Source organism: Brassica napus, chromosome C2 (genome assembly GCF_020379485.1).
Source record: "Brassica napus cultivar Da-Ae chromosome C2, Da-Ae, whole genome shotgun sequence".
NCBI lineage: Eukaryota > Viridiplantae > Streptophyta > Magnoliopsida > Brassicales > Brassicaceae > Brassica > Brassica napus.
The window spans coordinates 55231243-55338423 of record NC_063445.1 but is presented as its reverse complement, the minus strand read 5'-3'; the positions used below and the strand labels follow the sequence as shown (position 1 = coordinate 55338423).

Here is a 107181-nt window from a genome sequence, read left to right as displayed (position 1 = left end):
GATCGCCGGAGATATCGTCGGATTTCAGGGGGAAATCGCCGGAGAAAAAAGAGAGGAGTCGCGCAGAGGAAGAAGAAAGAAATGAGAAAGAAGAAGGGGCTCGTGGTTATAAAACCTAGGGTCCGACGGATATTATCCATCGGAATTCCGTCGGAATTATAATTTCAATTTTCGCGAAATATTTTTCCGGTAAAATGAAAATATTCCGAGGACATTCCGACGGATAGTAAAATATCCGTCGGAATTTCCTCGGAATATTCCGAGGAAATGCCGAGGAACTAGTGTTTGGGGTTTCAAAACATCAATTTTTTTGCCGTATTTCATTTCTTATACAATTGTAATGTATACCATTGAGGATTCTTTGTATAGATTAGCATAAACCATGAAATAACAAATTTCAAAACTAATTGAAAGTATTCCCTATACCGTTCATTAAAACGTATAAGTGTTTCTCTTATGTTGTGGGATTTCGTTCATACAATCGGAAAAGTGTTAATTAAGGGGTAAGGAACAAATTTTAGACTTCATAATTAACGTAAGACACTTAATAAGGGTTATATAGGTGTTATTCAAACCGCAAAACGTTGTTTTCGGTTTAAAACCCCTATTTCCTCGGAATTTCCTCGGACTATTCCGAGGGAATTCCGAGGAAACCCTATTCTTCCTCGTAATTCCGTCGGAATATTCCGAGGAAATTCCGAGGAACTAGTGTTTGGGGTTTCAATCTTGTAGGTTTTTTTATAAACGGATCGATCGATTTGTTTTTGTACAAAAACGCATCGATCGATCACCAGATGGACGAAAGTCGTAAGAATGTGATCGATCGATTAGATTATACCATCGATCGATCGAACAAAATCTCAAACGTTCCTCGGAATATCCTCGGAAAATCTTGTACGTTTTTTTATAAACGGATCGATCGATGCGTTTGTGTAAAAAAACGCATCAATCGATCACTAGATGGACGAAAGCCGTAAGAATGTGATCGATCGATTAGATTATACCATCGATCGATGGAACAAAATCTGAAGCGTTCCTCGGAATATCCTCGGAAAATCTTGTACGTTTTGTTATAAACGGATCGATCGATGCGTTTGTGTAAAAAAACGCATCGATCGATCACTAGATGGACGAAAGCCGTAAGAATGTGATCGATCGATTAGATTATACCATCGATCGATCGAACAAAATCTGAAGCGTTCCTCGGAATATCCTCGGAAAATCTTGTACGTTTTGTTATAAACGGATTGATCGATGTGTTTGTGTAAAAAAACGCATCGATCGATGCGTGTGCGAACAGAATTATAAGGCAAAACCCGAACTTTTTGGATCTAAACCTCAGAACTCTCATCCCCTCCGATTTCCCCTATAATTCGACCCCCCCCCCTTTTCTCTCTCTATAATCATCCGATTTGAACAATTTTGGGCTCTATTCCCCTTGATTTTTCGAGCTCTACCTGATTCCTACACTCGTTTTCACCCTAAGACAGGTATACTCCGCGAATCTCCACATTCTCAAATCGTGTTCTTGAGCAATTTTTTGGGTTTTGTGAATTTCTTATTTCCGTGTTGATTCCTTGATCAAATATGTATGAAGCAGATGTTTAAACATGGAATAGAACACAATTGTCTGTGATCAACGAGTTTGGAACAAGATTTGAGATGATTTAGGGATTGAGAATTTTTTTCAATTTGGTTTTTTTTATCACAACTCGCTTGTTTTTTATCAAAACATATACTGCATACTCACTTGTTTCAAAGATTCTATTTTGTAGAGAATGAACCGCCCGAAAACATCAGCAAAGAAGAACACACAAGAAGAGGGTTCGTCTCAGCGAGAGAAGCAAATGCCAAAGAAGTGGGATAAGTCTGATACCACCCACTACAACAACATGAAGAAGGTAGTCGTTCCGGCTACACAACTAGCATGTCCTGAGACGATGACAATATTGGGAATCAAATCAGACATTGAAGGGCTGTTCCAGAACATGGGTCTAGGCCAACTATGCAACCTCAACGAACCCACTTATCCGGAGTTGGTACGCCAGTTCATAGCATCCGCATACGTCAGCCATCCCGATGATAGCCATCAGGAAGGTTTTCTGGCATTCGTAGTGCAGAAAAAATACTTTGAGGTATCTTTCACAGACCTTTGCGGATTATTTGGATTGAGTGCAGGGGAGAGGACATCTGGTCTTTATTGGACTTCAGAGCTGTTGAACTTCTGGGAAACGATTGGCACAGGGGTTTATAGTTCTTCTCAGGCAAAGGAGTCACTTATCCGGAGCCCAGTACTGAGATATGCCACACGCCTCATTGGCTCATTGCTATACGGGACAACCACAGCCGCATCAGTCACGCAATGGGAGTTGTGCCTCCTGTACCAAGGTGTGAGGCATTTGCTACCGGCATTTGGAAACTCTACATTCCCACCTGCTACTGCCTTCAACATGGGAGCGGTGCTGGCCGCAAACTTAGCAGGATACAAGGGGAAAGTAACCAAATCCAAGAGCAGTGCATGTGGATTTGGTGCAGTGATTACTCGGATCCTTACACATGTGGGTGTAGACTGCGAGAACCATCAGGTAGCACTGGACAGATCGAACAACATTGCTTGGAACTACCTGGATGTCAAAAATCTAGTAAGTAAGGAGTTCATAGCTGGTCCCCACTCGAGGATCCATCGGGATGGTCCTTACGTCTACGTATTCCAGGACCGAGCGAAGAAAACACTCTACTGCCACCTGCCTCAGATCGGCCAGACTGCTCTTCTTTCAGAGGCTGCAGTTGAGTTCCTACCCCCTGCTACCACACTAGTAGACAAGCCATCCTTCTTCACGCCAAAATATCAGACCAAAGGCAAGGCCGTGGATGATGAAGAAGGAGAAGATGAGGCTGCACAAGCCATTCCAGATGATTCACAACCCCATCAGCTACTCCCATCAGACTCCAACCAGTACAAGTTGCAAGAGCTTCCACCGAACGCCACTTCACGCCAGCAACAACATTGGAGAGATCAGAGCATAAAGACAAACAACGACATGCTACACAAGATCTGGGCTGCGATTTCACGTATCAGGCCGTGTCGTTGCCAAAAGGATGATGTAGTTCATCGGGACAACTCTCCATCCAGCTCTGGTTCGGGTTCGAGTGGTACACACAGGGTAAGAAAGAGGTCTAAGAGAGCCAAAGATGCAGGAACATCTGGAGCAGGAGACGAGGTGTAGGAGCTATGTTTTTTTCGGTTAATTTTGAACTTAGTTTTGAACTTAGTTTTTTTTTTTTTTCTTAATTACGAGTTCTTATATCTTTTACATGGTTTCTTCGTTTTATTTGGTTGTGTTTTGAGTAGTTTTTAATTCGTATTCAGCTTTGCCTTGCTAGATAAACCAAATAACTAATATCCGAGGAAAGAGGTTATATCAAGTGTTCCTCAGACTTTCTTCGGTATTTCTTCAAAAAAAAAAAAAATCAATGGTATTCTGTTTCCGAGTCATCATCACTAGATGAATCTGAATCTGGATCTTGGTGAAACTCTCCAATCACTGGTTCATCCTCTACGTGAACGATGGCTTCCTCTCCGAAGTCGGTTAAATCGACTACAAGGCCAACTCCAGCTAAATCTTCTGCTGCACTTAAGTTGCCGGATGTGCTTGGTTTTAGTGGGTCTTCCAGCTCAGAACTTCCCTGAACTCGGCCTCTCGGGTTGAGTATTGTAACAGTAACCCATGGATCATCTCTGTTCCTTACCCGGGGGTACTTGATATAACAAACCTGTAACATTTAGAAAAATTATAAATTAATACACATGATGATGAATCATTCTGAATAATTAACATTTAATTACCTGATCGGCCTGAGAAGCAAGAATGAAAGGATCATAATATTACAGCTTTCGCCTCGAATTTACTGATGTAACACCAAATGCATCTTTTCTCACTCCTCGATCTGGAGTGTTGTCGTGCCAATCACAATAGAAAACAGTACAGCGCAATCCAACCATGCCCAAATACTTAATTTCCAAAATCTCATGTATGTGTCCGTAGTATACATCATCTCCTGATGCAGAACAAACACCAGCATCATAAGTCGTACTCGAACGTCTCCTCTTCTGAGTTGTGAATGCATATCCTCGAGTACAAAATCTCGGATATGACTTCACAACAAAGTTTGGTCCAACGACCATCTCGCGTATCCAATCGTCAAATGTTTCACCTCTGGCCAACCAGCAGACACCTATTAATAGCACATATATATGTTATATCAATAAATGTGAATTAGTATAAATATGTGATAAATGTTATTTTAATTTGTTTAAGGCACTCACATAAATAAACATCCATCTAGCAAATTCTCTCTGCTTCATTTCTTCTAGTTCGTCCTCTGTGGCGTATCTATATTCGAACTGCTTTTCTGCCATGAAAATCCTGTACATATGATGATAATAATGTAATTAATTGACAATAATGTAATTAATTAAGATTTAAATTTCAACTTGTTAAAATAAAAATTTGTAAGCTAATTTATTTACCTCTCATATTGAAGAACATCTTCGCAGTTGGTGAGCAAATATGTTTGCAAATGACTGCGCTCCTGCTCAGTAAGTCGACGGTCCTTTGGTTTTCCGCTAAGTCGCCCAACGTCTGTGAAAATGTCTGGAACCGTAACAGGATATGTTGCCCGTTCGCCTCTATCATCATGTCGAGCAGGTCTTCTGTTTTTGGTCTGAACTTCTGCTGGAAAGTAGTACTCGGCAAAGTTTGAAGTTTCTTCATTGATCATCTGTGCGACTATAGAACCTTCCACCCTACTTAAATTTTTCACTATCTTCTTCAAATGGAACATATACCGCTCATACAGATACATCCATCTATACTGCACAAGACCACCAAGTTCCAATTCTCTTGCCAGGTGAATAACAAGATGCTCCATAACATCAAAAAATGAAGGAGGAAATATCTTCTCAAGGTTGCACTGAATCACGGCTATGTTAGTCTTCAAATTTTCAATACCTTCAAGAGTCACTAATCTCGTGCATAAATCGCGGAAGAAACCACTTATCCCTGCAATTGCTTCATGAACATTTCGTGGTAATAGTTCCTTGAAGGCAAACGGAAGGAGGCGCTGCATCATTACATGGCAATCGTGGCTTTTCAAGCCAGTAAACTTTCCTTCCTTTCTGTCGATACAGTTACGCAAATTTGATGCGTAACCGTCTGGAAATTCCACATCGTTTGAAATCCAATCAAAGAACGCATCTTTGCCCTCTGCATCAAGTCGGTATATGGGAAAAGGAGCCCTACCATTCTCATCAACATGAAGTTCTGAACGAGCGCATATATCGACTAAATCCAGTCTTGACTTCAAATTATCTTTTGTTTTACCTTGAACATTAAGGATCGTGTTCATGAGATTGTCAAAAAAATTCTTCTCAATATGCATGACATCTAAATTATGCCTTAGCAGATGATCCTCCCAGTATGGCAGATCCCAGAAAATACTTTTTTGTGCCAGTTATGTAGTTCTCCAACAACATCTACCGGAAAACGCTCATGTCCACCGACGTCTGGCGTCCTTTCTGCACCAAAATCTCTTAGTTGTATCTTCAAATCTTTCCCACAAATTTCCGGAGGTGGACTGTCAAACACCCTCTTGTTCTTCGTAAACAAATTCCTACTCCTACGATATGGATGATCAGGTGGTAGGAATCTCCTGTGACAGTCAAACCAACACGTTTTCCTTCCGTGTTTTAGTTGGAAAGCATCAGTGTTATCTTGACAATATGGACATGATAGCCTTCCATGCGTTGTCCATCCAGACAACATACCATATGCTGGAAAATCACTTATTGTCCACATTAGTACTGCCCGCATTTGAAAGTTTTCTTTACACGAAACATCGTATGTTTCAGCACCTTGAGCCCATAGTTGTTGCAACTCATATATTAGTGGCTGAAGAAACACATCAAGTGATCTCTTAGGATGCTCTGGTCCGGGAACGAGAATCGAGAGAAACAAAAACTCTCGTCGCAAGCACAAGTTTGGGGGTAGGTTGTATGGTGTAAGAATGACGGGCCATAGAGAATATTGTCTTCCACTCTTGCCAAACGGACTGAAACCATCAGTACATAATCCAAGGTAGACATTTCTTCTCTCATACGCAAAGTCGGGATACTTTGATTGGAAATGCTTCCACGCTTTTGCATCTGAAGGATGTCTGATCTCACCATCTGTTGAGTGCTCCGCATGCCATCTCATTGGTTGCGCTGTGCGTTCAGACATATACAACCTCTGCAACCTTTCCGTCAAAGGCAAATACCACATCCTTTTATATGGCACTGGAACTCTTCCACTCGTATCTTTATAACGAGGCTTCCCACAAAATTTGCATGTAACCCGCTGTTCATCCGCCCTCCAATAAATCATGCAGTTGTCGCTGCATACATCTATTACCTGATACGATAAACCAAGACCAGCTACGAGTTTCTGAACCTCGTAGTATGAACCAGGAGCTACATTATCCTCGGGTAGAATACCTTTTACAAAATCAGCAATCGCATCCACACAGTCTTCAGCCAAATTATAATCTGTTTTAATGCCCATCAATCTTGTAGCAGATGATAAAGCTGAATGACCATCTCTGCAACCTTCGTACAATGGTTGCTTTCCAGCATCCAACATATCATAAAATCTCCTAGCTTGTGCATTGGGTAAATCTTCCCCTCTAAAATGATCATTTACCATCTGCTCAGTACCTACACCATAATCTACATCCGTTCTAATTGGTTCTTCTAATCTAACCGCTGGCTGAGGTTCGCTAGTACTACCATGTTCATAATCAGTTTCCCCATGATGATACCAAATTTTGTAACTTCGTGTAAACCCACTCAAATATAGATGAGTCCAAACATCCCACTCTTTAATAACCTTTCTATTTTTACAATTAGAGCAAGGACATCTTAACTTACCTGTTTTTGCTTCCGGTTGTCGGTGAACTAACCCCATGAATTCGGTTATACCTCGTTGGTATTCTTCCGTAAGCAATCTCGTGTTCGGATCCAAATGAGGTCGATCGATCCAAGAACGAAAATAATTTGAAGAAGACATATTTTTTATGAATCAAATTCGTGTGTAAATAGAGTAAGAGGGAGGATGAAGATATGGAGTGAATGAAGAGGAAGAGGAGTGATTGTATTTATAGGTTAAATCCTGCCGACAGACCGAGGAAATTCCGACGCCAACGGTTAGTTCGTCGGAATTTCCTCGGAATTTTGTAAAATCCCCAAACGGCTATAATATTTCCTCGGAATTCATCGGTTTTTTCCGAGGAAAATGTATTTCCTCGGAATATTCCGACGGATTGATATTTCCTCGGAATTCCGTCGGTATATTCCGAGGAAATTTCGAGGAAACCAAATTTTGTGTTTCCTCGGAATTTCCTCGGAAATTCCTCGGGATATTCCGAGGATTTCATTTTCCGTCAGAATGTCCGTCAGAATATCGCTGTTTTCTTGTAGTGATATATTCAAATGTTTTTAGTTAATGGTTTATTTTCTTCCTAAAAAGCTAATTGAAAATACTTTTGGATTCTATTTTCTGATCTAAATAACTTTTGATTTCTTAATAATTTGTTTCTTTTTATTGTTTTATTGTGAAATATTTTAGCTTTATAAAGGAACCGCAGATCAAAAGGAAATAAAAGTTGGGTTATACCCAAAAGTTAAATCAAACACTAGAGAAGTAAAAGTATTTCTGGTGCTGGAGAAAAGAAAGGTCTTTAGATCTGCTTTCCAAAAGCATATGAAGAAAAGTAAGAGAAAACAAAAGCATGAAAGAAGAGAAGATGCAATGTTGTGACCCGAATATTCTTAAGTTTTTTTGTTTGTTTGGTATTGTTGGTGATGAACCATTTTCTTACGTTTCTATCTTTATTTCATATCAACAGTCGAGAGATTCGGCAAACTTTCGTAGAAAATATTAAAACAATACCAGGCAGCTGAACAATACATTATTCGTTTATTTAGCTATTCATTGAAAAACTTTATTCAGACAATATGACCCGTACATTTGTTTTGGTTAACTATTAAACCTAATTCACCAGTATATTAGTCTTGAAATAGTCGTTGATAACTTCATGTTGACAGTCTCTGGCTACCTTAGAATGTCTTTTCTACTTAAAGGACTAAGTTTATCCATAGTATATAATTGGTACCATAATCTTCTATAAAACTGTTGACATATATAGAAGCTAAGAAAGAAACAATACATAGCCTAAGATCTCTCTGGCTTTGCTTTTATATTATCTTTTGTTATTGTTGTCATTAAAAGGAAAAAAGTTGAGGACGTTGCATTGACAAAGCAATTTTAGTTTTACTTAGCCATTAAGAAGCCTTATACAACTTTAGTAAAGAAGATAGAGAGGCTTGGCTTATATAAAGAAGATGTCTACCACAACTTACACTTCCCCTCCTCTCTTTGCCACCAAATATCTTCCACTTGTGTAATCACATAGAAGAAGAAAAATGGATGGTCACACAGCTAAAGACATTGGTATGAAGAAAAGTGCTTCCGAGTTGGCTCTACAAGAGTTACTCACTAAGTTGTTGTCTAGACAAGAATCTATTCTTGACACAAGCCCTCTAGACCCTTCTTTTGATTTCATGAACTGGGTTAGTCCTTGGTTTCTTTCATCAGTTGTCTCTCTTGTTCAAGAGCCATATATTGTACTAAAAGTCTTGGTAAAAATATTTTGGTTGCAGGATTACACATGTGAGTTAAGAGATAGTCTTTTGAAGTCTGAGAGCTTGACTCCAGCTGGACTTTTTCTTGATGCACAGTCCTCAATCTGTGGTATGTTCTAGCTTCTTTTTTACTTGACTCCATATGTTCTTTGTTGTTGAAAGTTGATATTAATGTTCATTTTGTTTGACTCTCTTATCTTTAAAGAGAATCTGTCAGCTGATAGTCCAGTGTCAGCCAATAAACCTGAGGCAAAAAGAGCGGCTCACGGAACCGTGAGTGTATATACTGATGATCAGTCTGATGAGGAAGATGCAGAGACAGAAGCTGGCCAGTCTGAAATGACTAATGATCCCAATGATGTAAAACGTATTAGAAGGTATGTGAAAAGTTAGATGAGAAACACAAAGAGAGAGACATATATAGAAGGTGATCGCTGTTTTTTTCTTTCTGTGAACTCAGGATGTATTCAAACAGGATATCAGCAAGGCGTTCAAGGCAAAGGAAGCAAGAACAGTTGGCAGATCTTGAATCTCAGGTAAAATTAACAAATAGCTGGCTTGGTGCTTTTTGATGGTAACCTTGTGCTTTCTTGAAGGTTGATTCATTGAAAGGAGTGAACTCAACACTCTACAAGCAGCTCATAGACGCAACACAACAGTTTCGTACTGCTGGAACAAATAACAGAGTTCTCAAATCAGATGTTGAAACTCTGAGAGTCAAGGTGAAACTAGCAGAAGATTTGATAGCTAGAGGTTCCCTCACTAGCAGCTTGAATCAGATTCTGCAAACTCATCTAAGTCCACCACAATATTCCATCAACAGTCTGCACTACACAGGAAATAACACCTCACCGGCCATTACAGTCCACAGTGACCAATCTCTGTTCCCTGGAATCACCATCTCTGGACAGAACTCGAGCCCTGGACTTGGTAATGTATCCAGCGAAGCTGTTAGCTGCGTCTCAGATATCTGGCCATAAGTGTCTCTTTATTCACAATATGTAATGATCACTCTGCAAGTTTCATGTATGTGTTTCATTATAGAACTAGAAACATATAAATGAAATCTACGTTTGGTTAAGAAACTCAAGATTCGTTCACAAGACTAACAGCTCCACGAACCTTCTTTTGCTCCATGTTACATTTAAGGGTGGGCATTTAGGTTTAAATCTGGTTTCGGTTTGGATTTGGTTTGGTTGTTTGAGTCTTAGAAATTTTTAACCCAAGTCGACTAAAATTAATTTGGTTTTATTTGTGTTCAGTTTGATTCGGATCGGTTTATTTCAGTTTTGTTTGTGTTTATTCAGTTCAACCGAGTTGGTTTTTAATTTTATTCTTATTCGATAATGATAATGAAAATATAATTTATAAACATAAAACCAATCATATTTCATAGTAAATTATTAATTTCTTCATATCTAAACGTAAAGCTAAACACATAATAAAAGTGTAAAAAATGTAATCTAATAATTTTATATTTTATTTTTGAACTTATATTAATATCAAATGTAGTTTTCGGTTTTGATGATTGTGTTTGAGATTCATATTCTTTTATTTTTAATTGTGTTTCTTCTATTATTTTAGAAGTTAAATGTAAAAAATTGCATTTAATTGTTTAGGTTCGATTGTTAAATATTTTAAATTTTAATATTTTTAGTATATTTAGTTAATCTAATTAAAAAAACACTTTGATATTTTTTGGTAAACCAAAGAGTTAGAACATATACTTTGGTTTGGTTTTTAAATCGGGTTTTCATTTCCAAACAATAAAAAGTAAAAAACAATACATAGACGTCAACTAGGAAATTTTGAAAACAATAAAAAATCAGATTTGCGTGTAACATTTATACTTTATTGCTCTGAAAATGGTAAATTGAAGTCTAGAGTATAGATGTGTAAGACAATACATTACTTTTCTATACGGACTTGCTCGAACCAGATCATTGAGCATACATACATACAAACAAAAAACACAGATCGTTACGCTTTACTTTCCAGTAATGTCTATTAAGTATTAGCTATATGAGGCGACTCCAAGAATCACTATATATGATGTAACATTACATGAGCAGGCAAAACTTACATAGATAATAGACCTTAGTTGATTAGAGGAGTACCCATCTCCAACTCTAGACCCATACCATTTGCAATAGAGAAGTCCTTTGGCAAGGGGATATTCAACTCTGAGCAAACCAGCCTGATAATACTAGCCGTTACACCTCCTAGAGACATCTTGTTGAGTGTTATAGCAATAGAAAATCTGTTTTCGATGTCGCAGAAGCCTGTTGATCCTCCCATCCCAGAATGTCCAAAACCAACTAGAGACCCATCTTGAGAAGTGACACGCTTAAAACCAAGTCCAAACTTCCCATCAGGTAGTACTAAGCCACTGTAATCTCCAGCACCCATAAAAGCATCATGAATCCTCGGATTGCTAAATAAATTCCGAATATCATCATCTTGATGATCATTGCTAGTATCACTAACAAGACTGGCTAAACTTTCTGTACTCATAAACTGCTCCTCATCATAGAGCCTTTTTTCTTTATGACCTTTTGGTTTAAGCTTTTGTGTAGACGCCATCATCTCCTTACCCTTTCTCTTTTTCTTTGTGTCGTTTACCGATGAGAATTTCGGAACATGGGCGTGGCTACCAAGTGGCGGCTGGGATAATGAGGAATGTGGCGGTGGCACTAGACCGCCGTCTGCTAAGGATGCGTAGTACCGAGCAAGTGCACGAGCCGAGCAGTGTCCATTAGCTGCAGGGATTATAGCTCTGCGCACATTCAATGTGTTGAATAAGACTGGTAAGCTGGTTGCCATTTGTAAGATCTTCTCAGGCTGAAATGTAGAAGGAAGCTCAGGCTGAGTAGCAATGGATGTGAGCTTGCTTAGTTCGTCTATGTCTAGCGTCAATGTGGCAAGCCGAGATTCAACACCTGTAGATAAAAAGTTAAGACGTTAGATAATTCTTAACAAATCTGGTAGCCTATTTTACAAACGTTTGTTTATATAGGGCTGGGATTTTGAATCGAACCGAACCTGCCAGGCCGAAATTTTCTGTTAGTTCGGTTAGTTCGGTTCAATTCCGTAAGTTCTTTTAAAAAGTTTGGTTTTCGGTTTGGTTCAGCAAACAGTCACTTCGGTTTTCTTTAAAAAAATTATAACCAGGTCAAAAACCCAAACCGAACTAACCAAATTTTAAACCGAATTATATCCGAAATTTTAATAAAATATAACTGAAATCAAAACCTTTGATAGGATTTTCAAAAAACAGAACTAACCAAATACCAAACCGAACTTTATTTCGAGTTAATTCGATAAGATTTATGTTGTACTGAACTAACCGAAACCAAACTACCCGAACCAAATTACCCAAACCCACAAGCGTAGTTATTTACCTGGGGGGATACCAATGTACAGTTCTCCATCAATCTTTAGAGGTTTTACAATAGATTCTTCAAGAATCTCCTGGAATTTCTTTCCAGAAGCATACTGTTCAAGATTGATGAAAACAAGATTGGCATCAACTTGGAGATTGCATGAGTTTAACACTTGAATACACAAATTAACAATAAAAGATATGATTAGTTTACCTCGAGGATTCCACCACATAGCCATCCAAACGTGAGATAGTGATAAAACTGCTGACTGCCAGGCTCTGTTTCAGGTGATGAATTAGCAATCCGTTTCAAACATTCATCCCAGTCGCATATAAGCAGAGGGTTTTCTCCTACAGGGTCAAAGGCACTGTGCAGCCCTGATGTATGGTTTAGCACATGATGGACCTGATACACAAAACCGAGGGAGTCAAATGAAAAGCAATATCACACGATAGATTGCAAATTGATCACATGACAGTGTAGCTCTTTATACCTTTATGACATCTTTTCCATTTGATGCGAAGCCTGGCCATATATCTCCTACAGTCTGGTCTAGCTGGAGTTTTCTATATCATTAAAAACTAAACATTAATAAAACATGACTAAGCATGAGTTCTGTAATCATGGAATGAATGATGAGACTAGGCCTGCAGATTTTGTCCGAACACGGTTCGGTTACCGTTTGAATCCGGTTCGGTTTTTGATTTTCAAAAGAAGAATAATAATTGAATAACCAAACCAAACTAACCGAAATAACCGAATTTAACTGAAAATATCCTATTTTTTAGAAAATTATACTGAATTCCAACAGAAATAAAATTAAAAACCGAAATTATCCAACCGTACCAATATTCAGTTCAGTTAGGTAGGATTGTGGCCGGTTTAAGAATAAACCGAAACCGAAATAACCGAATAAACCGAAACGGCAGGCCTAGAAGAGACGAATATGTAAGAACTAGAATTGAACGGAATCTCCATGTTGCTACTCACCTTTTGTCGACAAGCCAATGTATCATTCCGGCAGTGATACCCTTTGTCACAGAGAACACAGGAAACAAACTATCGGGTTGAACCGGACGAGGGTCATATCTTCCAAGCACTCCAGCAGCAGTGTCAATAATCACTTTCCCATCTTTATACGCACACACCTACATAAACATGGCCATGCTAAAACACATGTAAAAAAACATAACCAAAGCTACCTGCAAAGCCAAACGGTAAAAGAGTGTTTCCCCACCTGAATCCCAAGTATTTTCTGAATACTCCCAAGTTCAACAAGCAGCTTCCTCAGTTTGAACTCTACATCAGAATGGACTGGTGAGTCATGTATCCAAGAGGCATCTACAGTTGGTCCTCGACTAATACTCCTGCAAAATCACATTGTGGTCATACGAAGGAGATGATGAAATGAGCTGCAAAACTCAAAAGAGGGCTTACCCCAACAGAACAGATTCAGCAAATGGTCTCATGATGTCCAGGTAAACAATCCGAACATTCATAGTGGATGAAAGTCCTAAAATAGTCAATAAAATAAATAAGTAAATTGATGTAATGAGGTAAAATAGTATGATTCACACATTACCTCTGAGTAGATTAATGACCCTTGCAAAAATAACAATATCACCAGGGAATGCATCTACCTGTGCATCAAATATTTTCATTAAGATTATAAAGATGGTCACTAAGAAGGTATATATATAATACTTGAAAGAAAGTTTATGCTTTTACCGGATTGAAGCGTTTAACTTCTTTAGGGGTGAGCTGCATCTTTTCCTGTATAACTTTGATATTTTTCATTCTTTGATCGTTCAAGGTTTTTAGCGTTTTCTGTAAAGAGAGATTTATCTGTAAGAGCGGATCCGCTAAGGAAAGGCTCTGAAAGAAATAAGTAAAAATTTACTAACCAGAGCTTCGTTAGATGGAGTTGAAGATCGGAAGAAGAGACCTGCCACACTCATTGCCTGATCTGGCAGATCGAGCCGCAGCTTTAGTCCCATTTCTGCAAAGGCAGACAAGAGCGCCACTTGGTCTCCCTGTTACATTAACCAGTTAAAATTCAAGCTATGACCTACAATTCTACAAACATGTAATGTTCACACGGCCAGAGCGCACTATTTTGTAGTTCGTTCAAAATGTTCAAAATTCTGTTGACGAACAAATTTAGGGCTGGGATTTTGAACCGAACCGAAATCTTTGGTTAGTTCAGTTAGAAGTTCGGTTCAATTCGGTAGGTTTTGTCAAAAAAATCGGTTTTTGGTTCGGCAATCACAATTAGTTAAAAACCAAACCATACCAAAAACCACAACCAAACTTCAAACCGAACTATCTGAAATTTTAACAAAATTAAACCAAATTATAACCAAATCAAAAACTTAGGTAGCATTTTTAAAAACGGAACTAACTGAATACCGAACCAAACTATATTTCGAGTAAATTCGGTAAGATTTATGTTGAACCGAACTAACCAAAAACCAAAATACCCAAACCGAATTACCCAAACTACTATAGTGTGCCACAGGCCCACAAATGATTACTAATGGGTTCAGTAAGACAGTGTAAAAAGGATAGATGTGTGGCATAAACTTTCACAAACCTCTGCCGATGCTAGAAACATCTTGGCTAGTGCTTGTTTCAAGGGGTGTGAGAGTTTCTTTGTAAGCCCAAAATCAAGTAAAATAGGGCGATGTGGTGGCTCCTTACTAACAAGAAAATTTCCTGCAAAACAGAGCAGATGTATAAGTCTATTACATATATGTCTAAGCAAGCCTGATGGTTACAAGGGCCATACCAGGATGAGGGTCGCCGTTGAAAAAACCATCAACATATATCTGGTGAGCATATGCACGAGTGATCTCTTCAACGATCTTTTGTTTATCTATACCAAAAGCATCTAGAGACTCCACATCATTCAAGCGGATTCCATCCATATACTCAAGAATGAGTACACTCTCAGACGACTGTCATTAAGAGGAAACAAAGGAGGTGTAAGAACATAAGTAGCAGGAAAAGAAACTGTAAAGAACTGCTTCTAGAGTCATCTAAGAACCTGGATTATATCTGGAATTAAGACGTCAACCCGGTTGTCACTTCTACCTTCACCATTAGTCTTCTTGCACCCAAGATTCTTGGATACGGTTTTAGTATTCTCTACATGTTGAGAAAGGCAATCACAAGCTTTAAGTATGCAAAGTACTGTTTTCTCATAGGATGAAAATGAATCATACCAGCTTCAGTATTGAAGTCTAGTTCCCTTGGAGCTTCCTTGCACCATTCATCTATCATGGGGTTAAAATCATACTGTGGTTCCGCCCACGCGATCCAATCAACAATGGCCTTTGCATTCTTCAAATCCTGTAAAAGAAAAAAAGAGTTGAGAGAAGCTCACAACGGCTTTCAAAAAGAAACTAAAGATCACACCTCTAAAATAATTGCTCTAATGCCATTATGCTGAACTTTAACAACCACATCCTGGCCATTAGCTAGAGTAGCACGGTGAACCTGTGCTATCTACAAAACAGAGAATCTCACTATCAAACCAAAAAAAGCATGTGACTATTATCCAAACGGTGGCTTGTATGGCTTTTTACCGAAGCAGTTGCTAGAGGTTCGTTGACAAAATCGGTGAACAGAACTTCCATGGAATCCCCAAGTTCCCTTTCAATGGTTCGACGAACCTGAGATACAATGCACACATAGAGCAAACTTTAAAATAAGACCACATTAAACAAAAGCATTTAGGTAGATAAAGAACCTCCTGCAAAGGGCGAGGAGGGAGGGAGTCCTGCAACTGAGTGAGAAGAGATATATAAGCCTGAGGAAGAACATCAGCACGAGTGGATAGATACTGCCCTAGCTTCACCCATAGCCCTTCCAACTCCACAATCAAATTCAACACGCGCTTGGCGTTACGTTCATGAGCTTTCTCCCATAAAGCAGGAACCTTTGCCTTCTTAATCCACTTCTCTCTCTGCTGCACACTCTTCACTCACCACACAATACACACAAAAAAATGTAACCTTTCAATAACACTAAAAACAAAAATGTTCTAAAAATCGGTCTAGGCCAGGCCAGCCTAAGCGGCGAATCGGTTATAGCCTAATCAATTTTCTTAAAATTCGATTTATACAATTCAAGTCGGTTTATCTAAATCGTTTAAAATTGCTCCAAATCAATCTAGATTAGTTTAAAACTGTTCACTCACCACACAACACACACACAAAAAATGTAACCTTTCAACAACACTAAAAACACAAATGTTCTAAAAATGGGTCTACAATTTTCTTAAAATTCGATTTATGCGATTCATATCGGTTCAAACTGTTCTAAACCGTTTAAAAATGCTCTAAATCAAATCTAAATTAGTTTAAATCTGTTTAGTTTAAGCAATAACGTTAGTGCAAATCATTAAATTTATCTAATTTATCTTTTTTGTATATTTAATTTTTATAATTTATCAAAATAATTTTATAATTACACAGAAAAAAAAAACTAAAATATCTTAAATATATAACAATATACAAATATTTTATCCCCGAATAATTTGCCTACTAGCTAGACTTTATATAAAATGTTTGTTTCTTGGAACATTATTACACAAAAACAGATCAAAAAGCTTTACCTTGTAATCAAGATAAATGAGTATAGCTACAGAGAAGACTTTGATCCTCCTTCTGTACAAGCTTCCCAACCCCATTGATACAAACCTACTCCACACTCTCTGCACACTCCCCAAGAGCCTAACCAAAGACGACAAGACACGATCCAACGCCACTGACCACCACCACCACCAACGATTGTTCTACAAGAATCAAATCACAAAAAAAATAACAACTTTATCAATTCTGATAATAAAAATTTCTAACAAAACAGAGAACCCAGATCGTGAAAATGTTTGCCTGGAAAGAACCAGAATTGCTTCCACGAAATCGTGAATTCCGCATTTATATATATATAATAAAGAAGGTTGAATTGTCTAATTGGAGCAACGGAGCTGCTTTGTGGGGTAGGTGAGAGAACCGATTCGTCTATAGAGAGAGATGAAGACAAAAGATCTACAAAAACGCGTCATGCGATTCTTCTTCTTCTTCTTCTTTTGAAAGACGAAACAAAACCCGCGAAGCGATGAATCTAAACCGTAGATTCCTGTGGGACCCCACGTGTATCTTTTTTAGATCTGGTTCTTTTAATTATTATAAATGGGCCTATAAGCCCATGTTTTATTTGGGCATAAATGGGCCACGTAATTCACGCTTGGTTATTAGGCTACGTTCACTTATTCCATACCTATCACGGAAGTGTGTTTACTAACCAACATCACATAAATGACATGCCCCCATGAATTTGAAATTCTAGCACATGCCTACTATATCATTTATTCATTTCGCTATTTTGCATGTTGTATATATGGTTAGAGGTTATAAAGTATATAGTCACTGAAATTTTATGTATTGTTTTCTTTCTTTTGCAATTCTTAGCATTGAAAGTACTTGTATATTTAATCCTAGGAAAATAATGTTAGTCAGGTCGATAAAAGTAACTACAGTTATGAAAAAGTTTGACAACTCAATATTTGAAACTGTATACCGGCTAACATGTCAACCACCGTTCCATGCAAGGTGCAACACGCACCGCTTAAAAGTTATGTTCAGTTAAGAATTCTCATATGATATCTTAGTCAAATTAGTTACAATTCGCAGATACAAAGTCTTATGTATATTTTTTGGTAATCGTTTGTTAAAATCACTTCCGTATAACAAACGATATGAAAAAATCGTTTCAAAAAGTAATTTTAGCTTTATAGATTAGATATTTTAAAAAAAAAATGGTAAACTATTCTCCGGAAAGAGAATGTGTAAGCCCCGGTGACCACGCGTGTGAAAATCTGGTGTAGTGCGGATTCGAACTCAGCAGCCTTGGGAATCTACGGAACGTCTTCACCACCGGTCGATTAGATATTTACATGTCCCGACCAACATATTTGCATTATGCAAGGAGATAAGGGCGGTGCCTTGTTGGCGGCCGCCACTCCTTTTACGTTCCATTTTTGGTTTTCCACTTTTAACAAGCTATATCTTTTTATTTGGGTGCAAGTAACAAGCTATATACGTGTCTACATTCATGTATGTAAATGTGCAAGTTCTTAGAAAAACATCTTCTAAAATATACAAGTTGTTTGATGCATATACCTTAACGTTCCTGGTTATGTATTTAGAAATAAGTAAAGAATTTTTTTTTGGTAAATTAAAACTTTTTGGTAAAACTAAAACTTTGTTAAATTAAAACTGGTTATGTATTTAGAAATAAGTAAAGAAACTTTTTTTGGTAAATTAAAACTTTTTGGTAAAACTAAAACTTTGTTAAATTAAAACTTTTTGGTAAAAGTAAAACTTTGTTAAAAGAATCTATTTCTACTGTATTGTTCAGGAATCGAACCCACTAAAACTAAAACACCAGTTGAGTGCCTTTTCTCAAAAAAAAAAAAAAAAACTAAAACACCAGTTGATTTATGCTATATTCTTTGAGCAATAAGGAGAGGTCAAATAAAAGAGTATTTGAAGTCAAGTCCTTCTTTAGTTTTCTATTATAAACACTGTCTGAAATTTGTGTTTTCCATTTTTGTTAGTTAAAAAGAACATTTTTATCATGGATAAATTACGAACGTTAAAATATTATAACATAGACAATATATACTTTTATCTAAAAAAGAATAGCAGACAATTCACCTTATACGCACATTAAAATGTACAGATTTATTGACATGGATATCTTATAAAAATATTTTACGGTTTGCATAAATCTACCAAATACAACAATAGTTCTCAATATCTGTCATGTTTCTTTATGTATTCTCCTTTTCGGTGTTCTTGATTTTCGGTGTTCTTGATTCTTATTTAGCATGGAGGCCAATCACCACTATCAATGCAAGTAATGTTTGACTTCAGTATTTTTGTATAGAAGTTATTCAAAGTAGTGGGACCAATGCGCGCACCAGCTTATATTCCCTCTCCTCTTCCATACTGTTCCTTTCGCCAACATAACATTAATTATATCGAATTATGTGTATTAATTTGTATGCAGAATAAATTTATTAACAAAATTTCACGTGATATAGATCAAATACTAGTATTTATGTTGAAGTTTGTAGCTTCCCTATATCTTATGACTGCTCCAAATTAACTAAGGATATAACAATTACAAGTTAGGCTGAGGGAATCGATTGTTGCTGTAAAGATTTCGAGAAGTGTATACAAGATTTTATATGAGTGGATGGTGGAGAGGCCGAGAGAAAGGCCGAGCCTTTTGACATTATAACATTATTGTCTTTATGTTGAGCACTAGAGCCACTTGCTTTGGGAATCTTTAGCTGATTGTCGAATTATTATTACCATATATGTAAATGTATATAATATTGGACCCGAGACCTTGTATAGTTATGTCTCCCTCTCTTATATATACCTCCTCTCATTCAACACCATAAACTCATCATAAACACACACACACTCATATATCGAAGCCTGATGATGGACATGCGTGCCCATCGGAGTAGAGTTGCATGAAGTGGAGTAGAGTATAATGCAGCCAAGGATGACTTGCCGAAACGTCGTTCATCATGCGTATAGGTATTGGTGATGAACATATTTCTGGCAAGTTGTCCTTCGGCTACATTTTGCTCTCTTCTACTTATGCAAACTCTCCATGGTATATTCTACATTTTCATTCTTTCAAATGGACGATATCTCTCTTAATTAAGAAGGCGTTGGTGTTGATCAGATTATCCGAAGTCCAGCCTCGGTATAATAGTATATTTATTACATATTTTTATTAATGGGTGAAGCTTGACGTTTCTTTCTTTCTTCTTAGAAAACCTTCTTGGAGACACATACAAAAGAGGATAGACTTCTTGCAAAATCTGTAATGAATCCATTCCATCAAATAATGGACTTGAGCTTCATGTTTCTTTTTTCTGAAATGCAACGGTTTTTGTGGAACTTAGATCCGTGAACAAAAGGTTTTGGCTATTCTCGTCTGCATAATTGCTTCACAAATTTAAGAGTTTAATATATCTAAACTATTCACACTAGAAAAAAAATACTATTTCATTGGCTTGCAGGTTTGATGAGCCAAAGAAAACCTTTAGGCATACAATAGGAACAAATTATAATCTCCAAATTATATTCTATGCGTAGGTTCAGAATGATAACAGCATACAGTGAAAATTTATGAGAATTAATGAAAGTTTATGAGAATTATTTGAGAGATTTTGGTGAAGAACTAAGAGAGATATGTGAGGGAATCCAAGAGAGAGATAATAATATTTGAAGAACATTTTTCCTTAGATTTATTTAGTGTATACAATAGTTACATAAATAGATCTAGCAAGGAGAATAAGACAATGAGAATGGATAAACAAATGGGGATGAATAAACTAATGAAGACCAGATCTAAGGAAATCACTTTCGGATAGTGACAACTCTCTTTCCTCCTTAGCATATCATGTGACTTTGGCTTGTTTCCACACTCCAACAGCTCTATCCAGTTGTCTCCACTTGTTTAAATTCGTCCAAGACTTCAGGCAAGATATTTAAATCAGTCTCACACCTTTCCTTGCTTCAGTTTACACTTTTCCTTGCTTCATTTTTCATGTCCATGATTTCCTGTCCATAATTTCATGTCCATGATCTCCTGTCCATGATCAATCAGGTTCTTCGTGTCTTTACTCTTGCTCTTTATTCTCTTCATGTCTAACATACAGATAGTACCAAAAAGATAATCATCCCCATAATTCGCAGGTTCTTTTTCTTTAGTTGGCGTACGTAATAGTCAAGAAAAAATTATAAGAAGATGCAAAAAAACACAAAAGCAGCCGAAATTTGTGGAATATGTTGAAATGTGCGTTGTCAGGTTTGGGAATCTAAGGTACTGTGGGCCGACAAAAGTAGAGATGTAATAAAGATTTTGGTCAGGCAATCATAAATCTAAATCTTTGTACGCATTTTAACGATGACACTCATCACCACTTTCTCGTCTAAATGTTTCAGCTTTTTAGTTACGTGCGTTATCATCGTGTTCCTATCGTATCCTCTTTTCTCTTCTTTTGTTGGTTGTTTATATAATCTGCTGAGCATATAAAGAACCGGATAGGACAATAACAGGACGCCACAGTTTACTAAGAAATGCAAAGCACACTCAGTCATTCAGACTAATCATTTAATTTGTTAGCAGGTTAAGGATTTTTTACTTAGATTGATAATTTTAGAGTAGCTAGTTTTGTTGTGAACTTACATTTGGTTCGTTTTTTTATCTTCCTACCTCATATTGTAAATTTATCAAATATTTATAACATAATATCTACTATATTTCATCCTTTACGGTTTACCTTATGACTAGTTGTTTTTTATTCCTGGTTGCAAGATTCCATCTTCATTCTTTTCAGGTTTAGTAAATATATAGTATTACAAAGATGATAACTCTTGATAAGAAAATATACCAAAACTTGTAGCAAGATAAAAAAAATATATTCCCTCTTTTGCAAAAAAATATCACTTTGACACTTTTACATATAGAGAAAAGTAAAATTTGTTATAAATATTATGAAAGTGTCATTTCGTTTTTTTTTTTTTTGCCGTCTTTTTATTTTTCTCTAGTGGTCTATTTTTATCCTTAGTTCTGTATTTTTATTCCGTCTATAACTTCAATAGAAATAGAATATCCTTTACCAAAATGAAACTTACCATGACAACTGATAAGTGCCGAGGAGAGAAAGAATGCATCTCTCAGGCACGTTACAACTAGAACTAGTGTTCAATATTATTCGTCTCTACGCACTAATATTTAATTTCACGCACATGGACTCAGACGGTCATACGACTCATACCACACTCTTCATTAATTTCAGTCGACATCATATTTCTCTTCTTTTGGCGTGTGAATTGAGTTTCCATATAAGATACGCCGAATTATGAACTTATATTTATGAATCATATACATATTTACGCGTCGATTGATATGAATCACCACATCCTTCTTTTCTACTCCCTATTTATCTAAACATTCTCTCAAGCAAACATCAACATGATTAACATTGATGGGTTTTCCAAAATTATTTTTGAACTCAATGATGTTCCAGAAATCGATGCATTCAGAAAGAGGTATATCAATTCGTTTAGTGAATTTGGTAAGTTGGTATGTTTAGTTTGGTAAATTAATTCTTAGTTATTTCTCTCTATAGGATTGCAAACAACGAGTTCTAAAGACCTTTTTCACGGCATTTTGGTTTTATCAGTTTTTTATTTGTTTCCTTATAATTTTTTTCTTTGTATTTTATTTTTCTATTACTTATGTTTCTTTTAATTTATAATTATAATTTTATTATGAAAGTAGTAATTCCATTTTCTATGTTTTGTGTTGTCTTAAATTCATAATAAATTAATATAAGTTATTGCATACTATTATATAACTTTTCCATACAATATATTTAATTTACACATAACTAATTATACAAACTTTTTTCAAGAAAAAACAATTAAGCTTACATTATATATACATGCATAATTTCGTTTGATATATATCATTAAATCTAATATTTGTGCCTATAACTTTAAAAATTTTAATATCTATAAATTAAAAAATAAAATCGCTTTGGTTCACTCGCTCCGCGCAGGGCGCGGGTTATCACCTAGTGAACTTATATTTATGAATCATATACATATTTACGCGTCGATTGATATGCATTTACGTATGATTCTATCTATTTTCTTATTGTTGGGGCAAATAACATTTGAAATTAAAGTTGATCGAGACCAGGTCTGTCCAAGGAGAGAAGCAACTCAATTAACTAATAAACAATAAAAACGGAGACATACTGAACTGTTGAATTTGTCGGATCCATCATGGTCTCCACTGAGAGCCCCATTAACCTATGCACGGTTATTAATCCATCCACGGTTTCGTAGATAGGTTTTTTTTTTTTTGTCTGATCAAAAAAAAATTAATTAAAAAGACATCAATCGCGGATCCTCACGGAGACCCGTGAACAGTCCAAAAACTACCCAAGATTCGGTCCTTACAGAAGAAGAGGAAGAGACGGTTCTTAAAAAGTGAGTGAGATCCACTAATTTTTTAATTATTCTTTAGCTAAAACTCATGGCTAATAACCGGGGTTAATAGTGTTCTAAGTAAATAAAATATTTAATATTCATGAAAAAGTAGTCAATATTAAAAGATAAATTTTCTAGTATAGCTATTTTTAATTTTTTTTCACAAAAATAGCATTCAATGAGAAAAAATGACAAAAAGAAGTTTTATTAAATGGTAAAAGTATATTTTTATCATAGGGTTAACTAATATATATTTAGGGTTTAAAGTTAAGGGATATGGTTTTGGAGATAGGGTTTCAAATTTTAAAAATAAAAAATAAAAATGAAAATTTTCAAAATAAAAAAAAATGCTATTTTAGTCATTTTCGTTTTTAAGTGATATTTTGTGATAAAATTTTTTTAAAAAAAACTATCTTAAAGAATTGTCCATATTAAAAACTAAAGATTTGATTAGGGAAGTGGGAAATTGAGGAAAGCTATGAAAACGAGAAGATTGGGGCCTTTACCCAAAATGGATAAGGCCATGACAAGATTCGATCTAATATGTAAAGTAAAAATAATTTAATACAGAAAAGCTGTGATTGATTGATTCCCACCCCCTTTGCGTTCTTTTGTTTTGCAAGTTGACTAGTTGACAGTATCATACAACATAATAATAATAGGTAGGTCATATGCATATAAGAATTTTAAATGTATAAATACAGAGCCAAAACAAAAATGTTTAGAAATATAATTATTTAAATATGTAGTAGTCACCATATCTATGAATATATATTAACTTGATCATCATATCTGATAGATATGAATATATACTAACTCTTAATTTAGTTTTAACTTCTCGGAATATATTTATTTATTTTTTGAACCACAGGAGTATACTACTCTTAAGATCTGCTGATCGACATTAATCTCACATTTCTGTAGAATTTATCTAGTTTTAATGGAGTTAGTGCCTTGCAAAGGGTTTTAGGTGCTTAAGGCAAGTTTTAAAAATAAACTTATTTACCGTTTATAATGAAAACAATTTCTAATATGATAAATCACTTTCACCAAATACACAAGTCTAACACTGTAAAAAAATAAGTTTATTACGTAAACATACTATATTATGTCATATAGTAAAAAATACATGAATTCGGAATGTGAGTTAGTCAATTTTCGTGGAAATGTTTTAAAAAAAAAGTATAAAACCATTAGACGTACTAGAAATCATTTTAAATTTTGAGGCTCTAAAGAAAATCATTTTAGGCGAGTTTCTTTTTTAATACATCGTAGGCACGACTTTGTTAATGGAGTCCAATTTTTAGACATGTTTGATGTTTCCAATACTAAATGTGGTAGAGCTTATTCCAAAAAGTCTGAAGTAAATAAACAAAAGTATTAGAGGCCGTGCTAAGTAATTCATGGCTTAGCCCAAACAAACACTAATTCGTATGGGATATATACGGCCTACAGCCCATCATAAGCTCTAACCTAATTTTCTGAAACGTCCTCAGTTCACGATTTTGAGACATATATGCATTCTGCATCCATTTCGATTATTTCGTATACTATTTTTCCTCTAGACTTTTACGTTGATTACATATAGACATGTGCATTTAAAGCTGTGTTTCAGGTAAGATCAGAAGTCATGGCGTATGAATCGTGTCAAGTTCAAAAAAACAATTTATATCAGATTTGTAAAAGCATATATTTTGTTCCAAAAGTTACTCATACTCATTCCAAAGAAAAAAGCAATAACAAATTTTTTGTTTTGTTACCACTTTAATCAGTTTTTCATCACTAAAATCCCACCCCCCCCCCTCCCCAAGTTGAAACGACCTTAATTTGGCACATGAGGTGTAACCTAGAATATATTTTTTTGTCAACTAGATGGAGAGAGTGAATAATCAAGGAAATGGGACGAGTGATGGTGGATGACAATACATGTAGATTGATGCTGGAAGCGTTCAACGATGATCTCTATGGAAGTTGAGCAAGCCCATATCTTCTCTTTAAATACACTAGATCCTTTCTCCGCACAATATATTTAAATTTGTTACATTTATCATTTTTATTTGTATGTAAATTTTATATATTAAATTACATATAATTAGTTGTTAAATTTATTTTTTATATATTTTTAGTTTGAAATAAGTATTTCTATTATTTGTAACACAATTAACTAATAAAATATGAAGAATCAAGTTCGAGATTTTAGAGTTATGTAAAAAAAAAAATTATGTATAGAACATAAATTATCTTATTTTAAGAGATCGGAATCTCATCTCGTATAAATTCACGAAAAGAAAAAGTACTTCAATCTTACTTTAAATATAAAACCCCCTTTTAAAAAAATGTACTTAATAATATTTTTTTACGTGTAATAGTTGAAAAATGACAATTAAATATCGATCTAGAATATTATTTTAATATATCTAATGGTAAAATATTAATTGTAATAAACAAATTTTGAATGTTGTAATATTACATGAATTAGAAGTCTTTAAAAGCTACAATCTATTTTATTAACATAATATATTTCTTATTCATTTATTATTTTGACGTTACAAAATATTGCTTTATTTTTATTTGTATATTAACTTTTTAATAATTTACTTTCTTTTTAAGTAATTTTAAAATTATCAAAAATATAATATATTTAAAATTATTTATTTATATATATCCAAATATGATGTCTTATTTTTATCTCTGTTTGTGTTGAACATATTTAATTTGTAGTTTGTATATTTAATAACACTTTGTTGCGTGCCGTTCTATGGGTTTAATAAATGTGTTGTCATTTTATTTTTTATTACTAATAACATGGTTTTTTAGTGATCAGTGATAATGTATTTTTAACGTTATGTATTATGTTTTATCATTTATTTTCTAACTCTTCATGCTGACATTTTTTAGAATCATTTTAATTAGATAATATGTTTAAAGATGTAAATAAAATTGTGTGTGTTGTAAATCTAGGCTTTTTAGTGTAACTGAACACTATCAATTATGAAAATTATATTATGATTTTTTTTTACTAAATATTTCTTTCCGTGTATATTTTTTTGTTTTATTTTGTATTTTTACAATTTTATTGCCTAATTCTTTTATTGCAGAGAATTGATATTTTCAATTTTTGTTTCATATACTTTAAAAGTCTTTGGTTGATTTTTGTTTGTTTTCTTTCTCCAATTACAATGTACAATTCAACCGTTTTTTTTTATCAAACTACTAATATCATCAGATAGAAAAGCTTAAACTACAAGAATGAAGTGAATATTTGTGCTAGAGAAAACTGATTTAGCCACTAATATAGTGAGATATTATAATATTAGAAGGTATGAAAATTTTTCTCTGTTGTCCTACGCTGAACATAATTAAGTTGTTGTCAATTGATTCTATATTTTTGATAACTGGAAATACATCTATATGTCTTTCTTACATTATCCCTAATTGGTTTACGGTTCGACCATTTCTAATATACTAAGAGTAACATAATATTAAATGTTGATTATCTCCTTCCAGTTAGAAATGCACTGAAATGAAAGAAATTCAAGGTGAGACCACTTTACAGTTTTGTCCTCATATCTATATAGAGTTTGTTTATAGATTACTCTATATGTTTCAAAATGTAATCAGTTTTAATTAAAATATGTAATATTTAAAAGTTATTACTTTAGAAAACTATCATTTAATATATAAATTTAATCAATTACACAGTAATTTACATAATTTAATTGGCCACACAATATCCAATAAATATAAACTTACATTGAAATATAAAAACAATTTATATAGTGAAACAAAAAATACTTTTAAACCATTATATTATAAAACACATAGAATATTCAAATTATATCGAAACATTAGAATAGTAAGAATTAGAAAAGCTGAAATCTCAACGTCGATCATTTACGTCGGCCATGGCTTAAACCATCTTCAATGTATTCCTCTATGTTTTATCTCTAAAATAGAGGAATTTCATAATGGAGATCGATTTGTCTCCGATGTATTTTCCTATTTTCTCTCCTGAAAAAAGAATATTCTTGATATATTCTTTTCTAATTTTACAAATAATATTTTTTTATTTGTGAAAGTTGAAAACCAGCCCAATTTATTTTAGTATTTTATAAAATTATGATATTATTTACACTAAATATTTCTTTTCAAACTATTATGTAAATAAAAAATATAATTATATTTATATAAATAATATATTTCACTAAAAAAATATTTTCGGTTATAATTGTTTAAATAAAAAGTTAAATGTAAAAACAAATAGAGGAGGTGACATGGCAAAAATATAGTTTCTCATTGGCCGATTATTTTCGCCTAGGTGGACACTCTATCTAATATAGCATAGCCAAAATACATTTTAAAAAATGCTTGAATGTTCCAAATAATGAACTTATTAAAATATCTACATTAATAAAATATTAAATTGTAATAAATTATGAGTTATTCAAGTTCATGAGTTCAATGTCAAATATTAAAATTTAGATTTTGTGTAAGTAGAGTGAACCATTAGCATGGTAAAATAACTGAAACTAATTTTCATATGTAGCTATACATTTTATCCAAAAATATATATGTAGTTTTGTACTTGCAATAGTAGTCAGAAGAAACTTACAAAAACGGAAGTTGTTGTTGAGAGCTTAAGCAGAATTCTATATTCTTTGATTATTGTGTTTTTATCCTTGATCCAACTCTCAAGTGAATGTTACTGGTTAAAGTAATTTCTGACAACTTAAACATGTCAAGAATCATACACACTGGTCATTTCTTATTGGGTAATTTCATGAGAAAATGCCAAAAAGGTCAATATGCCTATCACATTAGCATCATAGTATATTTCCTTATTCCGTTTTCTAACTATCTAGAATGGAAAACAATACTTTTTTGCTGAATAGTAGCTAAAAAAAACCTTATATAGGCTGAATAAGCTGAAGGTTATTTGCCATGTACTTATGCCAAGTTATCAAGAAAAATATGTGAAACTTTGGTAGATAAACCACAAACTATTAAAAGAAGGTCGTATATAATTCTGCAGAATATGTTTATTTGCTATGTTTAGAAGAGCGAATCTTGTATGTAATTACTATTACTGAATTGTCATTTCCTAAAGACAACATTTGAATACTTCCCAAAACTCTAAGACTGATAATTTCTTTGTTAGCCAAGTGAAACCCATTCTAGTTGCAGATTTCTAGCATAAGAGAAATTCAAGTACATTTATAGGAGGAAACACATAAAAGAAAAAAAAAATTACATGAATGATGAATCCAGACAAACCAAACAACAGTACTTGTCGTTGAACAAACAATACTTTTCTTCTAAACTCCAAGTCTCGTACAATTGCATACAGAAAAAAAATCATAAGAAAAACGCTATACAAAGTTTCAAAATTTTCTAGTACTCTTTTCTTTCTGTAAACATCAAAGATGTCTCCACCTCGAGCTTGTACAACATGTTTTTTGGTTGCATGGAAGTAACAGCAATCCTCTTCGTCCACCAGCTCAAAATTCAGATTATACTTTGACACTGAATTTGTTGTTTTGATTCTTATGCGATGGCATCAGATAGTATGGTGCCTTTTAAATGACCAAGATGGTCACTAAACTGAGCAGTACCTTCTGATTTTAGAGCAGAGGCTTCCCAGTTAACACATCGGGTAAACTGTAGATCTCTGGGGATTCAGGGTGACTTTCACCGCAAGAAACAAAGTCGTGAACTTCGTTTCCATTGAACTGCACACTATTTCCTTCTCCAATTGCCTTTCCTTCATCAAAACCCTCTGTCCAACCGCCTCTTCTAACAACCCAAAAGAAGAATAAATATTAGTCAAGAGCACATAACCACAAGTGTCATCTGGATCCAGGTTCATCAAACATTTTACTGCTTGCTGAGCAAGCTCAACTTTTCCTGCAAGCACAAAGAAAAGAACTCCATATAATAGTGTCTTCTTCCACCATTATGGTCGTTATTACTCTCTTCTTGAAACTCTTTACTTTTTGGACCCCAACACAATGGTTTTGTGATACCTGAGCTTGATTCTTTAAATTCTCAGCTTTTCTCTCTGCTTCTCCAAGCTTTGACTGTGCTTGATTACCAACTAATGCTAGCTTAATCAAATCAAATATGGCCGTTAAATACGCAACAATATCTATTTTGTTGGCAGTGACTATGACTTGATCCACACCAAAAGCCATAAGAACCCGTGTATGCTCCTTGTCTGCCCTTTCAAATTATCTAAGCCAGCTTCAAAAGCACCAATAGTTGCATCTATGACCACAATCACAGCAAGTTCGGAACCATGAGTTAGGTAAAATATTGAACTCCTAAAAGTACACCACCACAGTTCTGTTGAAAGAGTGTTCAATTTATTTTTAAAATATGACCGAATAAGTGAAAATCAAAGCAACAAAATGTTTGATGAGGGCTTACGGGGCAATGAGAAAATGGACTACAACTCGAGTTGTTGCGGTGACGTTGTTGAGAGCAGAGCCTTGGACAGACTGTATGTGGCCTACAACATCTACAAATAAATAAACTGGTTTGAAATGGTAACAACAACAACCAAAGCTCTCTTGTGCAAAAAAATAAGCTTCTTAATTCCCAAGAACCTATGCATCCACGCTAGCCTTAGCACCAGTTGCAATATTCCATGGATAAAACTACAATTCAGACCCAAAAGAAACAAAGGAAGAAAAAAATAGATGAACTCCAAGCATTTAGATGGGACTTACTTCTCTCTCAGGCTTGGGAACACAACATTTGACTAAGCATCATTTGTTATGGTCCTCAGCTTCCCTATACATATGTTCCAGTCAGAGAATATATTAGTTCCAGAATGGGGAATCAAATCAATTTCCTTTCAACTAATAGACACACACACTTTTTAGCATCTTCTGGTTCTCTGTCTTGATCTGGATTCTACATTGATGAATGCCATGGATCCCCTTCTAATTAGGTTAGTTCAAGATGAGGCAAAAATATTTTAAAATAAAAAATTTCCCAATTGAAAAAGATAAAACCGGCATAAGTGAAGGTTACGAAAAAATATAGTGCCATGTCGAGCCATGAGCTCTTGCTTTCTGCTATGTCTAGTAGCTTCTGTTTAGGGATCATCCTACACAGAAGAAATATAAGAGACATATTAATAAAACATCAAATTGCAAACATCGTATTTTCAAATAAAACCCAGCCATTGTTACCATGTTTCCATGTCAGGATCTATGCGGCAGAAGGATCCACTGTTGATTGCTCCGGTAATCCATGACGCTAGCGCTGGGGGGATCTGGCCGATATTGACAGTGTATACTTCTAGATCTAGAAAATGGAAAGGCTTGGTTCAGATTTAGACTGCAACTATTGATTTCAATATTCACTATACCTTTGGCGGGTGGATTTGTAGCCGGAGCTTTTACCAGCTCCTTCACTACCTTTTGAACATGGCTTCCTAAGTTCACATGAACTGGAATCAAAATCACCAGAACTCCACTTGTACGACGTCGTAGTAGCTTAACTAAACAACCAACACAAACATCCCTCTGTCTTTAGAAAGGACTCTTAGAAACTGGTACGTGAAAAAATACATCAAAAATATCTTCAAATATTATGGAAACGACTATACCATTATAAACATACACAAAAGGAGCCAGAAGGAATATGGAGCCGCTGTGAAAAGAAATTGAATTTGTCAGGAAATAGAGAGAAAGCAGTTGAAACAAAAAGATGAAACAGATAAATCCAAGGAAACATATGATTGGCTCTTCATAATCCTTTGAACTTATGTATTCGACATGGATGGCTGAGGACGTTTAAATTCTCTTTCAAGCTTCAGTAAAGAATAAAAACTCTAACATGGTGTGAGATTGTTGAAATACAATGCAAGAGGAGACTTACCGGAGGATTGAACTGATTTCATGGCCACCGATCCAAGTTGTTGAATATGATTCCATGAAAGCTTTGACGACGGGTTTATATAGGAGCAAGAGAGGAAGGTGGAAGGATTTAACTTTTTATTTAAACAATTATAACCGAAAATATTTTTGAATTGGGTTTATGGGCCAACTACTTCAATTTACGGATCAAGAAAAAAAGCAGTCTAGCACCGGTGTGATGTGGACAAATAAACTCATCCCATTGGCTGATTTTAATGGCTGACGTGGATGGTCTCCCTGATGTTCATATAACCCTTTTAGTATAGGTTAGATTTGTTTTAATTTAGTAGAATTCGTGTTTCTAGTCTGGTCTAGTTTAACAATTAACTCATATATAAGTCGTAATTATTCGGTGTTATTAAGTTTTATCATGTTAATGACGTGGTGACAATGTTTCTACTGACATTAAAACGGCCCAACTCCAAAATGAGATGAAAAAGAAACAAAACACAGTTAGAGCATGATCAATAGAATATGTTTTTTAGCGGAATATAATAAACCGTCTTTTCACTTTTAACTAAAAATATCAGGCTCTTAGGACTAAGGTGTTCTTTGTATAAATAGAAACGGCACTATCAAAAGTCAGCGGTGGTTCCATAATAATCGAAATAGTTTTATAACGTTGATTTAATGTATTTTAAATTTAAAAAAATGTTAGGAGATTGTGGCCTCCACCACCATCACCATTGAATCTCAATTTATAGTAACCCTAGTTTCTTTCCAAGTAGATTCGTTTCCTTGATATATACGTTATCTTTCTCTTCCTTCAAAATATATATTTGTTTGGTCTTCCCTTTGATCTATATTTTCTTGAGGTTATGGCAACGACGTCAACCACGACAAAAGCAAAACTGGACAAAACAAGATCTCTCGGTTGTAAACCAGAGCAACCTTCATCGGTGTCATCAGAAGATGGGTCTGATCAGAAACCGGAGAAGCCATTGCCAAACTATCTGAAACCAACAATCAGTTCAAGACCAGTCAAGTTCTTAAAGAAGAACAACAATAGTCTTGAGGACAACAACCAGAAGCTTCTACGTAGAAGATCTTTGGTCGACCTCCATCTTCTTTGACTTCTCCTTCTACTTCTTCTCCACGTATCCAAAAAAACCCTACACGTCTCTCCTTCTCCAAGAGAGAAACCTGCCCAGCTCTACGCTCTTCTTCTTTCCATGGAAGCAGATGTTTTCCAAGAGGAGGTACTATTGTGAAATCACCGCATGTGGCTCCAAAGAAGAGCGGGTTGAGCAGTAGTAGTACTTCTTTGAAGAGCAAAAAGGAAGGTCATGAAGATGTTACAGCAAAGAAAGCACCTGAGAAAGAGATTGCTTTAGATACTTCTTCTTTGTCGTCTACTCAGGAAGATGAAGAGAAGACTCTCAAGGTTGAGAGTGATGTACAAGTTGGTGATGATATAGAACAAGACGAAGACGAAGAGGAAAATATAGAGGTGCATGTAGCGGTTGTGCATGATTATGAATCCGGTGAAGAGAATAACTTTGATGGACCAACATTGGCTACTTCCCCCGTTGGGGAAGAGATTGTTGTTGCCAAAGCAGAAGAAGAAAGATTAATGAATGAAGATGACTCAGAAGAGAAAGAACAACAGAACAACGGTGAACTCTATGAAGAGGTTAAAAAGAAGATTGATGAAGATGATACTTCAGAGAAGGTTGATATCAATACAAGTTTGAAAGAAGTTGAGAGTGTCCAAGAGACCACGGAAGAACAAGAAGAAGTGAAAGAAGAAAACGAAGTGAACAAAGAGGACAAGGAAAAGGTTGAAGAAGAGGAGAATGAGAAAGTTAAATTAAAGAAGAAAAATCAGGAGAAGGAAACAAGAGCGAAGTAGTGATAGGTAAGAAAGAATCTTCATGAGACTATAACGATGTAATAGCAAGTAAGATTCAAGAGAACTCTAGGAAGAACTAAGTTTTGGCTCTTGCTGGAGCTTTTCAAACAGTCATTGACTATGAAACTGCTGCATCTAAGTGATCTCTATAACACAACAACAAGAAATTTAACCAACAGTGTTATCTTTAGCTTCGAGTTCGATGTTAATTTTTCTTTCTATCTAACTATCATATGCCATTGTAATAGTTTTTAACTCGTGAATTGTATTCTTTTCGAGTGAACAAAGATACACGCACTTAATTAGTCATATGTTTGAATGGATTGGTGTATATATGCAATGACTTGAAGAATAACTAGCTACTTTTAACTCCAAGAAATTCTATTATGAAGCAAAACTTAATGGTTTAATGGACATCTGGATGTGAAGCTGATAGTTTGGAGCACTAATTTTTTGGATGCAAGTGTTATTTTAAAGCGTCTATGAATATACAGGCTTAAAGGAAGAACGATGATTAATAATTTCATGTATTTAGTTTACATCCACTAGAAAAGCTTTGGTTGTGGGTCAATTAAACTACACGTGGGAGAAGGGTCATCATAGAGTGTTAATGTGGGATCATGATTTAGTCGAGGGGTGGGAACTTTATCCGATATCCGAAGCCGTACCCGAACCCGATCCGAAAAACCCGAACCAAAATCCGAACCGAAGTAGCAAAATATCCGAACATGTATTGAATTAGGAGAGATTGAATATCCGAACGGGTAATATCCGAACCCGAATGGATATCCGAAGACAACCGAATATGTATAATTAACCATATATTTATAGTTTACATCTCTCATTTTATATAAAATATTAGGGTCGGTCCGCGCTACGCGCTGAATATGCTTTATATGTGATGTATATATCTATGGAATTGTATGTTATTTTTCTGTGTGTTCTATAAGCTTTTGCAAGAGAAATGTATTATACCGTTTTTGGTTTTTAAGAACTTTGGTGTGTAAAGGGATTATGTATGTTAATTAAAATTAATTATGTATGATTTTGATGTTTCTTGTCTATATTAAGTAGGTTGTGGCGTATAACCTATTATATTGGGTGTATACGATGTTGGTGGTGCTTTCTAGTTATTTTGTGATAATTTTGAATACATAATTGGTTGGTAATTGTTTTTTTTTTTGCTATATTTGGAAATTGTTTATATTATAAATTCACACTTAAATGTAGAGTTATAAAATTCCATTTCAAATATTTCAATTCGTTTAATGTTGTTGTCCAGTTGTAAAGAAGATACCCTCCATGCATAACTAATTCATGACTTTTATAGCTTAGTTATATGTGTTTACTATTACTATTATGTAAACAATTTGGTTTTATTAATTATTTTCAATTAGTTTCTTAATTTTTACAGTTTTAATTTAATTTTTTGCTGTTTTATTAAATGAATAATATTATTATTAATGTTTTTTGTTCAATTTTGCTGATTTTTATATTTTAAATAAGGTTATATTTTATAGAACCAAAAATACCTAAAAACAATAAAGATGATGAAGATATATATATTATAATACTTTCTTTAATTTACATTTAAGCTTTTAGTAATATTTTAAAATTTAGCTGGTTTCTTTAGAAATATGATGTCACGATAATATTCAAATTCTTTTAATTAAAAGATTAACTATTCTGAATTATGAAGCCTCAGTTCAAAAAAAAAACTATTCTGGATTATGTAAATAAATTATTTGTAAATTCCAAGTCAAATTTTATTGTATGTTAACATATTTTGATGATCGTAGGAGCATTCGGTTCTGTCTTGACAACTGTGCAGCGTTTTCTGTATGAGTAACATATCGTCAATGAGGATAAAGATAAGTGTTGGTACAGAGTTTTAAAAATGGTTGATAATATGTTTTTTAAAGTTAGATTAGCTGTACAAACCTGAGATGGAGTCATCAGCAACGTTCGTAGCGTTAGGTGACTCAGTGCTTACGACCAGACGACTAAGGTTGCTTGTACTCGGCTCCCCGGTGTCAGTTCGAGCTCTTTCTTTTGATGTTTTCTTCACCATAAAGAGGTTTTTTTTGTGATTGTAGGTTGAGATTTCAGAGAATTGTCGAAAGATATAGGGAATTAGCAGAGGCTATAAAATGAATTAACTCGACGGGTACATACTAATTCTTAGGAAATGATCAATATATTGGATTTAGATGGAGCTGGTACTAACTATCATTCAAAACGTTTGCTTATTGTTTGGATTCTAGATTAAGGGTAAGTCGGTTATACGAAGATGATGGTGAAACACTTGTTTCCTACAGACAAATAGTTGGGACCAATAGTCGCCCGTCTTAATATATAGTGAGTTACATATACATCAATTTTGGAAACTGAGACATATTTTATAAAGAGAGTCTGAACCAAACATAGATTACCCAAAAGAAGAGGGAAACATAAATGAACTTGTTCAAAAACAAAGGAAAAAAAACCTAAACATTATTCAAAGAAGAAATACTCATGTCAAATCTATCATTATTTTTAGGGAAAATCGCATTTTTAACCTTCAAAATGACACTTTCTAGCACTTTAAATCTCCAACCTTTTTCACTAGCACTTCAATACCTCAACCCTCAAAACTTATCATATTAAACCTTGAAGTCGTTTCCCGCGCTTAAGCCTCCAGGCGATTTGACGGTAATGTTCACGCCGTCATCCTCACTAAAAACGTGTGTCGTTTTTTTAATTAAAAAACACCAGATACGTTTTTTTATCTTTTTTATCTGTTCTAAATCGAATTGGGGATCTAGGGTTTACTCAAAATCAAAATCAAAAGGAGAAAGCTCGATAATTGGCGACGAGCAAGAGATTCGAACAGAGTAAATCGTCTCAATTGAATATTTGTTAAGCATCTTAGTATAGCAAGTTGTTTCTGGGCTTTGTTTTTCACTTCGTAAATCATGTATATGTGTAGATCGCGATAATTGTCTGAGTTAGAATTGGTTTCACTTCGTGAATCATGTATATCAAGTTGTGTAGAAGCTCTTTTACATGTTTATATCAGATAATGGTGTTGTATATGTGTAGATGGCACACATTTCAAGTTCATCAAACGTTGTGTACAAAAACGAAAAAGGTGTGGTTTGCAATTGTAACTGCTTAGCAAACGTTGTTCAAGCTTGGACTGATGACAATCCCGGGAGGAGGGAGGAGGTTCTATAGCTGCGAAAAACGCAAGACTGGAGATGAATATGATTGTTGTAACTTTTTTCAGTGGTATGATGTTGAGAAGCCTCATGGATGGCAGCGTGATGCATTGATTGGTGCTAGAAATGTTAATCGCCAACAAAGAGAGGAGATTAAGAGTCTGAGGAACAAGATAAGAGCACTTAGGGAAAACATGGGACCAAATTCAACAGATTTGAAGGAAAAAACTGAAGCATGTGACGCATGTGAAGGGCTCAAAAGGGAGGTGCTGATACTAAACGAGAGGAGCAGAGTGTATCGCAATGTTCTCATAACGTCATCAGTTGGATTCACTGTTGTTCTTGGTGTTTTCATTGGTGTGTTGAAGTGGTAGAAGGTTATTCAAAGTTGTTTGATGATTTTATGACTATGTTATGACTATGTAAGCTAGTTGATGTTATGACTATTTATGCTTGTTTGAAGGTGTTAAGACTAAGATGATTATTATGTTTCAATGTTATATTTTTGTCATATAAAGTAAAAAAACATCAAGATCATAAACCCAAACCAAACAAACTACATTAAGTCATGTCATGAGAACAGCAAAAGACAAATTTTAAGTCATGAGAACAACAAAAGACAAATTCCAAGTCATGTGAACAACAAAAGTCATTGACACAAAAAAAGACAGATTCCGAGAAGGCACATAAACAACATCAAGATCATACATAGATTTAATCACTCTTGTGGAGGAGGTTGTGGGTTTAGGTCGGACCTATCATAAACTCGATCTCCAAGCACCTCAAAAGGTCGATTTGTGAATGGACTCCATAATGTCCCAACACCATGAGGAATATTAGTTGTCTTCCTTACCTTCAAAGGAGGTCCTCTTGGAGCTTTCTTGGCATGAGGCTTTGGATCAGAGGATGAAACTGATGGCTGTGGAGCAGTAGAGTGAGTTGGTATCTGAGAGGATGATTCAGCAGCTTGAACAGGTTGAGAAGAGCTTGTTCTTTTTCTTCTTGTTGAAGGAGGCTTAGGCGGACCCTGAATCAAAAATAATATGTTAACATAGATGCATTGTGTATAAATTAAAGAGTATACGAGTCACTTACCACTGTATGTATACGAGGTCGTCCACGTTTGTTCTTTGGACCCTCATAAACCACTTGTTCATTTTTGCAACCACTTTTAATGTGACCCATCTGAAGGCAACAGCTACATTTGGGCACACGTCCGTGTCTTGTCGATTTTCCAGCGTTTTCAAGGTCTTCAAATGGCTCTTTTCTCCTCTCTCTCTTGTTCTTGGTCTACCTCTTGACTTCCTTAACTCTGGTATTCCTATTGATGGTTTTCCTAGCCTCTTCCACAAGTTTTCACCATTGACGGGCTTGATGTTCTCGTTGTATGTTTTCTTCATCTTATGGGTGTAGTAATACTCGGATGTATACTTCACAGGGTCTTCTTGATTATCATCAAACACACAGACAGCATGTTTGCAAGGTATACCAGTAAGATCCCATCGCCTGCAAGCACACTGATGTGTTGCCAAATTCACTGTGTAACCATTATCACACTCATTAACCTCATACAAACTTGAGCTGCTTCGTAGTGTTAAACAATATTTCTTGGCAATCCTTGCTTTCTCCAATAAAGCAAGTGTGATTGGTGTAACAATAGTATCCCACTTATCTGCCATAAACCACCACCTTGAATTCCTCTTCATAGCTTGTCTCCGAATGTCCTCCAACATAGTTATCACGGGTTTCGCCCTTGCCATCTTTATGGTTCTGTTGAAGCTCTCAGATAAGTTATTATGCACGTCAGGACAGTGTGAATCAACTCTGAAATATGCTCTACACCACCTCTTAGGGTCCGTCTTGAGTAACTCTTGGTGTGCTACAACATTATATGCCTCTAATAGATTCAACTTCTCTTCATACTCTCCTTCAGTGTAGCTGTAAGCAACTCCCCAAAACAAAGATTTAAACTCTGATCTCGCAAACCCAAGCTTCTTCCAATTCGCATAAATATGTCTAGCACACATGCGGTGTTCTGCATCAGGGAGTTCCAACTGTATGGCATGAACAAGACCTTTTTTTTTATCCGAAATGATGGTCAGATCCTTGCCATTCCCCAAGTCGAGATCCATCTTTAGCTTCTTCACAAACCAGCCCCAAGTGTCTTTGTTTTCCCCTCTTACAACTGCCCAAGCAATGGGAAACATTCTGTTATCAGCGTCTCTACCAACTGCTGCAAGCAAATCTCCATTTAAATCCCACTTTAAGAAGCATCCATCAAGACCTATTACAGGTCTACAACAACTCTTCCATGATTCACGTAATTCCTTGAAGCAAATATAAAAGCAGTCAAACATCTGAACACCGTTAGCCTCTCTTGTGCATAATTCAGTGCTTATACCACCATTTGATCTATGTAACTCTGCTTCATAATCCCATAACTTGCCAAATTGCGTTGTCTGTGCTTCAAGGATTGTACCCAAGGCTATGTGTCTTCCTCTATAACACTTACCTATAGGCACCACGATATCATATCTTTCCTTTATAGCATCTTTAATCGCTGATGTCGGGAGGTTGACATTCCTTCGCAACTCTTCTCTAAACAAACCAGCAATCACGCCTTGCTTCAACATGGAGATTCGACTTGATTTACCATGATTGTGTTTCATGTGACACACTTTCACCATCCACCTATTAATAGGCTTCTCTACTGAGCAATATACCCGAAATTTACATTTCTCATTGGAACAAACAACCGCAATCCTCCAAGATTCTGACTTCGCCATCTTCACATCATACTGTGTATTCATAGAATACTTTAACAGTTGATCCTTGAACTCTAACCCACTGTTGAACTTCTGAAATAGCCATATGTAAGGTGGCTTCTCATAATCTCCATGGTATTTGTCCTTCTCTTTGACTTTCCCTTTCCCTCTTCTCTCTCTATTCCATCCTTCCCATTCATCCTCTGAATCTACGGGCGTATCAGGATATTCAACATCTACAGGAGCCCTTTCATCTTCACTGTCATCATCCTTTTCTTCCTCATTTATGCCTTCTCCGTATGCTTCTTTATCTGGTATTGCTTTCATACCTTCATCAAATATAGACTTAAACCTGCTGTCGCTACCACCATCTGCTGCATCAACAACAAGCTCATCACCCACATCATCATTTTCATTCTGATTCTCACCAGTGGCAGCTTCGTTTCCAGTCATAATCTCAGCCGGAATATCTTGAATAGTCGGATTTTCATCCTTTGATTCTTCAGGCTCATCGTCTTCCTTTGGTCTGTCAACATCTTCATCTTCATCACTACACGAACGCTCGTCTTGTTTGGTGTTTGGTATGTGTTCCACAAACACTTCAACAACATCTACTCCTAGCTTCCCCGCAGAACGAAGTATACGCATCTCCTCATCCAAGTAATCATATGCATATCTCAGGTCTTTCATCTCCTCTTTCTCGAACTTGAACCAAAGCAGTCCAATTGGTGCTCGTATCAGTGAATCTTCCTTGCAAAACAGACTGAACCTCTCCCATGTGATCTCGTCAATCTTCCACTCCACATTTTTGGTGCCCGTTTCACCAACATACACATATCCTTCACCATCCTTCTTCATTGAACCTCCAAAATGAATCTTTAACTTCATTTCTGTTGCTTCCCTGTAATCAATTGCTTAAACTTTAGACAATTTCGAGAGACAAAACGAATGTAAAACTCGAAAATTTTGAAAGAATAGATCAAATCGATGACTTGCGGACCCTTACCCCATATTTGCTTTGATTCACGAAATTTCCTATCACTTAATCGAGCTTTCTCCTTCTGATTTTGATTTTGAGTAAACCCTAGATCCCCAATTCGATTTAGAGCAGATAAAAAAGATAAAAAAAACGTATCTGGTGTTTTTTTAATTAAAAAAACGACACACGTTTTTAGTGAGGATGACGGCGTGAACATTACCGTCAAATCGCCTGGAGGCTTAAGCGCGGGAAACGACTTCAATGTTTAATATGATAAGTTTTGAGGGTTGAGGTATTGAAGTGCTAGTGAAAAAGGTTGGAGGTTTAAAGTGCTAGAAAGTGTCACTTTGAAGGTTAAAAATGCGATTTTCCCATTATTTTTATCTATGACTTGAGTGCTTTCTTGACCATCTTAGAACATCCTTGCTGGAGACTTAGTTGTGTTGACACCACTTGGACCTGCTCCTGTATTTGGTGCTGCCTTAGCAGGTACTGAGTTGGCACCAGACATATCATCTTCATAGACTCTCATGTTATGCAGTTTCGTCATTACCCCGTCAAAACACACAAATAGACTCTACAACAGTATCATCAGCAATGACCATTTCCACACCGTAGCTATAAGACAGTGAACGTTTATAAAAAGTTAAGACCTACACGTGGTACCAAAATGAATGTAAACAACATACTACGGAATTATACATACCGAAGGACACCAACAGCATTAGTATTGTTGCAGTGAAAACATGTAAAGGCTGAGACAGTGCATTGAAGCTTCCTGGTACAGTTGGAGCAAGAAACGTAGCACAACCCTTTGTCTATCTTGATGCCGGTGATCATGCCGATACAGATAAAATAAATATCCTACATTATTGGAATATCAAAATCACATACAGAGTGCTGAAAATGGAAATTATAGTATGTTAAAGCTAGTTGTACTACCTGAGCTCTTCTTCATTCTTGTCACCGAATTCATTGAGCTCAGCTATAGTCAGAGGCTCGACCTTGGCATAGCCCCTCAGCAGTGGAGCTGCTGATGCATGCTCAGTGTCGCTATAGAACAGCCTACATAAATGGACAGTAACCCGACAGGTTTAGTGTTTAATAAGTTATATAACATAGTCAATGTGAAGCGTACATTTAATAATCAACAAAGTTCTTACTTGTAAAAATATCTTTCCCCAACATTAGTCTCCTTGTTGAAATAGATGTGTGTCCATGATGTGGCATTGAGAAACAAACGACCTGAAAAGTGAAGATGTGGTGAGGGTGTTAAGTAGCATATATACGATAGCAGACCGTTAAAATATAAAGAATAAGTAAATAACTCCCACAATTTTTGGATGAATGCTGGTTGCAACAACCGCTCGTGGATCACCACGTACGGCCTCAAGCTTGGTGTGAAACTTAATAGATTGTGAGTCGAATAAACTCAACGTCACGGAAACATCACTGATACTGGAAAACATGTATCAAAGTGCTTAATATATACTATTACAAAAAAAAGAGTAAGAAATCAGATATGCAAAGTTGAAGGGTTTAATCTGAAATAGTAAAATACTTATCCATTTTAATGGTTGCCATCATCCGGTTCTTGTCTTGGGGTGGGTCACTCACAGTAATTTTAACCGCAGTTAGCTCACAAACAATATGTGTGTGATAATGAATATTAAATATTTTATCTTGCTATATAGATGAACAGATTATAGGAAGAATACTTGGGAGTTGAGTGTGAGTTGGCAGGACCAAGCATCTCGTGTGATTACGTAACCTGGAACATTCTTCAGGTGTGGGTGAAGCCGGTTCGGTTATTTCATCCAAAGAGTTAGCATCACTGAATCTAATCAACAGGGAGGAGTAGGAAATCCGGAAGTTATGATTACCCGCTTTGAGATAAGGCATGTAAGTTGCTAGCCTATTAACATTCACAGTGGCCAGCACGAGGGTCGCCTGAAACACATTAAGAAAGGAAGCATAATCAACAAACAATTTATATATTAATATGAACATGAGTTAAGAACACTTTCAACATGAGTTTAGTTTAAGAACAATATGAACATGATTTAAAAACAGACTGGTCTTAATTAAAATGAAAGTTTAAGAACACTATTAACATGAGTTTACGAACAGAAACACCTAAAAAATATCTAAATTCAAAACCTTGATAATGTTGAGATTACACGCCAGAGTAACCTAACCTAACGATGAACATGAATTCAAGAACAATATGAACATGAGTTTTTAAAGAAATAACTTTGAATCCAGTAAGAGCATATACACGCCCATCAGCTCCCGACGTGGTTGAAGAACATCGCCTGACTTCAAATCGAAAAAAGGATCGATGTTCAGAAGAGTTGATCATCCATCGATTCAGATGGGGATGAATCAATTAGGAGAAAAAGTTTTCGTTACTCTGAAGAGAAGACAGAACGCCAGATCGAAGATTCACAGAGCGAGTCTTAACGTGGATTGAAGACATCGAAACTCTATAGTTGTATCAGAGATCGAAGAAGAAGACTCTTGGTTTTTTTTAGTCAAAAAGAATCTTCATTTAATTGTCGAAGAAGAACAGAGAACCCTAAAAATCTTGCTGCAAGTCTAGCTGTCTTTGGGTTGAATCACGGTAGTTAAAATAAGGCCCACTAAATCATAAGAAACGCATAACGGAAACGCACCAGCCCACACCTTACATGAAACGGTGAGTTTTTACCAACAGGACAGGTGTCGCGTTTTCAGACTCCGAGTTTATGACATGGAATCCCATGTGGCATGACTAAGAGGAGAGAAAACTCTCTTTTATATATATAGATTTATATTGATACTACATATACTATAAGTTCATATGATATACATAGAATTACGGAGAAAATGATTTGCTACTCACTTAAAATGCATATCAAACTTTTTATTTCAAGAATTAACAAAAAGTTGCATCCAAAATTTAAAAACAATAACCAAATTAATGTCTTTTTAGTTTCAAAATGTTATGTCCAAATCTATTAACCATTCAATCTATTAAAAATAAGAAATTAGTTAAGTGAAAGTTATATTTTTAAATACAAGAAATTTGAGAAGTGAAAAATTTAATTTTTTTTTCAAAATCTAAATATCCGAACCCGATCCGAAATAACCGAACCCGAACTAAAAATACCCAAACCCGACCCGAAGTACATAAATACCCGAACGGATTCTGTACCTCTATACCTCTATACCCGACCCGAACGGGTACCCGAACGCCCACCCCTAATTTAGTCGTTCATTAGTATTGTAATTTTTGGACATAAAGTGTTTTTGTTTGTTCTTACTAATTAATACTTCCTCCGTTTTTTAATATAAGTCGTTTTAGAATTATGCACATAGATTAAGAAATCATTAATTTTTTATATTTTCTAAACAAAAACATCATTAATTATTTACATAACCACAAATCAACCAATAATAAAATAAAAGATATATTATCATTGGTCATATAACATTAAGTGTTAATAAATTTTACCTAGAAAACCGAAAACCGAAAACGTCATATAATTTGGAACATAAAAAGTTCTCTAAAACGATTTATATTAGAAAACGGAGGGAGTATTCGGTTTTAGTTTTGATTTTTTATAGTTTATTATTTTTCAATATAAACATTTGTATTCTATTAGTAATTATATTTTTGATCAACAACAAGCATTTTTTGAATTTCAATCCGGATAATAATATTTCAAATACTAACAAGTAACACGAATCATACGATACATGTGATGGTCAAGCAACTGTTATCAATCTCTATAAAAAAAATACCAAGTTCAAAGTGGCTTTAGAAAATATGATTATAAACCTTTCATTAAAGAATAAATAAGTAGCCTAATAGTAATAATTACCATATGCTACTCAACCTGCTTTTCAATATCTTACACAGATCAATGTATGACTTCGAATGATACAAGTTTGTGGTGGCTTTCCAATGAGGAAGTTTGTCCCACGCACATGAGAGTTCCCGTTAACTTTAACACAACAAACACAAATGGCACGACACAAATTTAGTACTACCTTTGTTCCTGAAAGTAAGATTTTCTAAAGTTTTCACGCTTATTAAGAATTCAATAAATGTTTATAATTTAATTTCTCTTTTAATTTATACACTTTCCAATAACTTTTCACCAATCAAATTTAATCAATTCAAATATTTTCATTTAATGTTTCTTAAAATATAAAAAAATAGCTTAAACATATAAAAAATCTATTTTTGTGGAACAAATAAAAATCTTAAAACATCTTACTTTCAGAGAAACGGAGGGAGTAAAATTTAGTACTATGTGTTCGTAGGAGTCCGTATAGCCTCTTCTTTCTTTGTTCCAACAGTTGTCGGAAAATGAGATATAATAAGCAATCGCTGTTGTAACAATGAAGAACAAAAAGAAGAGGGTGCACGTCTTGTATCAGCAACAAACATTTACTTTCCTAGCCCTCAGCAATTACATAATTAGAAAGTTGTTGTCTTTTTATTTATTTAAGACTGAAGATAATGTTTTTGTCGGATCTATAATTCTACATCGTATAGAAAAGTCTTAATTGCAGGTAAAAGTTTTTGAATTTATATCATCCTAAAATTTATTAAAAACTAATCCATCTCTTTCATTATAAGTGTCGTTCTAGATTTCGGCACACGGATTAAGAAAACAATTAATTTTGTACATTTCCTATAAAAAACATTATTACCTATACATCTAACCATATTTCAACCAATAGAAAAATAAATTTTGCATAAAATTAATAAATTTTGCATTGAAAATAAAAAACGACACTTATTTTGTAACAAAAAAAATTCTCTAAAACGAAACTTAATATGAAACGGAGGGAGTAATTGTTATAGATTGCTTTTATGTGTTTCTAAGCCCCTTTAAACTCCAAAAAATTTAGAAACAAAGAGAACCAGACTTCCCCAGTAAAAATACTTCAAACAGTTTTTATGTAAGAAATTTGATCTCAAACAACCAAGAAACTATCCAAATAAAATGGGTAAAAATTTGAACTCAAACAACTAAAATCAACGGGCAAAAACGAAGCTAAGATTTCCCTGAATTAGAAACGTACCAAAAACATCCAAAACATACGAAGAGAATTAGACAATGATATGAATATCTACAGAGAGTTTTCTAGGCCGATGTTGAAATAGGCATTAACCACTAAATGTTAAAAGGAAATGGACAACTCGAGATTCCCACTCTAGTTTAGAAGATTACCTGAATACCACAACAAAGAGCGAAACAAACTTTGGAAGCAGAGGAGACCCAATGAGAATCACTAGGACAAGATAAAATGGTCGCATGACAACACAACTGAGCATCGAACCAATCCAGAATCAGGAAACACTGAAGAAAAACAAGAACTGAAAGGAATGAGAAGACACTCCCAAAATCATTTATTACCGTACTAAATAGCTACATTGTACTGTCACAACAGTCCCCAGTACATCTAATCTAGCACTCGATGCAAAATATTGACTAGTCCTTTTTATAATAAAATAAAAATAAATATGGGAGAATCGATAATGTGGAGATGAAAAAAGGACAAGAAAACAGCTAAGCGGAAAGAAAGGAGCACGCACTAATTAATTTCCTCCAGTCGACATAATTTATAATTAATTTCCCGAATTAATAATAAAAAGATAAGATTAATTCGCTCCACCAAATAAAAATTATATTAAAAAACTATGAACAAAGAAAAAATCTTTGAATTATTGATCACTCATCATCTTCTTCTTCTTCTTCCTGCAGATCTGACAGAGCAAAACAACTCATAGACTTCAATGCTCTGTTCTTGAACGATGGTCTCCTTGCAAGAACATCTCCTCCTCGCTCTTCATCACTCAGATCTCCATCGTCTCCTTCCTCATCATCGTTGTCTTCATGAACAGGCAAAAGAGGCATAGACTTAGGGTTCTGCCATGAGTAGAACGACTTTCTCGCCAGCTTGTTGTAGATCTGTAACCTTCTTTTCTTATTCAATGGATTCTCTTGCTTCGGTACTTCTTTCACACTCCCGATCTCCCCTAAGTTACCAAACGATTTTGATTTACCTTTGTAGTGACTCGATAAACCTCTTCTTGATTTAAAATCAAGAACTCTAATTAGTTTCTTTTTTTGTTTCAAGAAGATAACATTTAAAAAATGAAAATGAACTTACTTGCTTGGGAGAGAATCTTCTAGAGATCTCATTGAAGCCAACCCTAGCTCCTCATCGTTGTCTTCTTCGCTTTCTTCATCTTCCTCGCTGTCTCCCGGAGTTCCGATCGATGATGAACTCTCCGACGAGTAATCCACCGTCCGTCCTGACCAGATTCCGCTTCCGACACGACTTAAACCGGCTCCTTCTTCGTTTGTCATATCACCGGAAGAGGAGAAGGAGGAAGCCTTCTCCGTCGTTGGCAGATCGCTTCCGTGTTCAGACAACTCGATTGAGAAAGTTGGTCCTCCTCCTGCCATCACCGTATCTTCAGATCACCAGATCAGGGATTTCTTACCGGTTTGGTCGGATATCACGGTTTGAAGATCTTGGCTTCTGAGGTTCTGTCTCATAAACTTCTTGGTCCGATCCTCAAATCAAATCATAGTCGTAGAATAGTATGAATAGCAATGGCAGAAGAGAGAGAAAGGATAAGGTTTTTATTTACTTAAAATTTTAGTCGAAGGAAGTAGGTAAAGACGATAACTCTATAAATATATAGTCTTATAAGATTGTCGAAAAAAAAAAGTCTTGTAAGATTATATTATATATACAAGTAGATTAATGCCTCTTGGTCCAAGTCATTTTGTCGTTTTGGAAAAAAATGGTTCGACTGAGAGAAATCGAAGTCCTCCTCCTCATTTTGTCATCTGGGCGTTTTTACCCCAAATTAAAATTTCTGAATCGAAAAGCTGAAATTTAATCGAACTGTTATAAAAAAATATCCAAAGTGATTTAAGAGCTTAGTACTTTAAAATGCGAGTACAATCCAATCCGAACCAAAACCTGTAATAAAATTTGAAAATATCCAAAATTAGTTAGACATATTAATATCTAGGGTATTCGCACTAGATGACTACAAATATAACCTAAACTAGCTTTTGATCCGCGCGCCCGCGCGGATTTGTTCATCGTAATTATATTTTCTTTTTAGTTTTTGACAATGCCATAACTTAATTGTTTATGTTCTTGTTACATATTCATATGTTATTAAGTTTTTGACATTGATGTGTCTTGTTCAATATGTTTAGCTTCCATCATAAACTACAAAATTGTGTTTTTCTTTTATTTGTTTTTATTTGTTTTATTTGGTAAAGTAAACATTAAAGTGTAAAATATTAGAGTTTAGGTATACTTGTGGATTTTATTTAATTATATTATAAATATTTTAACGTAAAGTTGAATATAAAATTCAGATTTGATATTAAGATTTTTAAAATAAATACATTATTTAGATAGAAACATAAATACATAAATAAAATAATGAAAGCAACTTACCAAAAAAGCATTCAAAATAAGTACTCGAACTTAATTTGACAGAAACATAAATAAAATTCATTTTATATTTGAATGTTATTTAGTAAACTAATAAATTATTAATTTTATTGTTAATGATCGTGATTTGGGTTCATCCCGTTAAGATACACGTAATTTTAAAAAAAATTATTATTAAGTAAAATAATAAATTATTAATTTTATTATTAAGTGACGTCAATTTATTTTAGTTGGTTTAGAAAAAGTTAAAACAAACATTACTTTTTATTATAGATCAAATATAGTTGGATAGGTTATATTTTTGTTTGAGAAAACACGACTTTAATATTTTTAATAACTAAGTTAATGTTCTATTTCTATAATTAAATAATTTATAGTCGAATTAGAATATTTAAAAATCAACTCATAGATGATAAGTTGTATGTCTTTGATCTGAATGTGAATGTAGTAGGTGATGTAGTAAATAGAGTATATGATCATTTTGGTGAGATATTCACGGTATACAACAAAATCTAAACGTAATTATAGAATAGGAATATAGTAAATGATAGTAATATTTAGTTAATCACGGTATTATTTTTGAACACGTAATGGTACGTTTGTGAACCTTCAATGGTTCCTTTGAAATAATTTAATCAGTGTTGAAAAAATCAATTTAATTTTACAAATATTCTAAAGATTTTGCGATGAATTTATCCTACTAAATCGTGATTAGCAAGCATATCTTTTTTTTTATTAATGCGATAGCTTTAACTTAGGAGCTTATTATGCTAAGTTAGTAATCACTCAATGATTTTAGGAATAGTTAGCTGATCTCTTTACATAAATCGTTACAAAATCTATAATAATTGATTTTTGTCTGAAAACTAAAAATTAAAATATATTTTGAATCCTGTTTTTTAAAAATTAATATATACTAAACCGAATGGGTTGTGTTTTCAAAAAACCCGAATGGTTTCAAAATTGATTCTAATTCATGTAATATATGTAAACCGGTTTAGTGGTTCACAACAATTATATTACTAAAGTAATGGAATAGTCTTGGTTCGAAATGTTAATCAATTAGATTTTGGCACTTGATTTAACAAAAGTGGTTTACTTTCATTGTAAAAAAAAACAATATTGGTTTACTAAATTATTTAAACCGATTGGATTTGTAGTCAAACGAAAATTGAATGTCATTTTATGGTTATAGAGATATTGAAGAGAAATTACTGGTCAACCAAATGCTAATGGGCTTGCAGCTTGCCTTCATGACTGGTAAATTGAATTTTAAACTCAGTGGCATTCTATTGTAATTTTTTAGGAAAAATCAGAGTCAATTATTATTTGTACTTACTTTTAATAGATTAGATTAGTTATATGGAAATGAACTGTACAATTTTACCTAGATGCCCCTACAACTACACTACTATCCTACTCATCTGACAAAATATATGACCTATCTATTACATATCTATTTCTATTTATCTCTTACTCTCTCTCTAACGTTTTTTGCTAATCTGAAACAATTTTTACTCTTTCTCCAATCGTGACGTTTTTCAAAATATATATCTTAATATTTTCTACTATTTTTTTTTTCTCTGCTCTTCCCAAAAATCTTGATCTTTCAAAAGGTTTTTAATCCTTTTGAAGTAAATTGTATCTATTATTCTGGGTTTATGTATACACTACAGACTGTGTTACAAAAAAAAAAAAAAATACACTACAGACTTTTGATTTCTCCATCCCCATAACTCACAAAGTATCTGTATTTATTTTTTCAGATTGAGCCTCCACCTCTCACCGTTGTGTTCCTTCTAACCACCTACACAAGCTTTTTCCCCGGAAGCCACCATCCCGTCGCATGTTTCCCTCCTCCGAACACCTCTCCTCCGGTGGATCTTTTATGCTGATCCCGAAGTTTTTTCAGCCATCGTGAAAGAAAAAAATAGCCTGCAGAAATGGATCTGCTTGGTATTCTCTCCTTGTATGCTGACCATATCATTTATTTCCTAAAATCCATGTCGCATCTCCTCAGCCTCCATCTTTCGAGCTGGAGAAAAAGCTCACTTTTTTCCTCTGTTTGGTGTGTTTCTGCAACGCGGTGAAAACTCATGTCGAAGTTTTTGCTAAATTTCTGAGCTGTTGTTTGTTAAATTCAAGACAATAAAATCTTGAATAATGACGATCTTTGTATGTTTGGTCTCCTCAAAATTTGAGACTCAAGATTGGGTCTGAGCCACGTAGCTTCAGGACTTGGTGAGTCTATGCAAACACTTAAACCTCGACTTGATCCGACCTGTTTGGGAGAAGCAAAGTTGTTGGTTGAAGTAGAACTTGACAAACCTTTTCCAAAGCAAATTGCCTTGGATGACAAACAAGGTAATATTTACTTGGTGGATGTTGAGTATACATGGATTCCAAGTGTGTGTGGCAGGTGTGGACACTTAGGACACAAAGAAAAAAGATGTCTACTTCCAGCTGTTGATTCGAACGTGGAAACAAGGTCCACACATGAGGATTTATCTGCTGAAGAACCTCAGCATGAAATGAGAAAGATACTAGCTCAGTATACTGTTGCATCAGATCAATTGGTATCAGAAACTGAAAATTTGGAGTCACAAGTGAATGTTGAACCGAAGCATCTCTCTACTCCAGTAAACAACCCCACTCACTCTAAGGTACATATATATAGCCAATGGCTCCAACTCTCATTTCACTTCCTCACCATTAGCAGACACACAATATGCTCCAACTAAAACCACTATTATGGAAGAAATTCCATCTCGTGTTATTGTCTTTGAGACCAACTTGGTTTCAATGGACAATTCATTGGTCCCTCCACACTCTCAGGCACATGACAGCCCTCCTACCAATCAAATTGCTCATATTGTGCAAGATGATGGAGAAGGCTCTATGAGTGAAGCTACGGCAAACCTCAACATGTCTCGAGGTGGTAGGCTAATAAAACCACTCAAAAAATTTCAAGATATGGAATGGAAAACGGTAAGAGGAAGGGGTAAAAGAGGTCGCCGAGGCCGCGGAAACCACCTGCCATCTTCCTAATAGTTTCATCCTTCTCTTGTTTCATTAAGCTTATGAATCATAAGTCTTTTCTTTTGTAAGGTAATGCTTGGTTCAATATGAGGCATGTCTCATCGTACTTTCTAAAATTTTATGCTTGTTCAACCAAACATTGTATGCTTTTCGTAGTTTAATTTGAAAGACTTTTTACAAAAAAAAAAAATTGAGAGATCTTAGGTTCTTGTATCTCTGTTACAATTACAATTTAGTGATATTCAGTTATAAGAAAAAAAAATTACTTTATATATTTTAATAATTTAATTTGATCCACAATAAATCCACCTACAGTACATATCGTAGGGGCTCTATAGGGTGTTGAGGGTCTTATTGCCAGACCAAGTCCAACATTTTACTATATATGCAAATATTTTCAAAATCTGCATACATAGGTAATTACCGACTCCATTTTGTATATTCGGCTAAATGACCCTAATATTTATATATATATATTAAAGTAATTTAGATGTTTTAAACTATTTTATAGATTTTTGTAGTTTGTTGTATTTTTTATTTTAAATATTTTTAGTTAGTTTAGATAGTTTAATTTGTGAATAAATTATGTATTTTGATTATGCTTTTGTCGATTTTTTGGTTAAAAAAATATTTTTAGGCGATTTCAGACGTTGTTTATTAACTGATCCGTACCGAACTCAGAAAGAATCGAACCGAACTCGACTCAATAATTACTAAAATCCAAATGTGATTTATAAACATAACACCAAAAATCCAAATCAAATGAATCGAATCCAACACCTCTAAACGTCCAAACCTAGATTGATTTATAAAATTATAAAAGAGAAAGGTTACATGGAAAATTAATAAGTTTTTTTTTGTCAAATCTAGGAAAACTGTTTTTTTTAATATACATGATATATCGTTTTTACATGTTTCATTTGATCATTACTGAAACAAAAAGAAGTTACAAGTTGATCATTTTGCCAGTATTCATTTTGAAAAGGGTAAAACCGTTAAAGTTGATATTTTATTCTTTATAATAAGAAGTGTTCTCTAATATATTATGTGTTATTTGAGATGTGCAGAATATAATTGTTGATCATGTAAGAAAGTTTGAGCTATTTCCTGTCATCTTGTCATCTGGTATAGCCATACAGTGTATGAGTTTTATATACGCAGAAACCCAGCCATTATTTAATGTTCTTAGAGCATAATTAACTCGGGGTTCTTACGATGTGGTTCTTAGCGGAAGTTAAGAAACTGTTTCTTAACTTACGCTAAGAACCCCACTCTAAAAACTCCGGGTTAATCATGGTTTTAAACCAATCTAAAAGAGTGGTTGAGTTGGTCACAGCTCAACTAGATAAAAAGAAAGGAATAATTCCTTGTAGTTTTGAACATGCATTGCATACATATAAAATATCATAATATCATACATCAATTCAATTGAAATTATTATCCAACAATATAAACTAATCTTTTGGAGCTTTAACGTTTTCTTTTCTTTCTTTTCGAAATAAAATATTCTCGCTTACAACAATATATTTAGAATCTTTTTACTATTGACAAAATCATATACATAAAAGACTGACCCTACACAAAATTTAGATCTATTTCTGGTAAGATGCCAATATGATGCATCACCAGTTCCATGCCATCCTTGGATATTCATATCGTTTTTGAGAAAAAACGTGGTTAGTACTAGTTAAAAGTCATAGGTAAAGATCAAAGCAGGGGGACCAATGAAATGAGGTTGAGGTATAGAGAAGAGCATCTTAATATTATCTCTTTCTTACTTAATTTTTAATCTTAAGCTATTCTCTTCTTGTTGGCAGAGAATCACCCTCAGATGTCCACACGTCTATCTCTCTTATTATTCATTTAACTTTGATTATTTTTTTGTATATCTTAAAAACTTTTTATTTTAGGAATCAGATGTTTATTTTTCATTATTAAAGAGGAAAAGAGAAGGTGTATTGGTTTGGTTGACTAAACTTTATAGAAAGGTTAACCAGCATGCTTCCACCCACAATCTCATGTTCTAAACAATACAAAACAAATCATTCAGGCACACCTTTCTTGGCATTTTCTACATATATACAAATTTTCATCTATTAATTATACGAAACAACTTATTTTAATGAATGATCGTAAGATATGCAAATCAATTGATTGAAATTTCAAATCTATGTGATAACCAGATTAAACTATAGACCAAAATAAAAACAATAGTCTTTTTTTCATTTATAGCACACAAACCAATTAATGTTCTTAAGCTCAATAACCCAATTAATAACAAACCAACAGCAGAAGTTAGAATAAAAATAAAGAAAATAATAATGGCCTTTGTGTACCAAGCCATATAATGAAGAAGGGTTCCGAAGCTAATATAGTTGTGGCCTAGTGGATGTTGGATTATGTCATTATGTGGTGTGCAGTGTGCTTATCAAAAGTGAGATCATTTGACCCATACTTTTAGTCTACTATGTAGAAATTTTTTATACAGTATAAACTAGTTAGGTCGGGATGAATGAGAGAGTACAGAAGGGTCAGAAGTGCTAATGCTAGGAAACGGGGGTTTTGTTTCACCTTTATTCGAAAACTAATTATAAACGCAGTGTTTTCAACATTGATTTCGTATAAATTTATGAATTAAGTATTTTCTAATACTAAATGCATTTCACAATGCTACAATTTTTTAAACAAATTAACCAAGTTAATTGTAATACTGCTGTTTAGAAAGGTTAATTGACAAAGACAACAAAAACTAACAATGGTTTCATTGGAAACGAAAACAAATTAATTTTTCGATAAAACACTCGCACACAGGATACAAGCAAATTATAATCACTAATATAACAAAGTTCAGAACTCATAATTCATAAAGGGTATTTCTTTTAGTACCAGAACTTTCTCTCAAGCAAGTAATAATAAATGTGCATCACATAACACAAGATGTCACTGTCGAACAATCCTAATAACAACACCATGTTGAGGCTCCACAAGCAGTTTGTGGTTTGGAGAGTGCTGATATGTCGGAGACAGAGTAAAACTGAACTTTGACACAATAAGTGACACAAGCACCTTGGCTTCCATCATAGCAAGGTTTTTGCCTAAACATATTCTTGGTCCGAAGCCAAATGGCATGTATGACTTAGGATATTTGCAAGCCTTAGAGATCCCCTCACTGAACCTCTCTGGCTTGAACTCGTTTGCATCTTCTCCCCAAATCTCAGGGTCTCGGTGTAAGGCTGGAATAAGATTCCAAATGCACACTCCTTTTGGCACCACTAGGTTCCCGAGTCTGATGTCTGTGAATGCTTCTCTTCCCACGATTGGTGTTGGTGGGTATAGCCTCATTGTTTCTTGGATTACCATAGTCACCTTGATTTTATATTAATGTACATAATAAACAAGAATTAATATTGCATAGGTTCCAGAACATATTCTCAAATTCTTTTGTATATAAGATTGTGTAATATCCAAACATATTCTCAAATTAATATCTCCTAATTGCTTTATTTTCTTAAAATTGATATGAAAAAAAAGAGTTACCGTTTTGAGGTTTGGAATTGTTTCTGCGTCAGGAATGCCATTCTTGCAAGAACTCAAGATTTCATCTCGAATTCGAATCTGCCAATTAGGATTGAGAGCGAGTAGCATAATGCACCAAGACACGGATACAGCGGTTGACTCATGGCCAGCAACTAAGATGCTCTTGCAATTATCGACCACAAAACGTTTATAGGCTGACTTGTCCCACAAGTTACCATCGCAGCTACGCATTGCCCCATCTAGTATCAACTGCAATAGGTCCTTCTTGTGAGCTTCCACACATTCACTTTCCCTCTCCTTCACCGTTTCCCATATCGAAGATTCCAAAGCCTTCTCAAGCTCATTAGTATTCACATCACTATGCTTCTTACTCCCAAACACCATTTCACTAGCCACCAGACTCAAAATCATATTACATACTTTTGCATGGATTGAAGAAGAAGTAAAAGTATTAAGGGTGAGACTCACGTGAAGCCATTTAATCTGAAGAGGAAGCTGCATCGAGTGATGGCGGTCGAAAGATCGTTAATCATAGAGATGATCTTTTTTCCTTTGAAGAAAGAGTTCCCAAAGCAAACCCTAGAGATGACATCAGCTGAGACATCCTTAAAGTCTTCGTCTACCCTTATCTCACACCCCATTTGTCCTCCTCTTTCCACCATCTCTTCCCATTTGCTCAACATTTGCATCGCAGAATCCACCATTGAACCAATCATTCCCTTCACCAATCACAACACAAAATTTATGTTTGAAGAATTCAACATTTATAACCCAAAAAGACAATACTGGAAATACCGGGTTTTTTCTTTAAAAAAAAGCCAAATGAAAAAAAGTAGGACCTTAATTTTGTCGTGGGTAAACTCATGGGCCATGATACGACGCTGATGTGCCCAATGAGAACCATTAGAGGTGATAACGCCATTGCCAAGAATAGGCTCAAGGCGTTTGGTGACGTGAGTGATTCTGCCAACGTTAAGCGTGTTGATTTGGGTAAGCTCCTTCACCATTTCCGGGTGATTTATGTAAAGGTGCTGCTTTAATCCCGTCGAGTATGTGTAGACTCTCCCTTCGTTATTATATGTTTTATAAATTAACTCAAAAGTACAGGTAAATAGTTTATAGTTGATGCGTAAATAAACCAAACCAAACCAAAATCAAACTATCAAAGTTAGTTTAAATTTTCGAAACCCAAATCACAATTTGTTTTCGTATCAAATTAAAGGCAGAGTAAATTGAATATATGGACCGTTGTTCTGAAATGATTTATTCATTGGCATAAATAATAAGCATTCTTTTTACTTCAGTTAGACCCTATTCTATAAGAGCTTACTGTTAATAATATTTTATGGGGTGAATTTTTCGAACTTTAAGTTTTAAAATATTTTTATAGTTTTAAAATACTTACTTTATATTTATTATCATTTATAATTCAATTTTTGAGATACTTATTAGCTTTCCAGGAAAGTGTTCTTATGTTTTGTAAATGCGATGATATAGTTCATACTCTAATTCATAAAATTGATAACTGATTCATTACAAAAATGAAATTTCATGTGTACATGTTTTTTAAAACTAATTTTAATTGTTGATAGGGATTATATCTGGTTATGTAGAGATTTTGATTTTTGTACAATAGAGACAACAATTTGTGTTAAACGGCATGTGTGTATTTGTGTTAAACGATGTAAAGAGATTCGAACACACAAAAAAACATGTCATATAGTATATACTTATAAGTGTATATATATTATCCTACTACTCACTCATACCGATGTCACCATTTTGATTCAGTAAGTGCAACTTATTGACCAAAGATAAAGATCGAAAGCAGACCGTATTGTTTTCGCCAGTGTTCAAAATAGGGAAAGAGAGAAGAAGAATAGTCATGAGAAATGATGTTATCTCCGGAATAATGTATAGTCTCTGACTGGACTCTCTTCATCTCTGACACATTGCCGTTAAAGATCGAAGGTGGAGGACCCTTCACGCCTTGCTTCCTTAGATATCTCCGCATCCTCCACTGTTCCACCACGGCTCCGCCGTATGCATGATACCCCACACCGATGATTCCAACAACAACTATCCACCATATTGCATTCACTGCCTCAACAAAGAAACTCTCCATTTTATGTTTTTATCTATTGAAGTTTTTTTTTTACTGGACTCCTCTCGTTTAGCTTATATATATAGTCAACCAGATTCTTTTGAACACATACATCCAAATAGGTAATTTACTAAGTTACTATTAAATTATTATTTGTTTCTGTTTAAATTGTTATTTTGACCCGCGCAGATAATTTTTTTTTCTTGTCCACTTTTTATTTGTTTCTCATTTCAAATGTAATGTATTTTAGATATAACTAGAGCTTGACCTGCGCGTCCGTACGGATGTATGTTTGTAACTTTTGCTTATTATGTAATTGTGTTTGTTATAGATAAATATTGCTAGATTAGTGTTGGATTATTATTGTAATCAACTATTGTTTTAATTTTTACGTAATACTTTTTTTTACTGTTGTTTCATATTGAATGTATTTTTAACACGGATGAATGAATAATAATACATTCAGCTATTAATTAATTTTTTTTTTGTTTCATTGTTAATTTTATATTGTACTCATATCCTAATATTGAAATTGAACACCTATAATAGTAAAGATGAAGCAGGTTAGATTCGAAATAATCTGATGAATATGAATGTTAAAACATTACAATATTAAAATAGACCAGTCTTCACGTAGGCAGTATTTGGTTTGATGTTCACTTTAAATAGAGGCTTACCATATTCTTTTGGTAAAGCTTTTATTAGTAGATTTGGACTTGACAGCTTGCTTTCGAATACCTTTCAAGATATTGAATTCTTCAGGTTGATAAGGATCTGTTTCTGGTACAACTGAAACAACAAAGTCATCTTGCTCAGTTTCAGAATCTGAATTGTCGAGAGAAGTACAGTCAAACTCTAGTGTTGTTTTATTCTTACAATGATAACACTATTAGTAACCTCTCAGGATGTTCGAAAACTAAAGATCTCGCAAACCGTAAGAAACACAACCTCCATATATAATCCATATTGTATGCATTCAGTTCTACTTCAACATCTTCACTGGCTTGATCCTCGGTCAGATCATTTAATGCGTTGCTAGTATTTGCTTCATTGGAAGTTGCTACGAATTCTGTATGGTCGTTATATCATTGAATAATAGGTGGATTCTTTCTTGGTCTCTTTGAGTTTTTGTTTTGAGTCAAATATACTCAAAAACTGTTAAAATCACGAGCTGTTAATATGGAAACAAAACCAAAAATATTAGCTACATACCTGCGGGTTTTGTTTTTGGTATCTGATTATTTAAAATAATAACATTAAGATTAAAATAATTATATATATTGACATGTCGAAAATAGGTAGGTTAACTTTTATTTTTGAATTTAATTGTCAGATATGGAGAGATTATAGATAGGGTATATTTGTGATATTCCTTGCAACATTCCTAAAATCTTGTTAGATATTTTAAAATCACAATACTAAAAGCAAGATATTCTTCAATTCTAGTCTGTCTACGTCATCATAAATAATCCTCCAATCACAGTTTTTTATTTTCTGGCCTGGGTTTCAAATTTGTTTTGAATGGACTTATAGTTTCAATAAAGGAGACTTTAGTCTTAAGATCATCTCGATGAGTCGCTGTGTTCCATTGGAACTCACCAAATCTGATCAACTTCTGTGTAACAGATTCATTTTCCATTTTCCTCCTACCTTAATCCATTCATTAAAGTGAATCTCATCTCCCATCCCACTCTGTCGCATTTAATCAGCCTCATCATCATAAAACGTAACCGAATGATCCTCGGCATATAAATATGTGTTTGATGAATGCGATGAGCAGTTCACCACTCCGAAATCTGAAAGAACAAATTCTATCAAGCATGAACTCCAGCAATGGCGAATTCGAGCATTCGTCGGTTAATTTTGGAAACATGATGCAATCGGTTTAGTTTCTTTTTCCTTTAGGCCAATGTTGATGTCGCCTGGAGCTGTGGAGAGAATGCCGGGGAAAGCGACCAGCAATAAACTTCTTAACTCACATCAAACTCACTGATCTGGACACCACAACCACCACGGAGCACCGATCGACCCCACTCCGCTAGATCCCGAGGCCAAAACTCCTCCACATCTTCCCCGCCGTCCTCGAATGATTTATAATGCTATTAATCTATATTGGAATATGTTGATCGGTAGATGAGAAGGTGATTTTATTCCACTGAATCTGTTGTTTCTTTAAATCATCGGTGAAATTTAGCTCTCTATCGTTATATTTTCTTATACATGATCAACTACTTGCTCAATCTTTCGGCCGTATTGTCTATGGTAATATGTTGCGGGTTCCCAGTATCTGTCTCGAAATTTTTGTCTCGCTAAAACTCGCTGAATATATATTATCCTGCTCAAGTGAAAAGAGACATAGCTTTGAGAGAATGGTTGCTAGAGGAAACTGGGGAAAACATAAACATAAAATTCGGTTTTTGATATCCTGTGATGTGTTCTATTGTTTCCTCAGATAGTATATGTTTTAGTGACACTGACACACAAACATTCGGTGTTGGATTCTCATCATTGGTTGTCTGTTTCATTTGGGGAACATGTTCTACACATTTCCAGGGTGAGATTGAAGTTGCATGGTTAGTTTTTCTAATTGTTGCTATGCTTTATAGAATCCGAATCCGTTGTTGTTTCTCATTCTATAAAATCTCATTTTAATGTTTTGTGCACTTATGCAAGGAATCAGATGAAGCTGAAGAAATAGGTAATGGAAATAGTAGCAAGCGACAAGCGAAACTAAACAGAATCGGCCAATCGGGTTCACTACATGCAGAAAAGCGAATAGATCGAATCAAGCAGATGTAAGATTCAAACCTGAGAACAACCTGATATGCTAGCAAAGCAAAGTAGACTTGAAGCGTGGTTCTGATATTCTTCAGACACGATCTCTTGCTACCAAGTTTCGGAGGAAGAGTAGCGTTGTTGGAATAACAAGATTGCCATTATCCTTGATACTGAGTGGTACAAGGTTAAGACAACAAAACTAAAGAGTCCTCATAATGAAAGAACAAAAACACACCTTGAGAAGTGAGCCAATAGCTACTTGCATCTGGTTCCTGATAGCGATCAGGTTCTCAATCTCTTTATTAGCCAGCTCTGTTATTATGCCTTAGGTATTCACTAACACTCTTTCCCCCTGCACATCCAAGAAAACTTATACACTTCAAGATCACGGTTTTTTTTTTCTGTGACAATTTGACAGGCCGATATCGACATAGATTTATGTGCATTTGTTCAGACAGAACATAATGGAGGTGGTGTATACTTGCTAAAGGCTCCAAGTTTTATGAGATAGCGATTGCCGTGTTGTCAAAGGGTGGTTCTTGATCAGAACGACAAGGAGAATGGAGGAAGTTCTGCGAAAGCTCATAGTAGCTTGAAAATTTATAGGTGGAACAAAGCTTGAAGCTAAACTAGAAGCTATTTCCCAGATCAAGAGAGACATTTTATTCGCAGCATCTTTCTACTTGTGATGCCATCTGGTTTATTTTCTGCCAACATTGTTGAGACAAAAGATTTCAATATAATTTCACCAATGTTTTGTTTTACTATTACACTATATTATCCTTTCTTTTTTGTACACTTCAAATATAGTTACATCAAATCACTAACTCATCATAGCCGGACAAAACTAACATAAAATTCCACAAAACGGTTATAAAGTGTTGTCAATATAACATTGAGTATTTCTCAGAAAATTAGTCATCTAAGCAATTAAAAAGACCAAAAGTCCCCAGAAAGGGCAGGAAACATGACCACCTGGTATCGTCATTAACCGGAACTAAGGGATTTATCTTATGATGCGGTATATATGATTTTAGTATTATTTTTTTGATTGGTGGTTTGCTTATAAAGTTTGTTGTTCGGTTTGTGTCTTATTCGTCGTGTATAATAGGTTTTCAACAATTGATTTAGAGAACAATCGTATTCTTTCGTTTGGATTAGTATTTGACTCGGTTTATTTTCAATCATAAAATAGTTTGGTTTGGTATGAGAAACAACCTGCTAAATAAATCAATTAAAGAGTCGGTTTATACAGTAGAACCTCTATAAATTAATAATTTTGGGACTTTGATATAATTATTAATTTATAGAGATATATAAATTTACAAAAATTTTATTTATTTAGATTTTTTTCTCTATCTCTAATTTTTTTTATTTATAAATTAAAAAATATTTGATTTTACCAAATGTATATTATTTAAATTTTAGAAATTTGAATTTCATATTGTTATAATATTTTATTTTGTGTATATTTTTATGTTTCATAGAATTGTTAAATGGTTTTCGATATAATTTTACTAAATATTATTAAAATATATTGAAATACTAAGAAAACTAAAGGTATTTTCATTGTGAATATAAAACCAACAATATAATGTTTAGTTTGTACTTATATAAAATTATATATAGATATATTATTAATTTATGATTTTAATAGGACTATATATTTACACGAGAGTTTTCAAAAAATTATTATCTTATTATTTTATCGATTTATATCATATTTTACACCGGCCCAAATTGGAGCCGGCAAAATTTATTAATTCATAGAGATTATTAATTTATCGAGTATTAATTTATAAAGGTGGAATACCGAAAACTAGAAATTCAATGACACTAAATGCAAAAAAAAAATTCAGCTGTACATTTAACATTTCTTACATAATAACCTGAAGGAGCAAAATTAAATATTTAGATTATAACTAAAATATAATTAACATTTTATTCATTTTGCTCATTATTCTATATGTAATCTAATAATAAAATAAATTTTAAATTTTATCTTCTAATTTATAAATCTATAATAAACCCTATATATATGATATATTTAATAAAAAAACCGAGCGTATCCCGGGCAAATCCCTAGTTAAACTAATGATATGGCAATATAGTTATTAGCCCCCACAAAATCAATGTGTGCAATAAGTTTGTACTTAACGGTTTGGTTTTATTATGATTTTTTTTTATAACGCTGATTTATCATGACATTACATTTATGAGAAAGATTAAGTTTTAATCTGATTTTAGTTGACTAAAAAATGAAAATATTCATTCAATGACATTCCATGGTAATTATTGAAGAAAACTCATGGCTAAGTACTAAATGTACTCTTGTTATAATAGATATTTCACGTTTACTTTTAAATGTTTCTCATTTTAAATGTTATGTATTTTTTTTCTAATTTCAAATATAATGAATTGCATATTATTAATGTAAATGGTTATTATATTATTTAGTGTTTATAATTGGCGGCTGTATCATATATTATTCATAATCTATTAGTTATATTGAAATATTTATTATATACTAAATAATAATAGGCAAAGAAAAATACTGATTTTATAGTGACAAAATGTATATTATTCTACTGACTTAAATGTTTTAAAAAAATTTAAGAATAATTTTTTCTATTAACAATATGTAATATAGATTCTTAAATGATTTTCTAAATGCAAGAAAAAATCACCAAAAAAACAATTAAGATTATAATTATAATTTGGGCTAAAATAATACTCCCTCTGTTTTTTTTTTATATATTTGAAGTTTTAGAGGAATTTTTTTGTTCAAAATTATTTGACGTTTTCAATTTTCTATGTAAAATTTATTACTAATTAATGCTAGATGACCAATGATATTATAGTTTCTATTTTATTATTGGTTAAATTGTAGTTAGGTAAACAATTAATGATATTTTTGTTTAGTAAATTAAATATTTATTAATCTATGTGCACAATCCTAAAGTGTCAAATATAAAAAAAACGGAGGGAGTACAATATATGATTAATAAAAAACCATCAGAGTCATGTTATTCTTTTCGGGAACAAACAGATCAGTTTTATGTTACCAAGTAAACAAAAAGACTTTTTATTTATTTGTATAAAAAAGAAAAAAAATCTAGACTACCATTGAATTATCTAATCTATTAAAATAGAAGTACAAATAATATTTAACCCTAAGTTTTTCTTAATATTTACAAAAAACTGCTGTTAGAATTTAACACAGTCGTTTTACCATATAAATAAATGCCTAGCTTTTACTAAAAACAAAACCAGACCGTAACATTCCAAATTAGTTTCCTATTTAAATGCAATCATCCTAACTAAAAAGATATGTATTAGCTAACGATATCTGCACATTTACTAATCAAAAATAATTGTCTATGTAATCTTTCTCATAAATGTAATATCATGATAAATCAGCGTTATAAAAAAAAACTAATTAAAAATTGCATATATGCATTTCAAGCCTAGGACATTATTAAACATGCCTAATTAAAAATTAGCACAAATTTTAGGCTCGGTATTTTTCAAAATATTGATTTCAAACGGATCCATCTTTTTTATTAATAGTTACTATATTATATATATATATATATATATATATATATATATATATATATTTAATTCTCATTTTGTTGTAATAAAAATAAATATGTTATTCATATTTTCACATTATGATTTATATATATATATATATATATATATATATTTAGTTCTCACTTTTTTGTAATAACAATAATAATGTTATACATATTTTCACATTATGATTATTCTATTGTATTGCAAGTACTTCGAGAAAAATATATTTTCAAATAAGTATTTATTTCAAACCAATAGAAATTTGAAAGAATAATTTAAACCATACTAATTTAACAGAATTATAAAGAAATATAATATATCGATGATTTTTTTACAATAAAATTGTTACGTGTAGATATGTTATATAAAACACATATATAATAAGGCAATTCTCTCAAATAGCCTTTTTAAGTTTCTGTCACAAAAATAGACTTCAAAAAAGAAAATGACCAAAACAGTCTTTTTTTTTTTGAAACTTTTACTTTTAATTTTTTATTTTTAGAAATTTGAAACCCTAAACCCCAAAACCACACCCTTAACTGTAAACTCTAAATCTAAATTAGTTAACCCTAGAGTAAAAATATACTTTTACTCTTTAATAAAACTTATTTTGGTCATTTTTTTCATTGAAAGTTATTTTTGTGATAAAAATTTTAAAAAAATTATCCTAAGAAATTTATATATATAATATGGTAAATATTATGTATCTATAATATGGAATATATATTTTATATAAATCTATATATATCAAAATTATATCCGCCACTACAAGAAAACATCGGTATTCTGACGGACATTCCGACGGAAAATGAAATCCTCAGAATTTCCTGAGGAATTTCCGAGGAAATTCCGAGGAAGCCCAAATTTTGGGTTTCCTCGGAATTTCCTCGGAATATACCGACGGAATTCCGAGGAAACATTAATCCGTCGGTATATTCCGAGGAAATTCCGAGGAGAAATGTGTTCCTCACAAAATTCCGACGAACAAGTGATCGATCGATGCGTTTTTGGACATATACCCATCGATCGATCACATTGTTACGCTTTGGTCCATCTTAGTGATCGATCGATGCGTTTTTGGACATAAATCCATCGATCGATTCGTTTATAAAAAAATATTCGAGATTTTGAAACCCAAAACAGTAGTTCCTCGGAATTTCCTCGGAATATTCTGAGGAAATTCCGAGGAACACTTGATATCCTAGATCGATCGATGGGATAATCTCATCGATTGATCACATTGTTACGCTTTTGTTCCATCTTAGTGATTGATCGATGCATTTTTGGACATAAATCCATCGATCGATGCGTTTATAAAAAAACATTCGAGATTTTGAAACCCAAAACAGTAGTTCCTCGGAATTTCCTCGGAATATTCCGAGGAAATTCCGAGGAACACTTGATATCCTAGATCGATCGATGGGATAATCTCATCGATCGATCACATTGTTACGCTTTGTTCCATCTTAGTGATTGATCGATGCGTTTTTGGACATAAATCCATCGATCGATGCGTTTATAAAAAAACATTCGAGATTTTGAAACCCCAAACATTAGTTCCTCGGAATTTCCTCGGAATATTCCGACGGAATTCCGAGGAAGAAAAGGGTTTCCTCGGAATTCCCTCGGAATATTCCGAGGAAATTCCGAGAAAATAGGGTTTTTAAACCGAAAACAACGTTTTACGGTTTGAATAACACCTATATAACCCTTATTAAGTGTCTTACGTTCATTATGAAGTCAAAAATTTGTTCCTTACCCTATAATAAACACTTTTCCGATTGTATGAACGAAATCCCCACAACATAAGAGAAACACTTATACACTTTAATGAACGGTAAATGGAATACTTACAATTCGTTTTGAAATTTGTTATTTCATGGTTTATGCTCATCTATACAAAGAATACTCAATGGTATGCATTACAATTGTATAAGAAATGAAATACGGCAAAAAAAATTGATGTTTTGAAACCCCAAACACTAGTTCCTCGGTATTTCCTCGGAATATTCCGAGGAAATTCCGAGGAACAATATAAATTAATAAAAATATATGCACAAGATATTCTTTTTCCTCGAATTAATGAAAATATTCCGAGGAAATTCCGACGGATATTTAAGTGGCCGTCGGAATTTCCTCGGAATATTTTCATTTAACCGGGCAAACAAGCCGCCAAATATTTCGCGAAAATTGAAATTGAAAATACTGAGGGAATTCCGACGGAAAATATCCGTCAGACCGAAGGTTTTATAAACTCGAACCGCATCTTCTTCCCCATTTCTCTCTTCTTCCTCTCCAGCGATCTCTCTCTCCTTCCGGCGTTCTCCACCTTCTCTCGCGACGATCTCTCCGGCGAATCATTTCCATTCCCTTACAAATCATGTAAGGACCCTATCACACTCTCTTAGGTCCTATTTGTTAGATTTTTAAGTAGATTTGATGATTTTAGAAGTTTTTTGATAGATTTTTGTTAGGGTGATTGGGTAGGATTGTGATTTGTTGTGTAATAGGTTTAGAATTGTGATTTGGTTGTGTTGAATTGATTTAGAACTTGTTTTATAAATTGTTTATTATTTTTGTATTTACAAAAAAAAATTTTTATATAAATTCGATTTTACAAAACGTTTTTGTATATAAATTCGATTTTTGGATTTATAAAAGATGATTTCATATTTATAAAAATATTTATCTTTATTAAAACTAATTTTGTATTTATAAAACATTTTTTTTATTTATAAACACTATTTTTTTTTATTTTTGTATTTATAAAAACTATTTTTAAATATACAAAACGTTCTTTGTATATAAATTCGATTTTTTGATTTATAAAAGATGATTTCATATTTTAAAATTAATTTTGTATTTATAAAACATTTTTTGATTTATAAACACTATTTTATTATTTTTTATATTTATAAAAACTATTTTGTATTTATAAAAAGATGATTTCATATCTATAAAAATATTTATATTTATTAAAACTAATTTTGTATTTATAAAACATTTTTTGATTTATAAACACTATTTTATTATTTTTTGTATTTATAAAAAGATGATTTCATATTTATAAAAATATTTATATTTATTAAAACTAATTTTGTATTTATAAAACATTTTTTTGATTTATAAACACTATTTTATTATTTTTTGTATTTAGAAAAACTATTTTGTATTTATAAAAAGATGATTTCATATTTATAAAAATATTTATATTTATTAAAACTAATTTTATATTTATAAAACATTTTTTTTATTTATAAAAACTATTTTATTATTTTTTGTATTTTAAATATGTTTTCTATTTCAATTTTAATTTTATATTTTCGAATTTCAATTTAAAAAAATAAATTTATAATTTTTTTTTTTAATTTTGGAAATATTCCGAGGAAGTGTATCCCTCGGAATATTCCGACGACATCTTCCTCGGAATATTCCGAGGAATTTCCGACGAAAAAAGTCCTCGGAATATTCCGAGGAAATGAATTTCCTCGGAATTCCGTCGGAAATTTCCGAGGGATTTCCGTGGAAAGATGAATTTTCGAGGAGTTATTTCCGAGGACTTTTTTCGTCGGTATGTCGTCGGAATAGCGTTATTCCGACGACATACCGACAATTTTTTCCCTCAGTATGCCGCTGTTTTCTTGTAGTGCGCACGCCCTCCAAGACTAGTTATTATTGCGAGTGAAGTACACCAATAAAAGTGATTTTACTTTGCTCATCGTTAGAATTAAGACGTCAATATTTGAACAAATTGCTGAATCTCCTGCCTCCATCCGGAAATTTACCATTACCCATTGTAGGGCTTGCACCAGAAGGCGAAGAGTGAACCACACCTCCAGCTCCAACCATATTTGCACCACTGTCTAAACGATCAAATAATTCTTTAGGCCAATAACCGACATCGACTTTGGGTTCATCTGGCCCCAGATGTGTAAGCCACTAGTTTCCTGTATTTTTATCCTGAAAAAGTATTTCAACCAATAGATAACAAAAATGACTTGTTATTTCTATAAATTATATGATTTATAAAGAAGATACCTGATGGATGAAGGGACATATCCATGAAGGCTCAGTTGACGAAATATCAATCGTTTTAACTATGGGAACTACTTGAATAAACCCTGAACAGTATTGAAACATCCTTTTCCATCTTTACCTTATCAAAATCATATTTAATATTAAAAAAAAAAAAAAAAAAAATCATATTTAATATTCACATATTATGTAATTTAATTTCATCAAGTATGTTAACTCTAAATGGTAACCTAAATAATGAGTGAGAATAATAAATTCTATCTGTTCTTTACACTTTCACTTTGTAATAAATATTTTTTAGTCAATGTTTCCATCCATCCCCCTAACTTTGAGAAATTACAGAACAAAAATGTTTGTTTTTTAAATTCGAAGGGGAACAATACGTAAGTAATATTCTTATTTATTTCTGTTTATTGTTTATTATTTTCGTCTTTGTTCTTATTGTTCTTTTACTGGAGACCAGCTACACAATTAACGGAAACAAAATAATTTGTTAATGTACCTGCCAATATCCATATGACCAAACACGTCCGTCGCCAATAAATCCTGGATTTATCTGGGAACAAGAGTTGTGCTACTTTAAAAATAATGAGATGTATATTTGCAGTATAATAAACTTTTAAAACGTACAAAAATAAAATTAGTTTTATTCAAATAAAATATTTTATTTTGATATAATATTGGATTTCACATTAATATTTAGTATATATGCCTAAAATAATGATATTTCGTTATTTAAAAATTTAAAAATTATTTTTTACTTATTAATTACTCAGATTTAATTAAAATGGGTATGTTTTAAAGGAAAAAATGGTTTGTTTGAACCATTTAAGTTTTATGTTAAACATTAAATAAAAAATGAAAGAGAAAGTGTGATTTGTGATTTGACAAAATTATGAGAAAAAATACTTAGATTACCATTTTCTTAATACATGTTTACATTAACCAAATTTATCTTTGGTTTTAAAGAGATAAATCATACTATATATTAATTGAGAAGTCGCTTAAGTGATTTTTTCGTATGTATTTTTAACAGGTTAAGTTTTTTTTTTAAGTTATAATTTGATTGGTTGTTGACGTTTATTAGTTATTTATTTTAATCTGATCTAAAAATAAAAAGTAACTATAGAAATAATTAATATAAATTACCAAATAACACTTGTAATATTACAAGTAATGATTTATGGTAACTAATTGTAGAAATGGAGAAATAATGTATATGTTTTATCAATTTCTTTTTCTTTATCAATTATTTATATATAATTAAATAAAATACTTAACTTTTTTATTGAAATTTTTTATGGTTATATATTCTTATATGAAATAATTATATTTGTAGGTAAAAAAGTATTAGATCTTTTTATGGTTTCTAAAGTCCACACAAAAATATTTACAAAATATCTTCATGATAAAAGCATCCGATCATTGTATTGGTCCTACACAAAAAAACTCTCTTTTTTATTTTTTGAAAGCTAGAGTATTCCCGGTTTTTTCACATGTTAAAATAAAATATAAAGTAATTTTGCAATCAATTATTTGAATTAATTATAATATTGATTTTCTGTAAGAGAAATATTTGTAATGATTAAAGTTTACGTTGTTGAACTATTTTAAATCTCACTTATCTTCTTAAAATATATACTAAAATTTTTGATTATCCAACTATTTGAAATTAAAAATTAAAATTTTAATTATTATTCAAAAATCATAACAATGTAAACTTAAATCTTCGTATAATATAATTATCCGCAAAATTACGGGAAAACACCAAATACACATTAATATTAAATAATAATAAAATATTATATCTAAGATATTATAGAATGAAAGTGAAAATGTTCTACATATACTCCAGGGCTATCTGCTGATTGTGGATGGATATACTTCTCGGCGAAAAAGTTAGCGTCGGTGATGAAATTTTTCGTATTTAGCAATACAGGAATGGTTCCATCTAAACATTTTATTTTATTTTTTGGGTGATATTGTTGCCAGTTTGGCTATTTAATTTAGTCATTGATGGTTTCATCTTTTTCCAAAAACAAAAGACGATGAAGTAATTATATAATGAAGTTTAAAATAACACTTCATAAAAATAAACTATAATTAGTAGGAGATGAATTTCTGAAATTATGCACCTGGATAGTGTGGTTTTTGAGCAAAGGGTGATCAAGTCCTGGTTGCTTATAAATATCCATGCAATCGTAAGTTTTTCACCAATCTGATCAACAAAAAAATTAATAAAAAATGATGTTAAAACTCAGCCCATTGTATAAGAGAACAAAAATGTTTTAAAAAACTGACCTTGAAGGTTTTGAGAGGCATGTTGGTTCGATCGGAACGAGCTAAGGCTACCGAGAATAAAAGAAGTAAGAGATTCACAATAAGGGAGCCATCCTAATTTGATCTGTTTTGGTTTTCGCTTTCGTTTTGTTGAGTCTCCAAACACTGAAAATGATATTTTATTTATTTATTACATTTGATTTTTTATATTTTGTTGTTTAAGGTAACATAGATATTGACAAAAAAAAAGGTAACATAGATATTCTAACATAATTTTTTTTTTTGATCAACATATATCTAACGCGGAAATTTAGGCACTAACACATAACACAGATAAGTTTACAAAAAAAAAAAAAAAAAAAAAAACACATAACACAGATAGTACATTTTAATGGCACAGATATGTAATTTTGGATAAGATATTATGACTCATAAAACTGAATGTGATAGATATGACACATATTTTGACGCAGATATATTTGTCAGGCATATATTTGACACGGACCCGGATATTCTGATTCAGATATTCTAACAAAAGAAATATTTCCACTCTTTCATATTCTGGTTTTATATTAAGTATTTCATTATAAAATATCATTTTACATTTTCAAAGCAAATATTAAATATTTTTTCCAATTTTTACCTTTACTCTTAGCTGATTAAATAATACTCTTTCTGTTCCTAAAACTACGATGTTTTACAGAATTTTGATGTTTCAATATATAAGATGTTTTCATTTTTCTAGGTAACTTTTACTTCATATTTTAATAGTTTATTTTATAATTGGTTGAATATTATTAATTTATAGTTTTAATGATATTTTCTAGATAAAAAGTAGTTTTCTTAATATGCGTGTTTTTACCTAAACATCTTATATTTAGGAACAGAGGGAGTAAAATCAAACAAAATCATGTATTAAATAGAGATAAAACAGAATATTTAATCATTTTCTTAACTCATATGCAAAAACCTTGAACAACACTTATAATGAAACAGAAAGAGTATTAAGTCTCACCTTGACATTTTTCATGGAAATTAAAAAAGTTGTATATTTCATTTGTTTTATATTAAGTGTCATTTTGATATTTTCACAGAAATTAAAAAAAAATATATAATAGACAACTACTCAATCCGTTTGAAAATGTTACATATTTTAGACTTTTCGCACATTTTAATAAAATACATTAAATTTGCATAATTGTTTGTGATTATATTTTTCCGTAATTTTAAACCAATAAAAATCCAATAAGTGCAATTAAGTTTTTTGAAGCCTACAATTAGTTGATAAAACATGTACTGAAAATGAAAAAATAGATCTTTTTTAAACAAAATTTTTCTCTAGAATATGTAACTTTATGAAACGAAAGGAGTATATTCTTATTTAATACATAATTAATTAAATGAAAATAATTTAAATAAAAGCTTATTGGTTAACCAGAGAGAGTAATAGACTAACATATCCTTATTTAATACAAAATTAATTAAATGAAATTGATTTAAATAAAAACTTAATGGTAATTAAAAAGATAAAAATGAATTTAATGTACAAAGTTACATTAAAATAATAGAATAACACTTATTCAAAAACAGAGGGAGTAGTATATTTTTTGTAAAAAAACGAAATATTTGACTTATATTATTATTAAAAGTTTTAAACGTTATATGCGGCATTTGGGCTCACTTAAAGATTGACAACAAATATACGATCATAACATTCAAATCTAAGCTATTAAAATTGAAGTACATTTTGTATTAAACCTTGACTTTTCCTAAATAATTATCATTCCATGCCATTGACCTAAAACACAGTTGTTTTATAAACTAATCAATACTAACAATTTATTTTATCCTTAACCCAATAACATTCAAAAAAATATTCCTATTTCAACACAAACTAGATCTCGAGTTGTGCGGATGTTTGTTTTTATTTATTTTTATATAAATATTTTGCTTTCAATTCTAAATTGGTATATATTATAATATATATGAGGTGTGTCTATCACTTTTTAAAATATAATAATTTTACCGAATATATTTTTATTGAAATGGTTGTTTCAAACTTTCACAATTTATTAAAAAATTAAATTTTTAGCTTCATAGATTTATATTATCGAGTATATTAATGTTGTATAAACATAATAATATTATAGTATACTTTTTCTCCATCATTTAAACATAATAATATTAGAGTATACTTGTTCTCCATCAAATAGATTGTTTCAAACTTTCACATGTGTTTATTTCTTCTTATATATTTTTTGTTTGTTGGATTAGTATTTCATTATTGAATAAATAAGTAGAAATATAATTTGGAAAATATTAAAATATTATCATCTCCAAAGATAATCAAACATTTCACAAAATATGAAAGTTAACAAAAACTAAACTTAAAACTTCGTGTATAAATTTTATAAAGAATTTAATTAAACATTTAATTATATTTTGTAAATGAACTATATACAAAACACAAATCAATGTGAAATCAATTTAGTTTTTAAAATGTACCTGATTAGGTGTAGAAGTCTCGAGAAATATTTATGCTCCTTGTAGTCTTTTTCAAACCCGATGGTATAGGATATGGAAGTAAAAGTTGATAACAGAGTTTCCAGATCACGTTTTTTTTTGGCTTGGAAAGGATTGATAGTTATTTAGTTCTTATAATATATCAATATTGTGTTATAGACATATGATTTAGTTTATATAATCTAGAAAGTGAGTTATTTAGACCTATAATAATGATAAGATTAGAGATTAAATTTAACATGACTTTCTAGTAATATGTTCATTAATTCCATTTTTTGAAAAATCACACATGAATCAAGGTTGTGACTTCTATTTTAATATATAAGATAAATATAACAAACAAAATATCAAGTAACTAACACAATCTCATCATTATGTTTACAAAGCTTGCAAATCACGTATGGGTTATCTTTAAAAATTAATATTCTATATATAATTATGATTTCATAGTTTCCTTTACTCAATACCATTCCAAAAATACTCCTATTTCTAAGCAATAACAATAATAAAAAATGATATCAATCAACTAACACTATCTATTCTATTAGAACTGAGATTCAAAATAATACTTGCCTATTTCGAAGTGGATTCTTATAGATTTTCATTCTCTTTTTAACTAATTCTAACCAATTCATTTATTGTTTTCATTTAAACAATGTTCTGAAAACCGAACCGGACCGGACTCGGCGTCGTAATTGGGTCATTGGTCGGATCGGTTCAGCCAGGTTTAAAATTTTAATTTAATGGTAGATTAACTAACTATATATATGTATAACTATAAAATTTTATATCATTGTTAGAATCTAAAAATAATATTAAAATAAAATGAAATTTTAAAAAGTAATATGAAATATAATGAAAAACAATTAATTTAGATAGATATTTAAAAAAAAAATATTTATGATTTTTTTTATAATTTGCAATATTTTTTAAATATTTTTTACTTGAATCTGGTAAAACTTAGTTTTAATATTAAACCGGATCACCAGTTTTAGCGAGTTTCACTGGTTTTTGACCGGGTTTGTTGGTTTAACTCAAATCCAGTTTTTAATACAACCCGGAACCGGTTAGAAGGCCGAGTCACGGTCTGATCGGTCCGACCGGCCGGTCCGGTCCAGTTTTCAAAACACTGCATTTAAGTGTTTTATTACATCTTTTATATTTATTTTTCACTCTTCCAAAATATTTCATTAATTGTATTTACCATAATAATTCGATGTCATTTATTTTACGTATTAACCATTATAATTTCACGTATTTAAATGAAATTTCTCTATTAGTGACAAGAATTCAAATCTGTTAATAAAATTATTATTTTTTTGGTTACATAATCAATTAGACATGGACATCCATGTATGCGTTCAGATACAGATCGATTTTTATGGGAATCGAGTCTTTGGATTTTAAAATTATACTATGTTCGGTTATTATAAATTTTTGGACATGGTTCGATTTGGATTCTTTCGGACCCGATAAATTTGTATGAAGCTAAAAATATCTAAATAACTTATATACTTAAAAGTGTCACAAAACAATTTATAAAAATGTAAAAATCAAATCCGCACGGAAGTGTGTATTGAGTAAATCTTTAATTAAACCAATTGACCAAAGGGATTCCACCATTTATTGATGGTTTGTGACCTTTTTGCCGAAAAATATTGTTATGGGGCCATAATTGGCCAATAAGTAAACAAAAAATATGCACATTATGTAACACTAGTAAAGCAAAGGGCACAAAACCATTAGGCCCTATAAAAAGCTTATATTAAGCCGATTAGTGCCGACCTACTCACCGGACAATTTTACTTTTTGTCCAATGTTTTGAATGGCATACTATATCTAAATTTGTAATATAAAAACACTAATAAAATTTATAACTAACTAAATACCGATCTGTGAATTGCATGGATTTTGTTTGATATTTTAATTTTATGAAGAACACAAAATGGAAAATGTTTTTATTTAAGATTTAGAATATATTGCATATGTTGTGTGAAATTTATTTTAAGATTCAGAACTCATACTTTCAAATAAGTTCTGACTAGTATTTATGTTTTAATAATTCGGGTGCACATGGATTTATTATCAATTTTGTACTTAGGGCTAAGAAAATATTCTTACCTGAAAATTGCAATTTCACCCAATTCAAATAAGAAAGATTGAAGAATGAAAGTAAAATAGAAAGAAACTGAAAATTGAATCAAGCCAATCAATTTAAGTCTTTTTTTTATGATCTCTCTTAATTATTTGTTTGTATTAATTTTCTAGGTTATTTTCTTGCTTAAATTTATTGTAATGTTTATATGGTCATTTAGTGATGTATTTTGTTGTCATTTTAGCTCTTTAAAATTTGTTTTATGTATATCTTATCATTTATATGTTTTTAGTTTACATGCATGGTCTATTCATCTTTGGTTGTTCAACCAATAAAAAGCATTTTGGATTGTCTTTTTTATCAGGTAGTTTAGAATAGTGAAACTACCAAGACTATTTGCATGAAATATGTGTATGATGAAGATCATGTTTTCTGAATCTCGTTTGTGTGAACAACCGTTTATAATAAAAATATTACTATTAACCTCACTAAATTAACTCTATAAACATTAATTTATGTTAAACCAGAAAGCATGATTAGAAATAAAGCAAGGCAAATACTCATTTTTCCTTCAGTGAAATCCTGTTGCATGGACTAATATTTTACCACATGACCGTGTGTTTTCAATTGATATAACCTCTGTTCTAAAACTCGCCCGCCTGGGCGAGTAAGCGGCCGAGAACGCGTTGTGCGGTGAGCTTCCGTGGCGAGTTGGACATGATCGGTGCCATTATCCGGCAACCCGAGTTTTGACCGCAAAAACCGTAGTTTAATAATAATCGGCGATCAATTATCTAAATCTGTGTAGTATAAATCGTTAAAACCACCAAAACCAAGTTGTGATTTTGATTTGTCAACTCCAATAAATATCAAATCGAGACTAAATGATCCTGAATCGAGTCTAATCATCCCTAGAAGTGCAAGATATGGTGACAAGATAAAAGAATTGCAGGAATAAAAAACGTAAGGATATGAAGAAGATACTGATAATTACGTAAATGCCATTCTCTTAAAGAAAAAAAATAAAAATAACAAAATGAGCTGTCGAACTTGAGACATATTGACTAAAAACAAATTAATACCACCATACCACATACAAAACTTAACGTTGTTACTGACAATCCCTCTAATATATAAAATTATATTTTTGTGATCAAATTTGGTATTTATTCACAAATCTACAATTTTAGTACAAGGATATTTTATACATACACATGTATTATTCATTAATATCTTGTATTATACATAAATATATTGTATTATATATATATATTAGGTATTATACGTATAAAAGTACAAAAAATTATTCCCCGCGTAGACCCTGAATTTTTTCCGCTTTTCCAATAAATCCCTAGATCCATGTGTGCCGCACGCGTAGCGCCTAACGAGTTTCTTAACATGGGATATAACTGGATACTCATGGGCCCTGGGCCCACATGGATAAACTCATGGACACGCTCATGTCAAGTTAAGCCATAGCAGCACCAACCACAAAGAGTGACAAATAGAGAGAGATGGCGTCTAATTGAAAAGAACATACGGGACATAGGGAAGTTGATGTTCAGAACACAGAATAGATTGATTTCTTCCGTATACTATGATGTTAACACTCTACCTGTTCTTCCTATATATCCATTCGACTGTAAAAAAATGCATAAATCCTTTGAACAAAAGTTAGTGAAAAAAAAGCACAGTTTCAAAAAAAGTTGGCGGAAACAAAACTAGACTTGTTAAGACAAATGAGGATTCGTTTTTTTCGAAAAAAATGAGAATTACTTTTTTTTGTTTGGTAAAATGAGAATTACTTGGTAACTATTATAAAAACTAGACTTGTTAAATTCCATTTTGTTATCTGCTTAAGGATAATATTTGGACTTCAACATTTGTAAACCGTTGCATAGATAAATGTCAAAGATTACACAAAAAATGTCAAACTCCACAAGAGTTTCCTCCTGGACCACCGTAATTGAAAAAGTACCCTAGACGAGTACGACGGTACCACTTTACCGTACCGACTCTTAGCCCGTAGCATTGTGGACTATCTACCAATATCTCAATAGGAAAAGAACTGATTTTACTTTGCTTGTAGTTAGAATTCAAGACATCAATGTTTGCAAAAATTGCTGAAGTTCTCCGGCCTCCATCCGGAAATTTACCATTACCCATTGGAGGGCTTGAACCAGAAGGTGAAGCTTTAACCACACCACCAACTCCAACCATATTCGCACCATTGTCGAAAAGGTTAAATAATTCTTTTGGCCAATAACCGAGATCACCGTTGGGTTTATCTGGCCCCAGATATGTAAGCCACCAGTTCCCAGTATTTTTATCCTACAAACAGTAACTTAATAGATAAATCTAATGAGTTGTTAGCATGAAATTAAATATCACTCGTTTGTTTCTATAAATTACATGATTTATAAAGAAGATATACCTGATGTATGAAGGGACGTAAAAAGGAAGGCTCTGTTGGTGAAATATCAATGGGTTGAACTATGGGGATCGTCTGTGATACTTGAACAAACCCTGAACAAGCTGTATTGTAACATCCCTTTCCATCTTTACCCTATCAAAATCATATTCAATATTTACATATTATTTTATTTACATATTGCCTACACAATCAACGGAAACCAAATAAGTTGATCATATATATATGCAAACCTTCCAAAATACATATGACCAAACACGTCCGTCGCCAAAATATATCCTGGATTTATCTAAGAACAAGAGTTGCAATAATTTAAGGTTGCCAACAATATCATATGTGATTAAGGGAAGAAATAAAAAATAAAATGTAAAATCTACCATAAATCCCGCAGAGATATAATTGATCTTGTTATTCACACCACTGCCTAAATATATTTGACTATATGAGGCTTGATCCTTTTCGATTTTTAGGTCAACTCCATAAACCCAAGCTTGTATACCACGATATGGACCAGCATGCGACCTTACTCCAGCAATCTACAAAAAACCGGTTATAACAAATATATATTAATACATTCATACAAACAATATTAGATCAAAGATTATAACGAAAGTGAATGCTTACATGTGTTCCAGGGCTGTCTACTGATTGTGGATGGACATAGTTCTCGGGGAAAAGGTTAGCGCTGGTGAGGAAGTCTTTTGTATTTCTTAATACAGGAATGGTTCCATCTGGACATTTTATTTTATTTTTCTGTGTGATGTTGTTGCCAGTTTGACTATTTAATTCAGTCCTTGATGGTTTCATCTTTTCCAACAAAAAAAGGAACAAATAATTGTATAGTCAAGTTTAAAATAACACATCATAAAAATAAACCATAAGTAGGAGATGAATTTCTGAAACTATGCACCTGGATCGTGTGGTTTTTAAGCAAAGGGTGATCAAGTCCTGGTTGCTTATAAATATTTATGCAATCGTATGTTACATTTTCACTGATCTGATACAAGAAAAAAATGATGTTGAATTAGTTAAGCAAAGTTTTTTAAGCAAAGGGAGATCAAAATAATAGAAGGGAAACAGTGCGTCTAAAGTTTTTTTTCATGTTTAAAAACTGACCTTTAAGGATTTGAGAGGCGTGGTAGTTTGATCGGAACGAACTAAGACTACCGAGAATAAAAGAAGTAAGACATTCATAATAACGAGAGCCATCCTGTTTTGGTTTTAGTTTTTGACCTTCTGTTAAGTCTCCGAGACTGAAAACGATCTGTTATTTATAATATCAAAGAGAGAATAACAAAAATAATTATTTATTACATTTTTTTAACTAATTATTATTTATTACATTTGATTCGTTTTGTTTTGTTGTTTAAGGTAACATTGACATTTCTGACAAAGAAAACATAAATATTTGACGCGGAATTTAGGCACTGACACAGATACACTTTAATGGCACAAATATAAATTTTGCGATAAATATTCTGACTCATATATAATTGAATGTCACAGATAGTATAATTTAGAGACGGATATTCTGACAAAGATAACATTAAAAACAAATTTGAGTTTTTTACTGGTATTATTATTAAAAATTTAGAAGCGGAAATTTTTGGTTTATATTAAAGAGATTGACGAAAAGTATACGATCATTAGCGCTCAAATGGCATTTTAATTTTGAAACTTCATAACGTCGAAAGAAGCCCTTTCTCAAAAGGAAAAAAAACCTTCATAACGTCGATAAATTGATTAATACTTATGCTGAACTAAGAAAGTGTAATCAATGTGCGAAGAGTAAATAAATTGTAGTCAATGACTCGGAAGTCTTAAGATATTTGTTACTACATGTCGTAATCGAACTAGTCAATTGTGGACCAAAATATCGAAGATTGGAGATATAATTCGATCTGATTTCGATTTGAGAGACTACACAAATATATCTTTCTAAAAAAGTATACACGTATATAAACCAATATCTACGAAGTAATTTTTTTATTAAAATACTAAATCTTGATCCGCGCAACCGCGCAGATTTTTATTTTTATTTATTTTTATAAAAATATTTTGTTTTCAATTATAAATTGATATATATTATAATATATATGTATCTATCCATTTTTAAAACATAATAAGTTTACTGTATATTTTTTCATTGAATAGATTGTTTCAGACTTTCACAAGTATTTGTATCTTCTTCTATATATATATATATATTTGGATTATTATTTCATTATTAAAATTGTAACTATATATATAAAAATTAGTAAAATATTTTTTAGTATCATATTCAAAAATATTATAACATTTCACAAACTTAGAAAGTTTTTAAAAAATTAAACTTTTCGCTTCATAGATTTATATTATCGAGTAAATAATTAAACATTTAGTTTTTGTTTAATTTTTAAAATAAACTATATAGTTTAAAATTTGTTTTCATTGGTTTAAGGTAGTAAAGATTAATCATTGTTAGATAATATGATTTTTGTTATTTTATAAAGAAATTATAATTTTAAAAGTTAACATCGACAAATATTTAAATATTTAGCATATAGAGGTATAGTATTACAACATTAAATTATATATATTTAATTTATACTATCTATAAATCCAATGTATCATCTATTGTTTAAATCAAATTATTGATTGTCCAATAAAAATTTCTGGTACGCCCAAAATTTAAATGATAAAATTAGATATTAAATGTAATATGACTTTCTATGAATATGTTCATTTGGTCCATTTTTAAAAAAAAAATCACACATGAATCAAGGTTATAACTTCTGTTTTAATATATATAAGATTCGAACTTCTCAAAATAGTTACAATTACAATATCAAGCTGGTGGAGCTTGAGATTTCCGGTGGAGCTTGCTGGAGATTGTTCAAATCTAAGTTTTATTATTTATAGATACAATTTTGTAATTTTTTGAATTTCAAATCCATCTATTTAAATTTTGCTAATTTTTAAAAATTACATCCATTTTTTTGGTGGGGGGGGGGGGGGGGGGGTGGGGGACCAAAGCATAATCATATGAGCAACTAAACTAGTGAATTAAACGTTATATTACATTGTGTATATAACTTAATAGTTTGGATAATATTGTGACACCCCGATTTACATAATAAAATGTTACGATAAATAAATAGCTCTAATACCAAAATGTGACACCCGTCTCTTTCGAAATATAATAAATATATAAGAGCGGAAAAATAAAAGAATAACACAACCAAAATAATAATAATATCCTCCATCATAATATAAAGTCAATACTATGGCATAAGGCCCTAAGGCCCAATAACGATAACATCCAAAATAAAAAGTTCGACATAAACCGAAAGTCCGAAATACGAAATATCATAAACGATAGATAGAAGCCCAAAGGCCAAAAAGCGATAAAAACGATAAAAGTGATAGAAGTCCAAAGCTCGATAGTAGTAAAAGCCCAAAAGCCCAATAGCACCAGTCGGATAATCACTCTTGCTCGTAGGTTTCACCTGAAAGGGGAAAGAAGGAGGGGTGAGCGACAGGGGAATCGCCCAGTGAGGTATGGGATGCTAAACCGCAAACCACTGACTGAGTTCATAGCACTACTAAAATGTAGGCCTAGCTCTAGCATGAAACAAACACGGTGTCGATTACACCACACAGAACAATCAACATATGTCTAGAGGACTAGACATGCTACAACCAATGCGATGATATCATACCGCATTTCCTTCATAAGTATATATATATATATGAATATATTCTACAAGCGTCGTAAGTACAGTAGTCCACTCTGTACCCTCCGCAAATCCACGGCCTAGTGCAGAAATCTCTGCACCCCACAATCTCAAACAAGGCGGCCTAGTACAAACGTCTTTGTACCCCGCAAATCCCACGGCCTAGCACAGATATCTCTGTACCCCGCAATCTCAAACAATGCAGCCTAGTACAAACGTCTTTGTACCCCGCAAATCCCACGGCCTAGCGCAGACATTTCTGCGCCCCACAATCTCAACACCTGGACTCAAATATATATATATATATATATATATATATATATAACAGTGCTTAACATCAATCAATTCAATCAACCGTTGAATCCTCTATTATCCTATTTCCAGTTTAACAATTAATATCAATAATGAGCAAGCAAGACTCTCAAACAGACTCGATTCAAAGAGATGGATCCATGTTTCGAAACTAAACTTTCCATAATGGTAGTACTAAACTAGCTCGGGATTTAACGGAGTAGCCCTCACCTTAGCAATGAAGAGAAGTGGTATATATGAACTCCAGCTGCTCAAATGGACTCCAAATCTGAAATCAGATCGAAATTTCGAGTCGGAACGCCTTCGAACGGTTTAAAACGGGTATTTACGGAAGAGTCAACCCGCTGGTCAAAGATTAATTATTTAATTAATTAATTAATTAATTCGGTTTTTCCTAACTGATTTCCAATTGATTTTAACCGACCGGTTTAACCTAACCGAATTGAAATCAATTTAAACCGGCTAACCGATCGGTTAACCGAGTTGACTCGCTGAGTTGACTCGGCCGAGTTGACCGAGTCACCGACGAGTCACCGGTGACGGTCACCGGCGGAGCTTACCGGCGGCGAAGGCGGCGCAACAGCGGAGGCGATTTCCGGCGGCGGCGCGTGAACGACACGCGAGCAGTCGGCAAAACTTGCGGGGGCGCGTACGGCTTCGTCCGGACTCCGATTGAGGCGTTTTTGGTGGCTACGGATTCGTCTCGACGAGAAGAACACGATGATAGTCTTGGATTCACGAGATTCATCACAGTTAGAAAGTTATTGTCGATTTACTGAAACGGTCGAAACTTAACTCAAAAACATGGCGGCTTCCGATTACCTTTGGTTGCGGATGATGGTGGTGACGAGCTTGACGACGTCCTGGCGTGTGGTGGCTCCGGCGACGAGTTCAAGTGAGCTTTCTCCCTTCTTCTTCTTCTTTTCTCTCTCTTTCTCTCTCTCTCTCTCTTTTTTAATTTGTGAATTATAGAAGATGGAGATGGTGGGAAAGAAGGTGGAGATGGTGAAAAAGAAGGTGAAAATGGTGGGGTTGGGGAAAGAAGTCGAGATGGTGGGATTGGGTCATTACAATTCTCCCCCACTTATAAGGAATTCGTCCCCGAATTCATGTCATAAGCTGACGTGCCCAATGTCATCATAGCAAAACCTCGAATACTAATCCTCGCTCGGCCTTCCAGGTCTCCTCCTGAGTCTTATATCTTTCCCAACGAACTCGGACAAACACGGTCGACATTCCCCGAACTGTTTCCACTTGATGATCCAAAATCTGTAATAGATGATAAGGTCCATAAAACTTTCTGAAGTCACTTGACGTCTACTGCAAAATAATTATAGCGCCTTCTCAACTTTTGCAATGTTGTCATATGAACCAAGTCCTAGAAGGCTGATATACTGCTGATAAAGTAACTGCAAGCAACTAATCCAATCTACTCCAGTGAAGGATACAATTCCATGTGTCTCGGTTTAAGCTCCTTTATCTTCTGAGTCTTAGGTCCCTCCTGAAATGTCCTTATTTTTCAGGTATATTAGGTGCTCATATGTAGCTCCGAATCCTTACGGTGCTTAGCTGCATAAATCCTCTGACGTCATGGGCTTCCGAAAGCCAATCCTTGAGCATGTCCTTTGCTTTACCGTCTCTTGAACCATTAATAGTTCTAACTCATATTGCTACCACACTTTGGTCCAACAAAGTGGTATACTATAAGGTCTACCATAAATAACCCTCGTATAGTAATTTTTTTTTTCAATACTCAAAAGATAGTTGTCGATGTAGGAAAACTCTAGTAAACGTAGATGCTTTCCGAAATTCCATCCCACGCAATCTCTGAACATATCTTTTAAGTTCTGAGTAGTCCTCTCTGACTGACAATATGTCAACGGGTGATAAGATGTACTCATATGATCTTTGTCCCAAGTGCCTTCCGAAAGGCTCTCTGAAATGTAGATGTGACTTCGATTCCCAATCCGATACAATGTTAACATCCATGAAACTTCTCAAACCCAATAATGTAGGTCTGCTCCAATTGATTAGCTCTGATTGTCTTCTTAATTACTTAGGAAATGGGCTGACTTGGTAAGTCTATCCATGACTACCCATGTGGCATCCTTTCCACATATGGTGATTTAAAATCCAATAACAATGTACATAATCACCATGCCTCATTTCCACTCCGGCAAAAGCAAGCTCAAAAATAACATGATAGATAACTGATCCTCTGTCATAGCCATATAACATGTCTGGCACCGCGACGCAATGTAGTTACAAACATCTTCATACTACACCAATTATAGTTAACTTTTAATATTTTTGTACCCTTTGGTGTTCCCGATGGGTAGAGAAACACGAGTGATATGTTTGTTGTAAGATCCCTTTTCTTAACAGCTTATCGTCCACCACACAAACTCGGTTGCGGTACAAGTATATCCTGCTCAAATTTGTATGATATCCAATACTCCCAATCTCGATCTGCTCAACCAAATCCATAATGCTAACTTGTGCTTGCGTATCCTCCATAGCAAAACTGCATGCTCCAAGCCTTAAGGCCATATGTCTTTCCTTTGACAGTAACAACACACAATATGAGATTAGCAAGCGTCCTAATAATACATGAATCTCCTTGGTTCCTAAGATACAGCTCATATGCCTACCCAAGTCATTTATCAGCTGGTTGTCCTTACCAGATGGTATGCGATATCCAAACTATAGCCTGCTACGAACTCAATCCAATTGCACTGTCCAAGTACAAGTTTTAATGAATGAAGATAAATTTCATATTCTAATGATCCCAAAGAATCTCAACTTCATTCCCATACAATTATGATTTCCAAAACTATAACGCAACTACCACTGCAGCCACTCCGAATCATGAATAGGGTAGTGGGTCTCATGAAGTCTCAACTGATGCGATGCATATGCAATGTCCTGATCCTTATGTATCAATACACAATCCATAAATGCTCAACATGCTCCCTCTACTAAAAAAATAAATCAAAGGGGTCGTCGATGAGTACAATCGCGCACTTGTCCAAGTGGTCACGAAAGACATCATTTACAAACTTCATGAATGCTATCAGTGCATTTGTCGACCCAAAATGGTATCACCAAAAATCATAATATCCATAACGGAAATCTGCATTCCGTACATACTCCTCAGCTATATTAATCTGATGGTATCCTGATGCCAAGACAACCTTCGGGAACCATGATCCTCCATGCAGCTCATCCAAAAATTCATCAATACGATGGTTACCATGTTCAAGTCTATGTAGTCGATACAAAGCTTGAAACTCCCATCTTTCTTCCTTACAAACAATGATGATGTTCCCCACGGTAAAGTACTTGATCTGATAAAACCCTTGTCTGATGAAACTTTAATATGCTCTTCCAACTTGGTCATCTCCGCTGGCGCTAATCAGTATAGAACTTGTGAAACCGGTGATGTCCGTGGTTCCAAATCAATCGCAAGAGTGTATCCTCTGTCTGGTGGTGACCCTTCCTAAGGCCACAAAAAAAAATCCTCACACTCTGCAATAATCAGAAGATCATGCAGCTCATACTGTCCATCATCCTTAACTATTGAAATGGTCGCCAAAAATCCCTCTGCTCATATGTCCAATAACTCCTCAATATGTAGCATACATGCAGTAAAACTATGCTCCGTTCCAGGAATCTGAACTCTTTCCCTCATGCAATCCAACACTACTCGATGTCGTGACAGCCAATCCATCCCACGAATGATATCGTAAAACATAGCTCCATCTCTGATGAGTCTCCGAATAACTTGACTCCTCCAAGAATAATTGGTACGCCGCATTGAATATAAATAGTTCTCAACATCCTATGTCAGCTGTCCGAGCTGACACATCTCTGAAACGATCAACAATACCAAAAACTGGCAAACATACCAAGCATAACTCCAATATCACACAACGCAAGCTGCCACACCCCAAATCTAAAAGCGATCCACACGAGATTACAAACTAACCATGCCTCCAAGGCAGTCAATATATCATACACACAAATAACACATGCCAACTCATGGCTCACAACTCATACCACATAATCTCCAGTAACAAAAACTCGTTGAGCGATGACTTGAAGTTTGGGTGGTGGCAACAACGTCACACATCCACATGCGAACAATCTCCGAATACGGCTGACGAAACTGACACACACCTGAGCAATCCGTTCAACTGTGACATCATCATCCATATGTCGAACATCTGGCCGAAATCCTGTTAGCTAGAGAGCGGATGACGATGAGTAACTCATAGTCAATAAAAAGACAATTGGATTAGAAAGGAGTGATACGGAACGGAAATGTGCGATTTATTTTCATTTTCAAAACTTCCAAATCCCCAAAATATTTTGAAATCATTAAAAACCGTTTAAACCGAATAAAACCGAGTCTCCAAAATCGCCATCCCGGGTCGGAACCGGGACGGAACCCGCTCTGATACCAAAATGTGACACCCCGATTTACATAATAAAATATTACGATAAATAAATAGCTCTAATACCAAAATGTGACACCCGTCACTTTCGAAATATAATAAATAGATAAAAGCGGAAAAATAAAAGAATAACACAACCAAAATAATAATAATATCCTCCATCATAATATAAAGTCAATACGATGGCATAAGGCCCAAAGGCCCAATAACGATAACATCCAAAATAAAAAGTTCGACATAAACCGAAAGTCCGAAATATGAAATATCATAAACGATAGATAGAAGTCCAAAGGCCAAAAAGCGATAAAAACGATAAAAGTGATAGAAGTCCAAAGCTCGATAGTAGTAAAAGCCCAAAAGCCCAATAGCACCAGTCGGATAATCACTCTTGCTCGTAGGTTTCACCTGAAAGGGGAAAGAAGGAGGGGTGAGCGACAGGGGAATCGCCCAGTGAGCTATGGGATGCTAAATCGCAAACCACTGACTGAGTTCATAGCACTACTAAAATGTAGGCCTAGCTCTAGCATGAAACAAACACGGTGTCGATTACACCACACAGAACAATCAACATATGTCTAGAGGACTAGACATGCTACAACCAATGCGATGATATCATACCGCATTTCCTTCATAAGGATATATATATATGAATATATTCTACAGGCGTCGTAATTACAGTAGTCCACTCTGTACCCTCCGCAAATCCACGGCCTAGTGCAGAAATCTCTGCACCCCGCAATCTCAAATAAGGCGGCCTAGTACAAACGTCTTTGTACCCCGCAAATCCCACGGCCTAGCACAGATATCTCTGTACCCCACAATCTCAAACAATGCAGCCTAGTACAAACATCTTTGTACCCCGAAAATCCCACGGCCTAGCGCAGACATTTCTGCGCCCCGCAATCTCAACACCTGGACTCATATATATATATATATATATATATATATATATATATAACAGTGCTTAACATCAATCAATTCAATCAACCGTTGAATCCTCTATTATCTTATTTCCAGTTTAACAATTAATATCAATAATGAGCAAGCAAGACTCTCAAACAGACTCGATTCAAAGAGACGGATCCATGTTTCGAAACTAAACTTTCCATAATGGTAGTACTAAACTAGCTCGGGATTTAACGGAGTAGCTCTCACCTTAGCAATGAAGAGAAGTGGTATATATGAACTCCAGCTGCTCAAATGAACTCTAAATCTGAAATCAGATCGAAATTTCGAGTCTGAACGCCTTCGAACGGTTTAAAACAGGTATTTACGGAAAAGTCAACCCGCTGGTCAAAGATTAATTATTTAATTAATTAATTAATTAATCCGGTTTTTCCTAACCGATTTCCAATTGATTTTAATCGACCGGTTTAACCTAACCGAATTGAAATCAATTTAAACCGGCTAACCGATCGGTTAACCGAGTTGACTCGCTGAGTTGACTCGGCCGAGTTGACCGAGTCACCGACGAGTCACCGGTGGAGCTTACCGGCGGCGAAGGCGGCGCAACGGCCGAGGCGATTTCCGGCGGCGGCGCGTGAACGACACGCGAGCAGTCGGCGAAACTTACGGGGGCGCGTACGGCTTCGTCCGGACTCCGATTGAGGCGTTTTTTGTGGCTACGGATTCGTCTCGACGAGAAGAACACGATGATAGTCTTGGATTCACGAGATTCATCACGGTTAGAAAGTTATTGTCGATTTACTGAAACGGCCGAAACTTAACTCAAAAACATGGCGGTTTCCGATTATCTTTGGTTGCGGATGATGGTGGTGACGAGCTTGACGACGTCCTGGCGTGTGGTGGTTTTGTGACTTTTTGCCATGTTGGGGAGAAGTACTGTTGTCGGGCCATGTGGGCCAATAAGTTAAGAAAGAAAACATGCACAAATATATCACTAGGTAATAATCCGTGCCTCGCGCGGAATGTGATTATTAGTTTCGTTATTTTTAATAAAACACATTAAATCTGTTTAATCTGGATAGCGGTTCGGTTTTAAGTTATTTTTTATTTTTTAATCTCCTAAATTATAACTATTATTTTAAATTAATATTTATTTGGGTTTATTCGGTTAGAATGTTTGATTTTTTAGTTTTTTGGGTAAAAACCAAAAATTACTATTATTTGTTTATTTTCATGTTATGAATTTTTGATATTCGTCATGTCAAACCAATGGTTTCATATCATAGTTTGTAAACGGATAATAGTTCAAGAAAAAAAAAAAAAATTATTAAGACAAATCATTTCACTACAATTTGGTCGGTAGTGAAAGAAGCATTAAGAAAAAAATATTTCAACTTCCAAAAAAAAATAGATACTTCAGTTGTGGTAAATACTTGGTTACAACTTACAAGTTGCTCACATCAAGGTGCACATGTATGTGTATGTAAAAGTATATAGAAATAGTTGACAAATATATAAAGATATTGTTAATTAATATTAAATGACATTTTTGTTCTAAATAATACATGAAAGATAAAATTAAAATTAATTAAAAACTAAAAAGGCCTTGACATTAGTGAATTTTTTTCATATAAAGAAAAATCAATTGTATCCGTAAATAGAGGTGGACACAGATCGAATATCCGGGTATTTGGAGACATTCATGTAGATTCAATCTTTAGCCACCTGGATAGTCGGTGACTCTGATATCCAAAATAATTTATAATTTTAAAGAATATCCGATTTGATCCGTAAATAAAATAAAATTTTAAAAATAATTGAAAAAATTAATAATAACGTTTTATTACAAAACAAAATATTATTTGACTTTTTAAATTTTAATACCTAATATAATAAATTTAATTCATAAAAATATTGTAAAACTTATATAAACTATAGTATATATATAACATATATATATATATATATAATTCTGTACATATATGCATATATATGCATATAACAGATCAAATAAATTTGATATCCGTTCCTAAAAATATTGGTTTTTGTAATTTGCTTTTTTTTAATTGTATTTTAATAATTGATTTGTTTCGTAGAGTTACGGATATTCATATTTCTTGGTTCAAATAAAAACGGATAACGAATCGAATCAAAATTTATAAATATTTTGCCCAACTTTATCCATAAACAATAAAAATAATATATATATATATATATATATATAGTTTAGCTTTTGATTCGTTATTTGTTTTGATTCGAACCGAAAAATCTAAAGTTTTATTGGAACCATGCATGTGAGTTTTATATTAAAAAATGCAAAGTATATAGTGTGAATATAGTGTGAACGCGTTAGCATATTTATTATAAATCATTATGAGGCTGTCACGTGTCTATTATGGTGTGAATACTTCTCCTTTAATATATAAGGGACTAGTACTGCAGAGGGCTCTAGAAGTAAAACCAGTAGAGGGCTCTAGAAGTAAAACCATCGAGACATGGATTCTAAATAAGGGAGAAGGAGACTTGCTTAGTGACCTTTCAGTGAATTGTTTTGTAGATTCTTGTGTATTTTGAGCAAATATCTTACATGTCTCTAAGACATAAAACATGGAGGTGCAACATGTAACGTTATTACATGTCAATCACAGAGGTAAGGGGTAGACATCACATGCTAAAAAGGAGTGACTAGTTCAGCAATTAAAAAAAAATTTACAAGTTGAATTATTGGAGTTAGAACATCAAAAAAAACAGGGGAACAAAAACAAACGAACATGAAGGACATAACTTAGTCGAGAAAAATCTCGAGACGTATTTCTCAAAAAAAAAGATCATTTTGAAGTTAGTGTTGACATTTTAGATAGTGATATGAAGGGAACGCTACTTGCCTTGCTTGTTGTGGAGTCACTGTGAACTGGAGTTCAGTTTTAATTCTTTTCACCTATTGATCCGCTCTGTTCTGAGGAAGTGGTGTGAGCTGCTGCAATGGCCTTAGCTTCCACCGCCTTCTGATTATCAACGGTCCGGTCCAAACTGTTGTGTACTGTGGTCAGAGTCAGTTCTAACTGAGGTTTCCCCTTGATTTCTTTCTGAGATGAGCTGGAATGTGTTGAGGATATGCCGGAAGCTTTGATGTTAGCAGTCTTGCTTTCAAGAAAACGAACGACACATGTAATATTATCAGCACTTCATCTCTTTATTGCTTCTCCCACAAGTTTCTTAGTGGACTCCTCTGGATCTTCAACCTCTTTCACCACTGCTACAGCTTCCTATAAAGAGATCTCAATCATTGAGGATGTAATCAAAGCTTTATATCATTAATTCACAAACCTCGTTGGAGAAAACATCCCATAGTCCATCGCTGGCAAACAGATTCCTTTTGAACCCATACATCCAAATAGGTAATTTACTAATTTACTATAAACTATTAAATTATTATTTGTTACCGTTTTTATTGTTATTTACTTCCTTTTTAATTAATATTTATTTCAGAATACCAAAATATGCTTTAGAAAAATTTATTAAATCTTTTGTTGTTGTTAAATTTAAAAAATAAGAATAATATTTGTCAATCAAACAAATGTTTGTCAGGCTGACTTGTCCCACAAGTTACCATCGCAGCTACGCATATCAACTGCAACAGATCCTTCTTGTGAGCTTCCACACATTCAGTTTCCCTCTCCTTCACCGTGTCCCATATCGAAGATTCCAAAGCTCATTAGTATTCACATCACCATGCTTCTTATTCCCAAACACCATTTCACTAGCCACCAGACTCAAATCATATTACATACTTTTGCATGGATTGATGAAGTAAAAGTATTAAGGGTGAGACTCACGTGAAGATCATTAATCATAGAGATGATCTCTTTTCCTTTGAAGAAAGAGCTTCCGAAGCAAACCCTAGAGATGACATCAGCTGAGACATCCTTAAGGTCTTCGCTACTCTTATCTCACATCCCATTTTCCCTCCTCTTTCCACCATCTCTTCCCATTTTCTCAACATTTGCATCGCAGAATCCACCATTGAACCAATCATTCCCTTCACCAATCACAACACAGAATTTATGTTTGAAAAAATTAAACATTTTACACATAGACAATATTGGAGATGAATGGATTTTAACTTTTAACCCGGAACTTCCTAGTTATAAAAGAAAATCCAAATGAAAAAAAGTAGGACCTTAATTTTGTCGTGGGCAATGAGGACCATTGGATAAAGGTTATAACGCCATTGCCAAGAATAGGCTCAAGGCGTTTGGTGATGCTGGCAAGGTTAAGCGTGTTGATTTGGGTAAGCTCCTTCACCATTTCCGGGTGATTTATGTAAAGGTGCTGCTTTGATCCCGTCGAGTATGTGTAGACTCTCCCTTCGTTATCATATTGTTTTATAAATTAACTCAAAAGTACAGGTAAATAGTTGATGCGTAAATAAACCAAACCAAAATCAAACTATCAAAGTAAATTGAATACATGGACCATGTTTCTTAAAATGATTTATTCATTGGCCTATATAAAAAACATTCTTTTTTTTTCCCTTTGGGGTCAATATTTGGTATATGGGATTGTGGTGTAGTATTTGTTGGTGACTCTCTGATCTTCTCAGTTTGGATCATTGAATTATAAATATATTTTCGAGGAAATAAATGGTACATGATATATTTGCTTAGATCGTGACTGAAACTGCTCCATCATCTCTCCTTGCTATATCTGCTCTCAGCCTCCTTTACCTTCAGACCAGTAGCAGCTCCAGTGACCGGCGTGTGGTGGCTCCGTTTGCGCCACCGCAGGTCAGATATGTCGTGGATTCTCTCCTTCTTTATTCTGCACTTTTTAGTTTTCTGTTTGATGAAGATATATATGGTGGTTGAGGAGCTTGAGAGCTTGCGGCTTGGAGTGGTTTGTCGCATCTACCTCGGGTCCATTGTATGCTGAAGCCATTTCTGAATGTTGTATATGCAGTCATGGCTGTGGCTGGTTTTAATTGCACATGTTTTGATCCAGATCTAGATCCAATCTTTCATGGTTTGTGGGTTATTTTCAAGTTTTTCTTATCTAAATTTCTTCTTTTATTTCGTGGAGTTTGCTGTAGTTGATTAGTCTTGGGGTTTTGCCCTTATCCATTTGGAAAATTGTGGTTCTACCAATGGTCTCTTGGTTTCTAAGCTTGTAATGTTTTTTGAGTTATGGTCCTATTGTGAACGGTTTCCTGTCTTGCTGCCGGCCTCTTTCAGTTGTCGGTGAAGTTTTGGCAGATTAACCTCGGTTTCTCCAGTTCTTATGAGAATGGAGAGTTCTGTGTAAGGCTTTTATCGAGGTGTAGTTTGGTCGCATGAAGTGCGTCGCTGCTGTATCCGGAAGAGGAGGTGACCCTAAAGTGGTTCGATCTTGTCGAGTTATAAAGTCTGGGTTCATTGGTTTAGAGAGGAGTGTTCTCAGTGTGGTGTCGTCAGAGGTTGAGGTTATCGTTTGGTGGGCCGCGGGTGACAAAGATAAATCTTGTTCAGAAGCACCTGAAGTTGTTTGATTGCTGCAAGTTTGGTGTGCTAGGTGGTTCATTGTGAATTCCAATGAATTTTCTTAAGTTAATTGTGGAGTTGTATTTGTTTGTTTAAGCTGTTTTGGTGTGGGTTTAAGTTGCCTGTTCATGGACTTTAGTTGATGCGAATCAGCTTATGTATCAAACCTTGTATTCCTTCCTTGAGTTAATATTATCAGACGGAAAAAAAGAAAGAAAGATATATTTGCATAGATATTGTGTTTTATCCAGTACGGTATATTGGCTTATATTATCCAGTACATGGATCTATGTGTTGTCTTTATCGGATTTTATATCCTATATTTGATTTTTCTTCTTGTAACGCTCTTGTATAGAAACAGCCATCGTAAGGCTGAAACGCATATGATTTAGTGTAAATGGTTTTGGGGTGTTATTGGTCAGTGAATTCTCATGAATTTTGAAAATTTTAAAATTTCGTTGATATTGATTCTTGAATTTCAAAAGTCTTAATAGAATCTATTGTTATTGGTTTAAGAATTTTCAAAATCCATTCAGATCTTTTGTTATTCAAAAAGTTTAGTTATTATTGATTCTTTAATTCTAACTAAATCTACTGTTACTAAGAGATGAATTTTATTCATTTTTACTCATAAGACTCAATTTCCATGTGAAAAAATAATTATTCTTACCAAATATATTTTGCACTTTAAATCCAAATTATATGTCCAAAACTATAATTCACTACAATTTTATATGATTTTATATTTTAATATATAATTATATTTATACTGTTTTATCGTTTTTGAATATATAATTATATTTATAATATTAAAATTTTAAAAGTAAAATTTTTAAAATAGTTTCAAAAAATAAATTTTTTAAAAAGTCGAAAATTTTATTAAAAAGTTCGAATTTGAAAACATATCATTCGAAAATATATAAAAAAAAATTTTGATTTTGATTTTATTTATTATTTAAATAGCATAAAACAATGAGTAAACTGATCCTTTGCCTTTTTAATGAAACATCTTTAGTCATTTTCATCTTCGGTGGCTATTTTGTGGTAAAAACTTTAAAAAACTACTTAGTATATAAACTTAATATAATTGCCTAGTTTTGTATGTATCACTATTATTCTTGTTTAGTTTGAAAAACTAACAATCATGCTATATGATTTAGAAAAAAAATGGATAGAAAAGAAGTAATACAAATTCATGAAAATCTATATCAATCAATAAAAAAAGTTATGATCAAATTTTATAAGTCAATGTATATATATTTTCATAATTCACATAACTTTTAAAATCTATCGAACTCTTGAAATTCACAAACTCTACACAAATTCATCTTCCAATCAACCTTCACAATCACATGCACATACTACAAGTCCATAAGGTAATAATGAAACCAATTTCTTTAGCTTATGGTTTAGTTTCTCTCTTAGCAGTTTAGAGCCGAAGGAAATCTATTTGGGATTTTGAGTATGGAAATAAGAAACTAATGCATTAGTATGAAATCAAGAAACTGATAGGGAGCATAAATTGATATTTTATTTATAATTCTCCTTTTACATTCAACTGATAAAAGAGAGAAGAAGATTGAACATAACTACAACATAACTACATAAGGTGAAAATGAAAATACTAAAGTTTTCAACACTTCTTGGAGATGGACACGTCATCTTCTTCTTGGAGAACATCTACTCTTGCGCTGGAGCTGGCACCGGCATCATCTTCATCACCGGGACTACAATAGTCCTCTCACCCTTGTTCATCGGATACTTGCATGTGTAGGCTATGCAAAAGCCTACACAAGCAACAACGACAAGATGAGAAAGATCAACCAGAACAACTTGGGACTGACTTGATCCTCATCTTGACGTCAAGCCATGTTTAAGAGTTTAGAAAAACAGAGAGTTAAAGATGATAAAAACAGAGAAGAAAAAGCTGCATTTTTTAAATTGCAAATGTTATAATAACATTCATATCAATCGATCAATATATATAACAATCCCAAAAAGAAGCAACCAAGAAGATACATTTATTTTAACCAAAAAGATGGAGAACAAGGCATTAGTCATGTGGTACCACTTTGATAAAACTAAATAACTAAAAATAAATAAATCATTAGAAAAATATAAGCAAAACAAGAGCAAAAATACTAATAAAATAAATTAAACATGTATATAAATATGCTTAAAAGGTGGAATAGCTCTTGTGGATAATATCACAATATATATGTTAGTTGCATCTGTACTAATTCGGTAATCAACCAGTTTTCTGTACTGATTGTGAACTAGACTAATGCTAAAATGTTGGATTCAAGTTTATGAATGGTAATTTAGTTGCATATAATTTATGTTGATGATTATGGACCATAGTTAATAGGAAGACCATGACAACGTTAATAAGCAGATCGAGATAGGGAAAGAGAGAAGTGTAGTCACGGGGGATGATATCATCACAAGAGTAGTGTTTTAGAGTTAATCATTGTTTGTGATTTAATTCTTTACATCACACCTACCACTTATATAACATTAACTAGGTGTGTAGAAAAATTTAAAATATTTTTTTAGCAGATAAATATAAATTATATTTTAACAGATAAATATAAATTATATTTTAAAATAAAATCTTATTAATATTGTAAATTTTCTTTTTCGTATCAATATTTTAATATAAATTTGATTTAATTAAACATAAAAAAATTATATGTAAGAATATACATGTATATATTTGAAATTATAATCTTAGATAGATTTTTCTATCTATTTAATTTCATTAAATATATTAAATAAATTTGTAAAAGTTTCATAATTACTAAAATTAAAATTAAACAATATTTATAAAATTTGTATATATAAGAAAATAATGATTTTACGATTAAATTTTTATAATTTTCTAAAAAAAAATGTATACATTTTTGAAAATTTTAGTAATAAAATTTTATAATTTAAAAATATATAATAAAATTATATTTCGAAATTTATAATGCCACATTTAAATATATTTATTTTAATGATGATTTATGAGTTATTCTCAAATTCTAAAAAAAATCTAAAAATATAAATTGGCATTAAATGTAATATATGAGTTATTACCATATTTTAAAAAGTTTACCAAAAATATAAATTAACATTAAATGCAATTGTTCATGTCATATTAAGCTATAAGACATGTCATCAATTTCAGTAGTCATGTCATATTTGTTTCGTAAAATTGATTGTAGAAAGGACATGTGGCAAAATCACTTCGCAAATATAGTCTAGGGGATTATCCAACAAAAAGGTCTTGGCTATTTTCACCATGAAGAGCTAGAAGTGAACCCGATCCGAATCAAAACATTTCGGTTATCTAAATATATCTGAATCAGATTTATATACTTAAATATATTAGTTATTTTTAGATTTAATATTCCAAAAAAATATCCAAAATATATATAATACTTTTGAAGTTGTCCAAAATACTTAAATATATATACAATTAGTCAAAAAAACCAAAAATATTTACAGTATTTATTTATTCTCCATACATATATTTAAACTAAATTAACTTTATGTTAAGTTTAGCTATTTTGACATTTATTATTTAAATTTATATGTTATATATTACTTTTATTTTTAGATTTTGAGAATACCCGAACCAAAATTTATAAATACCCGAATGAATTTAAAATCTTTAACCCAAAAACCCGAAACGAACCCTAGGTAACCAAACGTCCACTCCTAATAGTGACCTTTTAGTGACTTGTTCCATATATTCTTGTGTGTTTTGAGCAAAATCTCTTACATGTATCTAAGACATAGAACATCAAATGCAACATATAACGTTATTATATCATAATCACAGAGGTAAGGTGTAGACATCACATGCTAAAATAAGAGTGACTAGTTCAACAATTAAAAAAAAAATTACAAATTACATTATTGGAGTTAGAACCTCAGGAAACAAGAGAAAAAGAAACGACATGAATGAAAAGAAACGTACATGAAGGCAGTGGTGACATTTTAGTCGAGCAAAATCTCGAGACATGCATTTCTCAAAAAAGATCATTCTGAAGTTAGTGTTGACATTTTAGTTATTGATAAGAGGGTTAGTGTTGACATTTTAGTTATTGATAAGAGGGAACGCCACTTGCCTTGCTTGTTGTGGAGTCACTGTGAGCTGCGGTTGGCTTTTGAATAGCAAAGGTCCGGTCCAAACTGTTGTGTATTGTGATGTCCCCTTGACCAGGTTGATTATTTTCTCCTGCTGAGCCACTTTGTTCTGAAGAAACACTGCTTCCTGCTGCTGTATTCTCAACTGGCTTTTGGTTCGAGCTGATGCGACCTGAATCGTCGCTTCTAGCTTCAACCTCAGCATTACAGTCCAAGTGCGCTGCGTTATGGTTTTGATTGGTTTGTTTGGTTGACATCTTGTGGTCTGAGTCATTTCTAACTGCGGCTTCCCCTTGATTTGCTTCCTGAGATGAGCTGGAATGTGTTGAGGATATGTCGGAACCTTTGATGTTAGCAGTCTTGCTCTCTAGGAAACGAACAACAACACATGTAATATTGTCAGCACTTCCTCTCTTTATTGCTTCTCCCACAAGTTTCTTAGTGGACTCCTCTGGTTCTTCAACCTCTTTCACCACTGCAACAGCTTCCTACAACATAGAGAACTCAATTATTGAGGATGTAATAAGCTTTATATCATTAATTTCACAAACCTCATTGGAGAAAACATCCCATAATCCATCGCTGGCCAGGATCAGAAACTCAAGAGAATCATCAATCTTCTCTTCCTACATCCATACATGACTTTTAAACAAACAAGTAGATGTGTTCGGTGTATAAAGAGTTGAAGTGATTATTAATGTACCTGAATCTCTGGATCAGCAATAACATACTGTTTCAGAAGTCGATCACCAAACGAACGAGAAACTGCAAGCACTCCTCCAACTCTCCAAGTCCCTATTCATTCTACAAGTCAGCACTATGCTCAAGAAAGAAAAAGACAGTATAACTTTATCACCTGCCCACATGACAAAACCACCAGCATTCTCAATCCGTTCACGCTCATCACTTTGGTCAGGCTTATGGTCTCTTGACACAGCAAAGGCTACACAACACATGTACCATATTTCATTCAAAAACATTCACTAGCCTATAATTTTTGGGGGCTATAGACAATTGACTCTAGGATTATATATATATATATATATATATATATATAAGAAAATTATAAATTTGGGGATTTCAGATATATGTAAAAAAAATTTAAAACAATCGTGGATCATAGACCAATGATTCACTAGCCTATGATCAGGACCGGTCCTTCAAGTGAGCTATTGAACAAATCACAATAACATTACCGTTTCCGGCTCTACAGATAACAGCTCTGGAATCACCAACGTTTGCAACAAGTAAACGATCACCAACGAGAATAGCTGTTGAGGCAGTTGAACCAGCGTCGTCTCTAGTGTGACTATTCTCTGACTCGAGAAGTTCAGAGTCTGTATGATTATAAGCATCAGCTGGAAGAATCAAAACAAAGCAATTGTTTCAGATCAAATCAAACAATAATAAATCGGATCCAAAAGAAGCTCATAGAGGCTCAAGGGAAGTAAACCTATAGCAGATTTGGTGTCAGAAATGAACTTAGGATGAGTGATAAGATTGCTAAAAAGATGACGTTTCAGATACTCGGCTGCTCTGGCACCACCATGGCCTGCAACACATCAAGGAAGATGAGCTCTTTCCAAAAGGGAACAAACCGAATGGTATAAGATGGGTCAAGAATAAGACCATCAAAGACTCCAAAGAGACCAACGATTTCTCCATCGATACCATCGATTCTAGTCTCAAAGAAGTCCTCCATAGATGACCTCTTCCCAGCTGAGCTTGCATATCCATAGCTAAACTTTCCATTCTCGCTGCAAGTTAAATAATGGACATTGTGATCTATAAGTTCATCTTAAGCTGAGAAGGAATAAAGAGAAGGAAGTGTAACCTGAGACCGCCTCCACTTGCTGGAGCTTCAACAACCCGCATCTTGTTTGAATACGACTGCACCAACTCCGCATATCCCATTTTTCTTTTTTTTTTTGGTTTTGCAAAAATCTCAAATGATAATCTGAAATAGACAAAAAAAAGTGATGAGGCTCAACAACAAACAGAGAGAGACTGCGTTGATCAAGGAATGAAAGAGGAGAAGAAGAAACCTGGAGATAGAAAGTGAGGATTGTTGGAGAGAAGAGAAAGAAGGTGAGAGATTACATTCTCGCAAGAAACCCAACAAAGGAAACAGTGGTGTTCAGCACTTTCCGGCCAGACTTCCGGGATCACTGGTGCCTATTGTCTTGCTAATTATAGAAACCTTTGTGGACTTTCAAGTCACTTACAAGTCAAAAATGCTATATATAGCCAAATTATTTGCCAAAACTGGTAACATACGCAATGACAAAACCGTAGATAAAATTATCAGTAAAATAACTTAACATTTGTAAGAAAATAATACGTAAAATCCATGTCCTCAATAGAAGAAAAAAACATGCTATAAAAAGAAAATAAATTTATGATCCTGGCCAATTGTTGTTTCTACAGATAAGAATATCAAATTGATATGTGCCTATAGTGCAGATTCTCTAGAAAATATATAGAGCAGAACGTAAGATGGAACGTATAAAATAATTTATTGGCTACTTATTGCGATGGAGCAGTTTGGAGAAAATGATCCAAAAAGTGTGAGGCACTTTGTGTCCAAAATGTGAAGACAATGCATAAACAATATCTAAAGCATAACTATGAACCTCAGGTTTCCTTGACATCCGTAGAAGCATTGCTGTCCACATTCCAGGTGCTAGCTTCACGGCCTCGCTCAGACCTTTGAATCCATTGCTCACTCTCTTCATCGTCCGTTCTTCCTGAAAAGTATAAATATAGAGTAAAATGAGACTTCTGTAACAGTAAAAGAAAGTTTTGATGATTTAATTGACCCTGAGATTGATGGTCTGCTTCTTCTTCTTCATGTTGAGATCAAAAGCCTCATCTTCCAGGAATATATCAACCACTCTGATTATGTCCTGAAGAAGGAAGACCCGAACTCTCTGCCCTTTCTCTGATAATATGAACATTAGCAGATCTTCTGTCGCGGAAACTACTGAATTCATGTCGAAAGACTTCATCAGTTCTGATGATTTCTTCAACGTTTTGTCTTCTGGAGACTCTCCGGAAGTTGCAGAGGCCTGTTCAGATATTGCTGCTACCTGAAAGAGAGTTATGAGCTCAATCTCACAAAGAGAACCAATTCAATCCAAAAGAAGAGAGTTGTATGAACGTACCAGGCGTTCAAGGCGATTCCACCTTATTGATCCATCGTTACAAATGACAAGTTCCCTTAGTATTTTCCTCATGTCTGGGCTTGGATCTGCTAATAGCCTCCCAATAACAAATGGATACGCGCTCTCGATCACTTTAAATTCTGGATCAAGAATCTTTGCAGTGCCTTCTAGCGAACCAAGGGATCTTATCACCAGAGCATAATCTGGAGGCAGCGAAAAATTGAACTCGTACATAACATCATATAATTGTTCCATCACCCCCTGTACAGTGAAAAAAGTAAGGTTGTGAAGAAATCATTTCATATTGAGCCATTCCTACTTGCAAGTTTAGTTGAAAACAGTTCAGCTCACAAGCAATAACAATAAAAATGTATATTTCAGTGAATGTGTCTGTAGAGTTGAGTGTAATTTACTAATTTTCATTACAGGATGAAGAAAGGATATACCTGGAAATCTTGTGAAATTTTAGTACTAGAACCAAACGAAGAACGTAAAGCATTTGAAACTGCTTGTATATCGACCCCTTCAGGTAAAAATCCCAAGGAAAGGAAATCATTTGCCAGACTTAGAGAGTCACGGTTGACAAAATGCACCAGCTGTAATCGCAATAGAACCAATCAAAATCGACAAAGTAACAACAGGTCAACAGCACAGTTTGAGATAGAACTATTTCGCCATCTGCAACCGAAGTACACTGCATGTAGTATATTTTATAAGCAAAATCGAGAAGGGATGCAAGATAGACCACATACATATAATACATAGAAAAAGTAAGGATTAAACTGAAGAAGAGCTTACAATTTGAATAAGTCCCACACGGTAATGGCGTGGGATATTCCCCATCATCCCGAAGTCGAAATAAACAAGAGACCCTTTTTTAGTAGCCACAAGATTTCCTGGGTGCGGATCAGCATGAAAGAATCCAACCTCAAGCAGCTGCTTTAACGAACAGGAGAGGCCCTATAAACAGATCAATTCAAGGTTCTCAGTAGAACATTTACAAGAACCTAGCAGTACTAAGTTCCATATCTATCTCTCAGAATCACCAAAATTTATCCACAGATTGAACTGTCACTATGTGAGGACATTTACCTAGCATAATTAGGTATCAGTTAGTTTGTTACCTGATCGATCAAGTCCCTTCTATCAAGAGAAGCCCTTCTCAGCGTAATTTCATCTGTTAGTTTTATGCCATCGACCCATTCCATTGTGAGAACCGCAGTGCGTGTAAAATTCCAATGTATTTTGGGAACTTTAATGTTCTCTGCTCTATGGTTCCTGGACATAATCCTAGCTCCAGCGTTATCACCAATCTGATCATTCCCTGTTAATGTTCAAAGATATATTGCACCTGACAATGGAATTTCAGAAGAGAGGGAAGAATTTGAAACGAGAGAACCTACCTGAATCAAAAGAATATAAAGAAGCAAATCTTTCAGCATTTTTTGCCTCTCGAATGTAATCTATTTCTTCAAACATATGCCTGACCTATTCATTCAAGAGAGACATAAACACGATGGTACAGTATATGTAAGCATAGAACTAGTCCTAACGTTACTGATAACTGACTCACCATCTCATTCACTGCTACCAAAAGATCCTTACGGGCTTTCGCGAATCGTTTGAGTTGTCCCCCGATCATATGGAATAAGAGGGCATCACGTGTTAGCAATATTGACATTCCAGGTCTCTGAACCTTAATAGCTACCAACTGTCCAGAATGCAGATGACCTGCAATACTTAAAGAGAAAAAGTGAAACATTTAGCTTCTAGTAACTCTAAACTGAGGAAAAGTTAAGGAGGATAACAGTAGAGACCGGATAGAAAAATTCAACCACAGTTAAAAAAAGGTATCTAACCTTTGTATACCTGGCCCAGAGATGCAGCAGCAACAGGCTTAGGACTGATATCTGCAAAAAGTTTTGACACTGGAGCACCCAGTTGCTCTTCAATACATCGCATGGCAACACTAGTTGGAAATGGAGGAATTTGATCCTATAATCATCCAGAAACAATACATTATCCAATATCCAGTTATTTCCAACACATCTATATAAATAATTTGAATTAAAGATAGATTTCCTACCTGCAATTTTGAAAGCTCTTGACAATAAATAGAGGGTAATATGTCTGGTCTCGTGCTTAGCGCCTGTCCGAGCTGCAAGTCAAATATAGTATTATTTTGTGGGGATTCAAAATAAGCGGAGACAAGCAAAATCATTATATTGAGTACTGAAACCAACATGCCTTAATGTAGAAAGGCCCCAAGCTGATAAGAGTCTCACGAAACTGCATCATAATGTAATAAAAGTACTATCAGATTAGTTATTGGCACGCCATGTCGAAGAGTAATCTTCATTCAATGTAATTAAACAACAGATCATCAATGGTCACAAGTACACAGACCTTGACAGCCCGTTTCCTCATATCCCTTACAAAGAGCTGCCAAAATGCAAGCTTCACCACATGGAACGAAATGATTGCAGCTCTATATAACGCCAAAAACGGGCCAAAACGATACGCCGCAGAGAAACTTTTCGTGCTATATGTTCCAAGCGCTTGTCCAAATTCACTCTCGAGGGATTCTCTCCTCAACTTCGCATACTCTGCCGTCGGTCTTCCACCATGAACGCTCGTGAATTCCGTCGAATACCTGTGAACGATTAACCCAGTAAAACATCCTGAAATCTCCTTAATTGGTTGTGTATCCGCAAGTTGCTCAGCAATGATCAAGAAGAACTCACATTCTGTGTTGCAAGTTAAATGGTGAAATCCATTTATTTGCCCGTCTTGAGAGCTCATTATCCCTCCCTCTCGATATGTAGCCCCCAAGCTTGAAGACAATAGGTTTTTCGTAACATGAAGCTACAACCATAACAACAACATCATCAATACAAAATTCTATTTCCAAAAACTCAGCAATATCATCATTTTAGCCTAAGACACTTCTTCCACACACACGCACGCATTAGCTGATCTATCAAAGGTAACCGTGAAAACTTCACTGATGGTGAGCTTAAACAACCATGGAATTACAAAGCAAAGAGTACTCAGGATACGAACGCTGAAACTACTTGTTCTCGCGATAATCACAGTTTCTTCTACTGATTCAAAATCGTGATTACCGACTCGTAAATCGAGAGTCTCGCGATAATCACAGTTTTTACGTAATTCCTATAAATTTCTAACGTAACATCGAAATTGCCATCGAATGCGTGACCGAGAAAGGGAAGGAAGACGTTACTTCTCTGTAGGAGCGAGACACGGCGGCGATGGCGGAGAGCAACAGCGACGACATTCCTCATCGGCTAACAACAACAACAAGAAGAAGAAGAAGAAGATCTACTCATTCGATCAGCATGCGAAAGTCCCATACTCTGGTACAGATGACCACTCGTAGATTTTTCTGTGCGCAGAAACTGTTCGATAAAATGCGCAAGCGAGATCGCCCTTGAGGAACGCAAGGACAAGTATGCGAGTCTCCACGTCGATGACACGTGGCAATTTCCGAGACAGTCGGCGTTTCTGCTACGTGGAGAAGTTTTATGGGCCGGATCAGGCCGATAAGCTTTGGCCCATATGTAAGTTCAACGTAACTGGAGTCAGGATAACATTGTCCAAACATCACTGCAAATATTCAAATTGGAGTATAGATAGATAACTAGACGACTTATCTCACATTTAACTAGGAATGTCAAACAGGTTGATCCGTCCCGTCCCGTACCGCAGCGGGCTCGTCTTCGAGCGGGTCACGGCGGGTCAGGCCCGCGCGGGCTGCGGTCCTCAAAATGGCTGACCAAACCCGTACCGCAAAACATATAGGCCTTTGCGGATCGGTCCGCGGGACATAAATTACAAACAGACATATGGCTCCTGAACGCTTCAAGACATGATTCAGGACGCTTTATCAGTTTCATGACGCATCAGTAAGTGAGTTTAGTCGAGGATTGAACTGGATAAGGCAATACCCTTGTTAGTTGAAGATTTTAGTTGGATCAAAACACTAGTTTATTTACTTTTGTTAGACTCCAAATATTTTTAAAATAAACAATACTTTAGTTGTTGAATCCAAATATTATAACTCATAAGTTCATAACAAATGCTTTAGTTTTCTGAATTCAAAATTAAATAAAACCAACACCAAATCAAAAATGCGAATCCCAAAAATAGATAAAAAAACACCAATCACACTTCTTGTTCTTCATCTTTATCACCAACAAGCGATAAAAAGATGAAAATTTCTCTTCTTCACCATCAACTTCATCTTTTGCAAATAAGAATAATAGAAGTCAGTTGAAGATATATTGAAACCTAAAACTCCAAATGTATGATAATGTGAACAAATACATACAGGCAAAACTATAAAGAACTCATGGCGGAAACTAGATCTTCTTCTTTGGTGGAAAGTGAGTTTTCAAACTTCTTATGATGACTCGAAGAAGCTCCATCGGTGCAGATTGAAGGCGCTTGGGAGACCGGAAGCATCATCGACCCTAAAACCACCATCACCGGAGCTACATAACGTTGAATCAAAAAGGAGAGAGAGAGAGAGAGAGAGAGTCGAGAGAGAGAGAGAGAGAGAGAGAGAGAAGAGAGAGAGAGAGAGAGAGAGAGAGAGAGAGAGAGAGAGAGAGAGAGAGAGAGAGAGAGAGAGAGAGAGAGAGAGCGAGAGAGAGAGAGAGAGAAGAGCGAGAGAGAGAGAGAGATCTAGAGCTCTCTCTCTCTCTCTCTCCTCTCTCTCTCTCTCTCTCTCTCTCTCTCTCTCTCTCTCTCTCTCTCTCTCTCTCTCTCTCTCTCTCTCTCTCTCTCTCTCTCTCTCTCTCTCTCTCTCTCTCTCTCTCTCTCTCTCTCTCTCTCTCTCTCTCTCTCTCAATGTTTTAGGCGAAAGCAGAAATAGGGATTTAGGGCTGTGTGTCTTCAAAATCCCGCAGGTTAAGCTCATCCCGCTTTCGACCTGTCCCGCTTTCGACCCGTCCCGCGAGGCCCGTAATTTTGCGGGCTTACCAAATGGAGGCACAATCCCGCCCCGCAGCAAGCCTTTACGGGCCAGGCCCGCGGTCCAGGTCCTTGATTGTCATCCCTACATTTAACAGAGGGGCTGCTTAGTTTTTTAATTAGAGGCCTAATTTTTTTAAGTTTTTTTTTCCGTCGATAATTTTATTAAAAAGGAAACGGGCCAAGCCCATTGCCAAAGCCCAAGTGCAAGCGTACTAAAACAAAAGCCCATAATACAAACCGGGCAATTACAACGAACAGGCCAAAGCCAAAAGGGAAAGCACGGCCCAACCGGCCCAATACACAAGTAGTAGGTAGACCGCCTTGTCTAAGCTCTGGTGGTCTCTACCGCTGGAGGGAAGATGCGGTCGCAAGAGGAGTGGGTGTGGTGGGCCTGTCGTATGGTCAGTTGTGATCCGGTTCCCGGGAGACAGAGGCTTGCACAGATCTGTCGACGCCAGTTTTATCTCCGAGGGGTGGAGGCTTCGACAGCTCCGCCGTCAACGGTCAAGTTTCCGGGATGTGAAGGTATGTTCTTCCTTACGTCGCCGGCTGTGGTGGTCCGTTACTTTGGACTTTGGTTCCTTTATGTGTGTGAGCTGTTTGGCTCGCGGTTAAGTGGGTATAATTGGATGAGGAATCGTTGACATCGGTATACTCTCTCCGAGTAGAAGAAGGAAAAGCTTCGATGATAGCTGTGCTTCTAGTCGGGAGCTCTGCATGTTTTGAGTTCCGGCGAAGCTAAGGGAAAAAGTGTGGTGTTTCTCCGCCGTCTGTCCAAAGTGTTTGGTGGTGCAAAGTCAGAGATGATCTCACGTGGTCGATGAACTCTCCGGCGTGAAGACTTGGCTGCGGAGAAAAACTACGGAGGTGTGGAGGCTCTGCAGGTTAGGAGCTCCGCCGAAAAATGGTGTCGGTGGCAGTCTCGATTCGGCGCGACTAGGGCGAACTGCCCTTGTTTGTTTTTAAGTTTTTGTAAAGATATATTTTCAACTTTGATTTTCTTTTGTTGTTGAATAAGGAAACTAACTTCTGTTTCATATATTTTCATAATTGGTATTATTATTGAAATTTTCATATTTTTTTTAAGTTATATGCGTTTCAAAAATACTTACAAAATTATAAGAAAAATCCAAAATAATGTTTTTGCCCGGGTGCCTAAAAATGTTTTGAGCCTGCCTTGCATTTACAAAGTCTTTCTAATTTTGTCTGCGATGGAGAAACAAATTCACCATGTTCAAGTGAAACACGAGTATATTATTAAATATATATTTTTTTTAAAAGAGAGAGTATATATTATATAAATAAAAAGAAATTTTCTAGGATAACATTTTTTAAGTTTTTATCACAAAAATAATTATCAATGAAAAAAATGACCAAAATAAGTTTTATTAAAAGGTAAAAGTACATTTTTACCATAGGCTTAACTAATCTAAACTTAGGATTTAGAGTTAAAGACTTTGAGGATAAGATTTCAAACTTGAAAAAAAATATTAAAAAAAAATTTAGGATTATTTTGGCGACAAAAATTTTAAAAATGATATCGGAGAAAATTGCCATATTATAAAACCAAAAAGAAATGAACCGTGACTTTACTTTTTTTTTTGTTTTTGGATCTTGACTTTACTTTTATTCATTTTTGTATCAAGATTGATGGAATATTTATTCAAAGACACAAAAAAATAAATAAATAAATAAGACAGCGAATATTGCTTAAATATTGAAAAGTCAAACAAACAAAAATAAAGTTTGTTGACAAAAGAAAAAAACAAAAATAAAGTTTTAACAGTATTGAGATCGGATCTAGTAATCGTTGACCTAGATTGGTTCCTTGTTGACATTCAGTTCGTGTCCTCGTCGTGGGTGGCTTGCTTCCACCGAACCCAACATTCCACACGGTTCCAATGTCTGCTCTCCGACCACAAACGCCGACGACAAATCCATATGACACAATCTAACAGCTCCGATCAGTCTCTCCGGCAGCTCATCCTCCGTTTGCGCCTCAATAACCAAGCCAACGTCGACAACAAAGCTCTTGGTGTACCCCAACAGAAGCCGTACAACCGCCGACATGATAGCCGAGCTACCTGTATCAACATCGACCTCAAAGTAGTTAGACCCTTTGTGGTAGTTACACTTCACGGTCTTACCGACAAGGAACGCCCCGAACTGCCCTGCCGCCGCTTTAACAACCCAAGGACCTTTCACGACTTGGCTCACTAACTTGAATCTTTGGTTACGGAAAGAATCGTCTCCGTCGATGAAACGTTGGAGGGGGGAGTCTAAGGGAAGAGGCTCTTCCGTGGCGAAGTATAACACCATGTGGTAGTGTTCCTTGCCTGAGACTTCGAAGTTCACCGCGAAGATGAAGCTGTTTTGGGACTGGGCTTCCCTGAGCGCGTGGGCCACACGGTTGTCGGGACGAGACATGATGTTGTCGAGTTTTGTAGTGGATTTGAGCCAGTCCACACCGGCGGGAGAGAGGAGGTAATCTCCGCCGGGAGATTTCTGTTTGTTCGTGAAGTAGTTAGAGGAGCGGAGAGAGAAGACGTTGCCTGGAGGCGAGGCCCAGCCGTTGGTTCCGATATGGAGATCTACTTGGCGGAATGATCCACCATTGATGGTCTCGGTTGTCCATTCCGGTACGGCGGATGTTGATCCGGTTACGGCCAGTTTGGTGTTATTAGTTCCCGCGGAGCTTTCGGTTTGGTTCATGATGTGTCTCTATGATTCTCTTATTCGTTGTCCTTCTCTTTGGTTGGCTGCTCCGAGTATGATGGGGTTTATAAAATAACATGGAAATGGACCAATAGTTTCTGGCTTTTAATGTAAATAAATTATTTATTTTTCTTGTCTGATGTTAATGTTACCATCATAAATATGAGAAGTAGACCACAACAATACTACTCCGTATGTATATAATATAATTTCTATACAGGCGAGTTTTTAATCCATCTTTCATTTTCAAATATTTCCTAAATTGATACTATAACATTGGTACGTAGTTGGTGGCGGCAAACTTTTGTCTATTTATACCAGTATATTAAATCAATAAAGGTGACAGAACATCCCAAAGATGCTGGGATATAAAGAAAATGGAAATGGGCTTTTTGGTAGTTTCGTAATCAGCTATAGAAGTAGTGGTGACAAGATCTATTTTAACCAACATCACTCAGACACGCACCTAAAGAAGCAATACTAGGTTAAACCAAAGCTTGTTCTGTTCCTTTGGTGGCCGACTGATTTTTAAGATAGTTTTGATTTTTTGTATACTCAGGGACGGTTTTACCCTTTCGACTCAATCAAAGTCTCTTTACATATGAAATGAAAGATATGGGAAATGCTGAAATTTAGGAGACTGCATACTGTACATAATAACTCAAGACTTTAATTACAGATCTACAAATTAGCTATGGAGATTGGAGAATAAAAAGAGAAAAGTCAGAAGTATTTAATGATGTCGTGAGTGTTAGAGCATTTGGAATATCCCCGCATTGGGATCTTTGGCAATTGTTTAATATATTTTTTTTTGTTTTTTTTGTTTGAAAAGTAAAGTATTCGAGTCCAAAAAGCTCGTCGAATGGTGATCCCGAAGACGGAGTCTTTAACAATAAAATATTATTATTTTTTTAAAAAAAAATTGAAATTAAAAATTTATTAATTGCATAATTAAAATAAAAGGTACAAGGATTCAATTTAAAGATACAAGGATTAAAAGATACAAGGTTTAAATATAAAAATACTAATTATTAATCTTCATCGCCAAATTTATTCCAAATGTTTTCGATCAAATCATTCTTCAATCGTTCATGAGTTTGCCTATCACGAAGATCATTTCGGTTGGGAAATATATTATTGAGAATTGTCGGGATTTCGTTTAGTGTAGGGTTTGCGTTTAGGACCTCCGAAGTTCTGGAAGATGCTCCTTCTTCAAATTCTGAAATATCGTACCGCATTGAATAACCATCTCGTTCATCTTCAACTATCATATTGTGTAGTATGATACATGCTCTCATTATCTTCCTTATCTTCTCTTTGGCCATTGTACGAACCGGGTTTTTCACAATCGCAAACCGAGCTTGCAATACTCCAAAAGCCCGCTCGACATCTTTTCGGACTGATTCTTGAACTTGAGCAAATAACTGTTGTTTA

At 34.0% G+C, this 107181-nt stretch overlaps 8 protein-coding genes, 2 long non-coding RNA genes and 2 pseudogenes across 23 annotated transcripts; 4 read left to right on the top strand and 8 right to left on the bottom strand.

The window, feature by feature from the left end:
• Nucleotides 1-8410: 8410 nt before the first annotated feature.
• On the top strand, nt 8411-9830 carry LOC106382617 (basic leucine zipper 9-like). The gene is made up of 5 exons (XM_013822648.3): nt 8411-8668; nt 8759-8849; nt 8946-9117; nt 9201-9276; nt 9337-9830. The coding sequence occupies exons 1-5, from the start codon at nt 8522-8524 to the stop codon at nt 9718-9720; spliced, it is 870 nt and encodes a 289-aa protein (XP_013678102.2). The 5' UTR covers nt 8411-8521; the 3' UTR covers nt 9721-9830.
• A 740-nt stretch (nt 9831-10570) lies between these two features.
• LOC106382618 lies at nt 10571-17252 on the bottom strand. The gene is made up of 19 exons (XM_048748344.1): nt 17019-17252; nt 16742-16921; nt 15875-16102; nt 15711-15797; nt 15541-15630; nt 15348-15474; nt 15170-15270; nt 14912-15080; nt 14717-14838; nt 14028-14156; nt 13852-13950; nt 13706-13763; nt 13561-13636; nt 13361-13490; nt 13114-13271; nt 12617-12689; nt 12337-12528; nt 12142-12235; nt 10571-11679 (listed from the first exon to the last, which is right to left on the bottom strand). The coding sequence occupies exons 1-19, from the start codon at nt 17061-17063 to the stop codon at nt 10838-10840; spliced, it is 3000 nt and encodes a 999-aa protein (XP_048604301.1). The 5' UTR covers nt 17064-17252; the 3' UTR covers nt 10571-10837.
• A 1996-nt stretch (nt 17253-19248) lies between these two features.
• Nucleotides 19249-21486, top strand: LOC111202735. The gene is made up of 2 exons (XR_002655629.2): nt 19249-19914; nt 19984-21486. It is a non-coding gene; the product is annotated as an uncharacterized LOC111202735 (long non-coding RNA).
• A 9973-nt stretch (nt 21487-31459) lies between these two features.
• LOC125581987 lies at nt 31460-34448 on the top strand (annotated as a pseudogene).
• Nucleotides 34449-36077: 1629 nt separating this feature from the next.
• LOC106393515 lies at nt 36078-36570 on the top strand (annotated as a pseudogene).
• A 163-nt stretch (nt 36571-36733) lies between these two features.
• BNAC02G41020D (protein OXIDATIVE STRESS 3 LIKE 2) lies at nt 36734-46699 on the bottom strand. 13 transcript variants are annotated; one of them, XM_048748335.1, is made up of 12 exons: nt 46112-46232; nt 45169-45297; nt 44206-44318; nt 41824-41890; nt 41502-41721; nt 41275-41398; nt 41104-41185; nt 40883-41005; nt 40647-40804; nt 39968-40558; nt 37292-39862; nt 36734-37223 (listed from the first exon to the last, which is right to left on the bottom strand). In XM_048748335.1, exons 10-12 carry the CDS (start codon nt 39970-39972, stop codon nt 37052-37054), a joined length of 2748 nt encoding a protein of 915 aa, XP_048604292.1. In that variant the 5' UTR covers nt 39973-40558; nt 40647-40804; nt 40883-41005; nt 41104-41185; nt 41275-41398; nt 41502-41721; nt 41824-41890; nt 44206-44318; nt 45169-45297; nt 46112-46232; the 3' UTR covers nt 36734-37051. The 13 variants fall into 13 exon arrangements, with proteins under 13 accessions (XP_048604292.1, XP_048604296.1, XP_048604291.1 ...); XM_048748339.1 differs by having other exon boundaries at nt 41659-41721; XM_048748334.1 differs by having other exon boundaries at nt 41502-41890.
• Nucleotides 46700-50710: 4011 nt separating this feature from the next.
• Nucleotides 50711-56907, bottom strand: LOC106378948 (cytochrome P450 714A2-like). Its single transcript, XM_048748331.1, has 5 exons — nt 55835-56907; nt 54841-55067; nt 54470-54720; nt 54002-54389; nt 50711-53830 (listed from the first exon to the last, which is right to left on the bottom strand). The coding sequence occupies exons 1-5, from the start codon at nt 56124-56126 to the stop codon at nt 53405-53407; spliced, it is 1584 nt and encodes a 527-aa protein (XP_048604288.1). The 5' UTR covers nt 56127-56907; the 3' UTR covers nt 50711-53404.
• Nucleotides 56908-75324: 18417 nt separating this feature from the next.
• BNAC02G40970D lies at nt 75325-77035 on the bottom strand. The gene is made up of 4 exons (XM_048749248.1): nt 76943-77035; nt 76737-76823; nt 75830-75961; nt 75325-75726 (listed from the first exon to the last, which is right to left on the bottom strand). Exons 1-4 carry the CDS (start codon nt 77033-77035, stop codon nt 75325-75327), a joined length of 714 nt encoding a protein of 237 aa, XP_048605205.1.
• Nucleotides 77036-78839: 1804 nt separating this feature from the next.
• Nucleotides 78840-82028, bottom strand: LOC125581986. The gene is made up of 3 exons (XR_007319815.1): nt 80677-82028; nt 80065-80122; nt 78840-79314 (listed from the first exon to the last, which is right to left on the bottom strand). It is a non-coding gene; the product is annotated as an uncharacterized LOC125581986 (long non-coding RNA).
• Nucleotides 82029-94528: 12500 nt separating this feature from the next.
• LOC106382622 (probable protein phosphatase 2C 71) lies at nt 94529-97793 on the bottom strand. 2 transcript variants are annotated; one of them, XM_048748330.1, is made up of 10 exons: nt 97690-97793; nt 97504-97617; nt 96705-96827; nt 96500-96627; nt 96324-96422; nt 96067-96228; nt 95727-95813; nt 95574-95665; nt 95422-95496; nt 94529-95358 (listed from the first exon to the last, which is right to left on the bottom strand). In XM_048748330.1, exons 3-10 carry the CDS (start codon nt 96782-96784, stop codon nt 94825-94827), a joined length of 1257 nt encoding a protein of 418 aa, XP_048604287.1. In that variant the 5' UTR covers nt 96785-96827; nt 97504-97617; nt 97690-97793; the 3' UTR covers nt 94529-94824. The 2 variants fall into 2 exon arrangements, with proteins under 2 accessions (XP_048604287.1, XP_022552980.2); XM_022697259.2 differs by lacking the exons at nt 97504-97617; nt 97690-97793 and adding an exon at nt 96916-97157.
• LOC106382621 (uncharacterized protein slr1919) lies at nt 97368-101604 on the bottom strand. The gene is made up of 14 exons (XM_013822651.3): nt 101279-101604; nt 100779-100899; nt 100441-100687; nt 100282-100323; nt 100121-100192; nt 99894-100029; nt 99608-99765; nt 99438-99522; nt 99159-99358; nt 98833-98994; nt 98481-98630; nt 98035-98295; nt 97690-97959; nt 97368-97617 (listed from the first exon to the last, which is right to left on the bottom strand). Exons 1-14 carry the CDS (start codon nt 101337-101339, stop codon nt 97393-97395), a joined length of 2190 nt encoding a protein of 729 aa, XP_013678105.2. The 5' UTR covers nt 101340-101604; the 3' UTR covers nt 97368-97392.
• A 3108-nt stretch (nt 101605-104712) lies between these two features.
• LOC106380067 (protein ENHANCED DISEASE RESISTANCE 2-like) lies at nt 104713-106028 on the bottom strand. The gene has a single exon (XM_013819887.3). It carries the CDS (start codon nt 105742-105744, stop codon nt 104848-104850), a length of 897 nt encoding a protein of 298 aa, XP_013675341.1. The 5' UTR covers nt 105745-106028; the 3' UTR covers nt 104713-104847.
• Nucleotides 106029-107181: the final 1153 nt, after the last annotated feature.

Excerpts from the sequence above, each read along its gene's own strand:
- LOC106382617 (XM_013822648.3), top strand. The coding sequence starts at position 8,522 with ATGGATGGTCACACAGCTAAAGACATTGGTATGAAGAAAAGTGCTTCC. Across the intron at positions 9,118-9,200 it reads GATGTAAAACGTATTAGAAG|GATGTATTCAAACAGGATAT; the intron begins GTATGTGAAAAG and ends CTGTGAACTCAG. Across the intron at positions 9,277-9,336 it reads TGGCAGATCTTGAATCTCAG|GTTGATTCATTGAAAGGAGT; the intron begins GTAAAATTAACA and ends GCTTTCTTGAAG.
- LOC106382618 (XM_048748344.1), bottom strand. The coding sequence starts at position 17,063 with ATGCGGAATTCACGATTTCGTGGAAGCAATTCTGGTTCTTTCCAG. Across the intron at positions 15,475-15,540 it reads TTAGAGCAATTATTTTAGAG|GATTTGAAGAATGCAAAGGC; the intron begins GTGTGATCTTTA and ends TTTCTTTTACAG. Across the intron at positions 12,236-12,336 it reads TATGTGGTGGAATCCTCGAG|TATGCTTCTGGAAAGAAATT; the intron begins GTAAACTAATCA and ends AATCTTGAACAG.
- BNAC02G41020D (XM_048748337.1), bottom strand. Across the intron at positions 37,224-37,291 it reads GACCTCGTATACATACAGTG|GGTCCGCCTAAGCCTCCTTC; the intron begins GTAAGTGACTCG and ends TTTTTGATTCAG.
- LOC106378948 (XM_048748331.1), bottom strand. The coding sequence starts at position 56,126 with ATGGAGAGTTTCTTTGTTGAGGCAGTGAATGCAATATGGTGGATAGTT. Across the intron at positions 54,390-54,469 it reads TTCAGATTAAATGGCTTCAC|TGAAATGGTGTTTGGGAGTA; the intron begins GTGAGTCTCACC and ends TCTGGTGGCTAG. Across the intron at positions 53,831-54,001 it reads CAATTCCAAACCTCAAAACG|GTGACTATGGTAATCCAAGA; the intron begins GTAACTCTTTTT and ends TATAAAATCAAG.
- BNAC02G40970D (XM_048749248.1), bottom strand. The coding sequence starts at position 77,035 with ATGGCTCTCGTTATTATGAATGTCTTACTTCTTTTATTCTCGGTAGTC. Across the intron at positions 75,962-76,736 it reads TTAAAAACCACACGATCCAG|GGTAAAGATGGAAAGGGATG; the intron begins GTGCATAGTTTC and ends TGATTTTGATAG. Across the intron at positions 75,727-75,829 it reads TACGTCCCTTCATACATCAG|GATAAAAATACTGGGAACTG; the intron begins GTATATCTTCTT and ends TACTGTTTGTAG.
- LOC106382622 (XM_048748330.1), bottom strand. The coding sequence starts at position 96,784 with ATGGGATATGCGGAGTTGGTGCAGTCGTATTCAAACAAGATGCGGGTT. Across the intron at positions 95,814-96,066 it reads TATCTGTAGAGCCGGAAACG|CCTTTGCTGTGTCAAGAGAC; the intron begins GTAATGTTATTG and ends TGTGTTGTGTAG. Across the intron at positions 95,666-95,726 it reads TGGTTTTGTCATGTGGGCAG|GGACTTGGAGAGTTGGAGGA; the intron begins GTGATAAAGTTA and ends TAGAATGAATAG.
- LOC106382621 (XM_013822651.3), bottom strand. The coding sequence starts at position 101,339 with ATGAGGAATGTCGTCGCTGTTGCTCTCCGCCATCGCCGCCGTGTCTCG. Across the intron at positions 100,900-101,278 it reads TGTCTCGCTCCTACAGAGAA|CTTCATGTTACGAAAAACCT; the intron begins GTAACGTCTTCC and ends TTATGGTTGTAG. Across the intron at positions 98,995-99,158 it reads GAAGGGACTTGATCGATCAG|GGCCTCTCCTGTTCGTTAAA; the intron begins GTAACAAACTAA and ends ATCTGTTTATAG.
- LOC106380067 (XM_013819887.3), bottom strand. The coding sequence starts at position 105,744 with ATGAACCAAACCGAAAGCTCCGCGGGAACTAATAACACCAAACTGGCC.